At 32.5% G+C, this 137,360-nt stretch overlaps 9 protein-coding genes across 15 annotated transcripts; 5 read left to right on the top strand and 4 right to left on the bottom strand.

Annotated features, from left to right (window-relative positions):
- Positions 1-17,793: 17,793 nt before the first annotated feature.
- On the top strand, positions 17,794-57,865 carry Apolpp (retinoid- and fatty-acid binding glycoprotein apolipophorin). The gene is made up of 26 exons (XM_083047795.1): positions 17,794-17,992; positions 26,000-26,026; positions 26,800-26,984; positions 27,519-27,701; positions 27,795-32,375; positions 33,150-33,650; positions 34,261-34,447; positions 34,800-35,016; positions 37,260-37,552; positions 41,838-42,032; positions 42,123-42,349; positions 42,724-43,216; positions 43,353-43,537; positions 43,616-43,836; positions 44,142-44,715; positions 44,795-45,042; positions 45,147-45,390; positions 45,894-46,130; positions 47,498-47,637; positions 48,953-49,107; positions 49,831-50,014; positions 50,135-50,273; positions 50,372-50,560; positions 51,728-51,973; positions 56,019-56,213; positions 56,390-57,865. The coding sequence occupies exons 1-26, from the start codon at positions 17,923-17,925 to the stop codon at positions 56,417-56,419; spliced, it is 10,146 nt and encodes a 3,381-aa protein (XP_082903921.1). The 5' UTR covers positions 17,794-17,922; the 3' UTR covers positions 56,420-57,865.
- Positions 57,866-60,462: 2,597 nt separating this feature from the next.
- On the bottom strand, positions 60,463-90,538 carry LOC145941621 (BTB/POZ domain-containing protein 7). Of its 3 annotated transcripts, none has more exons than XM_083047797.1 (11): positions 90,164-90,323; positions 89,060-89,317; positions 88,416-88,798; positions 87,221-87,771; positions 86,980-87,143; positions 86,127-86,511; positions 85,886-86,038; positions 85,647-85,803; positions 84,953-85,131; positions 64,667-64,882; positions 60,463-63,943 (listed from the first exon to the last, which is right to left on the bottom strand). In XM_083047797.1, the coding sequence occupies exons 2-11, from the start codon at positions 89,296-89,298 to the stop codon at positions 63,653-63,655; spliced, it is 2,718 nt and encodes a 905-aa protein (XP_082903923.1). In that variant the 5' UTR covers positions 89,299-89,317; positions 90,164-90,323; the 3' UTR covers positions 60,463-63,652. The 3 variants fall into 3 exon arrangements, with proteins under 3 accessions (XP_082903923.1, XP_082903922.1, XP_082903924.1); XM_083047796.1 differs by lacking the exon at positions 90,164-90,323 and adding an exon at positions 90,379-90,538 and having other exon boundaries at positions 60,464-63,943; XM_083047798.1 differs by lacking the exon at positions 90,164-90,323 and adding an exon at positions 90,379-90,538 and having other exon boundaries at positions 60,465-63,943; positions 88,416-88,780.
- LOC145941622 (uncharacterized) lies at positions 72,493-84,016 on the top strand. Of its 3 annotated transcripts, none has more exons than XM_083047799.1 (3): positions 72,493-72,757; positions 80,497-80,584; positions 82,321-84,016. In XM_083047799.1, coding segments are annotated over exons 2-3 (1,239 nt in total). In that variant the 5' UTR covers positions 72,493-72,757; positions 80,497-80,582; the 3' UTR covers positions 83,558-84,016. The 3 variants fall into 3 exon arrangements, with proteins under 3 accessions (XP_082903925.1, XP_082903926.1, XP_082903927.1); XM_083047800.1 differs by lacking the exon at positions 72,493-72,757 and adding an exon at positions 78,826-79,584; XM_083047801.1 differs by lacking the exon at positions 72,493-72,757 and adding an exon at positions 79,602-79,664.
- Positions 90,539-91,917: 1,379 nt separating the features above from the next.
- On the bottom strand, positions 91,918-94,242 carry LOC145941941 (dehydrogenase/reductase SDR family member 4-like). Its single transcript, XM_083048371.1, has 5 exons — positions 93,879-94,242; positions 93,518-93,695; positions 92,590-92,814; positions 92,325-92,459; positions 91,918-92,245 (listed from the first exon to the last, which is right to left on the bottom strand). Exons 1-5 carry the CDS (start codon positions 94,004-94,006, stop codon positions 92,075-92,077), a joined length of 837 nt encoding a protein of 278 aa, XP_082904497.1. The 5' UTR covers positions 94,007-94,242; the 3' UTR covers positions 91,918-92,074.
- Positions 94,243-96,127: 1,885 nt separating this feature from the next.
- LOC145941866 (spermine oxidase) lies at positions 96,128-100,858 on the bottom strand. The gene is made up of 3 exons (XM_083048230.1): positions 100,620-100,858; positions 98,940-99,480; positions 96,128-98,672 (listed from the first exon to the last, which is right to left on the bottom strand). Exons 1-3 carry the CDS (start codon positions 100,828-100,830, stop codon positions 97,826-97,828), a joined length of 1,599 nt encoding a protein of 532 aa, XP_082904356.1. The 5' UTR covers positions 100,831-100,858; the 3' UTR covers positions 96,128-97,825.
- Positions 100,859-103,152: 2,294 nt separating this feature from the next.
- On the top strand, positions 103,153-104,746 carry LOC145941645 (uncharacterized). The gene is made up of 4 exons (XM_083047839.1): positions 103,153-103,399; positions 103,513-103,611; positions 104,146-104,306; positions 104,494-104,746. Exons 1-4 carry the CDS (start codon positions 103,336-103,338, stop codon positions 104,611-104,613), a joined length of 444 nt encoding a protein of 147 aa, XP_082903965.1. The 5' UTR covers positions 103,153-103,335; the 3' UTR covers positions 104,614-104,746.
- Positions 103,588-110,066, bottom strand: Csn3 (COP9 signalosome subunit 3). The gene is made up of 5 exons (XM_083047836.1): positions 109,801-110,066; positions 109,077-109,334; positions 108,120-108,844; positions 106,721-106,985; positions 103,588-103,722 (listed from the first exon to the last, which is right to left on the bottom strand). The coding sequence occupies exons 1-5, from the start codon at positions 109,853-109,855 to the stop codon at positions 103,682-103,684; spliced, it is 1,344 nt and encodes a 447-aa protein (XP_082903962.1). The 5' UTR covers positions 109,856-110,066; the 3' UTR covers positions 103,588-103,681.
- Positions 104,947-105,824, top strand: Nrk1 (nicotinamide riboside kinase). Its single transcript, XM_083047837.1, has one exon. The coding sequence runs from the start codon at positions 105,167-105,169 to the stop codon at positions 105,755-105,757; it is 591 nt and encodes a 196-aa protein (XP_082903963.1). The 5' UTR covers positions 104,947-105,166; the 3' UTR covers positions 105,758-105,824.
- An 8,208-nt stretch (positions 110,067-118,274) lies between the features above and the next one.
- LOC145941936 (dynein regulatory complex subunit 11) lies at positions 118,275-130,590 on the top strand. Of its 3 annotated transcripts, XM_083048365.1 has the most exons (11): positions 118,275-118,399; positions 118,967-119,587; positions 120,920-121,130; positions 121,665-121,942; positions 123,034-123,343; positions 123,477-123,761; positions 124,063-124,307; positions 126,903-127,190; positions 128,106-128,198; positions 128,315-128,432; positions 129,802-130,590. In XM_083048365.1, the coding sequence occupies exons 2-11, from the start codon at positions 119,084-119,086 to the stop codon at positions 129,909-129,911; spliced, it is 2,442 nt and encodes an 813-aa protein (XP_082904491.1). In that variant the 5' UTR covers positions 118,275-118,399; positions 118,967-119,083; the 3' UTR covers positions 129,912-130,590. The 3 variants fall into 3 exon arrangements, 2 of the variants coding, with proteins under 2 accessions (XP_082904491.1, XP_082904492.1); XR_014426261.1 differs by lacking the exons at positions 128,315-128,432; positions 129,802-130,590 and adding an exon at positions 127,676-127,790 and having other exon boundaries at positions 128,106-128,192; XM_083048366.1 differs by lacking the exons at positions 128,315-128,432; positions 129,802-130,590 and having other exon boundaries at positions 127,676-128,135.
- Positions 130,591-137,360: the final 6,770 nt, after the last annotated feature.

Below are 137,360 nucleotides of genomic sequence, written 5' to 3'. Positions count from 1 at the left end.
TTTTTTTGTGTTTCGTTTTTACGGTTTTTCATATAAAACTTGTAAGTACCTATACTAATTATAAATATTATTTGTAGTGATATTTTCGGTTTTACGTATTTCTTTCGTACATTTTTTATTGACTTGTATATATAAACTGACCCACCGAAAACGTAACAGACATATTTTTTGGCATTTAACTATTTATTCAAAAAACGCTTGGACAGGTCAACTTTATTTTCAAGGGGGACATATTAATTGGCTATTTTCGTTCATCTAACTTCAACCCCAAAAAAGGGGTTAATTTCACCCTAAAAATTTCACCCTAAAAATTTCACCCTAAAAACATGTCTGTTTCGTTTTCGGTGGGCCCCTCTGTATAATCTCTAACTTTAATAACATTTAAACTTATTTTTTACATTACTTGTAGCAATATTTTATTAGATTACATATATACTTATTTTTTGAGTTTTATGCATTTTCTTTGTTCATTTTTATTGATATGTACACAGAGAGAATTTTCTCTTAGAATGTACCTAAAAATCATGGTAATCGACAATATGATAAAGCAAGAATTTTATGAGAATTTCTTTGATTAATATTTATCACAATAAAAATAATATCTATTACAATAAAATATAAAATATGTTTGATTAATTTTACTATGTAGTTTAGTAAAATTAATCAAACATGTTTTATATTTTATTGTGATAGATATTATTATTTTTATTGTGATAACTATTAATCAGAGAAATTCTCATAAAATTCTTTCCATACCATATTGTCCCACGATTACCATGATTTTCAGGGTAAATCCTAAGAGAAAAAATTCTCTCAGTGTAATATATACAATAATCTCAAATTTTAAGTTATTTGCTAAGTTATCTTTTGAATTTTTTTATTTCTTTATTTAAAGAAAACTCAAGATGGGCAAGGAGAGAAAGAAAAAAGACAAAACAAAAACAATATACAAAAATAATTAATAATTAATAATTAATAAATAACTAATAATAAATAAATAATAAATTAATAATTAATAAATAACTAATAATAAATAAATAATAAATAAATAATTAATAAATAACTAATAATAAATAAATAATTAATTAATTAATAATTAATTTATTATTAGTTAATAATAAATTAATAATTATAAATTATTAATCGTTTTGTAATTTGTTAACTAAAGTTTCTGTCTATAACCAAAATGTATTATATTAAACTTTTAAAGTTTTAAATAAGTTAACTCTAATTATTAAATTAGTAATAAAAATTAATTATTTATTGACTTATAAAATCGTTTTAATAATTAATAATAAAAATAAATTATTTATTAGATTGTAAAAACTTTTTTTATGATTTTATTTTCTAATTTCTTAAGTATTTCTTTATTCAACGTTTTCATATTTTCAACCTTTCTAGCGTTTTTATTAACTCATTTTTTACTTTTGTTTCACAAAATAAATTGTTTGTTTTATTAAAATTATTTTTAATATGCTAAAAAAATAATGGCCAGTTACTGAGACCTCACAATTTGGACGCTGATACAATCGCATTTGGCTGGCCATGTATTAGTACATTACGTTTACCTAATATTTCTATTTAATTTAAATAAAATATCGCAAAAAACATCGTTTTTTTAAATCGTTTTAGTAGAAAATAGTTATATCTTTCTGAATAAAAAAGTTTTTTTAGCATAAAATTGATTTCACGTATCCGATTTAATATTTATTTTCTTCATATAAGCGGCCAGTTATTGATACATTTGCCTTATATTTGATAGATTTTTGTAACGAGGAAAAAATGTCACAAACTATAATCCAATAGTTTTCGAGATATCGATGTTTCAAAATTTTAATTTTCTTTTTTTTTTTTTTTAAATATTGAAATTTTTAAATATTTGACAAGCGGTTATTTTTATAGAGATTTTTCATCAAATTTTTTAATAAGGCAAATCTAATTTTAATTTGGGTTTAGATTAGGTTAGATCAAAAATGGGCTTAAGTTTTAGATTAAGTTAGGTTAGAATTTTTTCGTACAAGACAGGCTCCGCCCTTCACACACACATAACACTAAATTATTTCACCAAATATATTCTTTCTTAAATGTACATATACATATAGTACCATCAATTGTTATGGCAAAAGTATTGCTGTGACTTTTAAAAATCGATATCTTGAAAACTATGGATTACAGCGCATTGTCGTTTGCGGCATTCTTCTTTTTTTTGAAAAATTCTATGAAAATAACCTAATTTAGTTGCGGAAATATTCTTGCCAAGTATTATTTATTTTAAATACACACAAAACTAAATTATACATGGCTAGAAAAGTAGAGATAAAGAGAGAAAAATAAATATTTCTTCTACACACATATGCATCTAATGAGTTTGGCAAACTGTGCATCTGCTAACGATATCAATATACTTAGTTCCTTATACGTAGTTCTTTATGACACAGTCTTTTAATTGCATTAGACAAGTTTGTATATTCTCTCGATAACTTTTAACGAGATACACTCGCCTACCGAATCTCTCCGGGGAGATATCGCAAATAGTAAAGTTCATATACGAAATACAAGCGCGATATTGCGCGAATGAGTTATGTATATGCACAACACACATATACTCTTTTGTTTTGAATGAATATTTTTGCGAAATGCGTGTGTGTGTGTTTTCGAGCTCGTTATGTCTAGAATGAATTTTAAGAGAAAAAAATTTAAGTAAAATAATTGCTCTGGGACGCGTAATTGCTGATGTATGTACGACGACGAAAAATATGTTGTTTGTCGCAGGCGAAAGTAAAAATAGTAGACGACTCTGTAACAATAAAAAACACAGGCACATTCTCTGATATCTTTCTCGCGCGTATATAAATATGAGTGTGCACGAGAGAGAGAGAGTATCGAGAGATAGCAAACACGGAACAGCAATTAACCACTGCCCTTTCGAATGCATGTTTACAACAAACAAACGCTGGCACATCAGTTTTTTTGTAACTATTCGATTTCTGTTTTTTTGTTTTTAATAGTAATTGATATAAAACGTGTTCTCTCGCGGAAAGAGAAAAATATAAAACCTAAACTCGAATAAACAATCGAGAGATAATTAATATTTATAATGAGTGCATCGGTAAACACGACTGGCTGTGCAAATATCTTTTTGTAATCCTTCCCATGTAAAATAATGTAATTATTTAGAAAGATATTGACACGTTCGCGTCAATTTTAATTATTATAATTTTGATTATGAATGAAAATCGGTTTTATACCGAAGATAATGTTTATTATTAATATCTTGTGACAAGAGAGATATGTAATTATTTTAACATTTTTCTTTCATTGCTATTAATACACTTGTCTCATAAATCAATAGCAAAGAGAAAGAGAATTTTGATTAATATTTAATAAAGTGACATTTAAATATATTTATAAAGTGACAGAAAAATATAATACATACATATTTTTATCTAACAAAAAGATTATATTACTTAACGATTACTTAACATATTTCTCAGTGATTATTCGAGTGAAATTGAGATTTAAAACTCCTTCTATACTGAAAATAATAATTATTAATATCTTGTGAAAATTTAAAAGAGAAATCGTATTGATATGTAGTTATTTTAACATTTTTCTTTTATTGCTATTTATACACTTTTCTCATAAATCAATAGCAAAGAGAACGAAATCTTGATTGATAGATATTTAATGAATATAAAGTGACAGAAATAATAATAATATACGCATGTATACATTTTTATTTAACAAGATGATTATATATTACTTAACCAGTGTTGTGCTTAGATGATTGTAAAATTAGCTAGATAAAGATGAGATGAAAATATACAAATTTATCTTAGATAAGATGAAGATGATTTTGTTTTAAATATATCTAGATAAAAGATAAAATTATATGGCGATTCGTCATCTAGATAACTGCCAGATAATATTATTTTTAAGTCCGCTTATGTAAACACAGTTATAAAAAAATGTAAATTATAAAAGGGATATAAAAATGTATTTATACTTTTATTTATATAAGTTTTTATCGCTTACTGCTTAAGTCCTATTACTTAAGTATTTTTATGTGCTATGACTTTAAACCAAATTATCTGAACATGATTCTAGATAATTTAGTAAAGATAACATTTTTTTCATCTAAGATGCAGATATAGATAATACATATTATTATTTTATTATCTATATAAAGATAAGATGACGCCAAAATTTCATCTAGATGATCATCTTTATAATTTTATTTAACAGTAAATTATTTAGATAGCAGCACTATACTTAACGATATATTTCTCTTCAGTGATTATCGAGTGAGAATTTAAGAGCTCAAAAAAAAAAATTACTAGTGCGCTGGCACAAGTTTTTTAAGCAAACTCGTTGAAAACCAACGATTGAGGTCGAACTTTCCTATCAAAAGTTCTACGTCAACTACAGCCTTTCGCTGTTTCTGATCGCGCCCTATTCACCATGCATTCGAATATATGCAGGCGTATGCATGGTTGCGTATCAATAGGGAGCATAAACTTTGCTTGGAAACAATGATAGACGCGGTAGATTGCATCGTGCTCGTTGGCCCGATTATAGTTCCAGTATTGATACCTTAAAGTTCACATAATCGAAATGCCCATATTCCATCAGTGAGAAATCTATACTTATTGTTTCCAAATAAAAAATATCGCTTATTGTGTAATATTGTACAACGACGTAATAATGATTCAAAGAGAGCTATCTAACTTCTCTAATCTTGGATATAAATACGTATAACTACAAGTAATTTTATAAGAATATAATTGATATATAAAAAATCTATATTTATATATATAATACATATAATATATGAATGTATTATACAGGGTTGGCATGTTTTAAACAATTTGTTTAAAACTGTTTGATTAAAACATGTTTAAAACAGTGGACACTGTTTTAAACATTTTTGTTTTAAACATTTTTGTTTAAACTACTGTTTAAAACTGTTTAAAACATTGCAATTAAAACATATGATTATTTGAAAAAGAAACTGTAAAGAAAAACAAAAACAAACAAAAACTAATAGACGTGCAAAACTAATGTTGCAAAAAGGTTTTTGTTTTAATTTTTTTAGTTTTTTATCTATTATATATTTATATGTAACATATAGATATAAAAATATAAATATAAATAATGAAATAAAAATAATAAGATAAGTATTATTTTAACAGAATATTTATTTTTGGATATTAAATATATTAAGTAACAATCAATATAATTGAATATATTAAAGACTACTTATAAATTATAAAGCTATCTGCACAAACTATTAAAATCTAAATTAATTATTTGCAATAGATAAAATGTAAAATGCAATAACACATTGCATTTTACATTTTATCTATTGCAAATAATTAAATAATGTTATTCCTTTAACTAAAAAAATAATAAACATTTAAGTACGAAAAAATGAACAGTAACAATAACATATTGAAATTGGGAATTGCATTGCAGTCATTGCATATTGGGTATTTTTTTAATACCTACTTTTATAAATTTAATTAAAATTAATAACTCAAAATAAAATAAAGAATATATAATTTTATATATTAATAAAGAATTATTACTCAACTAACAAGGGACATGTCACAACTGTCCAGAACCAATTTGATTCTTCTTCAAATATGTTGTTAAATACACAAATCTAAAAGACACGTATTTTTTTATATGTGCGGATATTGAGTTTTAAGGGGTGAAACACCCCTTTAAAGAAAAACGATATTTTTCTTTAGGATCGAATGTCTGGTAAACTATAAGAGGTAGAAAAAAAAGACGTACAACAAATTTTAATGGCTGAGAGTACTTTAAAGTTATATGAACAAAATATTTTTATTTTGAAAAAAAAATTAAGTGATGGGGGTATTTAAAAAAAATTAAAATTAAAAAATTTTGTTCATATAACTTTAAAGTACTCTTCAAGCCATTAAAATTTGTTGTACGTCTTTTTTTTCTACCTCTTATAGTTTACCAGATATTCGATCCTAAAGAAAAATACCGTTTTTCTTTAAAGGGGTGTTTCACCCCTTAAAACTCAATATCCGCACATATAAAAAAATACGTGTCTTTTAGATTTGTGTATTTAACAACATATTTGAAGAAGAATCAAATCGGTTCCGGACAGTTGTGACATGTCCCTTGTAAGTCAAACGTTACAGTATTAACATTTTCTTTTAACGCAAGCCACCATGTTATCGGTTTAACATTTTTAATGGATTCCTCAGAAAAAAGACGCGAGTGGTCGAACATTACATTACGATTACGATTACATTACATTACGATTACACAGATCAAAGCTATCAAGTGTTTTTTTTGCTTGTTTAAAACATGTTTTTTTTGTTTAAAACATGTTTTTTTCTTACTTTACTTAAAAACACGTATAAAATAAAAAAAAACATGTTTTAAACAAAAAAATCAATGTTTTTTGTTTAAAATGAAAAAAACAAGTTTTTTGCCAACCCTGAAATTATTAAAATTAATATATAAATTTTAAGAAATATTTTTATCGGCTCTCAGTATTTAATAAATAAATAAATATGATTTTTTAAATGACCAATAGAGCCAAGCACGAAAATTAATTCTAATTTTTAGAACTGTTTTAATAAATAAATAAATATGATTTTTTAAACGACCAATAGAGCCAAGCACGAAAATTAATTCTAATTTTTAGAACTGTAAAATTAATATAATCATAATTTATACATAAATAATTCCATAAAAAATCAATGTAGTCTGAATCATATATTAACAAGGGAACAGTCGGAAGTGTCCCTCACCGATTTTAATGAGCTTTGAATATGTTGTAGAGCATTAAAAAATATTAGACCCGTATTTTTTTTAGCAACGTATCTCGACGTTTAGGAGGTAAAACACCCCCTTGAAAAAAATCGGTTTTTTTATTTCTGAGCTAATACCGTCGAAACGGTAAAAGATATTAAAAAATGTTTCAAATAAAAGTTTTATGATTTTTAATGTTCTTTAAAACAATGCAATCAAATTTTTCAAAAATGTCAAATTTTTCAAAATTCCCCCCCTCTTCTCCATAATTTTTAATAATTTTGATGGCATTGTTTTAAAGAACATTAAAAATCATAAAACTTTTATTTGAAACATTTTTTTATACCTTTTATCGTTTCGACGGTATTAGCTCAGAAATAAAAAAACCAATTTTTTTCAAGGGGGTGTTTTACCCCCTAAACGTTGAGATACGCTGCTAAAAAGAAACACGAGTCTAATATTTTTCAATGCTCTACAACATATTCAAAGCTCATTAAAATCGGTGAGGGACACTTCCGACCGTTCCCTTGTAAGTTTTGATAACTATACTGCGTTCACGGAGAGAACGACCACGCATTTCGTTCGGTTCGCGCAGATCCCACCCGACTGACCGCCCATTTTGCCCCCTCCACGCCGTCCAACGGCAAGGCCACACGGCCGGACCCGCCAAAACCGGCACAAGGGTCCCGCGTACAAGCAATCCAAACATTTTTTCGAACATTCGAGTTAAACAATAAAGTAAAATCATGAAATTAAGCTTATCTTATAAATAAAATATAATAATATTGTATTAATAAATAATTATTTCCCGATTCAGCGACTTTCGGATCTATATTTTTCTCGCCTATTCTCCCGTTGTAAGTTCGAGGATTGTCAATTGATGGAACTTAGTATTCTCAAACCAAGAGATACAGTTCTAGAAAATTAGAATTAATTTTCGTGCGTGGCTCTATAGGCCGGATTTAAAAATCACATTTAATTATTTTTAGTATTAATTTTTAGAATGCTTGGTATTAATTTTTAGATTTGAAAAAAGTAGAATAAATATATTTATAATTTGATAACGCGATGTTCTAATTATTTTACCTATTCCATTTATATAGAGTAAATTGCGCTGGGACCTTAGAGTGCAATGATACGGCATTGAGTAGCGTGCTCGCGTCTTCCCACTCGACCCCCACTCTGCCGAACCTGCGCCGACCGTGGTCGTTCTCTCCGTGAACGCAGTATAGTAAAATATCTTATTAAATGTGTAATGCAATCTCTCTGTTTAGAAACAATATACGCCATGATAAATATAATAATATACATAAAAAAATTTTTCATAAGAAAACAAAAATCTAAATTATACTAAATTTTGACATTTTTTTTATAAAAATATCTCACTGAATATGTAACACACAATCTCTTATCTAATTATTGAATGTGTAACACAATCTCTCTCTCTCTCTCTCTCTCTCTCTCTCTCTCTCTCTCTCTCTCTCTCTCTCTCTCTCTCTCTCTCTCTCTCTCTCTCTCTCTCTCTCTCTCTCTCTCTCTCTCTCTCTCTCTCTCTCTCTCTCTCTCTCTCTCTCTCTCTCTCTCTCTCTCTCTCTCCTCCCCCTCCCCCCTCCCCCTCCCCCCCTCTCCCCCTCTCTCTCTCTCTAAAAATAAGTTAATATAATTACTTTGATCTAATTTAATCAACATTGTGTAAAGCTATTACATATGATTATTGATCGCATCTGAAAGAATATCTAGAGATTGCTGTTTCCTCGAGATTTAGACTAAACATTAAAGATAGAAATGCGTTATCTCACTCGTGCCAATATTAAAAATGAATTGATCGGACAAATAATATCTCTTATCGGGAAAAAAAAGTATCGAGATTATCTCCCGTATACGTATATGTATTAGTATTTATTTATCCGACGTTTGCATCGTTTAATATCGACATAAATAACGTATAATAATAATTTTAGTTGGTCGCGTCGATTATAGAAGTGCGTTATTTTCAGAGGATAAAGTCCTGTTTGGGAATAATATCGTTAAAAACAGGATTCCCGACACTTCCGACGTGTAAAGGGAGCACTATATTGTGCAACTTCTCCATTCGGCGACCTCGCGATGACCGTACTAACTCGTGATTGATATAATCCCGCAATGAATATCTAACATCCGGTGTATAGCCGTTGGTTAATGCAAACCGACGACATCGTGGATCCGCGCTACGCAAAAGCACTATTGTATTTATGACAATTTATGCGCGCGCGCGTCCTGTGACTAGCAATGGGATTGAGTATCTTACAAGTAGGTTCGAATTTGTTTGCGAATGGTTTCAAACTTTCTATGAAAAAAAATTAAAATAAAAAAAAATAATTTTTTAAATAAAAAAAATATTTAAATTATAATTTAATAAAAAAGAATATTTTTAAGTAAAAAAAGAATTTAAAAAATAATATTTTCAAATAAACTCGAACCTGGACTAGATAGGTACAAACTCTCTTTATAACAGAGTGTCTACTCAAATTTTATAAAAACATTCCTTGAAAATGTTCTGATCTTCCAGATATTTTCGTTTAAGGCTCCTGGTACCTTGCCAACCATGTCGGAATCGTGACGTCAGAGGCGAGAAAACACACGCTATTTTTTTTTAGATGCCATTTCTAAATAAAAACATATTTGCATAAAATAACACTTAAGATCTCTTTAATATACTTCTAAAAAACGCCGAAAACTATCCTTTTCCTTTTATAATCAATCAACAGCTGTAAAATGTAATATTATGAGGCCCAGTCCTTCTGGTCTTTGCACATGCGCAGTCATTCCGCATGTCAAAGTCTGATATCTCGATTATTTTACGGTTGTTGATTGACTGTCAAGGGAAAAGAATAGTTTTCGGCGTTTTTTAGAAGTGTATTAAAGAGATCTTAAGTGTTATTTTATGCAAATATGTTTTTATTTAGAAATGGCATCTAAAAAAAAATAGCGTGTGTTTTCTCGCCTCTGACGTCACGATTCCAATATGGCCGCGGTGAGCACCCAGGAGCATTAAAAAATTCCAGATAAAATATAAGAAAATTTGTGCAGCTTTTTGAAATAAGTTTTTTCTATTGTATGCGCTTTCTAATGTTTTCTAATCATAGAATTAGAAAAGAAAGTACCAAGAAGTTTTTCTAAAATATAATATTAATTTATTAATCGTAAAATAAATTTACACAATAGCAAAGTGCAATATATCACTATATCTAAACGTTAAAGATATATGCAAAAATATAAAATAAAAATATTAAACTTCAAATAATTTATTATTAATCTCTTAAGGAGTAGGTACTAATTTATTTAATGTTTGTAAATTTTTAAAAATTTATTTAACGTTTTTAAAAATTTATTACATATGAAAAATATGGGGGATAGACTGACACATCGAACTTCGAATCTTCGAAATACCAAACAGAATAAAGTTTATTGATATTTAGTTTTTACAGTTTTTAATTTCAATTTTTCACTTTAACTCGAAACGATTCATCGTTTAAAAAAAACACAAGAGGCAATTTTTGTAAAATTTTAGTTAAGGATTTTTAAAAAATTATTAAACTTAGGGAAAAAACAATGGCGTACCATTTTTTCATTAAAAAAAACTTAATATGATTATTTATTTATTTATTTATGGAACGGGGAAAAACCCCTTTAGTATAACAAATACATGATTTATATAAGATCGGTAAGCGTAAGAGTAAACGATTTAGAGACAGAAGTGAGAGTTAGTTAATTTATCGGAGACAATCATATAAAGATTGTTTGAATGATCTGAGAGACGAATGAAAAAAATCTAATTGGTCAGAAAACTCATTAGCTACTGCGCAAATCCTATTTAATGATTTAAACTTGCCGTAGGTGGTGCGATGCAGTTCTTCATCAAATTTTGGTTATTTTTGAGCGATCTGGCTGGAACATGCAGCATTATCCGGTCCAACAATTCCGGGCAAATAATATGTCCATTAATCAGTTTATATAGAAATACTAAATCTAAGAAAGTTCTTCTTTTTTCCAGAGTTATTAAATTAAATTTGTTTAATATGAAAATCTACGAATGATCAGAAAAATACATAGGACTCTCCGTGAGATAGCTAATCCTACGAAGAAAACGGTGTTGGATTTTTTCAATTTCGGAACAGTATTTAGCTTGATACGGAGACCAGATAAAGGCGGCGTATTCCAGATGGAAACAAATTTTTTAAGTATTTACAGGCACGCATGACAAACCCGAGTTTTTTAGACGCGCAACTTATTACATTTAGAGTATGTTTTACGAAAGACAAATCAGAACAAAACATTATGCCAAGATCACGGATGATATCAGACTTAGAGAGAATGACTTCATTTAAACTGTAGTCATAAATATTTTTTTTACTAAAATGAATTACGTGGCATTTAAACAGATTAAGTTTTAATTTATTTGCATAGAACACCAAGAATCCAAACGAAAGAGATTGTTTTGCAATAGATCTGCATCAATAGCAGAATCAACCTGGCCAAATATTTTTAGATCATCCGCAAATAGCAAAAATCTACTGTACATAAACACTTCGTTAATGAATAGATTAAATAACAACGGACCTAAATGTGGACCCTGAGGAACGCCTGATGTGGCATTTATAATCCTAGAGAAGCAATATTATTAAACTTGACTATTTGCGAACGATTTGTAATGAAACTTGATATCCAATTTAACAGACCCATTAATGCCAAATGCACGCAACTTACATAATAGCAGAGAATGATCGACACTATCAAATGCTTTTCTGAAGTCAATATATATCTATCAACTATAGAGCCCTCCTCCATACCTGAGTTAATAAAGTCATGATAAAGGAGGAGATTAGTTGATGTAGAACGACCGCACATAAACCCATGTTGTTCATTTATTATTACATTCTTAAATAAGACAGAGAGCTTACTGGCAATAATTTTTTCAAATAATTTTAGCATAATATTCTGTTTACTGAGAGAGAGAGAGAGAGAGAGAGAGAGAGATATTTTCCAGTATTTGATAAAATAAATCCAAAAAACGTCAATTTTTGACGATTTTTTATGGTTTTCACCATGAAAATGAAAGTTGCGCCAGTTTTCACTATCATATTCGTAATCAGCACGTCAAAATACGTAAGTATACGTAGTTTCAAAAAAATCGGAGGTATGGGCTTTTCGGAAGTTTATCCATGGTTCTTAATGCCACTTAAACGTGTACACTTTAAATTTGAATAAAATATCTTTCTTTAAACGTTTTCGAGATTTTCAACATTTTCATATTTTTTTCACAACTTTGACATTTTGTATTTTGAAAACAAAGCAGTTTAGGGGATATACGTTTATATAATCTTTTCTTCGTAAAATAAGAAAAGGAAAATCCCCTTAAATTTTGTATACTTACTTAGGAAACATCCTGTATATATATATACTATTTATAAGAGATTCGATTCTTTATGATAGAAAATACTTTTGTTAGAAGCACTTTATTTCGAACCTTGCAAGTACTCGATCTTCCAATATAACTAGTTTTAAATTTGATTAACTTCGCAAGACAATATGTAATATATAAAATAATGTTTCTTATTACGACTATTATTCGATTACTATAGAAAATGAAACTTGATTACTGGATTTGATTCGAATTTTTAAATACATATTAAACTTGTTTGAACTTTGACGGGTTAAAATAAGAGCCAAACACGCATGGCAGTGCATCAATTTCAAGGAATAATTAATTCAAACTGCAATGATTAGTTGTGCATAGGACACAAATTTTTCTTGATACGATACCAAGAAATTAAATCTTAATTCGAGATTTTTATATTTAATAAATCTCTCTGTCCCCCCCACCCTTCTTCTTCCTCTTCTTTTGGATTTTTAAGCACATACTGAACTTGATTCCATCCCTAATCCTGACATTTGCGCAAGTCACGATGGGACATATATTCGTAGCGATAAAATATGGAATCCTGAATCCTGAGATAGGATAGGCGGATGTGAGAAAGAGATTCGACATTTTTTCACGTTAAAAAAATATCTTTCGCGTCTAATTTTCAATCAGAAACACAATCAGTCAATGGTGTGAATCCGGATATGCGATGACAGACGAAAAGTTAACTTATTAGGGGTTCCTTTATCTTCAACGCGTCGAATCCCTCAAAACTCCATTTTTTCCACATCGATTTCTTTCTCGCGATGTATCGGATTTTATATTTTATCCGTAATTTTTCGATCCATCGAAGCGCCGAAGTTCGCCTCGCAAAACTTGTCGGATATAAATATTAAGCCCGATAACACCCGGTGAACCTTTGATCCCGCCGTTGAGGAAAAAAAAGCAATACCGCGAACTCTCTCTATTTAAATCCGCTGCCGATCCGTGCCATTCCATGCAAATAACCAGTGATATATATTCGTGTATGCACTGACGAACGCGGATTCGCGATGACGAGAGAATGCCTGTTTAGTCTCCATTCGCGCGAAGAGTCATCGCGGATCGATTGAGATCGGCGGAGATCAGGCAGAGTTCACTGTCAAAGAGATAAAGCTTTCCTTATCTGCAGACCGAAAAGTCCGATATGCATATAGAAAGGCGAACTGAAATACATATATATATTTTCTTCTTCAGTATTTTATATATTTATATATATTGTTTTTTCTTTTTTGTCGCAGCATTTATCATTGCTATATATTATTACGTTTTTATCCGTATATTTTTTATTGTAATCTTTTAAAAAATTATGACTATAAAAAATTAAGATTATAAAATTAATTATATACAGTATACGTGCTTATTTTTATTTGCAAGTGGACGAAGAAAATATAATCCGGTTATCCATTATATGTTCGTGTAAAATATGTTATATATATATATATATATATATATATATATTAAATATATGCATATTACATATATATATATATATATATATATATATATATATATTAAATATATGCATATTACATATATACATTATCATGCGAATTATATATAATTAATTATATTTATTACCCCAGGTAGCAAGCGTACGTCATTTTAACGTTTAATGATGTCATTTCGCCGTTTAATAGTCAGTTTGCTATTTGGAACATTAATATATAAAGTAATTATATTTTGATTCGCTGTTGCGTTATAAAATGTATCAGGAATTATCGAATTTAAGCTAAAAACTGAATATAATAAAACTAGCTTTGATTTTAATTTAGGATTTAGGTTATTTTATGCAAATTTTTAAGAATAAAAAGTGCGGCAATTAAATTTCCACGCGCGTTTTAACGTAAAATTGTATTAAAATTAATTGAAAGACAAAGTTCCGTTGTACATATCTCGAGGGGCTTAAAACGTCAGAACTTTTACATAGCATTAAACAGCCCTTCTCGTAACCGCTAATGTATCATGGAAACAACATCCTGTTTAGTGTTCGTTGTCAAACTCTAAGCATTCACCATCTCTCTCTTTCTTGTTTTGTCTGTTTTTCTTTCTCTCTCTTGATTCGATCGCGCGTGACGTCACGGATTAAACAGTTATCTTCTAGAAATATCCAGCTGGAACTAAAAGAACATCTTAGATGATTATAAAAGTCTATAAAATATATGTATTTTTTTATTTTTTAATCGTGCTTAGAATATTGCAAGAACAGCTTTTTAAATTTCAAACATTATATTCAACATTCGAAAGATAAAAAAAAGAGCACTTATGTGTGTAAGCATATACAATTTTTAATTAACGTTATATGTTTAATGTTATAATTTTTAATTCACATATTTAAATTTTCATCGAATTCTATATTATCATAGTTTCATTTGTTTGCTTCTCTAGAGTCGTAGCTTCACGATAGCCCGAGCAAACTATAATGATATCATTCATTTCTACGAAGCAAATATTTATTTCGTTATTATTTTACATAGACAGAAATACGAAAAAAAACGATAAAATTATTTCTTCGCGCTTACTAAACGATAATCGATATTTATTATTTTTAGTCACGACCGAAGCGAATGTATATGTGTGTTACTACATATTCCAATCTACGAAAAGTATAATGAGCAAATATAATCGTTCGAATACTAGAAAATATTTTTGGATCATGAAGATATCTAAAAAAAACACGTCAAACGTTTTCACCAAATAATGTTTAATCAAAATAAAATTTTTTATATGTAAGAAAAAAAAGAAAAGAATGTCATATAAATCTTTAGTACTGCGGAGATCGTTCCGCCACTTCCGCTTCCCGATAAAGTGTCAAGTTAACCAACATCCACTCCAAGATAAGCGTTAAAAATTTTTCCGAACCCATTCATCCGAAATTCAGAGTAAAACGTTTCACGCGCGATACTTTCAAATATCCGTGGAAAATGTCGAAATTCGACGTTATTCAAGCTTTACATGTAAAATATTCCGCATGAAGTTTTTAAAATTATTTCAGATAACGATAAAAAATTATTGTTCGATATATTTGAGGATTTACTGAGATCTGCTGGTTTTTTAAAATTTAAAAATTGATTAAAATTATTTTTATAATTTAACATTTATATTTCATTAAATGTCCGAAAGTAAGTTTCGATTTTTTAAATCAATTGTAATAAAATTACACCTATTTTTAATGTTTTAAAGAATTAATTTAAATTCCAATAAAATCATTAAATTGTCAAATTAAAAATATTCTTTAATTCCTCATATAATACCAATAACATAAACATCTATTATATTTTCTGCTTTATATAATAATCCTATTTATAATCATTAGAATAATTTATTTTATATATTCCCTTTCTGATAAATATAATTTACCTGTTTCAAATAAATTCAAAATTAAAAATGATAATTTTTTTCTCAATTTTTGACATATCAACAACTTTAAATTTTTATTATTATTTATTTTTTCCATATCAATTTTGAATGATTCCTTTTTGATTTATAATGACTTGAAATCTTATTTAAAATTTTTTTAAACGAATTTAAAATTTTAATTAATTATTATTTTTCAAACATATTTATTTTTCAAAAACGATCGTTAGTCATTCCGAGCTTTGAAACTCTGACCTGAACGTACAGTCAGAAACAAAATCATTTAAGAGTCGTACAAATATAATATAATTAGCTTTCTCTAATTGAAGCGTGATTATCGCTAACTCTCTTAATATCAGCAACAGCGTGTGATTTCTGTGTATCTTCAAGAAATGAGCGATAATTAACAATTATATCAGTCTCTAATCTCATAAAAAATATGTGATATTACATTATGAATTAATTCCAAAGTTATATAATACTGATACATTAGGTTTAAAGACATAATAAAATATGAATTCATACCTTTATATCTAAAAATATTTTATTCTCTTTGTATCTTTAATCAGTTTAAAAAAAATTAATTTATAGTTTTTGTCTTTCATAAAAAATATAAATTCTTAATTAACTGTATTACGATTTATGAAACATAAAATATTAAATGCCCATGTTTCTACTCGATCATGTCGCTAAACATTTTAATAAAAAATTTTTATTTTGCTGGAAATAAAAATATTTGTTTTATTTTGAAAAGAAAATAGTGTGGAACGAAGGAAAATAATTCAAATCGTTTTAAAAACGTAATGTTTTAAAACGTAATGTCAAGGCTGAATTATCAAGGTACGTAGATGCTTTATTTCAATTTGCAATTTGATGAATAAAATCAGTAATACGCTCTGAAGGATATATGTTGATAACATAAATGAAAATTTATATGAAATCACTCTAATTCCGACAAATAAATATAAATCCTGCGTGATAACGCAAACAAGTAAACAAGTAACATTGATACGATAATTTTCACGCTATTATTATTATTTTTGAAGAATTAAAAAAAGAGTGTATATAAGAACGAATCGTTCGTGTCTTTCCTAGAAGTTAAATTAGAGGACGAAAATAGGGCCGGGGTGATACTTTAAGAGACAAGAGCGATACGACGCATATGTTTTCGACATATGGGCAGCAAAGAAAACTATGAAATTTTCCCATAAGAGTCGTAAATGGATCGTAAAGATCTTGGATTGGTCCTAGTAGAGATTTTTGACTCGAATACGACTGGAAAACTCGTGTTTGGCTCCTATATAAAGAAGCTCAGATTTACGATAAAAAATATATGTATAACATATGACAAATACAATTTTTTAAAAATATTATTCGAAAATTAAATATTATACCTATGTATATAAATATTATTTATAAGATTGATTTGTTTTAGCAAATAAATAAAATATTGTTGATTTTATATATAATACTTAAATACATAATATTCACTGTATATATATATATATATATATATATATATATATATATATTACACATATATTTTAAAATATTATATATAATATATTATATAATAAAATATTATATATATACATATAATATATATATTATTTAAAAATTAAATATTATTTAAATATTATTTAAGATTAATTTATATATAATATTTGAATACACAATAGTCTTATATATTTATATACATATATATTTTTCTTTAAATATATTATAATATTCGTGTTAAAATATTTTTTTTTTTATTTTATTTTTTTAAGAGAAAAAGCTATTATATATTAGATAATATAATCACAGGAAATAGTTAATAGAAAAACGGAAATCAAAATGAAAGTCTCTTGGTGATAAGAAGATGGTTATCGGATAGGTCCGTTTAAGTAACAAAAGTCCAGCATTTCGGTAAGTAATCTCACTATTTTTATCACAGACAAACGGAGGAAAAATTTCAATAAAAATAGTCGCTTTTACCATAATCATCCTCTCCTTGTCTCTCTTTCTCTCTTGCGGAGTCAGGGGGTGGAGATCTCACTTTATCTCCCGCGTATCGCGTGGGGCCCGAATACACATATGTATATGTATAAATACATATATATGAAAATGGACCGAGATGTGCATATAGGGAGAAGGATTTGTCCGAGCTGGTGGTGGGGGGTAGCGGGGCGAGAGCATAAAAGCACGGACGTAGAAAAGCGCGGACGCTTTTGTCGTGTTCGCCCGTGGCCGTCGATCGTGTCACCGCTTGATTGTGCTACGAGAGGAAGTAGTGCTAAGAGCAAATACGTTTCGCGAGTACTTGCTCGGGGGGCAGCAAAAGGAAAGCCATGGGGCTCGCGAGGACGGCCGTCTTCGCCGGCTGCCTTCTTCTCTTCCTGGCGGTAGACGCCTCGGGCGGTGAGTTAAACATCCCTTCTTGCTTTCATCCCTTTTTGTGCGCAAAGTATATACTTTCAATTTAATCTCTAAGAAGAATGGCCGACCTCTTTCGCTCTCGTCTCTATTCTTAGATGATTACAACAGTGTGGAAATTACAGGAAAAATACAGTTCGATTCTCATTTATGAACGGAAAATTTTTTCCTATTAGATTAAATCTCCGGACAGATAATGGAGATAAATATATCGAAAAAGATCCTCATATACATATATATTTTTTTTCATATATTAATCAATCCTCATATATATATATATATATATATATGTATATATATAAATATATATATTTTATTTCTTTTTATATTTTTATTTATAGAATTTATATACATATATATACATATATCATATATTCATTAATCTTCATATATACAGGGTGTTAAAAAATTAGACCGACAAACTTTGAAGGGAGAAAGAAGAGTTCAAAATAAATATTTTTTGTTAATACTAATTTTTTCTACGTTTAGTTTTAATACTACATGATATGAGATATGAGTTTGTGACTTTTCAGTTTGTCACCCTCGTATTAAAGTTAATGGAGTAATTTTTGAGCATTTACTGTAAAAAGAATGAATTATTTTTATGTATTTGTTTTGTGTTTTATTTTTTCAAGATTATAAAATATAATTTAATTTTTCCACTTATATGTTTGTTTATTGTTTAAGTCACACACACAAACTCCTATTTCATACTATGTAATATAAAAACTAAAAATGTCGTAGAGAAAAAATAGTGTTAACAAAAAATGTTTATTTTGAAGTCTTCTATTTCCCTTCAATTGTCGGTCTAATTTTTTAACATTCTGTATAAACATATATATGTAAATACTCATATATTAATTAATCCTTATATATGGTAGAGGATTCAGAATAATTTATATCATTTGAAACTAAGAAAAAGAAAGCATTTGTTTCTTACAAAGCGATATCCTGATTCCGAAGCATTGATTTTCAAAATAATTAATTCAATACTGATTAAAGAAAAAATATTACGACATAATTAATACTAAAAATGTATAATGAAATGTTAATATTTAAAAATGTATAATAAAATGTTTAATGAAAAATAGTACCGCAAGCTTTTATTTTACTTATCACTTTTTTTACGTGTGGAATATCGTCAGCACATTATACTATATTTTTACAATTATTATTTTAGCTATAAATTATAATTTTTTTTTATATATTTCTGAGAGAGAGCCGAGATAAAACGTTGCATTTACGATATAATAATTGCGCCCCGACACGTGTATTATAAAGATTTAAAAGCACGGTTCGTGTCAGACCTTTCTAGAAGGCCGAATGGTTTTCCATGAGTTTTAATTTTTCTATCAAGTTAAAGATTAATGCGCGAGTTGAGATAGAAAAGGTCAACGCGCTCAAAGCGGGATGTCAGGTTTGAATATCATAAGGTTATTTCGCTCGTGTCAAGGATAAAGATTATCGTCGCGAATGGATGTTGAAATTGGTGATATGTTTTCGTGTGTATAAGTGTATATGTGCGATAGGATCCCGAGAGAGATTCGCGGAACTTTATCCGCAATTGTGTTGCACTTAAAGTTACGATTAGCGATAAATTAGTGATAAATTAAAAATATCGAATATACGTTTCTTTCTCTCTTTCGCGATATGTGCTGCAGTTATAAGTCCAGATTTACGAAAAAAAAATTATCTTTGATTTATAGCCGTGTGTATGTGTGTTTGTTGGTAGAGAGAGATTCGTCTTAATCTCTTTCGTAATAAACAAGTGTTTGACTTTCTTTCTGACGAATTCTTCGTTTCTTTCTTGATCGGCCTTTGCTCTTGCAGCTGATGATTTATTTATCGAAGATTTATCTGTCCATTTCCGCTACTTGTGATCTATACATTTTCTCTGTATTATCCTCTATATGTATGTTATATAATATTACGTTGCATTTTATTCTAGAAGCGATTTATCGAAAAGTTGTAACTCTTTCCGCCTACTTATTTTATGTTAAACAAAGTATAAAACTTTTTATCGGCGTACGTTGAATGCGTTTAATATACTTTCTTATTACTAGAAGGAGTTTAAAAGAAAATTGTTTTTTCATTAAATTATACTCGCGTAATGGAAGAAAATGTTGGATGAATATTGTTTTTTTTTATCGGCAAAATAGAATGAAAGAATGTTTAAGATTAAATTGTTTTCTAAATACAAGATATATATATATATATATATATATATATATTTATCATTATATATATATATATATATGTATATATATTTATCATTATATATATATATATATATATATATATGTGTATATATATTTATCATTATATATATATATATATATATATATATATATATATTTATCATTATATATATGTATATATATATATATATATATATATATATATATGTATATACATATTGCATAACTGCAATATCAAATGTATGTAAAAAAGTGTTAAAATGTATGTTAAAAATTTGTTTAAAATATAAATATATTGTTATATATGTACATTGTTATATACATTATATATTTATATATATATATATGAACATTTTTTTACGTACATTTGATATTGCAGTTTTGCAGAGAAATCAAAAACTAATATTTTCCTGTATCCAATTTTCTACAATTATTTTATATCTCTTATCGTGTATCTGTATGTATGTATATATATATATATTTTTTTTTACAACTTTTGAGTTTTTCGCAAAAGTGCAATAATAAATGTATGAAAATGAGGGGTATATATAAATAACGTTAAAAAAAAATCTAGTTATACCACCAAACTGTAAACATGTAGGCGCAAGCATTGATTTGCAAATATCTTTCAAATCGCATTTGAATAAGCGTGAATGTACGAATTATTGAGTGATACTATATTGCCCGACAGAGAGTGGGCGATAAAAAAAAAATTGTTTATTCAGTAATTATAATAGAGAGAATCGATTTTATGTTTTTGCTCTCTCAAACGCGATATGTTGTGATGAACGATCCTCTATTTATTGTTACGTGATAACACTTTATCTCGTGCGTGTTTCCATTTTTATTTTTAATTTATACAAGTCAATCGCAACGAAAAATCGAGTACATAATTAGCACAATTATTACTAATTATTTACATCTGCACTATGTGATCTTTATTTTAGATGCAACAATATTAACTCATATTCATATGTATATATGCAAAATTTCTCTCTCTCTCTCTCTCTCTCTCTCTCTCTCTCTCTCTCTCTCTCTCTCTCTCTCTCTCTCTCTCTCTCTCTCTCTCTCTCTCTCTCTCTCTCTCTCTCTCTCTCTCTCTCTCTCTCTCTCTCTCTCTCTCTCTCTCTCTCTCTCTCTCTCTCTCTCTCTCTCTCGAATAGTAGAACGATTCATCAAAAATCGGTGTAGAAGTCAAGGTGATGAAAATGCGAAGTTTCTTGGACGTTCTAAAAGTAACAAATAGCGGGGTTTAAAGAGTTATACGCATATATGGTCGAGAACGAGGTCCCGTATCATTGAAACGATTACAGGTCCCCCGTGTTTGACCGGACATTTGGTAAATTGATCTGACGTCCCTCTACATACACACATCCCAGTAAAATAGATACGATCTGGCCGCGTTGCGATGTTCTCAAACGTTCTTCTTTCACCGCCGCGTTTTATAAAATAAAAGGGGGGAACACGTGATGAATCATCAACATTTCGTACACTTTTTATTCAGCTGCGAAAAATAAAACTTCGACTGCAATCGTCGCCTCTCTCTTTCCTTTTCCCAATTCGACCGGAAAAACCGCCGGAAAATGGAAACAACGCCGAGAGAGAAATGGCTGGACCTTTTCATATGAATATCCTCCTTTAAGTAATATCGCTCGCTATATCGAGTCCCTCAATGGCTATTGACGGTGCATGAAAAATTCCTCTGATAAATAATTACAATAGCGCGGTTGTATGCGAGAGAGAAATATCCAAGCGCGATTGTGTCGGGTTAAAAATATATATATGAGAGAGAGAAAATATGACGCAAGGGATCATCGGAGGAGAAAGATCGACGTATAGAACCGCGATGCGTGAAATAAACGAGAAAGATAGACGAGGACGCATCCCCTCTCCCTCTGAACATATGAAATATGAAAGTGCACATACATACGTATGTAAGCTGCAAAATGATTTGCATAATGCACGCAATTTAAGTGATACAACACTCGAGAGCAAAGCACCCCCTAATCGTGCAAGTCAGGGTAAGGGGGATAAAGGGAGAGAGGGGGCAGAGGAGAAATTACGGTTGCAATTGCGTTGAATTAACAAAATCCCGGCACGAGATTTTCTCTACACGCTTAACTGTATAACTTTTTATATTGCATTATTCAGTTGACCGGGTAAAGAGAGCGATTATATTATTCAATTTTCAATAAATTATATTTATTATTATATTAATTATATTTATTATTTCACGCGTCCTCTCTGTGTGAAAATTCAGTTGATCCTTCTTTCTCTTAACACAAATTTAAATGTTATTTTTTTATTTTCAATATTAAGTATATCCCATGTACCAAATGGAAAAAATTTTAGTAAAGCTCAACTGATGTAAAGTCTAATTCTGATTTTTGATGAAATTTACATACGTGTAGGGGGAGAATAAATAGATGAATTTGGAAATTTTTAGCTGCTATCCAAAAACGATTCTAAGAGGTGAAACCACCCTTCATATTTATGTAAAACGGATTTTGCTTCTCTCGATATATCTCGGATAGCATTCGAAATATGAAAAAATGTTTTATACAACATTTTCATGATAAAAATATCTGTATTTAATCACATTTTGAAAAAGTGACAAATTTTGAAAAATTTTTTTTAATCTCAGGAAAAATTTTTTCAAAATTTTATTAATGTGATTAAATAGAAATATTTTTATCATGAAACTTTTGTATAAAACATTTTTTTCATATCTCGAGTATATTTTTCGGAATATATCGAGAAAAGCAAAAGATTGCTTTTTACATATAAGGGGTGGTTTCACCCCTTAGAATTGTTTTTCGACAAAAATTGTGAAAATTCCTAAATTTATCTATTTATGTGTGTAAAATTTCATCAAAATCAAGAATTCGCAGAGTGAAAACGGAAAATAAATAAGAGATTCTGTTATCTATTGTATATCTGTATCTGGAAATACATTGATATCTATAAATATCCTTCTCTCTCAATTGTCGCTAAAGAAAACTCGTTTACAAATTGATCAAAGAAAGTCCTCAAATAATAGTCTTTACGGAACAGCGGAAAATGGAGGGCAATCGAGAAGAAAGAGAGAGAGAGAAAGAGACAGAGAGAAATAAAAGTGCTAATGCAAGTTCAAAGGAAATTCCTTCGCTGTGCGCGTTTTGTGAAATCAAACGGATGAAATTCCAACTGCGAAGGAATATTTCGACGAACTCGTACATATAGTATAGATTGTTAAAGCTAGGGGACAACGATCAAGAGGAGGAGGAAAAATTGATCGCGGTATCATTTTGTAGAGAAACAATGTGCATCTTCATCAGATAGATTCCGCCCTTCCTCTCTTTTGATCTATTCTCAAGATTCCCACTATTCTTCCCCCCCTCCCCCACCCCTTTTTTCTCCTCCTTTCACGCGCGTCGTTCTTTTTATCTCTTTGTTATCCCTTTGTCCTATTGAAGAAACCCCCTTCTCTTATATATCTATCTTTCTCTTCATTTATTCGGTCACTCTGTATTCTCTCATCCTCTCTATTGATTTTTCATTTTTTTTTATGTTGCCTAAACAAAGCGCAGCTTGTATACATTCTTGTTCATCGTATCTTGTATGATTTTTCTAGAAAAAAAATTAATCACTCGTTCTATTCATTCGTGTAAAAAAAAAAATAATTAATTTACGCTCTCTTTGAAACGACGACAATGGAAGATTCCTGGTAATATCCGAATATAAATTGGAATTAGATCTCTCTAACTGCTTCCACTATGGCTATAATCGTTTCAATAGAAAACATTGTCATATATCTCTCTTAAACACACATATATACCCTTTATAAATCGCTTCGGTTTTGCATGTTTTCTATTGTGTTCGCACATTCTCTTATTCGGAGAAGAGATAATCTTTATCTTTTAAGAGCGCCGAAAGATGCAATCAATTATCATTTTTTCGTCGAGCAAATAATTATGCAACTGATCGCAGTGCAAAGTGCAAATTTAAACGTTCGCTTGTTTTTCGCTTCGATTGATGATGTATTGATGTATTGTTGAATGATACTTTAACGGCTCGTATTCTCTCCTGTTAACGAGATTTATTTATATTTGCGCGTCTATTTTATTTCTAACAATAATTAGCTTAACGATACGTCGAAAACACACGAAGGAAAAAAATCGAGTACAGTTTTGACTTTGTTGACTTATCAACAAGTCCTGTCGACTGTTGTTGAATAAAAAGAGAGTGAGATATGTATGTTAAAAAATAAAATTCTAAAATTCTAAGTATAACCATGAATAAAACAATTGTATATTAAATGCTGGTTTGAAAAATTTAATCTATTTATATTGCAGCTAAAGATAATTCGATATATATTTTTTAATTAAATTAACGTCTAGAATTTATACATTCACTACATACATATCACACGAGATTTTTACTATATATCGATTGCAAAATAAATATTTTATATACAGGAAAATTGATATTGATATGTTTTCGTGATAGTTGTAATTTGTGAACTTTACACTTAACACTTCCGTTGTAACTTGATGATATCCGTCACATTTCTTTACATTATTGACCAAACAGTCGATCTTAAAAGCAAGCTAATACAAAAACTTATATCACCATTAAACGTCAAACGACATTATATTTAAAATTATCAACATTTCTTAAAAAACAAAAAAATAGCATAAGACTTTCTACGCGTATTGAGTTAGCGATTATATTTATTTGCAATTCCACCGTGTTTACGCTCGCCTATAAATTTTGCCATTAATGCTATTTTTTCCCAATGTAAACAAGATAAAGTGAAATGAGAGATAAGAGTGTATATGCTAAGCATAACAAATATCGATATCGAATACTTTTTAAGAATATTTTTATGCAATAATATAATTAATTTAATATATATTAATAAAATATGTAATGTGTATAATTAATTTAATAATATAATTTAAATATTTCACATAAAATTTATAAAATTAAAATTTAAAGAATATTTAATATGTCAAATATTTATATACATATATATGAAAGTCTCAAGCGCAACTTAATAAATCACCTTTGTACGATTTAAAACGCATATAAATTTTTAAAAAATTTAGTTTCGATTAAAAAGAGCATGTATGACACACACATGTCAAATTATTGTGCAAGCACTGTAATTGATTGGTGGACGTTTCCCTTTTATAGCCCGAAAAGTCACTGCGGTTACGTGTTGAAATCAATTTAAATGTTAAAAAGTAAAACTATTGTGATATAAACCATTATAAACCCGTTCGTTCGGGGCTCGATTCGCTCTATTGAACAGAAATGGAAGTGTTCCATGGTCCAGGGTCAAGAAAGTCACGATTAACGGCACGTTATCAGCGCTCGACCTTAGCATCGGGTTCACTCCGAGATGCACAAATATATTTTTTTCACGAAACAATCTGCGTCAAGCATAATAGATTATAACTTATAACTGCTCTTGTCTCTCTGCTTCTCCGCATTTCAATGAAATCTGAAAATTAAAAGCAACATTATATACGAAAAAAAAATTTTACTCTTTCATTTCTTTCTCATAAAAAAACAAAGATGCATTTGCTTTGAATATTTTTCGTATACACTCTGTTTTTGCTTTATTCTTACAATATTTTTGATTATTTGAAGAGAAGAAAAAATAAGTAATACAATTTTTTGTCTTTTTTATTATTTGCTGTTAATTTAATAATTAATACAATTTTTTAACGTTAGAAATATATATATTATTAGAAATATATATATTTTTATAGCTAAACATTGACGTACAATTCTCTTCTTGTTACAGATAAATGTACAGTCGGCTGCCACGGATGTAAGTATATTTTTAAATAGTAAGATTACGAAGAATTTATCTCTAATTTATCGTAATTATTTTCGAGAAAAATTTTTCATTGAAACTGAGAAATTATACATCCTTTATACAGGGCCATTTTAACGTCCACTCTCTCTTTTTTTCTACACCTTTTAGAAAAAAAATGTTTCGCACAAAAGTTGTTTGACTTGTCAGAGGGACACAAGTCAGCGAAATCAATTTGTTTGCAGATTCTATCACTTTTGATAAATTCACTAATCATCACCTTTTTTAAAACAAATACTGATTTTTTCTTGAGCAAAAGTTATAGATCTTGTCAAGACAGATTTAACTATATTAGTATTAATTACGAGTTTTTTTTATGAATTACAGAATTTTTTAATTTTGGAATATTAATGTTTAAACGTGTCGAGAGGCACTTTCTATTAAAATTAAATTTTATTTTGTGTTCTTTGCTAATGATATTTAATTATTTATTATTGCATGCATATAATATTATTCAATAATATTAAATCACTTTAATGAGATCAAAATAAATTATCCATTATAAGAGAAAGTAAATATGATTAAAATAATGGGGTTATGCGAAAATAATTTGTCTTGTGTCTCTCTTAAAGGCACAAAACAACTTTTGTTCGAAGCTTTTTTTTGTAAAAGGCGTAAGAAAAAAGATATTTAGAATAGGACATTAAAATGGCCCCATCCTGTATAGTGTCACTTATAATTTCATTGTAGATTTAATTGTATATTTTCTCCTATGCGATCCCTTTTAGTGCAAGGAGGTAAAGCATATCAGGAAGGACACACGTATATATACGATTTAGAAGGAACGTCCGTAACGACGGTCCCCGATGCTCAGGATGACGCTACCTTGAAATTGAAAGGTACTGTTGAATTGTCAGTGAAGCCTGACTGCATTCGGCAGATCCGATTGAAAGGCGTACAAATCAATGGAGCCGTAAGTATTTTACATCTGATCCGTGTGTATTTCCAAATTAAAAAAAAATATTAATAAATATACGAGGAATAAAGTAGAAATACATGAAAATAGAGTAGAAATATGAGACCAGAATATGTAATTTTTTAACTTTTTTTCGGAGACATTAAAAAGTTTACCTTCTGAATAAATTATATTTGTAAATTAAAACTTTTAATTGGAACTGTTTTCGCACGCGCATGTAATTAATTAAAATTGATGCACGACGGTTTATATCAACTGGAACATTTTTGTTTATGTCAACTGAAACGCAGTCCACAAAAAGTTTTTCGTTATCCGTAGATGTGTCATATCAAGACTAGTCTTCATATAATAAATATTTTATATTTATTTTTAATTTCCTTTTTACTAAAATTTTATAATAAAAGTATTATCTTTTATGCAAAAATAATAAATGCACATAATAAATAATATTCATATAAATAATATTTATTCACAAAGATACTAAAGGTATAAGTATATAAAAAATAAAAAAATAAATATCATTTATTTTAGCCGATATCGCTGCCAGATGTTGAACAGCACGCGTTGCAATTCAATTATCACGATGGCCACATCGACACGCAGGTTTGCGCCGAAGCTGGCGACTCGCAGGCGTCCCTCAACATCAAGAGAGCTGTCACCTCTCTCTTCCAGTCGGCCGTCATCCAAGATTCCGGCTCTACAACTCACCACGAGGTATACAAGTCAAAAACTCTGTCATAATTCGTCTTCCTTTTTAACTCGTCATTGGAGAACCTATCTTGAACTATAATGCACATTCACTTTCAGTTCGACGTGTTCGGCGGCTGTCCGACTGACTTTACATTCCACAAAGACGGCGAATCATTGGTCGTTCACAAGGAGAGAAACCTGGTCCGTTGCTCCCACCGCGAGAACATCAGGGAAGGACCCGTGTCCGCAATCTACGATCCAAAATCCGACGTCCAATCGGCCCCGTTGCTGTCGTCCCATCAGAAGATCGAACAACGCTTCAAACGCGGTATCCTGAACAAGGCGACCTCGGTCGAGACCTACAAACTGAAGCCGTGGAGCAACGGTGACTTCGGAGCCAAAACGGTCGTGCAGACCACCCTGACTCTGAAAGGCGAGAAAAGTGATAGTCCCAACGCCCCCGTAACTCAACCCAAATCTCTCATTTTTGAGGCGCCGCATCCCGTCATCAAGTCGTCGGCAGACGCTATCGCCGTGGCTCTGAAGACGGCAAGTTCCGAGGAGCACGATGGTGTGAAGCAAGATGCGGCGGAGAAGTTCGCCGAGCTCGTTCGAGTCCTCCGTCGCAGTAGCAAGGACGACATCCAAGCCATCTATCAGAAGGTAAAGGCCGGCGCTGGCTTTGACAAGGTCCTGGACAAGAAGATTTTGCTGGATGCCCTCTTCCGCACCGGAAGCGGCGAGGCCGCCGAGGTGGTTGCCGATCTGCTGAAAAATAAGGAGCTCTCAGACGTTCAGGCTCTGGTCTTCTACGCGAGTCTCGCTCTCGTCAATCACGTGAATTTACCGTCAGTGACCGCCATCACGTCGCTTCTCAATCAGCCGGACCTGCCACGTCTCGGTTACCTCGGGATCGGTCAAATGATCGGTAAATACTGTCAGGAGCACACCTGCGATAACGTGGCTGAAGTCAAACAGGCCATCCAGAAGATTCGCGAGAAGATCGGCAACGGAAAGGCGAAGACCAGGGAACAGGAAAATCTCATAGTCTCGGCTCTGAAGGCGCTGGGCAATACTCAGTATCTCGATGACGCCAGTATACAGAAATTGGCCAGCATCAGCGAGGATAAGAGTGTTCGCAATCGTGTCAGGGTTGCCGCGATCGAGGCTCTACCCGCTCGCTGTTCCATGAAATGGAAAAGCGTTCTTCTGAAGGTTCTGGCTAATCGCGAGGAGGATAGCGAAATCAGGATAAAATCTTACCTGTCGCTGGTCGCCTGTATTTGCCCACATGTTGCCAACAGCATCAAGGAAACGTTAGATAAGGAGACGGTCAATCAAGTCGGATCTTTCATTCAGAGTCACTTGCGTAATCTGCGAGCCTCCGCCGATCCAAGCAAGGCCGAAGCAAAGAGACAGCTCGATCAGATTAAGCCGCGAACCAAATTCCCGGAAGACTTCCGCAAGTTCTCCTTCAACAATGAACTATCGTACAACGTGGGCGGTCTTGGAGTAGGTTCCTCTGCGGAGAGTAACATCATTTACAGCCAAGAAAGTTTCGTGCCGCGCTCGGTGAACCTAAATCTGACCACCGAGATATTTGGCAGATCTTTCAACTTCTTGGAGCTCAACACTCGTATCGAGAACCTCGACAGATTGATCGAGCACTACTTCGGGCCCAAAGGTCAACTAACGCAGGACGAGGTAGAAGACTTGGTGGATAAAGGAGCGGATAAGGTTGAGAATATTGCACAGTACATTAAGACGAAGGTCAACAAGTTGCGTCGTAAGCGTGAGGTAAAGCAGGGAGAACTTGACAAATTTGCCAAAGATGTCAAGTTACGAAACAACGAGGTGGATCAGCAGCTTGATTTAGATCTATCCGTTAAACTGTTTGGTGTTGAACTAGCCTATCTGACTTATAACGGAAATCCCACACAATTGTCGCCGGAGAATATCATCGATAAGATATTCGACAACGTCGAGAAAGGATTTGACAAAGCGAAGAAATTTGATTACAACTTGCAGAATCGCTTACAGTTCCTAGACGCGGAGGTTATCTATCCGACTAATCTCGGTACGGCGCTTTCTTTGAGCGTGATTGGCACCAGCGTAGTCCACTTGAAGACATACGGCAAATTGGATATTCCGGCAATCCTGAAGAACCCAAAAACCGCCGATGTGCGCATCGGTTTAGAGCCTGGCGCCTCCATTCGGATCGCTGGTAGCCTGTCTGTCAAGGGATTCGATGTGGAGTCTGGCATAAAGCTTGTCAGCACGTTGCACACCGACACGGCGAACGATCTGACAGTGAAGCTATTGGACGGCAAGGGTATTGACATAAGCCTCAGCTCGCCGAAAAGAAAGGAGGAGATCATAAGCGTCAGCAGCGAGATCCTGCTGAGCAGCGGATCAAAAGGCGATACATACAAGCCTGCCAAGTTCGGCAAGGGTAAAGTATACAAGGATTGCTTCGAACAATTTTCCACCGCTTTGGGCGTAACGGTTTGCGGACACCTGGAATTCCCGTATGATGGCATCGAGTCGGTGAACAAGAGAGCCTTTTTCCCTTTGAACGGACCGTCCAAGTATGGCATTAGTGTTGAGAACAACGATCTGTCAAGCGTACACCTCAAGGTATATTACGACAAGACACCCAAGTCCCAATCGTTCGAAATTTTGTTAGACACACCGAACAGCAAGACTAACAGACGTGTATCTCTGACCGGTGAAGTCGCCCTCGAGCCCAACAAGGTCGCCAAACTGTCACTTGATTCTCCCATCAAGAAGGCCTCCGTTGAGACGGTATTGAAGTCCAATTCTCAGGAACACACGCTCACAGTCACGGTGCACAACGATAACCAAGAGTACTTTGCGCGCGCCGGCCTCTTGGCCGACGGTTCCAAGTACAAGCCCGTATTGGAGTACAAAGTGCCGGAGCATATCGAAAAGCTGGCGGGAACCAAGTCCGGAAAGTCTCGCGGCAGCGGTCAACAATACAATGTCCAAGGTAGCGTGGAGCTGATCAATGAAAATGACGCGAAGAAATATGTGTTCAACAAGGTAGCCCTAGTCGCGGACGGCCAGAGCCTCGTCGGTCTCGATGGATACGTTGAAACCGGCAAGAACGCTGTCGCCCTGGATATAACGGCAAATTATGGCGACGAATCCGTCGCCCTGAAGTCACACGGGAAAAAGCTGGGAGAACGTCACTACTCACTCGGCCTATCGGCGTTGCCATCTAGAGATCCCAATATAGGCTTTGACATCGATTGGGAATTCCGTAAGGATCAACACGAGTTCGAGAACAATCTGGTCTTCGTCCATGGCTCAGATCTGAAATCCGAGACCAATCGTTTCACTCTTAAGCAGCACGTTGTCACCAAATTGAACCAGGGAAGCGCAAACTTTGTCCTGAGCGGATCCAACAAAATCTCGTATCCCGCCGCGAAGTTGAAACTGGATCTCGAAGGCAAGCTCACGCCCGTTTCCATCGATGGCGATGTCGAAATCGCTTATGATAAGTTCAAGTTCGGCTCGGAGCTGGAAGCCAAATGGAATACGGCTAAACCGGGCGACTACGAGGTCGAGTTCGAGGCTGAACTGCTGCAAAACAGCATCAAACTGAGATCCAAACGTACCATCGTCGATCCGCACAAAAGTAAGTATCAGAACAAGCTCGAGCTAACGCCGGGCGGCAAGTACGAGGCTGATGCCTTGGTGACGTACGACAAGGACACCAATCGGATGAACTTGGAGGTAGACGGTGACCTGAACCTGAACGGCAAGAAAGTCAAGGTCTTCGGCAGTCTGAACGCCGAGCGTCCCAGCAACGTTCAATCCCGAGCATACGTCACCATCAACGACGTCAAGTATGTCGACCTAGTGCTCAAGCTGCTGAAACAGGGCGCGTATCCGCAAGGTAACCTATCCCTAAACATCAAAAACTATCTGAACGTCGCAGGACAGATCACGGCGCAAAACGACAAAGGTAACGCGCAACTCAACATCGATCTGCCCAAAATCAATCGAAAGATCAAGGGAACCGGCGAATTCGTGATAAGCGGCTCGCAGCATAATGCCGAAATCGAGCTTCTTTTTGACGCGGAAAGAGACCCGAGCAAGCGTATCAAGCTGTCCACCGTGAACGACCTGAAGAAGAACGCCGTCGATACGAAGAACGTGATTCAGGTGCTGAATCACAAGCTCGAGGTGAATGGCAAAGGCAAGCTGGATGGAACGATCAACGAAGGCGAGCTGATCGTCGACGCGGATATCACTTTGCCGAACGGTCGTTATCTGGTTTGGAAAAGTAAGCGCACGTCCGCCAAGAAGAACGACAAGTACAACATTTACATCAACGCCGAATTGGAAGACCACGAAACTAAAGGCGGCAAGTCACGGAAAATCACATATGTCGCCGACGCCAGCGACATCGACTACAAGACATCCACGTTCCGATTGAACGGACAAGTGACAGGCGTCGATTTAGATGGCAACAAAGTAAATTCCGATCTCAATGTGAAAAACCTCGCTGGTGTAGACGGTTTTAAGAGACTGTATGAGATCATTCTGACCGTATCAAATACACGTTTCGATAAGGGGCCGTTTAATTTGCAATACAAGACTGGCGAGCGCGATAATGATGAGCTGACGTACGAAGTCGCTTCCTCCTTAGGCAAGGACATCCAGGTGAAGGTAAGCAGGAGTATCGTTTATACTGAAAGTCATATCGAGAGTAATGAGCAACAATTTTTTTATTAATTAAAAATTGTTTGTTATTTAAAAAACAAGTGTTACATCTGAATCCTCATACTTTGAACTATTTTTGTACATAGTCCACATTTCTTTTGAAACATTTTTCTGACCCATTGTTCTGACAGTTTGAAAATGCTTTTGCGGGAGAAAACTATCCAGCCGCCCGAAGCTTGCAATCATCTCGTGAACTGTATTATGCCCTATTCCTAACTTTTTCATCCTACTCCTAACTTTTTATATATGATATTCAGACTTCAATAAGCATCTAAAGATGTATGCATGGATGATAATAATGTCAGAGGTAAACAGAGATGAGTGAAATATTTTAAAGACACACAAGCATTCAAAATCAGCTTTAAAGAACTTTAACACAACAAGAAAAGTTGATACAATCGATAAGGTTGACACACGAGTTTAGTGAGCTAAATTGCGGCAAGACTAGAAATAGAACACAAGTATAGTTCAAGAAATGATTGTAAGATTCGGATGGCATCTTTAAACTGGGCTAGAACGATAGGAAAAATATATAGAAATAATAAGGAAAGGGATTATGTAGAAAAATAGTAGAATGAGGATTCAAAGTTCAAGAATTCAGATATTTATTTTTTGAATAAAAAATTAAAAAATTATTGCTCATTACTTTTGGCATGACGTATATCATATCTCGATAATAATGCATGTCTATAAACGAGGCATAAATTTTATTGTTCGCAGAATTCTGGAACCTACGTCCGCGGCAACCACGTCGACAAGCCTTGCACGATCAGTGGTAATGCAGAGCTGGTATTGCCGTTCCAAGAGCTGCACCACGTCAATCTCGACTACAAGAACAGCCTGCTGTTCGAGGAAAGCAAGTTCGACCTGGAGGGATCAACGACGCTCACTTACAACAAGGACAAAACTGTCAAGATCGAAGGTGCCCTCAAGACGTCTGGGATCAACGATGGTGAACATCCTTATGAGAGTGATCTTAAGCTCGATTTGACGGTTCTCAAGATACCGCCTCTCACCCTCCGAGATCACTTAAAGTTCGTGCCTAAAGACGACAAAGTGACGATTACTACCAACACGATTGCTAAGTACGATCAAAAAGAATTTACCCTCGCGATCGACTCCCTCACGTATGATCGGGATCTCACGCATCTCGATGTAAAGGCCAAGGCTACCACTCCGTACGAGAAGCTGCGTCACGTCGACCTTGAACTCAAACACGAGGTAACGTTTACAACGTTGTTAATTCTGTAAAAAATATGTAAGCGTCAAAATATGGGACGTTGTGTTGCCCTCACAACCCTCACAAGGGAACCTCGTGAATTCAAAAATTCTACACACATGTAGGGGTAATAAATAGATGAATCGATATATCTCGAAAAGCATTCCAGATATCAAAAAATGTTTTATTAACAAAAGTTTCATGGTAAAAGCACCATATATTTATTTAACCACATTAATAAAATTTTGAAAAAAAATTGTGAAAAAAATATTGTTGAACAGATTCGCGAGGTTCCCTTATGAGACGATGATCCTACGATCGTAGGATCGAATCGCAGAAGGGTCCCGATATTTTTTTCCTTACAATTCTTTCTTCCGTAAAAACACGTAGCTTTTCGCCGATTTCGATTTGTCGAGCGAATTCTCTGGATTATCCCAGCTTAGAAATCGCCCTTGATATCCCATTACATCATTTATGATAATTTATTCCTTGCTGCGACAGCAGTTGCCGTTTAAAGAGCAAGGTAAAGTTTACAGTGACCAACAAGATTGTGAGCACTATATCTATCCATTACACGCGCATCTAATACTTTTTTTTATTTAATTTTTGAAGAGAGAAAAGGATGGGCACGTAAGGAAGACCGATGTGGCCGTCACTGCCGACGATACAAAGTACACAGCCAAGAGCGAAATTCGAGACGGCAACGTCTCTCCGATTATCCATATAGTTCTCACTTGTCCGAAGGGAAAGACTGAATTACTCTCGAAATTCGAGAAGCTCGGCGACCGAGAATACACGGGTAATTTTAGTTGATTTTTAAACGAAATCCTTTTAAAAACGTACGATGTAATAGTTAAAAATAGAAAATCAAAATTTCAAATAAATGTGTACCTCTTAAATTCATACTGTCTGGAACATCGATTAAATAAATTTAGACGCAGAGAGTTAAAGTATATATATTGTAAAGTAACGTGATTTTCGACGTCTTTAATGAAAAAAAATGTTTGAATATGAGATACATTTCAAGTTATCTGTTTTGCCTTCCTCATATGAATTTGATTACATACATATCGTACATTTATTCGAAAAAAAGTAAAAAACTTCCTTTTTCTTGGAATTGCTTTTTTATCAAATTTCTCATTTGGTTTTAGGTGAATGGAAAGTCGAGACACCATACGGCTTCGCCGTCGCCGACGCGCACGTCAACCTGGAGAGCATCGACAATTTCGTCATCAACGTTAATCTGGACAGCGACAAGCTCAAGCATCGTAAAATTCACGCCGAGATAGCTAACAGTCCCACCGCCAAGACCGGTAGGAAAATAATTATCACCGTCACCAGCGACGGCAAGAATATCGTCACAGGAAGGTAAAAGTGTTAATAGCTCTATCACACGAAACGATATCCTTAAACATAGTAATATCTGAAGATTGACAATGATTAATGAGCTGAGAAAATTGTACTCACATTTTAATAATTTCCTATTTATTTATTTGTAAAATATCCTGTTCTAAAATAGACGCCAAAAGAATCCTCTTACCTTAAGAATCCTTTAAAGATTAATATCAGACATTTCTAATTTATAAAAATGTAGACGAAATGGGATTAATTTTTACAAAAAGTACATTATTTCACAACACACAGGCAAAGAAAGGCCATAAAGAAAGTATAGACATATAGACCGAACGTGAGGCACGAGACCCAGATCCTAGATTAAATTAGATTATGTTACACGATTAAATTAGATTATGTTACACGTTACTTTCACATTACTCGTGAACACTTCTCCTAAGTCATTCGAGTCTCCTTTTTCGAACCACTTATTATATGAGTTCATCCATTCTTCTAATAAATTAAAAACCATTTAGTGAAAACGCTGCACTGCACTGTAAATTACAACACTATACAGGATGTTTTTAAATAAGTGCAAAAAATTTTAGGAGATGGTTTTTTGTCGAAAATTAAGGGAGGTTTTTTATATATATAAACATATACTCCTATATCCCTTCCCTAAGCAGTTACACTTCTTCAAAGGGGCAGATAAAAATTAAGTTTTTTCTTGAAAGCTATTGATATACAAAAAGAAATAAAAAAGTTTCTAAAGAAATCAAGCTTTCTGACGCATATTTTTAGATGCTCACATTCCGGTCCGTTAAAAAGTTCTAATAAAAAATTGAAGAGGGGTTGTTAGTTTCATCCCCTTATAACGATACGAGAAAATTTTTTTAAAAAATATTAATAAATATCCTTTTTATTAGTAGAAAATATCCACCAAATTTCATTTTTTTAATTTGTTCAAAATGTGAGAAAAACATTAAAACCTTCATTTTCACTTCTTCCTTTGGAGAAATATACTCTTCAAGAAAGGATATAGGGAGGGAGTAGCATATGTTTATATGAAAAATCCCCCTTTTCGACAAAGAATCATTTCCTAAAATTTTTCGCATTTATTTAGAAACACCCTGTATAATATATAACCATATACGTTGATGCAACAATATGATTATATAACGCCAAATGAACGAGTCCCATAAAAAAAACATACGACCATTTGTGATTAATAAAGAATATTTTCTTACAATTAGTTTTAGAGGATATTCTAGAAACACTTAAGAATATCTGTCAAGAGAGATTTTATAGCATAATTTTCTTATTTCTCGAGAGTACAATTTTTTCGGTGTGATTTTATTTGGTCGAAGAAGGGAATTTACGCAAAAAGAGGGGCTAAAGTTATCAGAGATCGCGCGGAATTCAGGAAGTTCATGCGATTCGTTTTCCTCGACATTCCCGACTTTCATTAGCGATCTCGTCTACATTCCATCGGGCTTCTTTCGTCGAGAGAGAGAGAGAGAGAGAGAGGGATCGATATTCCCGACGTAATTCTAAACGATGTTCTCTAACGGTGCGCGAGATATGGATACACCACCTCTTGCGCGTATATAAAAGAAGTAAAAGATCGATCGCCTACGCGCGGCGACAAAACAAAGAGTAAAGATGTCCTCTTGTAATTAACAAAAGGGCACGAGGTCATTTTCAAAGGAAATCAGAGAGATACGGTAAAATATCATCGTATCTCTCTTTTTCTCTCCCTTCCACCTCGTTCTGTGTAATTTCATCGATTTCACCCGCTAAAATTAATTCAAGTGGTTTCCGAGAATACTTAACTGTGCACCAGCCCTTTTTATTCGTTCCATCGAGATCAACCCGATCGAATCGTAGAAAGAAGGTTGACAATTGAACGATTCCCGATGTCAGAAATTTAGAAATTATGTCATCGATCGCGTATAGCATAAAAAGTATCATCAAGCACTGCATTACACATCTGTAATAAAATTATCGATGTATCATTCAATATTAAATATAAAGAGAGAGAAAGAACATCGCGTGTGTAACATCAACGTTCCATACTTGGAATTCCTTAGAATATATGCATTAGTGATAATAATGGCAATTTATTCTGTTCCCTGAAATATATTCCCCTAAGAATAAAACTATCATAGATCAAGAAAAATCGAAAAATATTACAACAAAAAACACAAGATAATAATAACGTAAAAAAGAGTAAGAAGAGTAAAAAGCATATCTGACGTAAGATTACAATTTATTCGCAGCACAAACTACAAGAAACGCGACGAAGCCGGCAAGATCATCGTCGAAGGGAACGGCAACCTCAAGATAGGCGAGGACACGAGGAGCTCGTCCTTCAAGTATACTCGCCAGCAATTGACTCGCGAGAAGGACGGCGAGGTCGGGGTGGTAATCGTTTTGAACGCCAAGTTCGATCCGGCGGCTATCGTGGGCGAGCTGAAGCTCTCGAATAAGGAAATCCTCGTCTCCAACAGCTACTGCGAGCAGAGCAAGGACTGCGCTCATTTCAAGCTCCAATCGACCTACGACACTGATCGTAAGTCAAATTTTCACCGACAAATCGATATGTATATATCTCTTTTTATTAAGAAAATGAAAATATAAGCATATATACACTCGGCCAAAAAAAAAGGGGTACATTTAAAAAGTAGTAAAAAATTGTTAAAGTTCAAGAATTTATAATTCAGCTAATAATTATGATATCGAGGTATTTAAAAAACGAAAATGAAGCTTAAAGTCGTCTGTAGTTTGAAAAAATTTTAGTCCCGATTACGTGAAATGATCAGTTTGGCAATGACAAATGACAGAATGAGAACCTGCAAAACTGATAAATAAAAGGTCCACTTTCCTTAATTGCACGGCGTAAATCAGTTGATCTAAGTAAATAGGATAAAAAGCACGTGAAAATTCAAATCTTTCTCTTTAAAATGCGCTTTGGCGGAACTCGATACGATAATTTCGCGGAGTTATCTCAATTTGAAAAAAAAAACGGTTTTTTAACGACAAATTATGATTTAAAATTTTCTCAAACTACAGACTTCAAGCTTTATTTTCGTTTTTTAAACACCTCGATATCATAATTATTAGCTGAGTTATAAATTCTAAACTTTCACAATTTTTTTACTACTTTTTAAGTGTACCGCTTTTTTTTGGCCGAGTGTATATATACAGGGTATCCCTTTTTTAACTTTCGCAGAGAGATATTTCTCGAAAACCAAAGCTTCCGTTGAAAAATGTTTTATACAACAGTTTTAGGGACGTCTTATAAGCATGATGGCATTCCGGGTGGCATTTCAGGTTGAGATATTTTTGAGATTTCGAGGTCATAATTATTTTTTTTAACAAATCGATTTCTCGTAATATTTGGCGTAAAAAATTGTCATAGTCATAAATAATTTACGAGATATTTTGTACTTCATTCTGACACATTTTGACAAAAATATGAAATCCATCGTAATATATTCATTTAATCTTATTTTAATAATTTTCTGCATAGAATAATGAGATAAATCAACTGATGAAAAAAAAACATGCAGTTGCACATTGCAAATTACAAATTTTTATAATTACAAGAGTATGTTTTTCTCACATTAATTGATTTATTTCTTTATTAATTTATTTATTATTGATTTATTATCCTATGCAAAAAATTCTTAAGATAAAGTTATCGAAGTATGAGTATATTACGAGGTATTTTTATCAAAATGTGTTAAAATAAAGCATATGAAAATATCTCGTAAACCATTCATTTTTTCACTATTCCATTCTATCAATTTTTTACGTCAAATATTACGAGGAATTATATATATATAAAAAAATTTATGTATATAATTATATATAAGAAAATTATAGTGGTTTTATTTAAGAAAGTAATGATCTCGAAATCTTAAAAATGTCTCCATCTGGAATACTACTATGCTTACGATAAGACGTCCTCATTGAAATCCTACAACTTTTATATGAAACATTTTTCGATGGAAGCCTTGGTTTTTGAAAAATTTCAATGCAAAAGTTGAAATGGGATACCCCGTATATGATTATCCTTAAAGCAATCTTTAAGCAAAATTAGGATAGTTCAGATTTTATGCAGCCTTAAGCAAAAAAATCTCGTTTCTTCCTTTCTCATTTATTTCTGAAAATTATAAAATCGACCGTATGTATGTACACTGTTATACAGGGTATTTACGAAATCCTTGGACAAACTTCTAGATATTCCTTCTAGGTATTCCTCACGTCAAAATAAAGAAAAAATGTTATGTACATTAAAGTTTAAGTCAAAATAAGTCAAAAATAAAAAATAACAAAATTACGTTCGAGCCTTTAAAAAAAAGAGTTACGATCAAATAATTAAAAAATTTATTTGATGAATTATTATTTTTCTTTGAATTAAAAATTTGTAATTATTTTGATATAATTTGTGTAATTGTTTGACCATAAAATTAATTAATTAACAAACAGTAAGGTTAGATTTACAAAAGGGTGTTCAAATAATCCGCCCGTCATTATTTGTAACATAATTTCCAGATTGACATTTCAAACGCATTATTTGCTCACTCAAAAGTGAGTGGTTGCGAAATTATAATAAAACAAAGTTTATGTTAACTTTGTTATTAAATAATCATAAGTAAACACTTGATTCATAAGAAGTGCTCAAAATGGCCGCCATTTGATTAAAGATAACCAGATCTTTATCTATGGGGACAAATTTAAAATGTCTAGTATATTCGCAATTGATAACAAAGAGATGCTACGCCAACGCATTAAATTATTAATGCTTTTGACATTATATGATATCGTCCGGGAACCTTTAAAATAATAATCCTTACTCCTCCGTATCTAATAGCTGTTTTCAATCATATGGCGGCCACTTTGAGCATTTTTTATGAGTTTAAATGCTTACTTATAATTATTTAATAATAACGTTGACATAAACTTTGTTTTACTATAACTTTGCAACCACTCATTTTTTACTATGAGTATACAGTATACATAAACTTTTTTCTTTATTTTGACGTGAGGAATACGTCCTAGAAATTTGTCCAAGTATTTCGTAAACACCCTGTATAAAAGCCTTCCGCACGTAATAAAGGATTTTATAGGACGTTATAGATACGGGGGCGCACCTGGAAATATACTACCTCAATGACATGTTCTGACTGCGTGTCCAGTCCGGCTCTTTATTGAGAACACCCTCTTCGTCACAACGAAGAATTCGTGAACAAAAATGTAAAAAAGAAACAAGACGTTAGCCCACGTTAGGAAACCCTTGTAACAAGACCTCTGATTGGTTTTTTCACAGAGATCATATACCGAATCATGATGTGCGTCTCTCAGGAAATCACCTTATCGCGACGGTTGTACATGCTTTCGTCACCCCGTTGCACGCACGTCCACACATCCGTTCTAAATAATTAGAGAGAAGCCTCCCTCCGTGAATCCCGTATCTTCCCGCGGTATCTCTCTCTCTCCCTCTCTTTCGCGTGTGCATTTCGCATGAATGCGCAATAATGCCGCGACATGGAATTTTCGCGAGCAGAAGCAGAGAGGAGGATAGAGCCTCCTCCTTCTCCCCCCCCCCCATCCCACCCCCCTATCCTCCCCCTTTCAGCGCGTTTCTGACTACCCGGGATCCCCGGTCGATAGCGAGGTTCTATTCTCGCGTGATCTCGCGCCCGATTCGTGCCTCGCCTCGGTTATTAATAGATCCCCGGATTTTTGCATCCCTTTAAACTCGGGGTCACTTTAACTCTAGAGAGAGAGAGAAAGAGAAAAAAAGAAAAAGAGAGAGTGTGTGCGTGCACTTTCTTACCTTCTGCCGTTCCTCTCTTTTTCTCTTACTTCGTTTCTTTTTCCTCCTCCCTACCTCTCGTCGATGATGAGGAAGAAAGTCGATGAACGCCGGGATCGCGATGCGGGAAGACCAACAGGCGTGACCAACCCTCTCCCCACTTTGGCCAGAGTGTATACGAAGGGTATTTTACGGCGCGATACAAGGAAAAAAATAAGTCGCGTCGGAATGACGTCACGCGCCGCAAGGGCGTGTGCTCTCTCCCTGCTGACGTATATATACGCGTCTTAATCCTTTCTAGCCCCGAGATGCCGTATAGCGCAATAATGTTTACTTCGCACTTCTCTCTCCTCTCTCTCTCTCTCTCTCTCTCTCTCTCTCTCTCTCTCTCTCTCTCTCTCTCTCTCTCTCTCTCTCTCTCTCTCTCTCTTATTTTCTCTTTTTCTCTTTCCCTCGGGATCAATTTGGAACCTGTCGAGGCTCGAGAATTTACGGAAATAAAAAATTCTCGCGATTATAAAGTCGAGCAGAAGAGAGCTCTCGAGAAAAAACTCTGTGTAAATGGGACGGCGCATAACGAGTTTCCAATGACAGGCATTAATAATTATGAACCTTTTATGATTGCTCCGTGACTGTCAAATGAATACTCCTCCCCGTCGTCCATTCATGATTTTATGATAATAATTATCGATTGTCGTCTCACACCGAAATGTCAATTATATACCCGATGACCTCGATTATATCTACGGGCCGCTTTATCATGATGATAAGTTCATAATTTTATATTTACATACCCTAATTGTTTTTGCTATTATCCACTGTAACTTGATAGATATCGATAATGAGAGATAAAATCAAAGGTGCAAGGTATGTAAAAGTATTCGGGCGAATATATGTTTGTACATGAATGGTATGAAAGGAAAAAGAATTATGAAAAATAATTTTTTGTCAGAAATACTCTTTATCATTATTCTGATATTTTTTATTTCGTTTGTAAAGCAATTTTTTTTATTATTTTCGTTCGTTCTTACAGAAAAGAACTACTTAAATCATCAGATAACAGTGGAGGTGGATTTAAAGAAATTTAATGTACCGGCTGAATTTGGATTAAAGACGAGCACCGAGATCAAAGAGGCTAAGTTTGATCATTCAGCTAACTTGTATTTGCACTCGTCCAAGGACAAATCCCAGTATTCATATCAAATCTACGTTCATCCCAAGGAAGGCGGTAGGAAGCTCTTCTCTCTCGCTTCTCTATTAATGATTCTTATTAATTAAATTAATAATAATCATGTTACTTATCGTATACCTTTCGCAGCTGCCATTTTAACTTTGCCCAACCGCGAACTGGCCGTCATCAGCACACTCGATTTGCCGAAAACGAAGCAAACCGGGGCGTTCAAGGTTGACGTGTCCGTTTACTTGGACAGGAAGAACAAACCATCCGAGAAGACCGGCTTAGTCGCTGCCGGAGACATTAATATCGGGAAGGACACCGGATCCGTCAGCGGAGAAGTTAAATTCATTTATCCGTCTCAACCCAAGGTATGTTCTTCTGATATAGAAAAATGCAATCTCATGTGTTCGAGAAAATGAAACTTCTAAATCCATCCAGAAGTCACATTGGACAGGGTTTGAAAAAAAGAGGGAAAAAATTTAACTGAAGAAGTATTTTCAATCTCGCTTCCAATTTCTACGTGAATATGATCAAAGTCTTGAATATAGAAAGAAATTAGAAAGAGGCAAGCCTCGGCGAAGCCTTTAGTTTACTTTCGATTTTCTCTCAATCTAGCAGGAACATTGAGTTTCGCTTGGCTGTAAAAGAGGCGATATACTATAGAGAGCTTCTTCCGTCAAATTTGTCTTCACGTAGATCAAGCTCTTTTTCACCCTTATTACAATTTCCGCTGGCTTTCTAGGATATTGCGGTGAAAGGTAGACTTCACTATGGCGGCCAACATCTGCTGGACGCGAATGTGGACATCGATGTCTTCGCGAAGAAAACACAGAAAATCAGCGTGGCGGCGAAACTGACCCAACAAAATATCGAAAAGGGTACCAATCTCACCAGCTTGATCGAAGTGAACAGCCGTGGCCAACAGCTTAAGCTCGATTTGAAGTCGCATGCATTACTGGCAGAACATGCGATCGGTTTCGGTAGCATATTGACTTATACAGACTCGCATCAGAAATTGAAAAACGTGGGCATCCTGTTCTCTGCGGATCCTAAGAAAACGTATCTTCTCGTGACCGCGCCCAATAAAGAGCTCCTTAAAGTTGACGCGAAGCTCCAATTGGAAAAGAATCTGCAGAAGCTCGACGCCGAAGTCACGATTGTTGGCAACAATCCTATTATAGTTAATGTAGAAGCGAATGATTGGAACAGCTTCAAGTATCTGGAGTACCAACAAGGTAATTTATACCGAATCAGGCTCTTTGTTCGTTTAAATTGCTACATCCATATAGATATACCCTCGAGATTATTATCAATTTTGTTTGAAGAGTATCTTCTATCGTGAGTTTATATGGAAATTGATATATTCCTTAGATAACCCCAACACGAAGATCAGCGCTAACGGACGCATTGTCCTCGGACAATTGGCGGAAATTCACGCAGATGCGTACAAGGATGGAGTGAAGAAGAATCTATTTCACGTTTTGGTCCACCTTGATGAGGAGAAGTTCCTGAAACCTGATTTCGGCTACAACAAGGACAATATCGTCTACACAATCGTGAGTCGCACATTATCATTATGCGACATGTACGCGTAACATTGCTCTATTGACTTTACTGACTATATTTTATTTTAGGAACGTTATCGAAACCGAGGCATTGAGCTATTGAAACAACTAAAAGACTCCTCTATCGAAATAATCAAAGAGTTGGAACAAGAGGTGAAAAACCTTTTGGAACATCTGAAGAAGGCTCAGCCGAATATCAAGCCGCTCTTAGATTACTATGAGGCTGAATTGAACAAGTTGAAGAACGATCTTCACGCCGACCAGACTATCAAAGATATACAGGCTACCTTGTAAGGAAACGATTACATCACTTTTAATATAATACACATTATATATGTATATATTTAATGTTACATAAATTAAATAATATATAATCTTTACATAAATTTATAAATAGTAACAAAATTTGTAGTATGCCGTCATAAATTAGCTCTACTTAACGAATACGATAATTACATATTTGTTATGACATACATAGTCGTTTATGAATTAGTAGAAATCGATAATGATGATGTGTCTGTAAACGTTTTTGTAGGTTAAAGTTTGTAGGTCTTTCTCGCACCTCGTGCGTATAATATCGATCGTGTCCTTTCAGGAACAAGCACTTCGGAACTATCATCACCGCTGTGACAGAAACCTTGAAGCAGATAACTGCACGATTGAACGAACTCCTGAAAGAATATAATGAGATACTTTCCAAACTTCAGGAAGCATGGAATAAAGTCTATCCTCAATTGAGAGAATCCTACGAAAAGGTAGTCAAAGCGTACATCAGCATTCTTGATACCCTCGCCAATGTCGCTATAGCTTACCTCAAAGCACTGCTCACCCTGATCAACGAGCATCAAAAGGAGCTGAAGGAACTAGCGATCGTGGCTTCTGAGATTGCTCAGGACATCGCCAAGATCATATTCAAGGCCGTCGGTCAGATCAGAAAAGATATCGACGAGTTTGCCGTCCTGCTAATCAATCAAGTCAAGGCGTTACCGATCTACGAGCTCGCTAAGGAACAGTACAAGGATCTTATAAACTTCCAAATACCCGAGGGTATATTGGCGTCCCTTAACGAGCTCAGCGAGATCATAAAAACCATGCTGCCGACCGAGGAACTACGACAGCTCTTCAGCGCTACTTATGAATACATCATAAAACATGTCAAACACGAAAAGGTAGAATTTTCTCATCGAGCTCTTACGTCACACTTTGCTATTTCGATTGATAATATCCTAATGAAGTGTATTCTAATAGATCGACGACGCCAACGAGATCAAGAAGATCTACCAGCGTGCGCTCGACGCTATCGCGTCCCTCCTCAAGCTTCTGGAATCCAGCGACGTCTGGGATCAACTGGCGAATAATTTATTCGAAGCTAATTTGCCCGTTCAGTTTGAAACTTTGACGAAATTGCCAGTGATCACTTCGGTGAAAGTATCTCTTATAAATCTGATACGCAACAAAGAACTCCCATCCCTTGCGGATCTCTACTATACCTACAGGTGTGTTAAACTTCTGTTCTTTATCTCAAACTTTCTATTTTATTTATACCAAAAAAAGGAATAGACGCCCCCTAAAGAGAAAAATTCCATTATACTTCAAACAGGCCCACTTTGCTGCTCTCTGACGTCGTGCCGCCCTTCAGCAAAGTTGGTATCGTCGTCGACGGAGGACACTTCTTCACCTTCGACGGCAATCACTTCGGCATACCCGGCGACTGTACCTACGTCCTGGCTCAAGATATACAGAACGGCAATTTCTCCGTTGTCGCCAACTTCAACAAAGGCAACCTTATTAGCGTGACCGTTACGGAACCTAAAGAGAGCATCACATTGAAGAACAATGGCAACGTAAGTTCATTTCTCTTATCTCTATAAACCAATTTCCTATATAGCGGCGTAGCAAGTTACGTCGGTACGAATATGTGACGTGAATCGAGAACGCGCATCGGGGCGGCAAATGGGATGAAGAGAAGAGAGAAAGGGAAAAACGATGGGAGGGTAAGTGGGTGGATGGGTGGAAACCACAGATCGCGCGCTCATACGGTATTCCGAGTACGAGTCTTATAATGCAATCCCGTATTGAACTGTAACTCTAGAGTAAGTTTACCGAGAGGGCTCCAAACTTTGCTGACAGGCCAAACTCTATTATCCTTGCGTCGCTTCTCTCATAGACGAACCGAGCGAGGGAAGAATAAAAATTCGCCGTTGTTCGTTCGTTCGTTATACGGACAACCTCGTTATTACAAATGCGCAACTTTGGCCTGCCTTTTTTTCTCTTTTTTTGCACTCATTTTTTTTTTAGCAAAAATGTGTTTGGGCAACTGCATTCGCGCGTTTCTCTCTTTTTTCAGATTCTCGTGAATAACAAGCCGGCTGATTTTCCGGCCAGCACGAAGAATTTGCACGCGTTCCTCATCACTCCAACAGTACACGTCAAGTCCGACTACGGGGTGCATGTCACATGCAGCTACAAACTACCTTTGGTGTGCACGGTCCGCGTGTCCGGCTTTTATCACGGAAAATTACGCGGTCTTCTCGGTGATGGCAACAACGAGCAGTATGACGATTATACGTTGCCGTCCGGAAAGGTGAGAAATAGGAGAGAAAATATAAACCGAATAAATAAATAAATAATTTCTCGCGTGCAGAGGCAAAAATCAAACAGCCGATTTTAATTACATCGCACAATATTGTTTAAAAAAAAAGAAATTTCGCTGAATATAAATTATAGGAATTATATTTTTCGATTTTCTAAGCGATTGAAAAAGATAGAGAAATTTAATAAAACTTTAAGCTGAAAAGAGGTTCTCTCTGCATATTGCAGAATAATAAAAATAAATAAATAGCAGTATTATTATATTTTCAACTATAACACTAGTTTACAATTTTTTTTTTCCATTATTTTAAATCAAAAAAGACAAAGTGTTTCTTATAGATTTTTAGATGCTGAAAACAATGCATTTTATAGGGGAATACATTCATGATATTTGATCAGATTTTTCAGATAACGTTAACCTTTTTTACAAAAAAATCTCAAATATCGCAAAAAAAAAGCTATTTTTTACACTTTAAACCTCAATTATTTTTGAAATCTGACGTACTAGTGAAATTGGGTTTGCGACATCGTTTTCGACATCCAAAAATCTATAAGAAATACTTTGTCTGATTTAAAATCATTTTTGGCTGTAAACTAGTGTAATTTCATCATGAGAATCATTAGAAGAGCTGAAATTGATTGAAAGATATAAACGAATTTTCTCTATAAAACTCTTTCAAGTTGAAAAAGAGGCATATTACAGAATAATAAATAAATAAATAGCATAAATAATATATTTTTCAGCTATAATCATAAATATCATAAGAAGAACTAAAATTGATAGCGCGAAAATGTAAAAAAAAACGGAAAATGCGAAATGAAAAATGAAGACTCGCTATAAATATTTAACATAATCCTCTTTCTATTCTCGGAACCTCGTTCCCTGCTTTCTTTTATATATTCTTAAAACGTTACGATAATATTGCAAAACTATAAATCATCGTTTTTTTGTCTTTATTCAAAACTTTTCCTTTCGATCGATAGACAAATGCTTGCGTAGAATGGCTTTCCTTCCCGAAGGGATCCCAAATTCCCAAACAACATCAGCATTTCTTTTCCAGTTTGAAACTAAAACAACCGACAAGACGCCATTCTGTGTGTCTTTTTAAGTGAAAAAAAATAAAAGTATCATATATTTCATAGTTTGATAAAATTTCTTCGCGTTTTATCTGCAAGTTTTATCCGACACTGTCGAGATAAAATCGTATCCTCCACAACACTTTTGACAACGAAGATATAGAGACTCGGGGGAAGAAAGATTTTCGCAACGAAAGGATCTTAGAGCGATAAAAAACTTCGAAATGTATTTGCAGTGATCTTCCTCTCTATAAAAAGCGTCTTTTTCTCCAATTGAAACAGATTACCGAGAGCGAGACTGAATTTGCCAACGGATACAAATTGAAGCCCGATTGCGCGGCTGTAAACGCGATCGATCACAAGACCCAGCAACGTAATCCAGTCTGTACTGAGTACTTTACCAACGAGAAGTCTACATTGAAGTAAGTGCATTTGTCATTTAAATTGAATTTTATTACATCAAGTAAGAAATATATAAATCAGTCGAAAATTCAGATATTTGAGAGAAGCAAGAAAGGAGGAAAGTCATATAATATTTCAAAAAAGATTATTTATATATTTATAATATACATATAAGGGAAAGTATGCTAAATCGTACCACTCATTCGTTAAATCGTATCTCTACTGTATTTCTTAAACAGAGTTAAAATATTTTAAGGTGTTAACGCTGTTGTATCGCAGCTACTTTTACTCGAATGCCGCAATGTTTGTTTCTTTCTCAAGTGATCCATTGATGAGTGACATTCATAAATTTATTTTATGTAATTTTCATATAATATTCGGCATCCCGTGCTATCACATTGAGAAAAATAAGCGATTAAACTTATTATTAAAGTATTTTTTCATCTTATTTAATTCTGTATATGGAAGCGACAAAATGTTTTAAGATTATTTTGTTATTCACAAATTTGACAAAGCAATGAAAGCTCGGTAAAACGTACCACTAACTTTTTCTTATCGTACTGGTACAATTTGCTAACCTTATTTTTTTACTTAGGCATTAGTTTTTTTTTCTTTATATTTAGATGGACAACTGAAGAAAATATTATCAAATTTTATAACTTTTTTTTATTAAGATAATACTTATTTATATATTTTTATGTGATACAAAAAGTATTTTTGTTAAATTTTTGAAAAGAATTTATGATTATAAATATGACATTCTTATAGATATGTTTTGTTACAAACCGAGAATTTTTGTAATGAAACTTTATTTTTGTTACAATTTTTTAATTTTATTGTTCGAGGTACGATTTAAAAACTCATAGGTACAATTTAGCAAACCGGTATTGTAAGTCGTACCAAATATTACTTTTTAAAATTTTTAATTTATAATATGAAACAATGATAAAGTATTAATATTTAGCGTATATTGTTGGCAAAAAAACCATAGTTTCAAATAAATAAAAAAATTTTGTCATTTCTTTGATAGTTTTATTGCAGTTTTAATATTTATCTTAGGGAGTACGATTTAGCATATTTTACATAATATATATTATTTTAATATTATATATAAAATTAGATTATTAGAATTAGAAATATAGAAAACACTTATCTCGCTCTGATAATTATAAAATGGCTCTTGAAGCTTAATCTTATTGCGAGACAGCCACACTTTGTGTATTGTATATATTTAAGATGGTATTCTCTCTCCTCCATGAGAGAATATACTAGAAACAATATAATCGTCGCGTAACCGTGTTAACTTGGAAATTATGTTTATCCGTGATGTTTTAGAAAGTGCTTCAACTACGTTAAACCGGCTTATTACCGAGACGCTTGCGACTTCGCTGCTAACGGAAATCCGCAAGCTCCTTGCTTGCTCGCCGCCGCTTACTACTCCGCCTGCTATTATAAGCGTGTTTACGGAATAAGCATCCCACCGGCTTGCAGTAAGTTAAATTGTTGACTTATACTACTTCAACACAAAGTACGGATCGAATGTGATATTAATGCGCGCATTAATGCAAGGAAAACAGCTCTCACTCTCATTGGGAAATAAATTTGTTCAATTTTTCTATTAAACACACATATACATACATATACACGATCGATAGTGAACTCGTTCGAAATAACTAGGGAAAATTATTATGTGAATATTTTAATGCTAATATTATAATTACAATATTACATTTAGAGTTTCTAACAGAAATTTACATATTTAGATTTATTTAAAAAATATTTTTATTCTCTTCTTTATCTTTATTTAGAATATTTATTTCTGATTTGTATGATTGTAAAATAAATATTTCAAGTAGGATTTTAATTAACATATAGATACATTTTGCCACATATATAATTCAACAAGAGAAACGGCTTATATAAATGTTTTTATTTTCTATTTTAAATATTATTCCTTTTTTATGCAAAACATATATTAATATTATTATTAATATTATCTCGTTAATATTATTATTTAATATTAATATTAATATTAATATTATTATTATTAATATTATCTCGTGGTATTAAAATTTCTCTTTTCATAATTATAAATTTATGTAAAATATTATTTTAAAAGACACGGTTGTAAAACACAGTTGTGTAAAAATTGATTACTTTGGAAAATAAATAAATATAATATAATTGTCATGTTTATTATTCGTATATTTTAGCAAGTTGTAAGGTAGACGGAAACACAATCACTGTGGGTGATAGCTTCAGCGTCAAGACCCCGAAGAATCAAGCCGATGTTGTCTTCATAATCGAACAAATTGCACAGAACGAGAAGGTTTTCAAAGATCTACTACCAACATTGATAACCGATCTGAGAGAGGAATTAAGACAACAGAGCGTAACGTATGTAAACCATCATCGAAATATATTTTCTACAAATATAGACGTACTCGAAATATTGCTTATTTTATTTTTGTATATTTCTTTCACTTTTCATTATTATCGCGTCTTCTTTTACAATAGGGACGTCCACATCGGTTTAATCGGTTATGGCGAGCACATGAAGTGGCCGCAACACTACACTTCCGGCGGCAATCTTAACATCGAGGACGATGTAAAGAATATGAAATTCGAGAAGACGACTCCGCTTATCACTCTTGAGGTAACTTGTTCAGTCGAGTTCAGTTCCTTCTCGATAGTATCGGAGCATTTTCGATAATATAATACATATTTTCGAACATATATCTGCGTGTCGTGCAGGAGGCCAAGGCAGGCGACTTCGAGAAGCGCATGGAATATCTGGAGCAGAGGCTGGACATGGAATTCGGCACATTCAAGCTGACTGGCGCTTACGAGGAGGGTATCAATTATCCGTTCAGACCAGGCGCGGTCAAGGCTGTCGTTGCAATTATCGCCACCCCGTGCGAGAAGAGTCCGTTGCCTCTATCGGTGAGAGCGTTTTCCTATTTTTATCCCCTGTCAGTATTCTAAGATACGCTCGTCGTGTCACATTCAACGATCCGTCTAACTTTAACAGCAGTTTATAATCGATTCTTCACCCCCCCCCCTCTCTCCCTCTCTCTCCCTCTTTCTTCCCTCTCTCTCCCTCTTTCTTCCCTCTCTCTCCCTCTCTCTCCCCCCTCTCTCTCGAAATGTAATTCTTCATGCGAGCAGAGAGATATTCAAATATCTGTTAAACTAAAGTTTAACAAGCCAATCCAAAATCTATTTTTGAAATCTCATATTTGGACAAGGGTTTTTTTAGAACATAAAAATTATATAAATCACGTATTAGCTTTACACGGACTTCTAACTGTAATAAATAAACTAAATTTTTTGATAATATGTATAATCCAGCTTTCTAAATAAAAATGTAAAAAATGGTATTTTCAATATTGACACACCTATGTTTCTAAAATTGTTTATTCTTAACTTTGCAAAGGCTAAGCTTATTGGAAAAAAAAACATTAATTTTAATTCATTAAATTTGTTTATTTTATTTTATTCATACATATAAAAAAAAATCCGAATAAAAAACCTTTTACAAAAATGTCAGTCTCATAAAAATAGCACACAAATTAGGTAAATTACAATTCAAACGCAAAATAGAAATATATATTACAAAATTTAAAATCATAATGACAAATTATATTTTAAAGTAATTGAAATTACATATTTTTAAATATCAATATCAATAGGTGTACACATAGACGTATAATATATATATATATTATACGTCTATGGGTGTACGATATTAGATAAGTATTCATGAAAGAAATATAGGTGTTCAAGTCTACAAAATTTAACTTTTATTAATAAAATTAAAAGACAACAACCTGTAGACTGTATTTTCTTAGATAATCAAAACTGAAATAATTTACATCGACAAACTGATTACTTCGTTCACTTCCACAACTAAACTAATACTGCACAAAGGAGAAGCAATTAAAATAGTTTCCAAGAGAGTATTTATTTACTAGATAAATAGTAAATAAATACAAGTGTACAAGATATTGTGGACTGAAACTCATTCCTTATTCTTCATTCTTCCATACGATAAATTTATTTATCACGATGACGCTAAACAATTATGTGCTCCGCTTTCAATTTTTCTAGTTGCAACAATTCAGACTTATAGTTGGGGAGAAGTTGTACCGAGACTTGGGTCTGACTTACTATCACGTGTACTATCCCGGCGAGGCCCAAGCCTCCGGTAAACCGCAGAAGAACATCGTTGGTTACGACAATGACAGTGCCTACGTATTCGCTGACAGCAAGAAAAAGCCTCTGAGCGGAAACAGCGAGCTCAGAAACAACTTGGTCCTTCCTACCGTCGACGTGTGCGCCGACTTTGCTGTCGCGGTGAGTGTAATCGGAAAAAAAAGAGAGAGAATCAATGGCCGCATTCGGCGGAAAATATCGTTAGGGTTAGGTTAGGGTTAGGTAGCAATCGAACGTGATTGGTTTCTACTTTCAAAACAAATTTTATTTAAATTATATTCCAGCAAATTAGCGTCGAATGTTATAAGAATGTGACCAATCACGGTCGATTGCTGACCTAAAAATTTTCTCTGCAGCCAGTAAAACGAACATAAAGCCATAAAAAATATTAATAAAAGATAAAGTCGGTTTATTGCGTCCCCGAAGGTTACAAGGTGCTTTTTTCTGATAGGAGCATTCCCGAACCTTTCCACATCTTATTAAATTACATCTTACATCTTACAATTCTTATATATCTCGTATTCTTCCTTTTCTCTCTCTTCTTCCTTCTCCTTTCCTCCTTCCTCCTTCTTCCCTCTTCTTCACATTCTATCCTTCCTTTGTTTCTCCCTCCTTCTCTCCCATCTGCCGCCAAGCTTCATCCTTCTCTCTCCCTTCTTCCTTCTTCTTTCCTCCTTCCTCCTTCCTCCTTCTTCCTTTTTCTTCATCTCCTATCCTGCCTTTGTTTCTCCCTCTTCCTCTCCCATCTGTCTCTAGCCTCATTCTTCCTTTCCTCTCTCCAACTGAACCTGCCTCCCTTTCCTTTCTCTTCCAACTCCGTATTTTCCTTCTTCACATTTTTCCAGCAGGCATGTGGGGTGTGTTGATTCGAATTGGATTCGAACCAGGGACCTTTCGCATATCGCTCTAAAACTCTATACTAAGCCACTTTTCATCCCCATAAAAAATATTAATATAAAAAAATATTACATTTATTAAATAATATATTAAATTTAATAAAACGAAGATAAAACCATAAAATATATTAAAATATTAAATATATTAAATAATATATTAAATTAATATATATTATTAATATTAAATAAATATATTTTTAAAATGTGCAAATTTTGGAAACTTGCACATTGCTTCCTCATCATTCTATTTCGCTTATTAAGTTTTCTCTATAAGCAAGCTGATTTTTCAATTTTGGCTTCCTCATAGAGGAAGCTTAATAAACGAAATAGAATGATGAGGAAGCAATGTGCAAGTTTTCAATTTGCATACTTTTTTCACATAAAATAACGTTTTTTGCGCACGCGTGCGTGCGTGTGTGTGTGTGTGTGTGTGTGTGTGTGTGTGTGTGTGTGTTTATTTGTTTCTTTTGTAAAATTTGAAGATTTACATTTTTTGAAAAATTAAAAATTTTATAAAAAATTTTTCCTTTCACCGATCCCTCGCCAAATTCAATATCAAATAGCTATTGACACTCTATTCATGTAAAAAAATTTGGTCCAATATTTCAAAATTTACTAAAGTTAGAGCAACCACATACATTTCTCAAAAGAATTTCATAAAAATTTCATAAAAAATAAACCACCGATTCTCGTCAAATTGAATATCAATCTATCTTCTATATATATATATAAAATCCCTATTCTGTCTGTTGTTGAATTAATCGGGTACTTCCCGACATGCTAGAAACACCAAATTTCGCATGGTGATAGGGGTCCACCCCCAGGTAATGGGAAAATTCTTGAAATCTGGCGACAGGCTTTTCCCCTAGTTGTTTAATCTTTCTTTAATGATACTCTATTCATGTAAAAAAATTTAGCTTGATATCTCAAAATTTGCGAAAATTTAAAAATGCACATTTCTTCAAAATTTAAAGGAGGATGTGTAAAAGTGGTTGATTTTTGCTCCCAGCCGGCAAGTAAAATTTGTATGTCTTTTTATAGTTTTTCGGCTATAAAATCACGTGGTGCAATTTGTTTTTTATAAACATGATGGGAACATACGTAAAAATGTGAAAGAAGTGAGTAAATAAGCACGCGGATGTTCCATAAGAATGAGATACATAATGATTTTTTTACGGAATAAAGTTTTAATCCTTAAAAATTATGAAATGTATGATATTTTGTTGTAATAGAGTTCAAATATAAAAAGAAATAAACCTATAAAAACTCAAAGAATGTAAAATGAGAGATACACGAGCTTTGCGTCATCTTCCCGCCCTCTTAAATTCTAGACTCTTAAGGCTCCTGCATACTCATTGCAGCCATCTTGAATTGATGACGTCAGAAGCGAGAAAATATACTATGAAAATTCTTACGACTTACGCTAAAATAAAAATGTTTTTCAATAAAATAGGGTTTGTAACCGATAGAACCGACTTGTAAAATATACCGAAAACTCTCCTTTTGTTTAGGTAAGCAATAAATAACATTGTATATGTCGAATTGAATTGAGCCTAATCAAGGACGAAAACCCGCTGTTTGACAGGTATCGAAATGAAATTAATATTTGTTTTTACATATTAAATTATAACAAAATGAGAGTCTTCGGTATATTTTAACACTATAACAATTATTTTAAAATTAGAAACACTGCACTAAAATGATAAATGACGCTGTAAGTCGCAAGAATAATTTATGTCATTTTCACGCTTTATATAGTTTATAGTTTTACCAAATGTGGCGCTGTCGTACAAATTTTACGGACTTGGCAATCGAGTATGCAGGAGCCTTAAACTCCATCGCAGAGCTAAATCGTTATATAGCATAAACTGAGTTGTGGTGAAAAAGATTGAGTTTCCATGACTAAACATCACTAAATAGTGATGTTTAGTTATAAAAATTGACGGTTTTATTATCTGTTTGCATGCTCAGATGAGTTTTCGTATGTTTTCTTCTCTATTTTAACTCGAGGGCGAGAAGATGACGCGAAGCGCGTGTATCTCTCATTTTACATTCTTCGAGTTTTCGTAGGTTTATTTCTTTTTATATTCGAACTCTATTACAACAAAATGTCATACATTTCATAATTTTTGAGAATTAAGGCTCCTGGCTCCTTGTCGACCATGTCGAAATCGTGACGTCAGAGGCGAGAAAACACACGCTAAAATTTCTTAAATGCCATTTCGAAATAAAAATATATTTCGATGAAACAGCACTTCAGATGGTTTTAGCACACTCTTAAAAAACCCCGAAAACTATCCTTTCCCCTTTATAATCAATCAACAGCTGTAAAATGTAATATTATGAAGCCCAGTCCGTCTGGTCTTTGCACATGCGCAGTCATTCCGCATGTCAAAGTCTGATATCTCGATCATTTTACAGCTGTTGATTGATTATAAAGGGAAAAGGATAGTTTTCGGGGTTTTTTAAGAGTGTGCTAAAGCCATCTTAAGTGCTGTTTAATTGAAATATCTTTTGATTAAAAAATGGCATCTAAGAATTTTCAGCGTGTGCTTTCTCGCTTCTGACGTCACAATCCAATATGGCCGCGGTGAGCACCCAGGAGCCTTAAAACATTCCGTTAAAAAAATCATTATGTATCTCATTCTTATAATGGAACATCCGCGTGCTTATTTACTCACTTCTTTCACATTTTTACGTATGTTCCCATCATGTTTATGAAAAACTAATTGCACCACGTGATTCTATAGCTGAAAAACTATTAAAAAAACATACAAATTTTAGTTGCCGGCTGGGGGCAAAAATCGACCACTTTTACACATCCTCCTTTCATAAAAAATTAATCTTTTCACCGATCCTCGCCAAATTCAATACCAACCATCCTTTAATGATACTCTATTTATGTAAAACAATTTACCTCGACATGTCAAAATTTATAAAAGTTAGAGCAATCAGACATTTTTTAAAATTACATTAAAATTTAAAATACTGTATGAATTTTTATAAAAATGACAGTAAATAAAAGTGTTGTACTACTTTACTTATTGTATGCCAAATTTTTCGATGTTTTGCAACATTCTGAACATATTGGCATCTGAAATCTGAAAAAAAATTTTTCACAAAAACAAAGCTTCCTCTATGAGGAAGCAATATATTTAAATATATATACATATAATATAAAATATTAACATATATAAATATATAAATAATATATAAAATTAATATATTAAATAAATATATTGAATATATTAATAAAAAGATCGCTCTGAATATACGAATCATTGTTACAGTCTGGCGGAGCGGCGTTCATTTCCAACAACCTGGTGGATGCTAAACCGAATCAGAAGAGACAGTTCGCCCAGGTCACTGCCAGAAAGATCGCCGAGGGTCTCGTAAGCGTCGAGATTGAAAAAGATTGCACATGCGAACAAGTCCACGGACTTACAGGACGTTCTCGTTGTAAGATCGTGGAACGCAGGGAGAAGGTAAGAATTTCCATATATTTCAATACAGACACACAAATGTCAATCACGAAAGATTGCAGATCAATTAAGAGAGATTTATATATTTTTATACGATATAATTATAGAGACAAAATTTTAGTTTATCTATATTCATAAATAATTTATTTATATTTTTTTCGTATTTTTTTATATTGCAGAAACACACGAAGGCTGGAGTAAAGGGTTAAAAAAGAAGCCACAGTACTGCGCATATTATAATTACTAATTAAGTAGATGTAATGTATTTGTTACAATATCGTAAAAATTTCCTTTGATAAATGATTATTAATTACATCATCTGCGAAGTATATAGATATTTTTTATAGCGAAAAAAGAAGTAATCGCAAGACTCAAATTGTGCCTTATGACAATATTTTTTTTTTTTAATGTGACGTAAAATATACGTGCGTAAATTAATGCAAATGCGATAAATTAGTGTACTATTTATCGACTTACAAACAGATCGATGTGTTTTTATAGAGAAATAAATATTAAATATACTTAAAAAAAATTCCGGCAGTGCCTCTTATATCAGCCAGCAATAAATTTTAACAAGTATAACAATTCGCATTCACAAGAAAGAAAATATAGCACACATTTATATTACGTGCGTACATAATTCCAGGAAAAGCTATATTGATTATCTTGAAGAATCCATATCTTCGCGGCGTTATCTGACCTCGACATCGAGCATTAAAAAGATATTGATTTTATCGCAAGATAAGAGATATTTTAACGTTTAGAACTTCGGGAGGAGAGGTATGCCGTGATTTTTTATTATTTGTATAAACTTTAAAAAAAACGCAACACATTTTCAACTTACCTGGCACGATTTGTCGCAATATTCTAAAAACTGTAAAAATATAGAATTGTTTGAATTTCGTCTCATTATCGATTAAATAAATTCCACATTCTTCAAAGTCGCATAATACAAGCCGAAATAACGTAATAGCTTATGTTATAGATGTTGTAAACGATACTTGATTTTTCATTGATGTCGAAGGACTAAGACTCGCATTCTGACAAAATTCCCTCTCTCTTCTTTATAAATTCCCTTCTACTTCTTTATAAAAAAATATTTGCAATAATATTTTCAATTATAATACTTGAACATTTTATATACATTGTGGGAAAAAATTATTCCCATTTTTTCTCCAAGTTGAACACACCCATTTGTAAAGATCGACAGTTAATGTCCTCCCCCGAGGAAAAAAAGAAGTTAGAGGTCTTATACGAAGTTAAACACTTACATTCGACAGCCAAACCGCTTAAGCAGATTATAATGACACGTAAGCGCAATTCGATTGCGATTGAGGAGATGTGACTTGATGCGTGTCGTCAAAGTAACTGTAAATATACCAGATCTGTAATATTATTGATACTAAATATAGAAAATGTGTCCTGCGTAACCCTCTGCGCGATCTTGATTGTAAATGATAGATTCTCCGATCAATTTGTAGTTTCGATTCTTTTTTTCATTAGCAATAATGTCGAGATATGGAGAGATCAGCGTTAATCAGCGATTTTCCGATTTTTCGACATTACGTTTATATTTTTATAGCTAAATCATCGAGGATTAGAAATTTTATTAATGTAAAGTCTACTTGAAGTTAAATAAAAATATTTTTAAACAATTTTTTTTTCGTCATTTATTTCTGTCTTTGAAAGCTTAGGTTATTAATAAGCCTACCGCCACCTGAAGTTATGCGTAAGCGGTTCCGGGTGGGTCCTCGAAAGTGCACGGAATTACCGGTGGTTTTTAGCGGGTATTGGGTCCGACTCTTTGGATTAGGACCGCGAGTCCCGCACTATCACGGTAGGCCTTTGGGCCTTCAAATCCTCCCTCAAGGAGCCGTGGTGTGCGTAAATGCATTTTCCATCTCAAAAAAAAAAAAGGTTATTAATAAGCCTATATTTCCCAATCGCTTATAACTCAAAAATTATCACTATTTATTCCAAGGAAATCTCAAGAAAAAACAAGAAAAAATTTTCAAATTTCTTCAAAATTAAAGTCGCGAAAACATTTTCCATCGTAACATCTCGTAAATATATCGAGATATAAATTAAACTTCATATCCTTCGATATCCATAATAAACGTCGTTAATCTCATGAATACAATTCTCGTGTGTATAAAATAAATACGATATTATCGTTTACTTTGAGGAAAATTACTATAATTAAGGGTATCGTAAAATTCATCGGTGAGAGAAAATATATTTTAAGAAAACTTAAATTAATCGAAGAGAGAGAGAGAGAGAGAGAGAGAGAGAGAGAGAGAGAGAGAGAGAGAGAGAGAGAGAGAGAGAGAGAGAGAGAGAGAGAGAGAGAGATGAAAGATTAAAATCACCTCCTATTTATTTTTCTCGCCAGCTAATTATTATTAAGTAAATCTGTATATTATATAAAAACACCGGGATTGTGCGATAAGCCCTCGACGCGGCTCGAGCTATTTTTATGCGAAATGGCAAAAATGTACCTCTACACGGGCGACAAGAATTTTCACTTGAACGACACAAGTCATTGCCGACTTTATATGCTGAATTATGCTGCTGCTGCTGTTCGGCCGCCTATCCGCTGTAAAGGTATGGTATGGTTGTGACGTCAAAAGCGAACGCGAGGTGCGAGAGGCTGGATTTTGCCTGCAATATTCCTTTCCCCGAGTACGTACAATGCGCTTTTACATAAATTCGGTATAAGCAATGGCGTGAGAACGTTTTCCTTGAGCACATTCTCGCTCTCTATCTAATATACAAATCTCGTGCACCGATATGATATACATTAGCGTTATCAAAGTGTTACTTTATTAAAACATGATGTACGCTTGCACACATCGTTCCTTATTTTAATTATTGCAATAAGAAATAGGGGAAAGTATGCTAAATCATACCATTCGTTAAATCGTACCTCTACTGTATTTCTTAAACAGAGTTAAAAATATTTTAAGGATGTATTGGAAGATATACAAATCATGAATTTTTAACTGAACATTCTTAGTAACGTTTCAAATCCTGGTGAATTATTTCAAATTTTTTACTTGCTCGTTTAAAAGATATTAATTATTGAATTTTGCGATTTTAACATAGGATTTTATATAAACGTTCGAGAGACAGATAATAAATTATTCACAAACTATGAAAAAACCAATAATAAAAATTTGATTTTGTTATATCATGTTCTTCAAACATGTAACAAATTTTCAAAAAGATTTACTTGCTCGTTTTGCAATTATTATTAAAAAACCTACTGTGATTATTGGTTTAACCGAACATTCGGTGGTGTCAACGTTGGAAACAGCTGAAAGTTAGTGCTTAATACTATAACGATTTTCTATAAGATGTACAGCGTGAATAGCGTTAATACTTTTTGTCTCTGATTGTACGTCCTATAAATCCTTAAGATATTAACACTGTTGTATCGCAGCCTCATTCGAATGTCGCAATGTTTGTTTCCTTCTCAAGCGAGAAAGAAACGTTCCGTTGATGAGTGACATTCATATATATTTTGTGTGATTTTTATGTAATATTCGGCACCCTGTATCTAAGCTATTCATTGAGAAAGATAAGCAATTTAACTTATTATTAAAACATTTTTTCATCGTATTTAATCCTGTATATGGAAGCGTTGAAAAATCGGCAAAATATTTTAAGTTTAAATAATTATTTTGTTATTCACAAATTTGACTGCAATTTGAAAGCAATGGAAGTTCGGTAAAACGTATCACTAACTTTTTCCTATATCGTACTGATACGATTTACTAATTTTTTTTTTTTTGTTTTACTTAGGCATTAATTTGTTTTCTTTATATTTATGATGGACAACTGAAAAAAATATTATAATTCTATAATTTTTTTCTTTTTATTGCGATAATACTTATTTATATATTTTTGTATGATACAAAAAGTATTTTTGTTAAATTTTTGAAGAGAATTTATAATTATAAATATGACATTCTTATAGATATGTTTTGTTGCAAACTGAGAATTTTTGTAGAAAATAAAACTCTATTTTTGTTACAATTTTTAAATTTTATTGTTAGAGGTACGATTTAAAAACTCATAGGTACAATTTAGCAAACCGGTATTGTAAATTATTAATTTACAATACGTATTAAATACTACTTTCTTTTAATTTTTAATTTACGATATGAAACAATGATAAATTTGTGTTAATGTTTAGCGTATATCGTTGACAAAGAACCATAATTTTAAATAAATACAAAATTTTGTCGTTTTTTTTTGATAGTTTTATTCCAATTTTAATATTTTTATATTAGGAGATACGATTTAGTATACTTTCCCCTATATGGGAAAAATCTCACGGTGAAATGCTACAGAAGGAATAAAGAACAGAGCCAGACTCTTTTTTTTCCGTTCTGAAATATATATATATATATATATTTATTAAACTTTTTATATTTTTAAATATAATATATATGTCCAGCGAGCGTTACCTATCGGTGCGAATCATAAAAATGATAAGCTTAATTTCGAGAATTTCTTTTTGACGAACGCAACACGGGATTTGCCGATTGGCTTATTACAAATAAACACCTTTGAAATTAAGAAAAGAATCGTGAGTATTCGAATGGAAGTATCGTTTAATTACCTTCTCTCTTTTTTTTTGCGACGCAAAAACTATACGAATGTCAAAATACTACTCTCGCGATATACCTCACCACACACACACACACAGTCTATACAGTATTAATCTCTATCTACGTGATAACTATTCTTTTTTTTATTCTGGTCTTAAAAGTTGGTCTAGTTGCTTTTAAATTATGTATAACTTCGCCAACCTCCTCTCGCGATCCACCTACTACTGACGCTGGTTACGTTACTTGATACACGATCGTGCGGATTTCACGATCTAATATCGTTTGACAGACTCAATAATTTTTACGAATATATATATATATATACGCAAGATAGTAATAAACGCGAATACACACTTTACAAAGCAGACGATCGGTATTTATAATAGCTTATGTAAATCGCGTTACAGAGTTAATATATATTTTACATAACATATTATATATATATATATATATATATATATATATATATACACATATAAATATATATTTATACATATTTTTATATATATATATATATATATATATATAATGTTTTTTTTCTAATCCATAGGGCGGGAGAGTCTGCAAGAGAGGGGTTTATATATTATATTAAACCCCAATGATCATCGAACCAAGAACTTTCTCGAATAATATCACAATTTGTGTCAGCGATGATAAAGCAGCGCCGACAACGCCGAATTTCATTCCTGTTCAGAAACGAAACGCGCGTCTTTGAAATACATATATATATAATATAACAAAAAATGCATATAATACAATAATAAAATTAATCGAACGATTGATTAGAGATTTACGGAACCGCGTATAATATTTGTATACATATACATATATACGCAGAAAATAATAATAATAATAATTTCAAGTATTTAACGTAAGGACGGTAAAGGAATCCCTCGTAATATAGGTATGTGTTTAAACAGGAGCTCTCTATATCGAGAATAATCTTAATGATAATAATTACATCCCACGCACGTCACGCGATGCAGAAGAGTCATCGCGTAACAAATAAAGGATAGTCATAATATCCGTTCATATTAATCTTACATCTGTACGTTCTTTTTTTTATGGAATAATTAATTCCCCTCTGATCGTTGTGTGTTAGTTCGACGAGAGTGAAAGTGGCTAATGGCTTCTCCCTACAGTGTTCTGCTACTACGGCGGAATTGAAATAAAGTCTTGACATTTTACGAGACTTTTGCGGAACACACGACGTTATATACACGATGACCCAGAAACAAACTTTCGTCCCGAGTTGCAAATTCCTGATCGAAGGCTAAAAACTATAGTTTTTTTTTCTTTTTCGATTAAAGAGGAATTTGATCGCGCGAGAGTTTAATTGGCCGGGAATAGCGTCTCTTGAATTCTCAGTTATCGTTACTTTGGCTATTACTGCCCCTTTAGTTACTTGTTTCTAAACCGGAAATTTAGAATCCTTCGTCAAGTTAAATGTCAGTTAAAATTTTTTTTACATTCCTTTTAATCTCGATTTACCGAGAGAACTTTCCAAGATTCAATATATCAATATCCCGAAATTGCAGAGAGCGTCATTTTTTTTAAACTTTGCAGAGATAGTACACGGACTTCTGGGCCACTCCGTATTATAGTATACGGTGTCCCGTATTTGTGGAATCGAGAGAGAGAGAGAGAAAGAGAGAGCAAGGCCGGTGGAGGGCGTACATATACATATACATTTAAATTCATGGAAAATTTTTTCTTAGAAAATTCTCATGCACTCGGGCACTTAGCGATAATTAATTAACCCATTAAATATCGTGGACGTCACGCACGCTTTTTACGACCCGAGGAACCCCGGCGTCATCTCCGTCAGCGCGCGATATATGTATGTTTTATCGATTGGATTTCCTCTCTCTTTGTATACTTACAGTCTTACTATAGCCCCCATGTCACATATATACATCGAAACTGCCCTAGAAGAGGAGAAAATAAATTAAAAAGTTTCACATATGTGCGCGGGTAAAATGTCATCAAGCCGCTTCGCGGCTCCATTTCGCGTAATATAGTATATCGCTGCCGCCAGCAGGCCTACCCCTCCAGGAACAAAGAATTATACACACTTTCACTCTCCTCTCTCGTATATAATTACGTAAGAGTAAGGAAGATTGTTGTGTGCTGCGACACAAGAGATTTATTCATATATTTCATACACATTGTGTATTTTTTTACCCTTACCTTCTCTTCTCCTCTTGGAAACTTTCTTGCTAAACAGTCTTGACAGTCTCCGGAAATCGAATAAATACACATTTTATTCCCCAGATTACACACGCACACACGCACGCATAAGTACATCCACATACACATATCACGATTACATAATTTATATGTATAAATCACAATCGCAATTTTTTTGTCTCTCGTACGATTGCACTTAATTATTACATATATGTGTATATATATATATATTTATATATTGTACAGTGAAACCTCTGTATACACCATATACGTTCGCGAAGTGGCACCGTACTCGTAAGCATATTTTTTTCTTTCACAATGTGTGACTCCCCTGGAGGAATCCTTCGTTAGGGTTAAACCCTTAAACCCCCAAGTACTTTCCCACCTTCTTTTCAAGTTTTGCTTTAAATAAAAATGTACAACATACAATTATATCCTTGCAATAAATTTGTACCCGCAATAACAAGATTTGATCGATATATATGCTACGATAAACGGCTACGTAATAATAAGGGACGATAAAGGGAAGAAAAGAGAGAGAGAGAGAGAGAGAGAGAGAGAGAGAGAGAGAGAGAAGAAAAGGAGAGATCAGTAGTTGCCACGTTGTTCGCTCCTACCGCATATTGTATATAAATTTCAAATAAACCTCGGTAAGGCAGTGCTAGCACGATGATACACGTAAGGTGGGGGCGGCGGACCGGAGAAGTGCCTCTGATGCTGATGAGGAAGAGACGATCGGTGGATCTCGATGCTTCCGCCGCTTGACGGGGAGATGTGCGGCAAGAGATGCGACGCCCCGTCACCGAGATCCAATTCCAGTTCCTGCTCCTCGATTAAATGCAAAGCGCCGAAGGAGGCCGTCGCCATCGCTACGTCCGGCATTACGCCCGACAACTGGCCGTCGCTGCAAGAGTTGGCTTCTTGTTGCTGCAAACGAGAAATAAGACCCATCTCTTGCATCTAATCCGATTCTCGGATCGGTAAGGTTACCACTAATCAAGAGATTTTGAACACGTTGATGCAAAAAAAAACAAAGCGAAAAAAAGAAAAAAAAGAAGAAAGAAAATGAAAGAAAAAAGAAAAAAGAAGGAAAAAAGAGGGAGAAAGAAGAGAAAGAAGAAGAACAAGAAGAAGAGGAGGAAAAAGAAGAGGAGGAAAGGAAAGGAAGAAAAAGAAAGAAAAAGAAGAGAAGAAGGAAGGAAAAGAAGGAAGAAGGAAAAAGAAGAAAAAGAAAAAGAGAAGGAAGAAGAGAAGGAAGAAGAAAGAGGAAGGAAAAAAAGGAAGAAAAAGAAGAAAAGAAAAAGAAAGGAAAAAAAGAAGAGGAAGAAAAAAAAGAAGAAAAAGATTTCACCATGGATACAAGAAGAAAATAATTTCGTAAGAAAGTTTCGGTTGCGCCAATGCAGCTTGGATTAAATTAGACCGATTTAGTAATCTTCCTCATTTGCTAAATTATAATCTCAGTCTGCGATACACAAGGCGAACAAAGGAAATCTAATTAAGAAAGTTGCGGGAATCTAAGCGAGCGAGCGAGCGAAAGGCGCAACCGAACCTAAAATGCGAGATTATAAAGTTGCTCTCGGCGCAATATCGGTGTTGCACGCATACACATATGTGCATAGAGCAGCGTAGTTAGCTCGTCTCCCTTACCTCGGCCAGAAGTCTGCAGCTCTCTCCCTCGGTCACTATAGCTGGAAGTTCGTGTCTATGTGCGTAAGACGAAGTCGGCCGAGGAAATGTCATATTCCTCCCGTAACACACCGGGGCGGTAGTTCTCACACGAATACCCATGCCCGGCGAGTCAATGTCCTCTATATCTGTCATCCTCTGCTCGTTTTGCTCTTTCATACTGTAAGACGCTGTGTTCTGAAATCGATACACGGGCAATTTATCGCGCGCCGCTAAATGAAAGATGCATTAAAAGCCGGGAATAATACAGAGAGAGGAATGAGAGAAGGAGAGAGGAAGACCGCGGAATTGGAGCGGAGAAGTTTGTGGAACGTATATGCATGTGTATGTATATACAAGGTACATACTGGGTAGGCCATTTTAATCTACGCACTGAAATCTCTCAAAATCCATAAGTTTAAGACAAAAATGTTTCAGACAAAAGTTGTATGGTTTCGAGGGGGCCATAAGAAGGTACCATTGGTTGATCTTGAAGAGTTATTTGAAGGTCACATGAAGGTCACGTTTAATTTTTTAAATGGAACCACTTATTTTTTATTGCATATTCTTGTAGCTTATCTCGAGAGCTTTCCAAAACCCTATAATTGAGTTATTTTTTATTAAGTACTTTCCGAGTTATGAGACTTGAAGTTTACAGTATTTTGACATAAAATATAAAATATCTTGTAAAACATTCAGTTTTCGGTAATCTTACTATAATATTTTTATGCACAGAATAATAAAACCAATCAATTGGTGTAAAAAAAAACACATAGTTACTTTTAAAAAAATATATTGCAAATTGCATACTTTTTTTTTAAAACATGTATACTTTTTTTAAAAACAACTATGTGTTTTCTTTACACCAATTGATTGGTCTTATTATTCTGTGCATAAAAGTATTACAGTAAGATTACCGAAAAGTGAATGTTTCACAAGATATTTTATATTTTATGTCAAAATATTGTAAACTTCAAGTCTCATAACTCGGAAAGTACTTAATAAAAAATAACTCAATTATAGGGTTTTGGAAAGCTCTCGAGATAAGCTACAAGAATATGCAATAAAAAATAAGTGGTTCCATTTAAAAAATTAAACGTGACCTTCATGTGACCTTCAAATAACTCTTCAAGGTCAAACCAATGGTACCTTCTTATGGCCCCCTCGAAACCATACAACTTTTGTCTGAAACATTTTTGTCTTAAACTTATGGATTTTGAGAGATTTCAGTGCGTAGATTAAAATGGCCTATCCTGTATATATATATTGAATCCGGAGATTGTCACCGCGATCACTAGTGTCGAATAAAACGAGGCTAATGACATAAATAGACGATGCGTAGCGCGAGAATTAGAGTCGATTGACCGAGAGCACACATGGGAAGAACGTAGAAACGTACTGATAGAAGTGAATCGCTATCATCAGAAAGAGACAGAGAGAAAGAGGGAGGAAGAGTTCTTTCCTTCCGAAATAGAACATGACCTAATTCATATATGCTCTGCATGTAAAGAAGTATGACATATATACAGGGTGTTTCTAAAATACTTAAATAAACTTCTAGGGAGGTATTCCTCGCGTCAAAATAAAGAAAAAAATATTATATATACCCATAAGTTATAGTAAAACAAAGTTTGTGTCAATGTTATTATGAGAAATAATCATAAGTAAGCACTTAACTCATTTGATTGAAAACAACCAGATTTTTATGTATGAGGACATTTAAAACGTCTAGAGCAGAGTTTCCCAAAGTGGGCGCTACCGCTCCCCTGTGGGCGCTGGAGGGATCTGAGGGGGCTTTGCTTGCTTTAGGGGTAGTACGGGGGCGTTGAAATATTTTTTTAAGCAAACTTATCCACTTGATTATATCTTTAAAATTTCAGTTCCAAATTGTTTTATTTCAACTACGCTTATATTATTAGTTAAGATAAGAGATAGAGATAGATTTCCCGAGGGGGGCGCTGAAAAAAATTATGTTTGAAAAAAGGGCGGTAAGCCAAAAAGATTTGGAAAACTCTGGTCTAGAGTCTAGTGTATTTGCAACCTATTGATAACGAACAGATGCTACGCCAATACATTACACTAGTTTACAGCCAAACTAGTTACACCAAAAATTATTTTAAACCAGACAAAATGTTTCGTATAGATTTTTGGTGTTCTTATAGATTTGCTGAAAACGATGCCGCAAACCAAATTTTACTAGCACGTTAAATTTCCAAAATAATTGAGGTTTAATGTGTAAAAAATGGCTTTTCTTATGATATTTTTAGGATTTTTTTTGTAAAAAAAGATTAATCTTATCTGGAAAATCTGATCAAATATTATGAATGTATTGTTCATCCCCTATAAAATAAATTTTTTAAATTTCAATATCTAATTTTTTAGTCATGTTATAAAAGATTAAAGCTGGAACTATTCATATGGAGATGCTCTTGAGGAAAAAGGTGTTTTTGGAAAAAAATTTTTTTCCAAAATTTTGATTTTATCATTACTTGTCCCCCCCCCCCCTTAAATTATACAACTTTTGTCTGAAACATTTTTTCGAAAGTGCGTTTGTTGTGAAAAATTAAAGGTAGGCAATTAAAATGAGACCCTATATATAAATATACATTTAGTGGAATCTATCACTATAAGTTATACTGTGTATGTGTATCGATAGTTTTAAATTTTAAATTACAAATTATGAATGTTAATTATATGACTTCATCATAGGCGGAATATTTGCCATCTCACTGTCAGCAAAACTCTGTATTTAAATCCTTTCTAACATGACTAAAAAGTAAGATATCAGAATGCAAAAAAAATGCATTTTATAGGGGATGAACAATACATTCATGACATCTATGCATTTTATAGGGAATGAACAATACATTCATGACATCATAATTTCCAGATAACATTAACTTTTTTCACAAAAAAATCGCAAATATCACAAATCATTTTTTGCATATTAAACCTCAATTATTTCGGAAACCTGACGTGTTGGTGAAAATCGGTTGCGGCATTCTTTTTAGCAACCAAAAATCTATAAGAAACACCTTGTCTGATTTAAAATAATGAAAAAAAAATATTTTTTGTAAACTAGTGTTATTTAACAATAACGTTGACATTTTGTTTTACTATAACTTCGCAACCAGTCATTTTTGACTATGAATATATATAAACCTTTTCTTTTATTTTGACGTGAAGAATATGCCCTAGTTTGTCCAAGTATTTCGAAAACACCCTGTGTATACAATATATAGCGATCGAAGAGCGATGCGTTGCATACGTTATACGCTGCTGTAAATTAGCAAGCATGAATGCGACACACATGCGTGATCATTTCACATGCGTGATTATTAACTCACAAGTGTGCCTGGGATTCTCTCAGAGATACCCCCTCCTTCCATTAAAATCTCTCCACATCTGATGACTCTAAAAATTATCTAATTTTATAATTCAAATTTTCTTTTTGATGAACGCGAGCTCGAAAAGTTCTCACGTGACAAAACACTCTTTTCGTTGATTCACACATATACGTGATTTTTTTTTCTTTTCTTCTCGAGAAGCTCCTTCTCACTTTTTCAATTAACCGCTTGTCACGCTCTTATATATGACGCATTTCCAAACAGGAAGATATTAAATCATTACATTACTTGTCGCGAATCAAAATGTAAGCAAACGATGGTATAACATGAAATACAATAGACTCTTCTGCACATACTTCCGTGATATCATCTACGATAATGTTTACGCGTACCAAACAAGAATCTTATCATAAAGATACCACCGGATTGTATGGGATAAATTGTATAAATAACGATAGGAATATAGTGTTGACACAGAATTTATGTATATATCGCCAATTAAATCTAGTGATTAAATCTAGAAAATAATAAAGATGAGCACACAATAGTGGGAACATTTCAAATTCAGACTATGGAGAAAATATAATTATTTAAATAGCTTCGTTTAAATAAAATATTTAAAGTTATCTTATTTAATAATAATTAATAATTAAAGTTTATCTTACTTAATAATTACTTAGAAATTATTTAAATAATTTTAATAATGATGTAATAATTTAAATAATAAAATATTTTTAAAAAATAATTTAAAAATAATTTAAATAATTTTAAAATATAATTATCAGAGATTCTCTCTATAATTTGAAATAATAAAGTTTTTAAACTCGCATTAAATAATTTTACAGATATTCTTTCTTATATTAGTTCAAATATTAAAAAATTAAAAATGTGACAAAACAAACGTGCATTTATTTCAAAAGTAATTATTTATTTACTCTTCATAATAAAATTATCACGATTTGATAAAATATAAAAAAATAGGCCTAAAAGATGCAAGCGATAAAAAAAAGTAAATAGAATAAGTAAATAGAAAACATGCAAATAATGTATGTAAATATTTTACCACTTTTACAATTGAGAGAAATAATTATTTCAATTAATAATATATAATCTTTAACGAGAAATACATTTATTTATTTCTGATTCGTAAAATCAATTAAATATTTTAAATAAGATTTTAATCAAAATGCAAATAAATGAATTAATTTATTCCATATATTAATCATTTATCTAATCCAACAAGAAGAATAGCTTACGTAAATATATTTTATTTGAAATGTTCTTTTGTTCATCTCTGATTAGATATAACTTTTAAGGCTCCTGGGTGCTCACCGCGGCCATATTGGATTATGACGTCAGAAACGAGAAAGCACACGCTGAAAATTCTTAGATGCCATTTTTTAATGAAAAGATATTTCGATTAAACAGCACTTCAGATGGCTTTAGCACACTCTTAAAAAACCCCGAAAACTATGCTTTTCCCTTTATAATCAATCAACAGCTGTAAAATGATCGAGATATCAGACTTTGACATGCGGAATGACTGCGCATGTGCAAAGACCAGACGGACTGGGCTTCATAATATTACATTTTACAGCTGTTGATTGATTATAAAGGGAAAATAATAGTTTTCCAGGTATTTTAAGAGTGTGCTAAAGCCATCTGAAGTGCTGTTTCATCGAAATATATTTTTATTTCGAAATGGTATCTAAGAAATTTTAGCGTGTGTTTTCTCGCCTCTGACGTCACGATTCCGACATGGTCGGCAAGGTACCAGGAGCCTTAATGCTAATATTAATGATGCATTAAACTGATGTATTTTAAAAAAGTGTTATAATATTTAAAGTCTTTTAACAACTTTTACTATATCTTTGTAAGTTATAATAGTTTAATTTTAATGTTAAAATGTTTTATTACGAGAAACAGAGAATTTAAAAATTTTAATGCACAAATAATGTTTCGATGACGTATATCGGCGCATATTTTATTCAATCTTAATGAGTTATATAGAATCAAAGACGTAAGCGAAATGATTTCGATTAAATATGAATAGCAATTTACTCGATTGAAATAATTATCCATTTTCCTTGTGAATTGGTCGATGAATCATTAAAAAAAACTATTAAAAATAATTTTTTAAAAATGTGGTACGTGCTGTCAACTAGAGAGGATGACGAGATCTTCTTTCTATCTCGCATCATCTAAGTGATACGAGGAAATACAGAAAGTGCAGCAATTATCAACGCAATCAAAGTTCTCCTGGTACAAACATAATGTTACTTCACACATTAAATATGTTATGTCATCATATGCAAATAACGATAATGCACTATCTATACAGATAAATATACATATATGTGTTGATAGTGATGTATTAACGTCACACGTTAACAACACGCGTACAATTTTGAATTGTATATAATGCTTCGCATTTGCAACGCATGTAAAAAAATGTTTTGCTTGTCTCTCTATAGGTCTGTTCTTTTTAGCTGAATCAAGCTGAACTGACTGCACTACTCCTTCAAATGTAGAGTCAAAAAGATACCCTCTGAATTAGTGCAGTCAGTTCAACTTGGTTCAGCTAAAAAAACAGACCTTTTTTCACTCTACATTTGAAGGAAAAAGATAAACTCTGAACTAGTACAGTCAATTCAGCTTGGTTCAGCTAAAAAGAACAGACCTTATATTATATTAAAAAATCCAATCATTTATTTAACATTAAAAATTGTCAAAAAAATTAATCGAATCATTTCTTTATATTAAATTCTAGAAATGTAAGCGTTTCTGTCATCCATACTTTTTACAAAACAATAATAAATATTGTGAATAAAACACAATAAAAATTATATCCATTTTTTCAATAAATTTTTCGTGTAACTTAAAAGTAACTTCGTTGCGTTTCTTACAGTTCAAAATTAAATCTGATTTATATTGTACAACTATTATTTATTGAATAAAAGAATATATAATAATTCGAGCAATTCCGTATTTATACCGTTTTTTTTTTTTTTTTTTTTTTTTTTTTTTTTTTTTTTGCGGGCATCTTGTTATATGTATATCCAAGCTGCAAGTGATGCAATACATTGCATGTGTTTAATAATACATATTATCTGTATTTATTCATGCATAATACTATACAGCCGTATTACAACAGATTGCATGCATTTCATCCAATTGACAGCACTGCAATGTCGTTTCACATGATTCATTCGCTTGTCACCCCGATGCGATACTATGTATATTATGTGCATTATCACCGTGTAACCTCGTATAAAATGTGTGAAGCGAAATATCACGACAGATTATTTTGAGTAAAACTGAGTCTATATAAAGAGAGATTCTCTACAAGAAAAACTTTCCGTACACTGAGAAAAAAATACTGTTGAATCAACAACATTTTTGTAGTTAAATTTTATTTTATTAATTCAATGATATTAACATTAAATAGATTAATAATATCATTGAATTAATAAAATAAAATTTAACTACAAAAATGTTGTTGATTCAACAGTATTTTTTTCTCAGTGTATATATATATATATATATATTAAAATAAAAATCTAATACATAACAAAATATAAAAATATAATTATATATATATTCGTGAACGATATGTAAAAAGAAACTTTACAACAGAGTTATATTTTTTCTATTCCAAAATCAGTCAAAAAATTAAGAAACAAGTTAAAAGAGATAGACAGAAATTCGCTCTATAATATAATTTCTGTTTTTGCAGACAATAAAGAAGAACTTTTATTTTTCCCAAGAAAAATAAAGAATCGAGTATTCCAGATATTGAATACTTCAAAATTAAAAAAAAAATATTTTTTTTAATTAATTTTTAAAAATATATTTTTTTAATTAAGTATTTTTTTAAGTATTTTTTTTAAGTAAATGTTAAAGTAGAAGTTATACTACATATGAATTAAATATTATTTATCTAAAGCACTTTTGTAGCAAAAATACGAAGATTTGTACATTTCACTAGTCATTTATCATCAGTCATTACCTAATTTAATTAAAAAATTGTTTTTAATGAAGTATTTTTTTAAAGAGAAAAGAATAAAAGGAATCACGTATCCCAGATATTTAATATTTAAAAAAATACTTAAAAAATAATTTTAAAATGTATATATTTTTTTAAATTAAGTTTTTTTAAAGTATTAAATATCCAGAAAATTCAATTCCTTTTCTGTTTTCTGTATATGTCCAACAATTTACTAACATCTTCTCACATAAATTGTGCTTTATTTCAATTCATATTTTTCTTTGTAAGTTAAACATCGTAAAATGAAGTATGCTGACATTGAGAAGCCTCTATTCCAAATCGCGATTTCCCTGACAAGAAGAATACTTCCGAGGACTCGTTTGCATCTCATTGCATTGAGACAAAGTGCGCATCTCGCGACGTATTCGTTATTTTATCGACGTTCGTCGTCTCTCTCTGTCTCTCTCGCGCTCTTGTGTCTAATTCGAATGTCGCATTAGAAAACGCAGATAACAGTCGCGGGCAGCTGAAAAAGGGGGAGAAATAACAGGCAAAGTCAAACAGAGCGACAAGAGTGTCTCAGTTGTGCAAAACCAGCGCGACGCATCGCAAGGACATAAAATTGGCAAAACGAAAGAATAATTTGACGACAACACCGTGTGTTTGTTTCGAATTATTACGTCGATCATTATCGCATCTTTGGTGAACCGCGTTTCCAATTCATACTGTGTCATTAAGGTAAAACGATACCCTCAACCAGTAATGAAATACGTAAAATAAAAATACATTTACTCATTAAAAGAAATCGAGACACAAGAGAGGATTTTAAATGCAATGTTCTGATGTCAATTCAAAACTCAGAAAGGCGTTGAAGCATGACTGAGATATGATGAATGACTGTCATAATGATAAATGATGATCAGTGTAAAAAGTATAAATTTTCGCATTTTTGCAATAAAAAATATTCTAAATAAATAATATTTGCTTAATATGTAAACTGTTACGTTTACTTTTAAAAATATTTCTTTTATTCTAAAAAAAATTAATAAAAAGCATGTTTATAAATAAATAATAGATGAGAATAAGTATAAAAGTAGATAAGAAGTGTTTTATTAGCAATGTTGAAAAAAATACACCATTTTCAAAATTAAAAATCAAAAGTATTGAAACGTTGAATATGATAAATGATTGATGATAAATGATGACCAGTGAAAAGTACAAATTTTCGCATTTTTGCTACAAAAAAAATGCTCTAAAAATAACATTCTATTGATATAAACTTCTACGTTTGCTCTAAAAAAAAATATTTTTTTTTAATTCTAAAAAAAATAAAAAACGTGTTTAAATAAATAATAGATAATAATAAGTATGAAAATAGATAAGAATTGTGTGCATTATTTGCAATGTTCAAAAAAATTAAATTTTCAAAATTGAATTTAATGTTTCAAATAAATTGATGAATTAAAAAAATAATACAACACTGTTATCAAAACGAATGTATGAAAAATACACAATAGTACTCATTATAGTAATAGGAGTAAACATTTTTTTTTTTTTTTTTGCAAAACTCGAAATTTAAAGAGAACGATATCAAAGCTTGCCAAGACGAGATGACCTCGTCAGCTGATTTTGGCGGCCCAGATTCTTCACGCGACTGTCTGCGTGGAATCGATACATACAAAATTTGTGTAACAAATTATAAATTGCAATAGTAAATTTCGAAAACGTCAATCTTTCTTTCGTGCCTTAAAAGAATATCGGGGACAAATGTAAAAAAGATAAAGTGAAAAATTAAGATATCTTTAAAGGTATGTTTAAAACGTAGTTTATTAAACAATTTATTTAATAATGTCGCGAGTTGTGCAGGAATTTCCAATAATATTGCTGAAATATTGTGGAAGAAGATAAGCCTAACGTTTCGCAGCGTCTTTGTGACAAAACAAAATAATAACTTAATAATAACGTGTTATTCAAGATAAACGCTGACTTAAAATGATAGTTGCATAACGCGAAAAAATGTCCCGACATTCTGTTCCTTTCATTATCGCTGTATTATATTACAGTAAAAAAAATACGCTTATAATAAGTCAACATTGTTATTTATTATTTGTTTGCATTTTTACGCGATAAGAACGCCAATGATATAATTCGAGTATCGGACAAGATAATTGAAAAAGGGCGGGACTGTTCTCGAATGATAAGAATTGATAGCATGCAATCAATTCTTTCGCGGATGTGAATAGTGAAGGAAAATATGCAATTTTAGAATATGATTTAACGTTTCAGGTCTCGTTCTGATATATAAATGTATTTAGTGTGCTCGATATAAAATTAATAAATCCCTGCCTATAATTTTGCTCTTTAATCGCTTTTAAGAAATATAATCGTATTATAACAAATGTTTAATCATATTTGCGATTTTAAGATGTTTCCTTAAGATATATATACAGGATGTTTCATTTTAATTGCCCCAGACAAATATCTCAAAAAATATGAAAAATAAAAACGTTTCAGATAAAAGTTAGTTGGTTCAAAGGGGGACATAAGATGGTGTCATTGGTTTGACCTTGAGTGAACGTGCCAAGGTCATATAAAGTTCAACTTTGTTTTTTTAATGGAACTTTCTATTTTTTATTGCATATTTTTGTAACTTACCTCGAGAGCTTTTCAAAACACAATAATTAAGTATTTTTTCATTAAGTACTTTTTGAGTTATGAAGTTTACAGTATTTTGACATAAAATACAAAATATCTTGGGAAATATTCAGTTTTCGGTAATCTTACCTTAATACTTTTATGCATGGAATAATGAGACCAATCAATTGATGTAAAGAAACACATAGTTCATTTTAAAAAATATGTTGCAAATTACATACTTTTTTTTTAATTAATGTTTTTTATTTTTTAATTTTGAGAAAACTTAATTAACTATGGGATTAAGTATCATACAAATAGGTTCGAATTTGTTTACATGGTTTTGAATTGTCTATAATTTCAAAAAAATTTGATTACTTCGCAAATACAATATATGAAATATTATTTCTTATGAGTATCTAGAAAATAAACCGATTAATTAAATTCGACTCGCAATTTTAAATACATATTGAATTTTATCCCATCCCGAAGCTTAATATTGATTAAATATTCCATCATATGTAAACAATTTGTTTAATTATCATATATGGAAAATTCTAAATAAAGTCACAAGTATATAATTTAAAAATCTGAAAACTATTAAATATAAACTAACGCGATTGATCTTTATTTTAAAATAAAATTACGATATAATCTCAAAATCCGTGAGAAAAAATTAGCATATTATCAATGGTACAGAGATGTCAAGACATTCCGAACGCTAAACACGTCTCCAAGTTCTCAACTCTATACGATTACACGTCAAACTTGTCATGTGTGTATGTGTGTGTGTGTGTGTGGCTGCGAAGATCGTGTTTTGCATGCACAAGTCCCCCTCCAGATACAATTTGAATTAATTCGCGACATCTGTTTATTGTTACGATTGCCATTGTGTCATTTCGATCGCATCGCGGCCATTTATGCACGTGCGATGATGATGATGCAACAAGGAAATCGATTAAACAAGAATTAATAAAATCATTCAAAATCCTCGAATTACATAATCACGAGGAAAGTGTTTGCGAAAAATACCAATCGCAAGTTTTCGTTTTCCTTTGCCGTTGGTAATAAATAATAATAATTGCAGAGATAGCCCGATCATAGATAGTATTAATTATATGTTATATAAACAAAAAACATGAAAATTTCTATTGCGTAACAAATATTGTTTGTCTTTAGTTATATCCGAAAAAACATGTACAAGATGCATCAGCTGTATATGTCAAAAAAATTACTGTTAGAGAAAAAAATATATTCTGTACTATCTTATTATAATCATATATACTATCTATTATATTATAATATTTATTATATTATTATATTATTATATTATATTATTTTATATTATTATATTATTATATTTTTTATATTATTATATTATTATATTTTTATATTATTATATTATTATATTATTGTTTATATATTATAATTATATACTATCTTATCAAAATTTCAAAATTTTAATTTAAAGTATGTATACAATTAGAAAAAAATTTAGAAAATTAGTATTTATTATTAAATATTTATATATATACTAGGTGTCCCATTTTAAAGGACCCACTCAAATATCTCATTGTCAGAAACACTGCGTTAAATCGAAAAATGTTTCCTACAAAAGTTGTAGGGTTTCGAGGGGGACATAACAGTAATATTCATTTGACCTTGGGCGGCATCTCCAAGGTCAAGTGAAAGTGAGAAGGTGAAGGTGAGAAGGTGAATTTTGAAGAAAATAAAAAAATGCTTCAGATAAAAGTTGTTCAAATTAATTAGTAGAAAAAGATGTAATAATAAAAAATATGGGTTTCCATTTAAAAAATTTATTCTCACCTTCACTTGACCTTGGAGACGCCGCCCAAGGTCATATGAATATTACTATGTTATGTCCCCCTCGAAACCCTACAACTTTTGTAGGAAACATTTTTTGATTTAACGCAGTGTTACTGAGATATTTGAGTGGGTCCTTTAAAATGGGACACCCGGTATATATATATATACATAAATTACAAAAAATTATCAATTTTTAATTAAATTATTAAATTAATATTTAAATATTTTAATTAATAATAAATATATCTAAAAAGATTACGCAAAGTAAAATTACTATCTAGCTAAGGATAGATCGATATTAAATTGATTAAGAAATCTACATAGTTAGAAGAAAGTAGCGAGAGAAAGCGATCTGGGGCATCCTGTGTAAAGTAACAGTTGATGCATTGAAGCAAGGTATAAAAGTTAAGTAACACTATTCTAAGCGTTCGTCAATGTGTGACTTTTGTGGGATGAGAACTTGGAAGAACGTAATCTAATGCAGAACAGCTTCCGCGTTAAGATTTGCATTTGCATAAGCGTGAAATAAAGGTGTGAGATCGTGCCTATTAGTATGAGGTATTAATCACTGTGCAAATGTGACGTGTACGTTTACACGAACACTGACCAGTTATTACGACACATGTATCGTGATAATATACAGAAGAAGCGCCAATGATTGTACGACTTTGCGATATGTGAAAAAAAAAGGAAATCGCTCCGAGCGGTTTTCCCCTTTTTGCGTTTGTTGTCTCATTTAATTTCTTCGTCAGCTACATTTATCTTCCGGAAACTTATTAATCATCGTTAAATCAAATCAATTGAATGTCAAGAGAGAAATTACCTCAATAATGTAGCAATATAGTGTAGCTTCCCGATTAATTATTTACTTTATCATGAATAACAAGATGAGGAAAAATATCTTACTAGTGTTTTATTAAATTCTCAATATATATAGAGAGAGACAGAGTTTGTCAAAGACATTCAATATTCATAATATGCATTTCCAGTTGATAATCTATCAGTTCGACGCATTTCTAGAGATATATATAGGGTATTTATTTATTTTTAGTATTTTACATAGAAAAATATGCTCGAAAAGCTAAATAACGATTTTAATATTGAGTAACAAAATTTAAAAATTATTTATACATTTTAACAAAACATCAATCATTTACAAGTCATATCTATTTCCATTAATTAATTAATCTCTAACAGAATTTTTTCCCCTTTTTATTAACACAAAAATGATTTATACCGCGACATATCAATATGTAAGGGAGAAAAGAAAGTAACGATAAAAATATTAATTATATTGAAGAAGTGACGATCTGAACATCCCTGTTTGCAACAATTTCCAAAAATAAATGTGCACCTTTCCAAAAATAAACATGCATTATCGAAAATAAAATATTACATAACATACAGAGTCACTCGAGCAATTATACAAGACATTAGGGTTAATCGAATACACCTCGTTAACAATGGATTACACAACCTTGAGAGAATGACTATTAACTTTTAACAATTATCTTATTCTCCTACTATACAGGGCGTTTCTAAATAAGTGCGAAAAACTTTAAGAAATAATTCTTTGTCGAAAATTAAGGAGAATTTTTCATACAAACATATTCCTCCCTATATCCTTCCCTGAAGAATACACTCCTTCAAAGAGGAGATAAAAATTAGGTTTTTAATTTTTTTCTCAAATTTTTTGGACAAATTAAAAAAATGAAATTTGGTGGGTATTTTCCACTAGTAAAGGGGATATTTATTAATATTTTTTTAATCTTCCCGTATCATTATAAGGGGATGAAACTAACAACCCCTATTCAACTTTTTATTAGAACTTTTTAACGGACCGGAATGTGATCATCTAAAAATATGCGTTAGAAAGCTTGATTCCTTTAGAAACTTTTTTATTTTTTTCGTAAACTCAATAGTTTAAAAAACAAATAAAAACCTAATTTTTAACTCTCCTTTTGGAAAAGTGTAACTCCTCAAGAAAGGAGTATAATATGAAAAAAAACCCCTTTAATTTTCGACAGAAGAATCATTTCCTAAAATTTTTCGCACTTACTTAGAAACACCTTGTATATATCTTTATCATTTCTATTGAATTGAAAGACTCTGAAAAAAAGTATCTCACATAGAAAAATATGCTGAAGAAGCTAAATAATGATTTTAATATCAAATAGCAAAATTTTAAAATTATTTTTACATACTCTAACGAGATATATCAATCATTTACGGATCATATCTATTTCCTAATAAATAAATAAATTATATACCTATATTATATATACAAATATACACATTATTATTACTGATTATTCGAGAAAAAAAATGAAAGATGTTATAGAAAAAAAGAATGTTAGCTGTATAATATAAATGACAGACTTGACGAATCCGAATAACCGTGACATTAATAAAACTGCAATTGCCCGTTTAAATGTTGCGTAATTTAAAAATTCGCGCTTATTTAGAAAGAATTTAGTGTCACGAACAAACACTTACACATTAATTTTGCGTTTCTGCAACATTTATCTCAACAGTCGAAGTTTATCATGCGAATGGTGCACTATAAATAAGTTCGTGTATTTTATTGCTGCGATACTGGATTAATTAAGCAAAGCCAGAAAGGCTCAACTGCGCGTTTTTTTATCGATGCGATGTACAATTGCATCCGCATGTACAAGTGCAAATAACTTCGTCAGACTGGAACCGCCACGTCATTCATCATTCTACAAAATCGGGTCGTTATATCGGGTTATTATCGAGTCATTCTGTTTTTTTTTATTCTCACACACAGTTTAGAGTTTTTTGCGTGCACACTAGTCGCCTTACTTACACTTTGGAATTTATTTTATGCGTAAGTTTCCGAGAGACGATAAGGAAAATGCTTATCTACAAGATGCATTTGCATGAAGAATCATAGTCGCGCGTATTTTGATCAACATTCTCTCTTCGTGATACGTATAATATACGTATAAAATAGCGACACTCTTCGCCACGATGACAGTTAACGCCGGGATACGCGAGCGAAACGTTAGCCAATGAAAAATACATACATATCTTTATATCAGTGATACAGCGCTAAGTCAATTGTGCCGTGTAATGATAAGGTAAAGATTTTTTTTTTACAAACGGATTGGTGTCACAAACGTCACGTATCTATTCGATATTCAAAGCTTTGATTCTGGGTGTAAGTAAATTGATAGAATTTATTTTTAAAAAAAATGTTATTAAACACACGTCGGAAAATTGAAAGAGCTCAATTTTAAAGGAAAATATATTTGGTTTTTAATTTGTAAATAAATAGTCCTTTTTATATGATCGCATATCAAAATTCATTAAAATCGAAAATGTGTAAAATTACGACCGTTTGTTTGCGTTGAATGTAAATTTTATTTTAATAGAATTTCTCAATAATAAGTAAAGCGTAAAACGCAAAATTTACGAAAAAAGTTGATTTATAACTGTTATTAAACTGTTATTCGACAAAATCAAATCAAAGTTAACGAGAGTTTACTTCGATCCAAATTCACAACACAATACAATAATAATTTCACTTATTCTTCCTATTCAAAACAAACCAAAGTATATATATGATCCATAACAATTCATAATCATAACAAATCTATTTCAAGATTCATTGATTGTTAAACACGCTTGAGTTCTGGAAATATCATTCTCTAATATGTTTGATATGTTTAGACAAATTAAAATATTAAATTTAAAAAATTTTTTTTAGTTTTTGGATGTACATTATTTATTAACATTTTATTTTCAACGAGTTCTATCAATTCTAAAATTCAATTCTTATACCTATAGTTTACTTACATTCTACATAATTTAACGATCTCTTTCTTTAATTAAATTTAATTAAATTCAAACGATGCAAAAAGTTTTATTAATACAGTATTAAGGATTAAAGAATTTCAGTAAAAATATTAATCTTGTAAATAAATAATAGATAATAGAATTATGTAGCTAACTTTAAGCGAGTTTTAATTTAAGAGAAATTTATTTTACAGCTTAGCTGAAACTCCTAGAGACACTGACGACTAAATAACGTCCATTTTGTGCCAAAGAAGACTCGAAACTCCAATTTCCACATATAATGTATGTCGATTATTTCAATATGTGTATATAAGGTGTCCCAGAATTAGCGGATCACTTGTTAATGGTAGATTCCTGAGATCATTTGAAGACGATTTTTCTTCAGCAAAAATGTCGAAATAATAATTTTCGAGTTATAAGCGATTGAAAATAAGAAGTTTTTCGCAAACTTGTAAGCCTTTGTGGAAATAAAATATTAACAAAACAACATTCTTCAATTTCAAATAGAGTTTACTTTAATAGAATTTTAATTTAAGGTTTACAATTAGTTACAAAGATGTATAATGGCAAAAATTGGGAAAATGCAAAAAATGATGGCATTCCTCGACATTTTCACTAAGGAAAAATCGTCTCCAAATGACCTCAGGAATCTAAATTAAGGCTCCTAACTCTTCGCTAACCATGTTGGAATTGTGACGTCAGAGACGAGAAAACACACGCTAAAAATTCTTAGATAAAAGAATAAAAGATATTTCGATGAAACAGCACTTCAGATGGCTTTAGCACACTCTTAAAACCTAACCTGTAAAACTATTATTTTCCCTTTATAATCAATCAACAATTGTAAAATGACTGTAATATAAGGCCCAGTCCGTCTGGTCTTTGCACATGCGCAGTCATTCCGCATGACAAAGTCTGATATCTCGATCATTTTACGGTTGATTGACTGTCAAGGGAAAAGAATAGTTTTCGAGATATTTTAAATGTGTGCTAAAGCCATCTGAAATAGTGTTTCATCGAAATATCTTTTCATTTAAAAATGGCATCTAAGAATTTTCAGCGTGTGCTTTCACGCCTCTGACGTCACCTCTAACATGGCCGCGGCGAGGACCCAGGAGCCTTAACAGGTGATCCGCTAATTCTGAGACACCCTGTATAATAATCTCGATCTTCTTCAATTTTTCTAACAAGGGAACCGTCGGAAGTGTCCCTCACCGATTTTCATGCACTTTGGATATGTTGTAGAGCATCAAAAAATATTTGACCCCTATTTTTTTTTTTAGGTGCTTATCTCAACGTTTAGAGGTTGAAACAACCCTCTCGAAAATAACGGATTTTTTCTTTTTATCAGCGAATATCAGCGAAAATATAAGGAATATAAAAAAATGCTTTATACAAAAGTTTTATGGTACTTTATACTCTTTAGAATGGCGTAATCACATTTTTCGAAAATGTCATTTTTTTAATTTACCCCCACCCTTTTCCTCACCTATTATTTTGCAAAATTTAAGAATTTTGTTTAAACAAAAATGGAAAAGCATCGAATGCCAAGTCCATCCATATATGTATATTAATATTATGTTTCCACGATTCAATTTTTGGGAAAATGAGATGACAACGTCGTGGTATAGGCGCCGCACTGTTGCATTATTTTCTTCAGTTGCGCTGACCTGTTATATGACACAATATGCGATGGAAGTACATAAAAAAAAGATATCCGAAGTGCCGTGTGCACAAAACAGAATTAAACAGTGCGTCGAAGTCGAGGTCGAAGTGAATCATCAAGCAATGTTTACGAATATATTTTCTGCGTCGTCTTACGTCTAGAATAGAATCGTTCACTCGTTATTTTCGAGGGATTGTTTCAACCCCTAAACGTTGAGCACCTGAAAAAAATTTGTTTAATATTTTTTGATGCTCTACAACATATCCAAAGCGCATCAAAATCGGTGAGGCACACTTCCGGAAGTTCCCTTGTAAGATAATAATCGCTGATACATGACACCTTTCTTTCTTAGGAAGACGCAATCGTTGACCAACATGCTTCCGGTTAAAAATCTGGACGCACTGTTGATGCAAACGTACGGTCCGGATTTTCAAATACACGAAGCGGAATGGAAGCAATTGACGGATCCGGGAGAAAACTTCGGCAGCCAGATACTAGCCATCACTGTGAACGCCGAACAAAGTGGCAAAAAGAGAACCCTAAACATGGTCGTCAAACTACCACCCAAGTCCCAATACTTGCTGGATCTGTTCGACAGCCCAATAACTTTCAAGAAAGAGCTGGATTTCTACAGCACCGTGGCGCCAGAATTCACGAAGCTGCAGAACGAGAGTGGGATCCCGCAGGAGGCTCTGAGCATCATCACCCCGCGATTCCTGGGCGGCAGATTAGGCCTGCGAGATCCGCGGTGTTTTGACGAGCAAGCCGCGATCATCTTGGAGAACTTGAAGGACGACCATTACACGACGCAGGATCGCATTCGCGGCTTGGACAAGGTGCACATGGATTTCGCGATCGGTCACCTGGCCAAATTGCACGCCATCACGATCGCCCTGAAGCTGAAGAAGCCCGGTTTCTTCGAGAAAGCGGTCCTGCCCGTCCTCGAGTACGTCGTGAACGAGGACGCGAAAGATTCCTGCGTCGATATGGTGCAAAAGGCCCACAATGATTACAGAACCATAAAGGAGGCGGAACCTTATCTGGACAAGATCGAGAAGACGCTCGAGTACGCGTCGCGCGTCACCTTAACGCCGAAAGAACCCTGGACGACGTTGGTGCACAACGATTTCTGGGTGAACAACATGCTGTTCAAGTACGACGAGTCAACGGGCAGGCCGATCAATATGAAGATCGTGGACTTTCAATTAACGGTCTACGACTACGGGGTGCACGATCTCGTATTCTTCCTCGTGTCGAGCGCCCGGGAGAAAGTGCTCGACAAACATCTCGACGACATGATCGATCTGTATTATGACTCTTTCATAGAGTGTTTGGAATCGCTGGGCGTCAACGCGAACCTATTTCCCAAGAATCAGTTTCTGCAGCAGCTGAATCAGTGCGCGCCAATCAAGTTTAAGCAGTGCATCATGATGGTGCAGGTGATCCAGGCAGCGCGCGGTTCCGTCACGGAAACCACCGACACGGCGGAAAAAAACGTCTTCAAGGGTGGCATCGACGACGAGAATTACAAGCGAAAGATGCTGCACATCTTGTCCGTGTTCGATCGGAAAGGATGGCTCGTGAAATGATAAAAAGCGAAAGGTTACTTGTGAAAAAGGTCACTTTAGCGAAGAGAAGCCTTTTATGTTGGCCGAAATCATCATCGCTAAATAATGTTATAGTGACAATAAGTAGAGAAATTTGTAAAATTGTACATAAATATAGACGATGAGAAGATGTTATTTTTAAGACAATATTAGAATGTATATGCGGACCAAAGCTAGTGAGAGACAATTAAGTCAGTAGTTGCTAAGACGATATAAAAATTATTAGCGCAATTTATTTGTCACGATGCGGTGCTAAAAATGTGATCAATATTTGCCGCATTTTGCTTCTCGTTCAGACACAAAATAGAGAATTTGTTCACGCCAATGTGTAAATATTGTAAATTATGAGATAGTATTTTATAATTATATACACGACTATTATATAAGACTATCTATACCGGGTGTCCCATTTTAAAGGACCCACTCAAATATCTCAGAAACACTGCGCCTCCAAGATCAAGTGAAGGTGAGAATGAATTTTTAAAATGGAAACCCATATTTTTTATTATAACATCTTTTTCTACTAATTAATTTGAACAACTTTTATCTGAAGCATTTTTTTATTTTCCTAATATTTTTTCTTCTTTTCAAAATTCATTCTCACCTTCATTTGACCTTGGAGACGCCGTCCAAGGTCATATGAATATTACTATGTTATGTCCCCCTCGAAATCCTACAACTTTTGTAGGAAACATTTTTCGATTTAACGCAGTGTTTCTGACAATGAGATATTTGAGTGGGTCCTTTAAAATGGGACACCTGGTATATCTAATAAAGCAGCAAATATATACATTCATGTTTACCCACATCATTAAAACGTAGAATAATTATACTTAAGGCTCCTGGCTCGCCGACCGATGTCGGAATTGTCAGAAGCGAGAAAGCACATGCTGAAAATTCTTATTGTTAGACGCCATTTTTAAATAAAAAGATATTTCGACAAAACACTATTTCAGATGGCTTTAGCATACTTTTAAAATACCTCGAAAACTATTCTTTTCCCTTGACAGTCAATCAACAATCGTAAAATGATCGTGATATCAAACTTTGTCATGCGGAATAACTGCACATGTGCAAAGACTAGACGGACTGGGCCTCATATTATAGTCATTTTGCAGCTGTTGATTGATTATAAAAGGAAAAGGATATAGTTTTCGAGGTATTTTAAAAGTGTCCTAAAGCCATCTGACGTCACAATTCCAACATGGACGGCGAAGAGCCAGGAGTCTTAAGATAATTTTTCTTCTTTTTTTTCTTTTTTTTTCTTTTCCAAAATATTACGCGTCTTATTAGCGCTATTATTGTTATAAATAAATTATTATAAATTGCCCAAAATTAGAAACGAACTAAAAAGCGATAACGTAGAAGAGTACTCACCTCCAGAAGATCGGCTACGGTGTCGGGTAAGTTGAATTCCCTGACAACGCGCAGTCGCACTTGCCGATTAATTTCGTGCCGCGAAGAAAGTGGTAAGCTTATAGCTCGTTGACAGCTCGGCGATTGTTTCAATTTCTGCTCCCGCTTCAGCATAGCAGCCATCGTTGCAGAATCTGGCACTACAACACAATCAACAAGTTTATCTTTTATCAATTATCAATTAAATCCACCTAGAGGGTGACTCTACTCAAAGAACCCCACAAACCAGCTGATTTTATCAGGATTCAATTTCATCTAGAATTTTTTCTAGGATTTTATATACCAAAAACATCCTACACTAATCCTATATAAAATTGAATCTTGGTAAGATCAGCTGGTTTTCTCATATGTTGTAGCTTATGATCTGCTGAACAAAAAATGTAATAGGCTCAAAGCTAAATAATAGACGGTTACTGATTTACAGCCAATCAAATACGAAAAACTTGGGCTTGTTTGACTGGCTTAACTCAGTAACTATCCAATATTTAGTTTTGAGGTTATTATATTTTTTATTCAGCAGGACATAAGCTACAGCATATGAAAAAAAACAACCAATTCCATCGAAAGCCAAAATTCTATGTATTTGGTGTGGGGTCCTTTACAGATGCAGTTTTTTTAAATAAGCTCCTCATGTATACGCTTTCTGTCGTAATACCTGGAAACGCCGCAGCGAGAACGTCAACACCAGCGGTACCCATGGCTCTCGGTTTCTCCTCAACCATGTACAGTGCATCCGGTATATCCGCCACGTATCGCGGCCTCCGTAATCTCACTAGATCAGCTTCTTGGACCATCTGTTCTTCCACCAAGGACTATAATAGCCAATAAATACAATTCGTCAGCATGTACCATCGATAAATATATTCCTAGAAATTTAAAAATAATCAGCACTACCTTGATCTCTTCGTAATATGGCATGAATAGCCTTGGCCTCACGAAAAATCCATTCTTCTTTCCGCCTCTTATCCAAGCGTTCACCCGTAAATTATCCCTTTCGTCTCCTATCATGTGACTCGGCGGAGTTGAAACCAATCCCCTCCTAATGGCCTAAGATTATCGAACGTAATGTATTAATAAAATAGCTAAAATTTTTTCAATAATTTAAAATATTTTGCAAAAAATAACACACATATACCTGTGCTAATGCTTCGCTATTCGGCGGCAATATATGATCTATTCTGACAAGGGGCAAAAGTTCGCTCAGTATCTCCCGCAATTCGATGTCGCTGAGATCTCTCTTCTTAATACCCTTTCTGGTCACGGAGTGCACGGTATGGCTGAGCAAATTAGGCTCCCGATCCTCCATTCGACGTACTAATTCGTGTTCGCCCCATTTGAGCACTGCCTGCAGTACTTCAAGTTCGCTCGCTTGTAAAAAATGACTCTGTAATACATTCGCTAAATGGGCATGATCTAACTGATGGAGAATCGAGGACGAAGCGATCGGCTGAAACTCCTCCCTCAAGTAATGCAACGCTTGTCTATGCACCCATGCTGATCCGTGAGGTTGACTGCCCCATCTGCACATATAACACAATTTTTGTATGAAACAAACTCTAATAAAAGGATAAAGTCGATTTATTCTGTCCCCTCAGGGTTTACAAGGCGCTTTTGGTAGGAGCGTTCCCGAATCTCTACAATACTTTTTTTCAACTTCTTTTGCTCTAACCATAAACAACCTTACATTCTAAGAACCTTCTCTCCCCTCTTCTCTTCCTCCTCATCTTTCTCATCTTCCTCTCCCTTCTCTTCTTTTCCTCTTCTCCTTAACTAATCCTGCTCTCCCTTCCTTTCTCTGACTCCGTTTCTTCCTTCCACAAATTTTCCCAGCAGGCATATGGGATGTATTGGTTCGAACCGGATTCGAACCCAGGACCCTTCGCATATCAGTCAGAGACTGATCATGCAAGGTCATTTGTCACCCCAATAACATCTAATATCTATCTAATACTCGCAAAGAGAATCGATCGGTAGATCAAAAGACTTACTTGAGAACAGCCGGTAGCGATTCCAAGGTGAGATACTCTAAGATAAGATCCTCGCAACCCTGCGACAGTATATCAAGCTCGAGAAATCGTCCGATCTGATATAATTCCATCGCTTCCTCCAAGGGACTCGGTCGCATTCGACCCGTATGCGTTAGAGCTTGAACCTGCAAGTTTACACAAGAGTATTAGAGTATTAGATGTACAAAATTTTTTTTTATGCCTTGATAACTGAAATCTTCACCTCTCCCAGACTACCAGCGCTGTTTCCGCAGCCACTCCCTCGCAGTATCAATGACAAGTCGACGGTGTCTAGGTACACGGCGTGTAACAAGACCCTGGCGTATCGTTTAGGTATTACACTTTCATCCAACACTATTCTAGTAGGTATATGAAGCGCCCTTTCCGTGTGATCCTCGCCCGATCTGGTCCGTCTCTGTATTAAATTTCTAAAGAAAGGAGATCTCGCGGAGAGTATCGCTTTGTGACATGGCAGCTCTAATTTGGGACGAAATCCGTACTCCGAACTCCCGCTGTCCGGTCGTTGATAATCGCTGTCCGAGGTGAACACGAGGGCGGCATCCGCGTAATCACCAGTATCCAGCAAATATCTGAGATCGTGCTCCAACGGATTTGGAGTTCCGAACTCTTCGCCAAGTCGCCGAAGCAGATTCGCCTCCAACGTCGCGTCGTGCGGGCAGATATCACCGGTGTAAAGATACCGTAATAACGCCGAGAACATCTGCACTTCGAGATGCGGAGTCCTCAACTCCAAACATATTCTAGCCCCGTATCCTGCAATTTTCAATATTACTTTTTATATTTACCATATATGCGTCAGCAATAACATCTGCACTTTATACTGAACAGTGGAGAATTTACTAAAATTTAAATTTTAGTAAAACTTTAAATTTTACAATATGCTATTAAATTTAACTATAAATATACTATTAAATTTAAGGATGTATGGGACATAATCAAAGACAAAAGGTATTAACGCTACTCACGCTGTAAATCTTATAGAAAATCGCTACAGTTTAAGCGCTAACTTTCAGCTGTTTCCAGCGTTGACACCACCGAATGCTCGGTTAAACCAATAATTACAGTAGTTTTTTAATAATTGCAAAACAAGCAAGTATATCATTTTGAAATTTTGCAGAAACATTTTTACATGTTCGAAGAACATGATATAACAAAATCAAATTGTTATCATTGGTTTTTTCATAATTTGTGAATAATTTATTATCTGTCTCTCGAACGTTCACATAAAATCCTACGTTAAAATCGCAAAATTCAATAATTAATCTTTTAAACGAGCAAGTAAAAAAATTTGAAATAATTCACGATTTGGGACGTAACTAAGAATGTCCAGTTAAAAATTCCATTGAATCTTCCATTGAATACATCCTTAATTATAGATTTAATAAATGTATGTATACCGGGGCAACCAGCCAGAAGATCCCTAAAATACGGGCATCTGGCAGAAAGCACGGCCCTGTGAACGGGAAAGCACGCTCCTCTATATACAAGATCCACATCGGAACAATGTTTGTAATCATACAACATTGACAGGTCTTGCTTGAAAGTAGCGGCTGGCGGTCTGGCTAATTCAGCCTGAACATGAAGATCTTTCAATGCGGCCAACGCCTCGTACTCCTCGAGCAGAGCCGTTGCTTCCAAGTGATTCCACGTGGACACTAGATCTCTAACAATTCTACCATGATCGCACGCTTTCGAGGAGCGGCGTCTCCTGATAAATTTCTTGCGTAGCGTTGCAAATCCTGTCATCTTCTTCTTTTTCTCTCTATACATGAATAAACAACTATAGGAAGTTTGATGTGCGATCACATTCCTCACTTTCAGCTTTGAATAATTCTCCTTCTCTGCTTATACACTGATTCTATTTCGAGTATAATATTCTAAAGCATATATATATCTTTACATTTCTTATTTCAGATCTATTTTATTATCTATTAATCATTGATCAAAATTATGTAAACATATAAAATATAAGCGAAATAAAATATTTGTTATTTAGAAAGTTATTTTTAAAGAGCAATTATATAAAACATTGATAATGTACCTAACTGCAATGCCATGTTGTTCCGGACTACTCGATGCTGAAAGTCTGGCTGCTTGGACCGAATCTCCACCTACGTTGGTGATGCTTGATGATGCAGAAGCACCCATTCTATGTGTCATGTGAGAGGCATCTCCACGCTGTCTTCTCATATACCAGGAATCCCTTTTATCGGTACTATCTATACTTCTTATGCGTCTGCGTTGCAACACACACGGTGTCAGAATACGAAGTACATTCATTGCTCACCCAGACGACAGCCTAAAATAAATTCATAGCAATCTATCTGACAACAATTCTATATCAGGACATATTATATTCTTTCTCATCAAACAAATATTAAATTTCACTATATAATTTTAAATATATATTATAATCAAAATTGATTTAGTACACACACAAATACAAATAATCTATATATAATATAGTAATCAAGTAAATAATAATCTTTTTATTTATATAGTTCCTCAAATAAATCTTAATTGTGTAATCTATTTTTTCATTTAATGTCTTGTAAATAATTACACTTTATTGTTAATTCTGACAAATGGATATATTATTATTATTAAATTTGTATTCTATTCTTCAAATATATTTGAGTAAACACAAATTTATTTCGAACAAATCTTGGCTGAATCAGAGCACATTAAAAAAAAACAGGAGCGTTCAAATATGTAAATAAAAAACATCGCTTAAACAAACTTGAACGCGTAATTAAAATAATTAGCGCACCGACGTGTTTTTGAGCGAGAATAATACTTCGAGTGCGTAAGAAAAAAAAAAAAGAAAACGGGTCTTTAAATTAAGATCGAGCGATGGAGAGCGGAGAGAGAGAGATTGACATATTGATAATGCATCGCATGGCAACAGATTTCCGCGAAAGAGATATCGCCATCCGAAACCAGGACGAGAGAGGAGAGGTGTATCTTTGCGAGAAAATTTAATTTATACGTGAAAAAAAAAAGAAATAAATATATATACACTCTTCGTGTTTTTGACATACATGTCAAAGCTAAGATATAGCGAGCGCGTTTATGTCAAGTCGACGATACATATGACGTAGACACGAGAGAAAGACAGAGATTCGCGCACATCAGGTTCACTCACCTTCGCGTCCGCGAGGGGAGGAATGGAAAAGGGATAGGAGACGCATGCGATGTACGGAAAAAAAATCGGAGCAACGCGATAACGCTAATAACGAATAACGCGGGATGATACACACAAAACATCGCCATCGCTGCACGAGCAGCGAACGAAAATCCGGAGGGGGAGGGGAAGGAGGAGGGAGCGCGTCTCTCCTCGGCGTCTCCCTTCGTCCTTACCTGGGTCCCCGGGACTGTTGGTGCCCCGCGTATCCATATTATTTGCGATCGCGCGCGACACTATAACACGGCCGGGCAACAAACTCGCGCGGATAATCATCATCACAAAGCACGACAGCCATGTTTACAGCTACGCGAGCGAGCGTATCCCATAATATATATATATAATATATGTGTGTGTGTGTTTATGTATAATGCGTGTGGTAAATAAAAGCGAAGCGAGAGAAAGAGAGAGAGAGAGAGAGAGAGAGAGAGAGAGAGTCACGTGGCGCCCTCTGTTTAACGGTGGATGTATGATGTATATATACTAGGCTCGAGAGCTCGAATCGAACGAATCGATTCGCGCGACGACGATTTCATACGTCACATGACGTAGTCGCGCGTCATCGCGAACGTCATCGCGCGAACGTTTGACGTTTGACGTTTGACGCGGCGTGAATCGTCGTCTCGGGAGATGATAGATAATTCGTTTGTGAACAAACATTGTGAAACTTTCGTGTGTTTATATTTGTGTTTACATTTCCAAGAGAGAAGAGTCGTTTTTTAAGTCGGTTTTTTTTCGTGACTGACAATGAGACGCATTTCGGAACAGATGCAGTCGATTGCGCGCAGCCACGGTCTTGTATACAAGACCGTGCGCGCAGCTTTTTCGCCCTGTGACGTCATGGGATTGATGCATCGCGGGAAATTACCCCCTCCTCCCCTCCCCCGTGTCAAAATATCTCTTCACAGTAAAATGCGCGAAAGGTTTTTGTTACATTTTTTTGTATTTAAAATTATATACAAAAACAGTGTTGTGCTTAGATAATTTTAAAATTAGCTAGATAAAGATGAGATGAAAATATATAAATTCATCTTAGATAAGATGAAGATGATTTTGTTTTAAATATATCTAGATAAAAGATAAAATAATATATGGTGATTCATCTAGATAATTTCTGGATAATATTATTGTTAAGACCGCTTATGCAAACACAGTTATAAAAAAATGTAAATTATAAAAGGGATGTAAAAATATATTCATACTTTTATTTATAAGTTCTTATTGCTTATTGCTTAAGTTCTACTACTTAAGTATTTTTATGTGCTATGACTCTACATCAAATTATCTGAACATTATTCTAATTTAGTAAAGATAACATTTTTTTTCATCTAAAATGCAGATATATAGATAATACATATTTTTATTATCTATATAAAGATAAGATGACTCCAAAATTGCATCTTAGATAATCATCTATATATAACTTTAGTTAGATAACAGCAAATACTGTATACAAGGTACGTTTAACTTTTGACATTTGACGAGGAAGCAATAGTTTTAATCCAATTTATCATAAAATACATATTTAATATTATGACTAATTTGTTCTCCTTTTCAATTATTTTACATTTTCCTCAATTATACATATATACATATATCTTATATATCGAACTAATATAATTTCATATGTATACAATTATGAAACAATTTTATAGAAAAAACTCTCAACCATCATAGTTATACATATATATATATATATATATATATATATATATATATATGTATATATATGTACATACCAAAAAATATCAAAAAAATTTAAGAATAAAGATAAAACATTTTCTCTCTTAGCATTATTTATACAAGGCTAGAGATTATGTAAAAAAATGTATAAGTATGTATAAAAATATGTAATATTATTATAAAATAAGTTTAGAGTCTTGCATGCATACCACCAGATGCCACTATAGTTTCACCCGTAATGTAAGAAGCATCGCTACTTGCTAGAAATGCAGCTACACTTCCAATCTCATCTGACGTTCCCAGTCTTCTCATGCTAATACGCGATATAGCAGCGTCGTAGGCATCCTCCGATTCGTATAACTAAAACCATAATAAATATATAAGAATATTTTTTAACAAAAACAGATTGAACGACTTAGAAATAATTATGGAAAAATACCGCTTGTGAAAACTTGGTCTTTATTATTCCTGGTGCAATACAGTTTACACGAATCCCCTCGAGCGCAAGCTCTTCCGCAGTAGTTTTAGTTAGGCTCAATAAAGCAGTCTTGCTAATTGAATATACACCTAGTAACTAAAGAAATGTTATATTAATAAGATTAATATAATTTCTTACTAGTAAAATATAATTTTTTATTATGAAAAGTTTTTTTAATATAGAGGATATATAAAAATAAAAACAAAAAAATTTTTTTTAAACTCACACCAAAAGGCTGATATCCAGCGATTGAAGATACAATAATAATAGAAGGTGATTTACTGCATTTGAGAAGTGGTAGAGACTCTTTCATAAGCAGGAACGTAGACTTGACATTGATGTCAAAAATTTTGTCCCATACTTCTTCACTGCTATCTAATACAGGACCAACTGATGGATTAACAGCTGCATTAGATACCAGAATATCCAAACCTCCGAAATTTGTTTTGGTCTGCAAATTTTTTACAATTTTATTGAAATTATTGATATATACCTATACATAATTATATTTAGAAAATACAATAATCTACTGATACTAATTAGAAAAAATTTTATATCTCAAAAAATTGAGATATTCTGAATACAGGATGTTTAAAAAAAGGGTCACGTATTTTGAAAGATAGTATTGATCAAAACAAGAAAAAAGTTTAATTAACATAGGTCCTAATTAAAATATTTTTGAAGATACAAATTATCTTTATATTTGAGGTTTTTGTTTTTTTATTGGTCATGTCACCTCTACAATGCAATGTAAATAAAATAGTATAAAAAAAGAGTAACAAAAAGTTATATCTGCCATCCTGTGTGGAATAATAGACTTCTGTTATATATGTATGTTCTGATTAAACTGCGCACTTTAACAAAACTTTATTGTTCTCTCCTTAATATAATCTCATACTGATACCTACAAATCCAGTTATTATAATCCAATATTATAATATAGTAAAACTATAGTAGACACTCTTTTGTTTACTGCATTGTAGAGGTGACACAATCAATAAAAAAGAGTCCAAAAGAAAGATATCCTGTATCTTTGAAGATATTAATTGTAGGACTCATGTTAACTAGACTTTTTTTCCTTGTATTGATCAATACTACCTGCTCTCAAAATATGTAACCCTTTTTTTAACCCTGTTTATATAATTAATATTTACTTTTTCGAACAGATTTTTCCTATCTTCTGTCTTTCCTACATGACAAACAGTGCCCGCAACTTGTAATCCCTCGGATTGAAGTTCTTCTACAGCTCTTTTCACATTTGCTTCTTTACGACTGCTGATCATTACTTTAGCGCCTTCCTGTGCTAAACGTTTCGCTATAGAAAATCCTATCCTGTGAAAATAAAAAAAAGCAAGGTAACCTAAGCAAGGTATACAGAATATTGCTATATAATTATTTCTGCGGAAGAAATAAGAAGATAAGAAAAATGTTAGATCTTTCTTAGAATGACATTGAACTTTGTGTAGAATTGTTTGCCTTGAGAGAATTATAAATATATAATTTTCTTATATTTACCCTTCTGTAGACGCTGTCACGATCGCGACTTTTCCCTCTAATCGGTTGCATTTTACCGAGGAAGATACATTAGTGCCGAATTTTCGGGCACTTTGATTCAACGCGGTACGTATCATCGTAAAAAGCATATGAGACAGAATGTTCTCCGTGATTAAGCACAATTACTTATAATACCTCGCGATCAAAATTTGCGACTTTGAACCTGATGATATCACGTCGTAAATAGGTCCATGATATATATGAATATAGAGGCAACACAGAGGCTGCGTTCCACTTAACGACCGCAATGCTCGCGAGCGTTATCTGTCTTTATTTAACTGGCGAACAACAAGGATGAAATAATTCCGCGAGTGTTGCGGTCGTTAAGTGGAACGCAACTCGAAAGAGATTCCAATAAAAGTCAGGTGACTTTCAATATTGAAGCAAACAAATTAAAGGCTGGATTATAGAGGCCGTAAATTTTTTCCGTAACCGTAAATTTAAGGATTCAACCAATCGCGTTGCTTGATTCGGCAACGTGATTGGATTTGCGGTTACGGAAAAAATTTACAGCCTCTATAATCCAGCCTTTTTACTCGCAGAATAATTATTTAATAAGATGATAATAAAAGCAGACAGGGTGTTCTATTTTAAAAATATACTTAAATATATATAAAAAAAGCATCGCGTTCTCTTTAAAAAGCAATGTTTCGAACAAAAATTGTTTGATTTTGAAGGGGGAAGAAGTAATCTTGAATTTTAACTAAAGGTCATTTGAAGGTCAACTTAATTTTTTTAAACAGAACCACATTCTAATTTTTTTTATATAAATCGATTTGTCGCAATATTTGACATAAAAAGTTATAAAGGTAGGATGGACATAAAAAGTGAATGATGACCTTAATTAAAATTCAAAATTATTAACTTTTTTCCCCCTTAAACCAAATCTTTTAAATCCTAAAACAACTTTCTGTTCGAAATATTGTTTTCTAAAACGCAATATTTTTTACATATTTAAACATATTTTCTAAAATGGAACACTCTCTGATCTAGTTATTATAGATATAGAATATATAATGAAAGAATAATAAATAAAAAGAATATAGAATATTACATGCAACATTAAATGTAATTTTAAATATCAAAAGTATAATATTGTGAAATATTAATTTATTATTATCGTAAAGATTTAAATAAAATCGATGCTATCTTTCAAATGTGCAAAATAATTTGAGACAAAATGTATATAAAAACAAGACTTGATTGTAAAATTTTTATCGCTGCATTATTAAGGCTCCTGCATACTCACTGCAGCCATTTTGAATTGATGACGTTAGAAGCGAGAAAATATACCATGAAAATTCTTGCGACTTACGCTAAAATAAAAATGTTTTTCAATAAAATAGGGTTTATAACCGATAGAACCGACTTGTAAAATATATCGAAAACTCTCCTTTTGTTTGGGTAAGCAATAAATAACATTGTATATGTCGAATTGAATCGACCTAATCAAGGACGAAAACCAGCTGTTTGACAGGTATCGAAATGAAATAAATATTTGCTTTTACATATTACATTATAACAAAATGAGAGTCTTCGGTATATTTTAACACTATAACAATTACTTTAAAAATAGAAACACTGCACTAAAATGATAAATGACGCTAGAATAATTATGTAATAAGTCGCAAGAATAATTTAATTTATGTCATTTTCACGCATAATAGTTTATAGTTTTGCCAAATGTGGCGCTGTCGTACAAATTTTACGGACTTGGCAATCGAGTATGCAGCAAAAAATGCACTTAGAATATCATTTGAGTATCAAGTTATTTTCATTGAATATTACAGAAGATATATTGAGAATTTATCTTCTTTTCTTTCTCCTCTAAATTTTACACTTAATACAGATTATCACATCTTTAAAATTTTAACAATAAATTCTTTTAAAATTTTATCTTAACACATTTAACATTTTTTCTAGCAAGGAAGTTTTTTACAATCAAAGAAAAGGAAAAAAAGAAATGACTCTTTTGCAGAACTTGGGGTACTTTCCGATTCACGCATGATGCGCATGAAGTGACAGAGAATCTATAATATGCGTGACATGAACTATAGATTTTCTGTCACTTCATGCGCATCATGCGTGAATCGGAAAGTACCTTTGATATTTTAAACTGTTTTTCCACTTATCATTTTTGACATATATTAATTTCTTTGACATTTTTTCTAAATAATATTTTTAAAAATAAATAAGAAATTTTTCAATTAGATTGCTTTGTTCTTTTTCGCATTCTTGTGAAAGTGTACTCTTATAGTAAATACAATATTTTTCTTTATAAAAAATTTTGTCAAATAATCAAGTCATTTATTCCATATTAATATTCTTTTGAAGTGCAGCATTCGTTAATAAACAATTATTTCTATTCTTATAAGTTCTCTGGACTTACATATGTATTATAACTCTCGTAATTTCAAATAAACATTTTCTATCCTTTCCATTCATTTAGTATTTCAAGAGTTAATACTAATCCGATGGCACATAACATCTGCTAATATAACATTTTAGTAACGTAAAATAATACAGAGCACAAGTAGAGTGCTTATTCTACTTTTTCTTCTACAAACCATTTCAATTTCGGTACATGACATTGTCATGATTTTGTTATATTGAGTGTGTGTGCTTAGTCAAAGAATGTCTGTTATTACTTATCAAATACATACATCGCTTTCGTATATTTTTCAAATTGACTAGATTAAGTTAATGCACGACGGAACTTTTTTTTTTTTTACTAAACAATAAGTACGATGTTACAAGAAAGAAGTCAAGCAAGCGAATAATTCACATCCAATAATAAACGTTTACAAGAAAATTGAGAATAAAAAATACGATATACGCTTTCCGACTTCTTATAAATCTTATTACTGATTTATACATACATACATACATAATCGTTAAAAATATCGTTACGTCTCGCGCAAATAGAATTAGGCTCGTCCATATAAATTCGACTGGATTCGATATATATTATTATATATGTATATTATCTACACGAGTTTAGCAAAAACATTATATTAAGGTTTCTGGTTCCTCGCTGATCATGTTGGAATTGTGATATCAGTGGCGAGAAAACACACGCTAAAAATTCTTAGATGCCATTTCGAAATAAAAAGATATTTCGATGAAACAGCACTTTAGATGGCTTTAGCACACTCTTAAAATACCTCGAAAACTATTCTTTTCCCTTTATAATCAATCAACAGCTGTAAAATGACTGTAATATGAAGCCCAGTTCGTCTGGTCTTTGCACATGCGCAGTCATTCCACATGACAGTTTGATATCACGATCATTTTACGGTTGTTGATTGACTGTCAAGAGAAAAGAAGTTTTCGAGGTATTTTAAAGATGTGTTGAAGCCATCTGAATAGTGTTTCATCGAAATATCTTTTCGTTTAAAAATGGCATCTAAGAATTTTCAGCGTGTGCTTTCTTGCCTCTGATGTCACAATCTAACATGGCCGCGGCGAGGAGTCAGGAGCCTTAATTCGCGCGACTTTTATAAAATAAATGTTTGCATGAACACCTAAGAATGTTTGTGTACTTAAAATTTAAGATATTCTCGCGTTCTCGAAACAATATTTGTGCCGAATGCATTTGTAACACACACACGCACATTACGTCGATCTCTTTATTTCCTTTTTCCATCTCAGTTTTTACTCCTATCGCGTTATTCGTTCATTCATGGCATAGTATGCATAATACGATAAATGCACACCTCATCCGCAGTATTTCGCAGTAAAAGCACCATTATGTACAAGATGTGTATAGAGATGATGATAGTTTCGCACTACAGTATTTACAAAATAATATAATAATCTCGCAAACGTAACGCATATATATAACCGCTAGATACATCTTTAATCGTCGTACATACGTTCTTTCTTTCTCGGAAAAGAAAAATCGTACATTAATTCAAAGAAATGCCTTGTATCCACGAGCTGAGATCGCTAGTGTCCTCGCAGCTGAGACTCAGCGCGTGTTTCTCGCTTTGTTTAACCCCCAACAGCAATTCAGCCGCCGTTCGGCCGGTCAAGTATGCTCCGTGTACGGTGCTGTAGAATGAGGAATGAGTGTGTTCACCCGCGAAAGCCACCAGAACTTTAGCCCTCCCATCTTCCGTCCCATCTCTCTCCTGAATCAACGGTTGAGCCAAACTCCTGATGTCCAGTTGACTTGCACCGACAGCCATCGCGGTGTAGGAACCCCGTGTGTAGGGTTGCGAGTGCCACGTAGTGCGCAGACAGCTCTTTGGAGTCGGTACGAAGGGATCGTTGAGGAATCTTCGCAGAATCGTCGTGCACACTTCGGCCACCTCTGTGGTGCTCAGCTTCTCCATGTATTCCGCCGCCCGACCAGATATCCAACCCAACAGCAGGGTGTCCGAGATTTTGATGAACGAATATATCTTCCTAAACCAGGTCTTGCTAATGTCCCGCCTCTCGGCCTCGGGCAAACGCTCGTCGTCCCAGAGGAGCATCACTTCCGACACGCCGGGATTCAGAAAGGGTCGCTCATACTCGAGAAATATCTTGTTCACTATACCGAACATCAGTCTGTTTATCGCCTCGAGCTTATACGCCGGCAACGATGGCTCGAATAAATCCGAAGCTGTCCTTTTCAAAACGCCCAACGGTAACGTACATACTACGTGCTCCGCGGTAATCGTCTTTCCGTTTTCACATTGTACTTCTATAAGGCTATTGGATTTAGAATCCGAGTTTCCCGTAGAATCGACACCTTCCCGGGGACGCCACCTAAAAAAATAACAGATTATTTCGTAGCACTAATGCATATCAACATTCAGATAAGAGTTCACTTGTCCTGGGTGATGCTAAGTTCTGCCTAAACAATTTTTTCACGATATTAACTTTTCTGCCCCTCGGAGAGGTTTGGAAACCTCCCACTACACTCTATATGGGATATAATTAGAAGGGATAAAGGCATAAACTAACTCGAATTATCCGAACAAATAAACTCTTATCCGCATTTACTGTACAATTAATCATGACTACAAGGCTCACCTAATCTTTGTCACGACATGCTGAGTAAGAATAGAATTTTTCGGTATGTGCTTTGAAACTGGTTCCAATATAGCACTGTAACCGTTCGGAAGACTAATATTTCCACCTTGGAGCTCGTCGTAGGAGCCCATTTCCAGAAGATCCACCTCGTCCATGCTGTCGCAGCCTGTAACGCAGGTCTCCCTCTTGAGTAGACAGTCAAAGATCAATTGTCTCACTCGTCGTTGTTCGGATGGCAGGGATGAGAGATATATCTCTGCTTCCAGCGCGATGTGCGCCCCTACGCTAGTAATACCGTCCGGCGGACTGTATGTGCTCAGAAAGTATTCTTCGCATCGTCTCAAGAAGCATACATAAGCCTCGTAGATCTCTCGCAAGACGGGAAATGGCAACTGTTTTCCATCCTCCAACGCAGCCACTACTTTATGGGGTTTCGGCACATGTACAATGTCTATCAAGCCATTTGCCATCGCTAGCTCAAACATGGGATTACCTAGCACACCATGGATCCAATTTGCCCCTAATTCAACATTTTCATTGCCTAGATAGATGAACAAAAAAAAATATAAAGTTATACATGTCACATTTAAACTTCTTATTCTATATATCATTTTTTAAATAACGAGAATAACAATATCATTACAATTCCATTAAGAGTATTATTCTATATATTCCGTTAGGAGTAAACCTAATGTTATAATCACTTTCTAAATTTTTTAAGAATATTATATATATAATGACACAATAGAGAGAGATGGATTGACAAGACTGATGAAAAGATTGTTCGTATTTTTCCTTTTTTTTTCAAAAATTTATTATATTAAGCATACAGTATTTACTGTTATCTAAATAAAATGATACAATGATCATCTAGATGAAGTTTTGGTGTCATCTTATTTTTATAAATAATAAAAATATGTATTATTTATATCTGCATCTTAGATAAAAAAGTGTTATATTTATATTACTAAATGATGTAGAATAATGTTTAGATAATTTGGTTTAGGGCCTAACACTTAAAAATACTTAAGTAACTAAAACAGTAAGCGATAAAAACTTATAAATAAAAGTATGACTATATTTTTGTATTCCTTTTATAATTTATATTCTTTTTATAACTGTGTTTACATAAGCAGTCTTTAAAATAATATTATCTGGAAGTTATCTAGATGAATCGCCATATAATTTTATCTTTTATCTAGATATATTTAAAACAAAATCATTTTCATCTTATATCTAAGATGAATTTACATATTTTCATCTCATCTTTATCTAGCTAATTTTAAAATCATCTAAACACAACACTGTAAGCACATATAAACTGCATCTTTTATTCAAGAAACTTGAAAAATTAAATGTCAGAAAAATTAATAATTATCCTATATAAAATTATAAATTCTGAGCAACATTATATAGAACATACAAATTTTAATTTATCTCCAAAAACCAAAAACTCATACTCTTTCCAAAAGATCTCATATTCTCTCTAATTTCCCTAAATCAATAATTTGTGAATATTAAAAATTTCGAAAGTAATTAATGTCTCCGAACATTTCAGTATATTACAACTGTAATTACAGAGTATGTCTTGTTCTATTATTTCGCAGAGCGAATAAATAAATAAATAAGTTTGAAAGCAAGTGACAAACACTGACTGAAGAGAGGTTATGTCGATCGTACCGATTTGAACGGAAACGATTCGTCCGCCTATACGTCCGCGCGCCTCGACGATGAGAAAATCCGTCTCGCCGTTCTTCAACAAATGACTTGCCGCCGACAATCCGGCCATACCGGCACCGATAATCAAGATTTTACACGAGAGTCGATCATCCTCCGAATTATTTGTGGATTCCGCCATGTTCATCACATATGACCGATAAAGGCTGTCCATAGACGTATGAGATATAAGTTTTCCAAATTGTACATACATAAAGACCTGTGTCCACGATCCGAGAATTCTGTCCGAGTTCTCGGACCGAGAAAAAGCAATGAGGGTGAATAAAGCCTAGTCTACAATAGAGTCGTAAGGTCGTAAACGTAAGAAATTGACCAATCACAGTTGAATTTGAGGAGAATAATCGACTGTGATTGGTCAATTTCTTACGTTTACGACCTTACGACTCTATTGTAGACTAGGCTTAACCCATGGGCCGGTATTCATAGAGTACGTTTACACGGTACCCTTAGGGCCAATTTCACCAACGTCGGTTAACTTTAACCTCCGGTTAAACTATATCTTTGTCTCGTTTCAGATACGTTCATTAAAAAGAGACAAACATATAGTTTAACCGGAGGTTAAAGTTAACCGACGTTGGTGAAATTGGCCCTTAATCAGGTTTAATAACACCCGTAGTTGTAAAACTGGCCAATCACAGCCATTTCCCTGAAGAATGGAACGGCTGTGATTGGCCAGTCTTACAACTACGGATGTTATTAAACCCGATTAAGGGTGCCGTGTAAACGTACTCATATATATATATATATATCAGGGACCCGGACCAAAACAAATAACCGTTCCATAACCGTTTTTTTAGTAGAACAGAAACCGTAAACCGTATTGAAATTCTGATAAATTTATAACACTGACTTTAAATGGACAACCTTTAATATTTTACATCGTGAAACACATACTAGGAAAAGAGAGATAGCTGAAATGTTTTATATAAAAAAATTTATCAACACGATTAACCTACATAAAGACACAGAGAATTTAAACCCTATTTATGATAGAATAATAAAGGAAGTCTAACTTAGTTCGTTTTTTACCATCTATACGAAACGTTTAGTACAGATGAGAGAATTGTAACATGTTGAAAAAAGAAAAAAATTTTAAGTAAGGTATGTTTTAATCATTTACTTTATAATAATTGTTGTTTTCAACTTGGTTTGCGCTATGCTTTTATAAAATGATTCCTTCTATATAGTATTATCCTTTAATTTTAGACTTGATAAGGACCTGAACCAAAGGTCGAAACGTAGTCTGTATATTTATATATGATATCGAATTAAGAAAGATCAATTAAGTTGGGTCGTTTACAATAATTGCTTAATTATAATTATTTTTTAAATGTTCTGAAACGTGTATGTATTATCGCAATAATGATAGCTGTGAAGATATTATATTTTCTGTTTTATATATATATATATATATATATATATATATATAAAGTATATATAAATTATATTACTTTAAAAAATTATTATTAATTTTTATGACATATGAAAATATATTTATATATGTATCTATATTATATATACTTATATCTAAATATATTTTTATGTATAATATGAAGTGTTGTTTATTTATGTCATAAAAATTAATAATAATTTTTTAAAGTAATATAATTTAGAAATTAATTTAATTAGAAAAACAAAAAGTAAAAATTTTTAAAAACCGGAACCGTAACCGAAAAAATCATAATTTAAACGGTTTTTTTATTTATCAAAAAACCGAAACTGGAACCGGAACAGTTATTTAATATTTTATTAAACCGTAACCGAAACCGAATCCTAATTTTGTTTCGGTCCGGATCCCTGATATATATATATATATATATATATATATTGATTACTGATTTAGAGAGATAGATTTATTACTGGATTAATTTATTTACCGAATTTTTTGCATTTATATATACAATGTGTTTGTAGTTGTAAAATTATTGAAATATTTTCAATATTTAAAAATTCTTAAGTATCGCCTTTAAAAATATATATTTTTAATAATTTCTATATATTCCAATAATAATAAATATAAAAAAATATATATATATACCGATAGACTTGAACTCGAGTTTTCAGGGTGATAGACCGAACACCTTGCATTGAGCTATTTATATGTTATTCATAAGTTCTTTATATTATTCTTTATGCAGCTGATATTTTTATACAGTAACATCAATAAGAAATCAAGATAACACATACTTGTCAATCACATATATATATATATATATATACATATATATAAACTTATAAATATTTTAAATATTCTTTCTAAATTATACATATAATAATCCTTAAAAAAAATATATTTTTTAATATTTAATAAATCATTATTCTATAATTTGAGATACATAATATATGCGAGATACGTTACCCTCTGAGAACATTCGTGGACATTGGCTATGTAGTTCATGTCCACGTTTTCTATGTCCACAGAGGGCGTATCGCTTTCAGGGATCACCTAAAACCGGGCCGTGACGTCTCTCAGTCTTCTCTCTGGTTCTAGCATCGTGGACATCGGGGCTTATGACCGTGAACCAGCCTTTATGTGGGAAAAAGATAAATTCGTAAACTGGTGCAGCCAATTCAGCTGAAAAGAACAGATTTAATATTCTTCGAATGAAATGTATTTTTGTCAAAAAGTAAGCTGGTCAAACTAAACATTTACCGAGAAATGTCTAATTCACTCGTGTATAAAAGCTTGGAATTATTAAGTTACGAGAAAGATCTACGTAAAGGTTAGTTTATTGAGAAACCGCGTGTGTTATGTTTGAAAATCAATGTGATAGAAAAATATATTTTATATATAATATGAAATACATAATTTTTATATATATGAAATAATTTGTAGAACAAAAGAAAAGAAAAAAACGTAAAGACACCAGATATAAAGGAGTGTTGGATCTAATTCCCACTAAACACAGGATCGTCCCCAAACACGAGAAAACAGGTTAATAATAATAATAATCATCATTAATCCAAAACACTCCTTTTACCCACTCTACAAAACAACATAGCCATCAAGCAGTTAACTCTCTAGTCCTAGAGCTGGTTGCACAATCTAAAAAAAAAAAATTTTTATTTCGTCCATAAAATTCGCTATTATGAAATATATGTATATACAGGGTGATTCATTTTAATCTTAACAGGCAAATATCGAAAAATATGAGAGAGATACGAAAAAATGTTTCATACAAAAGTTGTAGGATTTCGAGGGGGACATCTGATGGTGACCTGACCTTGACCTTGCAGTCGAATCCTACAATTTTTGTATGAAACATTTTTTCGTATTTTTCGAGATATTTGCCTGTTAAGATTAAAATGAATTACCCTGTATATTATTATGAAACTATATTATGTTACATTGAATTATTTATTTACTGTTACATATATTTTACTACATTCATATTATATTATTATACTATTATTAAATTATTTAATAGATATAAGTGACTAAAAATAAAATAATACTTTTTTTTTTCAGATTTTGATACAGATTTTTTTCAGGTTTTGGCTCGATCTAGCAAAACTACTGTTTACGAGACTCAGAAATGCATAGCTGCTCGACGAGATCCTACTGAAGAAAATGTGCAACAACTTCTTTTACTTAGCAAAAATCGTCTAAATCCTGAAACAGCAAACAGAGTATGAGAAATCTCTCAATTGCATTTTATTAATCCTCCAATGTTTGCACACTATATCATTTTACTCGAATTTGTTAGACAAAACTGAAATACATTTATACAATAAACATTACGAGCAATACAGAATTAAAAACATACAATATTTTGAAATATCTCTAAATAATTTCTAAAATAATGATTTTTTTCAGTTATTGCATCGTGCTGTCAGAAAAAGATATAGTCAACAGAAGGAGACACCTAAAGAGCCAGAGCAGACAGCCTTCACTGAAGAGGACTTTAAGAAGTTTGAACAGGAATATGTCCAGTAGTAATTATCAATCGTGACATTAAACTATAATAAAAAAATAGGCGACCAGTTTTTTTTAAATTAAAATAGAATCATAATCAACAATGTTTGATAGTGATCATCAGAAGGGAAAAGTGATATTAATATTGGCATTTGTGTTATTTCTCTATTATACTGTTTGGGTGCTTGGTCTGCCATTCATTGACGACGACAGATTCAGATTTCTCTTTTATTCTCATGATCTGGCTCTGATGGTTCCAGCGAGCCTCGGTTTAATTTTCATCGGCGGTTTAATACTCTTTACTATATACCACGTGAAACCATATTTGTCCCTACATAAGACAGATAAGCTGGAGTGACAATTTAATAATGGAAAATTGTCAGGATCCCAAATAATGTTGGCAAACATCTGTTATTATCACGATACGTCTTAATTCACACATACAGCTAAGACCCACGTGATATAAAACATGTGATAATAAGTATCTAAGTTACATAATCGATGCTACATCATTCCATGTTTGCTCTAAATTGTTCAACAAGATAGCGTCTCCTGTTTCCAATATTTCTAACATATGCTGAGTAATAAAAAGATGAACCAGTGGCTTGTCATCGGCATATCCGGGGCAACCTGTAGCGGAAAGAGCACCTTAGCTAATAAAATCCGCAACAATTTTCCAGGATCTATTATGGTGCGTCAAGACGATTATTTTTTGCCATCGAACGATCCGCGTCACATTAGGATACAGGAATTAAATCATTTTAATTGGGACCTGATAACGAGTCTGGATATGCAGAGAATGCATTCCGATGTTATGAGGATACTTCAATCTCGTGAAAAAGAAGATGCGGCTTCGAAGAAGACGATACTGATACTGGACGGTTTCTTGCTCTTCCGACACAAAGATATCACGGATCTGTGTGATCTTAAATATTTTTTTATGTTGACGAAGGAACAATGTTGGGAGCGAAGAAAAAATCGTACGTACGATCCACCCGATGTACCTGGATACTTCGACAAGGTGGTCTGGCCTGAATATGTAAAATATAAAAATGAAGTTATCCAGAAGAGCGAATTGCACGAGACTGTAACGTTTATTGATGGATCTAAGAATATGGAAGAAATTTATGAGACAGTTTCCCAGGAAATCAATCGATTATCTTAAAACTGTACCTCAATACAGCCTTATGTAATAACGATGAAATTTTTATTAATTAAATAAGTACTATTAATTTACGAGATTTTTTTTATACACATCCCGAAAATAAGTGGAAATTGTAGAGATTTCATATTGTGAAGATGTGTATTATTGCACACATAAATTAAAAAGTTGCCAAAAATATTCTTCTCTAAAGATTTGTTTTCTTTTCCATTCAAGTAAGATATTTTACTTTTAAAATATTTCCTATAATATTTGCCGATCAACTTGTAAATATGCATGTATGTAAATATGTATGTATGTAAAATTGAATTTTACGTTCTACACTCGTCTACCATACAATTTATAATTCATTTGCAATTTATTCCTTTTCATAACATCTGCAACTGCTTCTATGCCTCGATTTTATTTCATATTTTTTAAGAGTTTTCCCAACAAAATATATTAATTTCCGTAATTGGAATATGCATATATGTATGTATTAATTATAATAACAAAATCTGCTTCGGACACATGGCAAATTAACTAGCAATTTCAAATTATTTGTACAAAACAAACAATCCATTATTTTATAACAGTGAAAATATGTCGTTTATAAAAAAATTATAATAATTTCATAAAAATATAAGTTGTAAAAATTTAATTTTAAATTATATATGTTCAACTTGCAAAAATTCTGATATAAATGACTGAAATTATTCGAAACTGATTATGAATAATAAAAAAAATCATTTAGTATTATTATAATTTAACTCAACTATTATCTATAAATATTTCTACAAAATAAGCGACACGTCGAATGCAAGAATATTTCTCTGCAATTACTATCCGAAAAAAACCGGGTTTTCATATATTGAAGTTTTGACTCTCAACAAGATTTCCCATAATTTCTTGTAATTTTTTAATAAAGATAACACACAACGACATAGTATATATGTTACATAGAATAAGTGTTTTGTTTAATTTGACCTTGTGCATTCGTAACGTTCGTTGGTGCAGGTCCGGCGGCTTGATCGTCCTGATCGTTCTGTCCGCAAGCCTTACGAACATATTGCGGCGTAAGAACGACCTCCTCTTCCATCTCCAGCACTCGCTTATCTAATTTCGTGCACGCTGCCATTTCCCTCTCAAAGTTTGCCAGCATCTGAGGCGAGTTGTATTTCTCAGGATCATCGTGAAACACAACCATACCATCCTTCTGATTAATAGTCGCGAAAATTTCGCCGTCCTCGATCTGAAAATTAAAAATATAAAAACCTCGATAAGAATGATTATAAATTTAAATTATTTAAATTATGTAAATTGCAGAGTGCTCCTAGTAAATCCTTAGGGACAAACTCTTTGATTTATGTTAGAATTGATTTTTTCTTTAATATAAAACTGTAAATAAAAATAAATCTCAGTTATATGTGATTGAAAAGATAGAGATGGCAAAAAGTAAAACTTCAGGCTTGCTAAAAAAATAATATCTTATTTCAAGTAAGTTTACTAATTTTATCTTTGCTAAGCAAAATCAATGTGCCAAATTTATCGAAATATTTATGAGAGCTCTAATAAATGTAGAATATTTCAAGGCCGGGTCTACATAGAATCGTAGATCGTAAGAAAATTGACCAACACAGTCGATTATTTCAAAAATTTAAGACCCGGCCTTAGGGTCATGGCTTCTCACGACCATGTTGGAATTGTGACGTCAGAGGCGAGAAAACACACGCGAAAAATTCTTATATGCCATTTTGAAATAAAAAGATATTTCGATGAAACAGCACTTCAGGTGACTTTAGCACACTCTTAAAATACCTCGAAAACTATTCTTTTCTCTTTATAATCAATCAACAGTTGTAAAATGACTGTAATATGAAACCCAGTTCATCTGGTCTTTGCATATGCGCAGTCATTCCGCATGGCAAATCTTCTGATATCACGATCATTTTACGGTTGTTGATTGACTATCAAGGGAAAAGAATAGTTTTCGAGGTATTTTTAAAATGTGCTAAAGTCATCTAAAATAGTGTTTCATTGAAATATCTTTTCATTTAAAAATGACTTCTAAGAATTTTCAGCGTGTGTTTTCTCGCTTCTGACGTCATAATCTAACATGGCCGCGGCGAGACCCAGGAGCCTTAAAGTTTCAGATAAAATAAGAAAATTTGATTTTAAAAAGAGATCGTCAATAAAAATCACATGAGATTTTAATAAAAACTTAAATATTGCAAAGATATGTTTCTTATCTTACTAAGTGCTAAATAAGAGTAAAGTTATCAGACACAATTTTTGAAAAAAATCTGAGAATTCCTGAGTTTTTCAAGATTTAACAATCTCCGGTTTTTCCAGGAAGTAGATACCCTGTTCATATCATGAAACTCACCATACTTAAAATATATTTTTCCGCTTCGGCGGGCCCCGATAGCTGAACTCTACTCGCGACATCACTTAAGCTAAGTGTCAGAAAAGTCTTCGTCAACCTTTGTATATTCTTCTTATACAAGAAAGCGAGCACCTGTTTCACGAGCCCCAAATTATGATCTCTCACAAACACTTGTTGATACTTGGTGATAATGTTCTGCACCTCCTCGCAGCTGTTGACCAGGTAGGCTGTAGCCAATTCCTGATATTGTTGGCTCAACGGCTTGATATATCTATTGATCACTTGGCTCGTGTACCTCGGGAGGCTGAACACTTTTCCATGTAATATCAGCGAGATTAGAATGTATTTCTTATAAGCCTCTAGCATGATGTAGCTGACGGCCATCGCGGGCGTCGTCACGCACACTTCGAAGAAATACAATGCCCGATCGTAATTCTTCAGCACTGTATATATCATGCCACCATAATAATAGTACAGTAGAAAGTATTTCGAATCGAATTGGCCTCCCTCCTGACTGATGCTCGTGATGTCTACGTCAAGAAATTCGAGCGCCGGTTTAAAGCACTTGGACACAAGACATAGTAAACAAAGATCAGCGTGTATCGAGGTCAGCTGACTTTCGAACAATCGTATCTTGCGTATTGCACGACGCAACAAATCGATTCCCCGTAATGGGGTCTTCAACTCCATCAAACTCTGGGTGAACAGATGACATAACTCCGCATCTGTAATATATATTTTATTAATGTCACATATAACGATAAAGAATAAATATGATTGAATGATAAATTAACATTATAAATGTTTTTAGGAAAACTCGACTAAAATTTTCACACGAAATATTTTTAAATATTTAAATCAATATAGATATTTATCCTAATTACAGTTATATTCAACTATGTAAGAATTACAACATAATGATGATCAAGTCTGTAAAAAAGGATTTGACATACTTACACATATCTGGTACAAATCTAACTTGCTCTCCATTACATCCAATAATGAACTCCTGCACTTGACTGAACAATACTTTATGCGCATCTGGGTTATTCCCATTAGAATTGGGCAATGAAAGCTTTGCGCAAAGTACCGCCAAGATACCTAACGAGTGCTGTTGAAGCTCTAATGTTTCTAAAACATTGTCCAAGTGTTGTCCATTCTTTGTTAATAGTTCGGAGCTTTTGCTTATGATGTCGTACAGCTCCCTGAAATTGCCTGCAACACACATAAGGTTATATAGGAGCTTTCCAGCAAGAAACACAATGTTACATGATTGGTTGTCAAATAAGTTTTTGGGACTTTAAAAACATATAATCTTGATGCTCCAAAAAATTAAGCCTAATCCAATCCATTAAGCCTAAATATTTTTAATTAATAAAAAATACGAAATAATGACGCGTAAAATCTGAGAAACCTATTTTTTATATATATATATTTTTTTTTTTAAGAAGAACGATGTTTCACAACTAGTGATATTTTTTTATGAAAATATTTGACATCAACCGAGTTTTTCCTGACATTTCCAATTCTTTTGTCTCTATTTAGGTATATAGATAACCTCGTGCGTCATCGTATGATTTCCATTCCCGTAGCGCTTTACACGTCGTTCGAGGTTGAGGTTAGGTTGAGGTTAAAATCGCGATGATTTTCGCGACAGCAGGGAAAGATCGGAAACCTGTACCTTGTTTAGAGAGCGTCCGAACGTTATTTACATACTGCTCCAATGCCGATGCCATTATTGCAACGGATGCTCCTTTGTCATCACCTTCGAAGTTCAGCTCCGGCTCCGGGTCTCGACGATCGCCTTTATTTACAGAGATGACAAAAGTCGCGAGCGAAACGAACGCGTATTGAAACGAGGGGGATGTAGAGGATCTCTAGCGAGAGGGTAGAATGTAGAATTTGAAGGTCTCTTTCTCTTATAACACGCGCATGCGCACGAAGAGCTCTACCAATCACGTGTCTACTAGACAGAAGGAACTGATTAACTTTAGTTATGTTTTGAAACTCATAAAAACCATCTCATATGTTTCAATTTTGACAAAAAGATTCGAAGGCAAAGCGCAATTTCAAATTTTAACATAAAAATAGCGATAACTTGAAAACAACGCATTTTCGGACCTATATTTGTATCAAAACTTTCTTTCTTGTTTTTGGTTCCCCCATCTCCCGAGCGATTTATCTCGACTTACGGAACACCCTGTATATAGATAGAAAAAATATTAGAAATAAGAATAAATATATATAATATATAAATATATAATAAATAAATAATAAATAAGTATATAATACGTTCAACCATACACATAATACCGCTATACAAACGAACTTTTATATAATTGTTCAATAATCTGTAAGTAATTGCGTCCCAGTGAGCAATATGTTATCAAAAGAAATTCATAAAGTACTCAAGTTTAAGAGTCGGACTTCCGATAACTCCATCAAAATGATAATATTATGATATCAATAAGTCCTCCAATGCGTCGATTTTAGAGGAAAGAAAGACATCACATAAACGACATCTAAAAGAATTCCACAATCTGACTTCTTTTAAATATCAAAAAAAAGTTACCGTTAAGAATTGCTATTTGTAGTATTATACTTTTACATATTTTTATATTAAAAAAAAATATAACTCTTATTAGTATACATTTCTTTTATAACATTTTATTAAAATTAAAACAGGTTTCAAAATGCCCATAGACTTTGAATAAAAAAAACTTTATGATTGCAACGTGCTTTTTGCAGACATAACCCAACTTCTTTGGTTGGATATAGAGGCAACATAGAACAAATATCAAAAATATATATGAAAATATATAATCTCTATTTTATGCTCAAATACATATTTAATAATATTTATAATTTAAGAAAGAAAGATTAAACGTTAATATCGAAGAACGTAAATGCTATCTCCTTGAAATTCAACTCAGAGCACGCAGTTCACACACGTATATATGTGGCTTTGCCCATGTGCGGCGTTCGTAAAATAGCACGCTTGCTAGAGACTCTACAGACATCTATGAATAGACAACATAAAGAGCTCTTCTGAAAGATATCTTTTACAAAAAGATAACTTACTGATATCATTTTTAAGAGAAATTAATAAGGTCTTCAAAAGTTCTCTTAAAGAGCTCTTTTGAAAGATATCTTATAAAAAGATAACTTACTAATATCATTTTTGAGAAAAATTAATGAAGTTTTCAAAAAGTTCTCTTAAAGAGCTCTTCCTCTCAATAATGCTCACTGGGGTATATATAATATAATTTGACTGTTTGAATTTCCTAATATATAAAGATCATTAAACAATTCCACAGCACAATTGTAACTATCTGTGCAGTTGTCAACTTCGGACCCATAGAATTGTGTATAAGATTCATAAGAACAAATTGACGCGATAAGAAAATTGACCAACACATTCTTCGCCTACCAACGACGAATTTTGTTAACAATTGTTCATTTAAACTCATTGTCCAGCGACTGTTTTTTTATCTTGACTTTATTCTAAAATTGTATTTGTGATTTAAATTATTCTCGGGCTACAGTCCGTTGCTCACAATTATATAATGTCTTATAATTACGAAAAGACACCTCGTTATTACTTTTGCTATGTCAACGCATGTTTCTGCTTACCGTTAGTAGATCAATGGTTTTTATTCTTTTAAAGATCACACTTATGTAAGAACATGTTATTTTGCTGTTCCTATTTGCGCAGATTTATATGTTTTTATTATGTAAATCACTGATTTTATTATGACTCTTGTTATTTTGGTATTGAAGATGACTGAGTACAGTCGAAACGTATACGAATTTTTTAATAATAATACAAATTCAAAATAGACAATAACAACCTAAGATTTAATGCTCGTTTAGTTGGCCTAAATAATATTTCACTTCTCAAATAATTTGTTAATTTATACGAGCCTATTATTATTTAATAAGTATATAATCCCAGCAAACACAGAATATAACTATTATATAATCTAGAAGTAACACGCAATATAACATGAGATATATCCCAATAGAGAATTCAGATATTGAACTGATCAAAAACTTAGAAAGCGGACAAATAAATGTCCGAATGAGAAAAAATCGCTTATAATATTATAATATTTAGGCTGTAAAGTTTACTATTTTTATATAAATAAAATTTAATTTTAAATAAAAATAAAAAAAAATAATATAAAAGAATTTTATAAAATAAATTATTTAAATTTTATTATTTAATTACATTGAACTAATTGTAAGTACTTTTGTCATATACGCATATACATATACATGCGCCTAACTTCATATTTGCATGTCATAACATGTATATAACAATTTTATAATTTATACCGCGCTATATTTATGTTATATCACTGCAATTTTGTATAAATGGGAAATTACAACTAATTTTTATACATGTTATGTAAATATTATATAATTTTTAAGAAAGTTATATAACATGTTATTTACGTGTTACATTAATGTTATATAACTGTAATATATATGAGTAGGAAATTACTACTAACGTGTATATAACCTTGTACATTCGTGTTATATTGCGTGTTACATTTCGTTTTATTATGACAATATAACAGTTATATACTCGTGTTTGCTGGGATATATTAAATATTTGGAATATATCTATTATATAGGAATTAGGTCCTGCGCACAATAGAAAAAATATATTAGGAATAAATATTAAAATATTAGGAATAAGAATTATTTTAAAATAATAAAATCGAAAAACTGATATAAAAATACAAATTCGAGTATAAAGGACTAGTAAGGTCTAATAAACTAATAAGAGTCCTTTATACCCGAATTTGTATTTTTATATCAGAGTTTTTCCGATTTTATTATTTTAAAATAATTCTTATTCCTAATATTTAATATTTATTCCTAATATTTTTTCTATTGTGCACAGGGCCTTAGGAACACGTACAGAGATTAAATGTAAAACGTATAATAATAAGAAAGAACATATAAAAATATAAAATATAAATGTATATAGGAATTATATGTGTTATATGCAGCTTTATATAATTTATAATCAAAAATATAGTAATATATTTTAACTTATAAATTTAAACAATATGGATTTAGACATTATTGCTGATCAAATGTAAAAGGCAATCTCATAATCCTAGAACAGCATTTTTTATTATAATGTTAGTTTTTCAATTAATGGGAATTTTACTTATTAAAGAGGAAGAAAACATGAATTTCGGAGAAATAAACGCTAGTGAATTCATTCTATCAATTAATTTATAAAGGAAATAATCAAGATAATTTTTCAACTTTTGTAAAAGAGTTTAAAATAATGATTTCTTTTTTTCGCTGTACTCTAGAATGATAATAATCTTTTAGAAAAAATTTTTCCATTTCTAATTAAAAACAATTTAACTTCATTATGTTTATTAATGACGCTAAGATATTTATTTAAATTTTTTAAAATTTTGTATTGCAATAATATAGTCATCTCTATTTAAAAAAATAGAAAATACATACTTTTTAGATGTTCAAAATTAAGTAATTTTTAAAACATTTTCTTTGAAAAAAATTTTGTTTGTTTTTTTTGTAAATTAGTGTATTTTGTAAAAATCAAATAATATTCGCATTCCCTATATATTCTATATTATTATATTCACATTTTTAACATAATATCTATATGCACTGATTAATGCAGAAATCCTTTATGTATCTTTAATATCCGTCCCATATTGCTCTATATGTGATAAAGGCCATCGCACACGAATTTCCGTAACCGTATAAGCATAAGGGCTAGTCTACAATAGAGTCGTAAGGTTGTAAACGTAAGAAATTGACCAATCACAGTTGAATTCGAGGAGAATAATCGACTGTGATTGGTCAATTTCTTACGTTTACGACCTTACGACTCTATTGTAGACTAGGCTTAAGACGTAACGTAAGAATTATTTTATGTCTAAAATATGTGTATATATTTATATATATTACATATTAATATTCTTTAAAATTATTAAATATCAAATCATACATAAATCAGATATATATGTATACATATATGTCATGCAATAAACATAAATCGAGTAGAAGAATAGAGATGTGCCATAACCTTTTAGTAGCAATACTCATATATATATGTATACAATTCTTCGTACGTAAAAATTTCAACCGACTGAAATTCATATGTTACGTGTTAAGATTATGGTTATTTCTGATCTTACGGAATAATTTAGATCAAAGCTAGTTTTTGATTGGTTCTCGAGCTTGTGATTACGTCTTATGATTACGGTTACGGAAATCCATGTGCGATGGCCTTAACTTTGTTTACTGCAAAAGTGATGCAATATACAGGTTTTCTGCTCTATTGTTTCTTTTGTCATGTAAACTCAGAATTTGAAGCTAAGCGCCTCCTCTACCTGAATAACTCTCATGCTCGATAATATTATTCAAAAGGTTCTTGTTCTTTCATAACAACTCAGTCAGCAAATAGCAAGCGTTATGTTGCTTCGACATTTAAGTTTGACGTTTATAATGACATATCAGTTTGCTACTTGGAAAGTTTATTTTTATTTTAAATTTAAATTTGTATGGCTTAAAAATACACAAAAAAATAACAAATTAACCTTTAAATTATTTTCTCATATATTTATCCTTGAAAAATTCTACATTAAGGCTCCTAGTACCTTGCCGACCATGTCGGAATCGTGACGTCAGAGGCGAGAAAAAACACGCTATTTTTTTTAGATGCCATTTCTATATAAAAACATATTTGCATAAAATAACAACTTGATCTCTTTAATACACTTCTAAAAAACGCCGAAAACTATTCTTTTCCCTTTATAATCAATCAACAGCTGTAAAATGTAAATATTATGAGGCCCAGTCCTTCTGGTCTTTGCACATGCGCAGTCATTCCGCATGTCAAAGTCTGATATCTCGATCATTTTAGGGTTGTTGATTGACTGTCAAGGGAAAAGAATAGTTTTCGGCGTTTTTTAGAAGTGTATTAAAGAGATCTTAAGTGTTATTTTATGCAAATATGTTTTTATTTAGAAATGGCATCTAAAAAAAAATAGCATGCGTTTTCTCGCTTCTGACGTCACGATTCCAATATGGCCGCGGTGAGCACTCAGGAGCCTTAAAATAACCATATTAAAAAAGTCAAATATTAATAAAACGAGGAAAAGCTGTTTATTGCAGAAACCTCCATATAAAAATTAAAAACAATCTACTTGGACCCCCCCCTACACCCAAAAACATAATAACTTTGATAACATCAGAGTTTAAAAAGTGACTCTTTAAAAATTCATGATGATTTTTATCATCTAAAAAAATTTATTTGACGAAGGATAATTTATTTTTGATTTTCTCAAAATATGGATTTTTTTCGAATTCTCTTTCATCTATTCTTAACTACCTCTTCAGTGGCCACTCGTCTTCCAATAAGTCTCTAATTAGATATTTCCAACTTTTTCCCTATAAGAATTCTGCCCGATGAGATCATCATCGTAGTTGCCAGGTAATTTGGGGGCCAGAAAACCATAATAGGTTTGAGAACATCAGATGTTTGAAAAGTGACTTTTTAAAAATTCATGATTTATTTTATCATCTAAAAAAATTTATTTAATGAAGGAGGATAATTTATTTTCTATTTTCGATTTTCTTAAAATATATGGATTTCTGATAGGGGATTTCTCTTTCCGAATTCTCTTTCATTCTATTCTATTCTGAACTTCCTCTTCAGATGCGTATTGCAATAAGTGTTTAATTAGATATTTCCAACTTTTCCCTTCCTCCCTTTATTCTTTTCTATAAGATTTCTGTCCTATGAAGGTATCATCGTAGTTGCCAGGCAGTGTTGTGCTTAGATGATTTTAAACTTAGCTAGATAAAGATGAAATAAAAATATGTAAATTCATCTTAGATAAGCTGAAGATGATTTTGTTTTAAACATATCTAGATAAAAGATAAAACTAAAAGGCGATTTATCTAGATAATTTCCAGATAATATTATTTTTAACACTGCTTATGTAAACACAGTTATAAAAAAAATGTAAATTATAAAAGAGATATAAAAATATATTCATACTTTTATTTATAAGTTTTTATTAGTATTTATTTTCTTACTGTTTAATAAGTCAACAATGTAGGCTCCCTGCATTGATAAATTACAAATTCAGAAGGAGGCTATATGGAGCCACGCGTAGGGTGTAGGTACGCAAATACTAAAAACAAACTTGTTGGAATAACAAATTTATTAAATCTAAACGTTTCGGTCCTTTCTTTGGACCTTCTTCAGTAAATTTAATACAATAAATTATAATGGGGAATCTACATACTGCCGCACGCAGCGCAAAAGCCGTGAGCCCCCCGATCGATACCCCACTAAATAGACAAAGTGAAATAATATCGTGAATCATCGTCTCCTCACTGAACACGCCGCTGCACCGTCTTGCGACGTTCCTCCACAAAATCATATACAAGTCGGTCCCGGCTGCGTTCGGAAACGTCACCCGAGTGCATTCCCTCTCTTTCTATATCATTGAGAGAGAAATGATATAGAAAGAGAGGGAATGCACTCAGTGACATTTCCGAACGCAACCCCGGTGGCGGACAGTGGAGAATAGCTTTCGACTGGTCAACAAACTCGATGGAACTTACATTGGTGACAATTGTGAACTTATTTCACTGAATGTGGTCTCTCTATTCACTAACATCCCATTGGATTTGGCAGTCGACGGCATAGCCGCGAGGTGGAATTTCATAGAGAATAACTGTACGATACCGAGCGTGGAATTTTTGGGGGCAATCCGGCTTGTTCTTCATTCAACTTTTTTCACCTTTGATGGCATAATCTATCAACAAACCTTCGGAGCGCCCATGGGCTCTCCGCTGTCTCCCATAGTAGCCGATTTAACCATGCGCGATTTGGAGAGCAGGGTGATAGGAGATCTTCCTTTTGAACTCCCGATCTACGTACGCTATGTTGATGATATCGCGTTGGCCGTCCCTCCCAGGACGAGCCAGGAGATACTAAGACAGTTTAACGCGTGTCATAATAGATTACAGTTTACTTTGGAAAGGGGGGGCAATAGACTCGATTTTTTGGATGTTACATTCATTCTAAACCGGGGATATGTTGAATTCGACTGGTACCATAAACCAACATTTTCGGGAAGATATCTGAATTATTACTCCTGTCACCCTCTCTGCCACAAGAGAGGCACAATATTTGGCCTAATAGATAGGGCTTTCTGGTTATCACACCCAAGATATCACCAAAAGAACTTCGAATTGGTCATTGGGGTGTTACGTGATAATGGGTACCCATTGCAACTGATTTTTGAAACATTTCACGAAAGGCTTAAGACTTTGTTTGCGAGAAATAAAAATAATAATTCAGGCGCCGCTAACAGAACACCTGATACTAATTCGGCTCGCGTTGCATATTTTAATGTCCCATACATACCCAAATTGTCCGAGCGGTTTAGCCATGTGGTCCGTGATCTAGATGTAAAAATGTCCTACACAGGTTTGAATAAGTTACGCTCGTTTATCCGCGTGCATAAAGACACACTGCAGAAAGACTGGCATAATAACGTTGTATACAAAATTTCATGTCAAAATTGTAATGCCTCTTATGTCGGTCAGACCAGCAGACAGTTGAGAACACGCATTAGGGAGCACAGAAATCACATAAAAAGAAACACCGCGCAAAAATCCGTGATCACGGACCACAGGCTGATTAACCACGAATTTGATTGGGATAACGTTGAGATCTTGGATGAGGAACCGTTTCTAAGAAAGAGACTTGTATCAGAGATGCTGTTTATCAGGCGCCAGATAAATGGCCTAAACCGACAAGAAGACACAGAGTGTCTAAGTCAAGCATATATATCTGTTGTGACAAATATGCCTCAAATTTCCTGAAAGACGGTCTTCGTTTAGTTGTTATCGAATTCCTTTATAGAGCCATAAATCATTTGTAACATTAAATTCCATACATTGTATGTTTGAGAGAAGGAGATAGAGAAGGGGGGGAAGCAAGAGGAAAGGGGGACAGGGATAGAGGGAGAGAGACGGAGGGGTGGGGGGAGGGAGAGAGGGGAGAGGGGGGGGAGAGGGGAGAGAGGGAGAGAGAGAGAGAAAGAAAAATAAATTCCACACATTGTGTTTGACATTGACTTCGATAACAGGCTATGAGCCATTGTATGGCGCCTTATAAATAGCATCAAACCGAATATCTTCTTCACTCGTGCGTCGGACGCGTCCGCGTACGGTCGTGTGAATGTGCGATGGATGAGTGTGTGAGTAAGAGTGAGCCCCCTTTCGGAAATTCCTCACTATACTCTTCATTAGAGTCCACTTTTGAGTACCTCATGACATATTATTTCACTTTGTCTATTTAGTGGGGTATCGATCGGGGGGCTCACGGCTTTTGCGCTGCGTGCGGCAGTATGTAGATTCCCCATTATAATTTATTGTATTAAATTTACTGAAGAAGGTCCAAAGAAAGGACCGAAACGTTTAGATTTAATAAATTTGTTATTCCAACAAGTTTGTTTTTAGTATTTGCGTACCTACATCCTACGCGTGGCTCCATATAGCCTCCTTCTGAATTTGTAATCTTACTGTTTAAGTTTTACTACTTGAGTACTTTTATGTGCTATGACTCTAAACCAAATTATCTGAACATTATTCTAGATAATTTAGAAAAAATAACTTTTTTTCATCTAAGATGCAGATGATATAGATAGTACATATTTTTATTATCTATATAAAGATAAGATGACACCAAAAGTTTATCTAGATATAATCATCTATATTCTATATGTATATAATTTCATTTAGATAACAGCAAACACTGTTGCCAGGTAACGGACAATCAGTTAGTTGGCCGTAGCTATGACGATCGACAACAGATCCAATATACGAATTTTGCGAGTGCGTTCGACAAGTGTTCTCGAACGCCAAGCACTTGTTAAGGAAAAATGTCGAGTGCGACGTACGACGAGCTCTGGAAGGAGGTCCAGACGTTGCTCATGGAGACGGTCCAGACTGACACGGTGCTCCAGGGCGCGAAGCCGCAGAAGGATCGCAAAAAGGCGCACGACGCCGTCTCGGCCCTATATGTCCGCTACATCCTCATCTGCAACAAGCTCGAGCAGTGTTACGACCAGGTCATACAGCCGCAGAAACGCCTGTTACTGGAGAGATTATTGAACGCGAGTCTGGGCAGGATGCTAGAGCTCAAGCACGACTTGGTCAACGTCGATTTGTCGGAGCATAGCTATTACGACGACGTGTTGGTCGAGTGCGGAGTGACGCCGCAGGAGGCCGAGATCCAGGTACCAAGGTACTACAGACGCGGGCGAATCACGGAAATCGCGGAGAGACGAAAGTTCATCGAGGACACCCTTCGAAATCTGGGCGCGCTTCACGAAGCCATCATCCCGAAAAAAATCACCGAGTCGCAGGCTATACGACTTATTCAGGTATCGCGAAGCTTCTCTATAAGAAGAGCCTAAGAGAGCTCTTCTTATTTCGCCTTTTCGAAAAAAAAGCTATCGAACCGTGCGATATCGCCAAAATTAAATTTTAATACTCATAACGTGTTTATGTAATCAAAATGAGTATTTCTTGTGTAAAAGAAGAAATAAAATATTGCTTATCTTTAATTAAAAATATTTTAATTAAAAGTATTTTGTATTTTTTTTCACTCCTTTCATCGTTAATAATATAATTCATGCATCTATATATTTTTATTATTTATTTTTATCTTCTATTATTACGCGTATTTTTATTTTTATTATTATTATTATATATTATTTATTTTTATTTTATATATTTATTTCATATATTTATTATATTTTTATTTTATATTATTTATTATTCATAACATATTTATGTAATCGAGATGACATTTCAGTATTTCTTGTATGTAAATTAAGAAGAAATGAAATATTGCTTATCTTTAATTAAAAATATTTAAATTAAAAACTAAAACTAAAAAAAAATTAAAAACATTTTATATTTTTTTCCATTTTTTTCGCATCGTTTAATAATATAATTCATATATCTATATATTTTTATTATTTATTTTTATTTTCTATTACTACTCGTATTTTTATTTTTATTACTCTATTTTTATTTTATTACTTGTTTTTATCTTCTCTTATAAGCTTAATAAGACAAAAGATTTCGAGATAAAATCAAATTTAAAAAATCTCTTAAATAAAGCTTTAGAAAAATTTTCTATTTTTTACAAGACTTTAAATGGCTTTGTTAATTTCGCCGTTTATACAAATGTCAAATGTTCGAAACTTTAAAATAACGTCAAATAATGTCAAATGTTCGAAACTTTAAAATAACGTGATTATTTAAAATGTATTTTATGATAATGCATAAATATAAATAATTTTATTATTGTGAAGATATATATTTGTATTCACACACAAACACACACACGCGTCAGTATTACTTTAAAGTTTAAAGAACTCCACACTAATCCTATATGAAATTGAATCCCGATAAAATCAGCTGGTGATTTTCTCATATGTTGCAGCTTTTGACCTGCCGAACAAAGATGTAATAAGCTCAAACTTTTATAAACAAAATACTTACAGAACCCAAGTTTTCATATTTGACTGGCTGTAAATCGATAACTGTTCATTATTTAGCTTTCAGACTATTACATTTTTTATTCAGGACGTCACAAGTTACAACAAACCAGCTGATTTTATTAGGATCCAATTTCATATAGGATTTAATGCGAGGTTCTTTATTTGTGATTTATTTTATGTCATTCATAAATTTTAATACTCCAGGCCCACGAACGAGCAAGACAAGGTAGATTGCGGTATCAGTTTATGAAAGAAATTCGTGAGATGAAAGAAAGATCGACTACTAAACCAGAAGTTGCTGAAGAGGATGAAGCGAGCGAGAAGCTCGCAGCGCTGAAAATTCAAAAGGTATGGAAAGGATATATCACTAGATGCCACGTTCGCAAGAGACGCCTCGAGGAGATGCTGTTGATAGGTAACAATTAAATAATTGCAATATTTTTTTATTTGAATCATTTTTCTATTTAGAATATAAAATAATCTTTAATTTAGTGGTCTTTCTTTCTTTTGAAAAAAAGAGAAAAAAATAAAAATAAAAATGCTACAATAAGAGAAATTCTTTAATGACATTTATGTCCTACATTTTATAAATAGTAATTTTTGTAAACATATAAAGATATGCATTATTATACAGAGATATGCATTATTTGAAATAGATGCATTTAAAATGGAAATACAAAATGTCTGTAAAATGCCTATTTTGCATTTTGCATTTACAAATTGAAAGGTTCCAACTATTTTGCATTTTCTATTTCAAGTGAGTTTGCAAACACCCATTTTGCACATCTCTGCATACAAGTAACATAATTTTAATATTGCCTAAACTTTTAAAAGTATTTGTTTCGATAAAAAGATGAAGCAGTATTTACACTACTTGTTTTATACGTAAATAAATTAAATACGTAAATAAATTAAATACGTAAAATATTAACACGCTGATTGCCTAAAGGAATGCTACAGCCTAGTCAAACGATCACGGAAAGTGCCAGACGAGTCGAGAGATTGAAGCAGCAGAGATACGAGAAGCAATTGAATTTTCAACAACAGTATCAGGATCTGATATTGGAAGCGAAAGAGAGAATACGCAGCGAGAAGAGCACCATCATGGAGGAAAATATCAGGATCGAAATTCGAAATTGGATCGACACTTATTTTCAACAAACCGGGAAAATACCCGATTTACCATCCGCCGAGAGCGGTGGTTCGCGTATGATTTTCAGCAGACAGGTAAAGTATATGAATATCGAAAGTATCTTGCCCGCTATATATAAAGGATGAACACATAAGGATGAACCAATAATATATAAGCTACAAGTTGATATCATATTGATTTCCATCGTAACCCAAATTCCTCTGTTTACATTGTACTGTACAGCTACGAGGGTCATTCAATGAGTAAAGAGACAAATGGTTGTCATTTTACTAATACAGTTTATTTAATGAGAATCTAACAATTTACCTATTTTTTAACATAATTATCGCGCCTACTACATTTGATCATCGCTCTACTAATTTTTTTTATGCCAGCAGCAGAGAATTCCTTGTCTTGAAGTCTGAGCCAATTTTGGACATTTGTTCACGTCTTCGTTATTGCAAAACTTGATTCCACTAATAAAGAGATCAAACAAAAAGAAGTCTGATGAGATGAGATCTGGACTTTAAGGCGGATGTGGCAGAATTTTCCATCTCAATGTTTCATTTTTCTTTTTCGGCTACTTTTGAACGTTTTGAACTGATCAACCCACTTGTAACAATTCATACAACTCTTATCATATTGCTTGAGCATCTGGGAGTAAATTTCACACGGTTTTACACCCACCGGGAACGAGAAATCTTATCATTGGCCTAGTTTACATTGTGCACTTGATACGCGTATCAAACAGTAAATAACTAGTACATTGGTTTAGTTATTGGCTGATCAGCTCAAATGCACTACTTGATACGCGTATCAAGTGCTCGATGTAAACTAGGCCATTGAACGCTGTTCTTCAAAACTGCACACTTTTCGGGAAGATCTATTATTGTTAAATAAGTAATAAAGATTATGTATACTGAATAATTAGTTGTCAAACAGCTTTTAAATTGATGACAGGGAGGTCAACTTATGGTTTTGAAAATATCATACTTCTTATAAATGTTTTTTGAACTATAGTTGTTTGTCTTTTTGCTTATTGAATGATCTTCGAAATGTTTGTTTATCGAATTTATACCGATTAACGTGAAAGAAATTTTGTTCAGCTTGATGTATATATCTACGAAGTGTTTTATACGATTTAAATTAAATTTGCTATAATGTTTCAACTATTGCCTTGTTACAGGGAACCGAGAGTACCGTGAGCAAATCCACGGCGGTATCGTCGAAAGAATCGAAGAAATCGAAACGCTCGAAGTCGAAAAAAGATAGCGAAACGGAACAGTCGGAGGACGAGACAGATTTAGGATTTAAATCGATCCCTTCCAACTTTCTACCAGAATTAATACAAGCAAATCAGGAGTACCAAGACGTTTGGAGGGACAAGGATGAATCGATAAACCCGATACAGCTACCTTATCGCGACATGATAGAAGCTGAAAAGACGAGGGAAGTCGAAGACGAAGTCAGAATAGTTGTGGATCAGGCGATGAGAAGTAGGTAGATAGATCTTTGTCGTATCAATTAAAAATTGTATATTACAAGGAGTAGAGAAGAATTATTATAAAGAATGTGTAAGATTATAGAGCGACAACCGCATAATTGCTGATAAGGCAATGTTACAATTAGGCGACATAGAGGCTCTTCAGGCTGCGTTAGACAGGGACAGAGGATTCAAGGGAAAACGCGCAAAGAAACCGCAGAAACGTCTTCGTAGAAGCGGGAAGAAAAATAAGAGAAAGAAAGAGAAAGATCTAACGCCCGATAGAACAACCGAGAGCCTTTTCGAAGAGCTTCTCACACAGGGTATTATTAAGCTTCATCGCGAGGTTTCTCTGGATGAATTCAAGGGCGAAAAGTCATTCGCGAACTATGATCTGCATATGAAGGAGAAAGATCCTCTTCCGGCGCTCGGTACATTTGATGAATATATAGCATTTAATTTATTCTATTAATTCTTCTTTCCTAAAATTTCTAAGATCATGATATACGTATCCATAGAATAATGTGGAAAACATGTATTTCAGTTTATTTTGTATCTTTTTTCAATAGATATATCTTTACTGCAATAAATAAAAGTTTCCCACGACATCTTCTTTCACTGAAAAAAAAACTATTTCTTAAATTTACAAAGAATTTGAAAGAAAAGACTTTCAAAATATTTCTAGATCAATTTGAAGCACACGCTTTATGACAATTAATCGAATTGTACCAGGTGATATAAGGCAATTGATTGCCGAGTACTGCATTCTTCCGCTGGGCAATCAAGTCTTGAGAGAATTCACACCACTTATACGATCTGTTCTGATAGCCAGTCCCCATGGTAGCGGCAAAAAGTTGCTGGTAAACGCGATCTGTACGGAACTAGGAGCTACGCTCTTCGACATCACGCCGGCAAATATAGCTGGCAAATATCCCGGCAAATCGGGATTGATCATGCTCGTTCATTTAATCTCGAAGGTTTGTATCAGTCAGGTATAGAAATTTATACGATTAAACCCAAATTTAGAATAATTACACTAGTTTACAGCCAAAAATTATTTTAAACCAGACAATGTCCTTTATAGATTTTTGAGTGCTGAAAACACCGCAAACTAAATTTCACTAGTACGTTAGATTTCCAAAATAATTGAGGTTTAATGTGTAAAAAATGGTCTTTTTTTTGCGATATTTGAGATTTTTTTTGTAAAAAAGGTTAACGTTATTTGAAAAGTTTGATCAAATATCATAAATGTATTGTTCATCTCCTATAAAATAAATTTTTTTTATTTCAATATCTTACTTTTTAGCCATGTTATGAAAGATTAAAGCTGAACTTCTCATATGGAGGTACTCCTGAGGAAAAAAGGTTTTTCGGAAAAAAATTATTTTTTCCAAAATTAATTTTATCATTATTTGTCCCCCTTTAGATCATACAACTTTTATCTAAAACATTTTTTTGAAAATGCATTTGTTTCAAAAAATTAAAAGTGGGCAATTAAAATGAGACACCCTATATATAAATATACATTTAGTGAAATCTATCACGATAAGTTACACTGTGTATCGATAGTCCTAAATTACAAATTATGAGTATAATTATACTTCATTAACAGACGGAATATTTGCTATCTCAGAAAAATTCTGTATTTAAATCCTTCCTAATATGGCTAAAAAGTAAGATATTGAAATAAAAAATGCATTTTAGGGAATGAACAATACATTCATGATATCTGATCAGAACTTCCAGATAACGTTAATCTTTTTCACAAAAAAGATTTCAAATATCACAAAAAGCCAGTTTTTGCATATTAAACCTTAATTATTTCAGAAACCTAACGTGTTGGTGAAAATTGGCTTGCGGCATCGTTTTCAGTATTCAAAAATCTATAAAAAATATCTTGTCTGGTTTAAAATAATGAAAAAAAAAATATTTTTTGTAAATTAGTGTTACCTTAGGATAATTATCTTGGAAAATATTTGACATTTTTTCCGGTCACTTGATTCACGTCACTTAAGTAGTTACTCAGATAATCTAATTATTATCCACAAGATGAAGATACGAAGTCATGACGAAATGGATATGTGATAACAAAGATGCTCTCATGAACTTGGACTTCTCGCAACGTGAAAATTTGTGAAAAATTAAGTAGCAATATTAATATCCGAATTATTTATTTTTGTAGTTGCTATTGACCTACAAAGATTTAAATTTGGCCTCAGTCATGAGTAGAGTCCGACCGAAATTACGGTTTCGGTTTCGGTTACGGCCAATTTCAGCCAAAAATCAGGATTTCGGTTGATTTCGGTTTCGGCCAAAATTGAGAGCAAATTTCGGCTACGTTAACCGAAACTGTACAAGTCGCAACGCGTCGGTTGGCGCCGACTGATGTGCGCCGAATCGGCACGATCTTATCCTTCTTTATTCTAAAGCCTAGTCTACAATGGCAGTAAGCAGTATAGAGTAAGCAGTAAGCAGTAAGCAGTATGAAATGGGAATTGCCCATTTCGTTACTCCCGGTCTTTACATCCACTAAAAACAGTATACAATGGCAATAACAAGGCTGTAGGAATAGAGAGTATACTGTTTTTAGTGGATGTAAAGATCGGGAGTAACAAAATGGGCAATTCCCATTTCATACTGCTTACTGCTTACTCTATACTGCTTACTGCCATTGTAGACTAGGCTTTACTCGTCAAGTGTAGACGTTTGACGCGAATCTTATAAACATAATCTCTCGGACGCTCGCCGGTTAATATAAAAATAAAACTGTAAGTTCCTATTTTATCTCTTTATTTCATAATGTTTTAGGTTTTAGATTTGATCTACAAATGTGCTCTTTTGTCTCTTGTCTCTTTTCTCTTACTTCTTCATTTCTTCGCGTATGAAATAGTAAATAGTATTCATTAAGTTCATTCAGTTCGGTTCAATAAGTTCATTAAGTCAATTTAAGTTCAAGTAAAGACAACTTAAGTACAAATTTTTATGTGATCTCAATAATAACTGTGATTTGATTTATTTTTGTTACAATATAGAATTGTTTAATTTTGATTATTAGCTACTAAGTTTAATTATTATGTTCAAGTAAAGACTAATACTTTTAAGTATAAACTTTTATGTAATCTCAATAATAACTTATGTAAAAGTTTATAACTTTTCAAAAGCGGATAATATAATTCAATATTATAAATTATAATTATAATGCTTTATTTTATAGTATATTATTTCGTATTGTTTACGTACTTGAGAAATATTTTTATATTTTAATAAGATATTTAATAAAATCTTATATTACCTTATTTCTTATTTTAAAAGTACAATGTACATGAATTTCGCTTTTTAATATGTAATTTTTGTAGAAATTTATTCCTTACAAAAGTTTCGGTTTTCGGTTTCAATTTCGGCCGAAATAAAAAAAAAACCGAATATTCGTTTTCGGTTTCGGCCGAAACAAAAAAATTGATTTCGGTCGGACTCTAGTCATGAGCCTCCCCCCCCCCCCCATATACTTAAGCTATTAGTCATCAGTGATCGCACGTATAACATTAAGAAAATTTCTTACTGTCGGTATTAAGGTATCACGATTGCTGCAGCCATCAGTGATCTTCATGGATGACGCGGAAAAACCGTTTGTAAAGAAAGTACCAAAAACAGATAAGACCGATCCGAAACGTTTGAGGAAAGATCTACCGAAGCTGGTCAAGAATATCACAGGCGAGGACAGAGTTCTGCTTATCGGGACATCCAGCAAACCTTGGGATGGCGATCAGAAACTCTTGTATCAGACCTACGATAAAGTCATCTACATTCCTAGACCGGACTATGGTACTGTATCTCTCATATGGAAGGATCTATTGTACAAAGTGAGTAAAAAAAATATTATGTGCAACGCAGACAGAAATTGCCATATTACAAAAATCGATCATTTTATGACATATTAATTATATATATATATATATTTTATATGTAAAGACACGTGTTATATATAAATATTATATAACATATGTTGTTTTATATAAAATATATTATCTCTTCTGTGCAATAATAAATTTATCTTAATTATAAATAAATCAAACATCTTATTTTTCATATTTTAAGAACTTTATTCATACTCGTATTCATCATATTTTTGTTTTATTACAAATAATTATGGAAAAAATAAGATATAAAAAAATAAGAATCATAAAATTTTAGCCCCGTAATTAAATTATGAGGTCGCATCATAAAATGATTTCTCTCGCCTCTCACTACTCGGGGTGTTTTATTAAGTAAATCAAAAAAATTTATCGATTGAACAAACTGATTTGAGACTAATAATTTTATGATTTTGTGGAGTATTTTGTTTCAGGAAAATCTCTTTTAAGTGTCCAACAGTAGTCAGCCAGCATACTAGGACTCCACTTATTTACGAGATCAAAATTGACGCACGCCCAGTCAAAAAATCTGTGCTACACGACTTCACAGTATTGTCACATGTTTTTTTGGTTCATAACATTAAAGTTTAAGATTCAAGCTTTAATTTGAGCCCACAGAAAGTATATTCTATTACGTCCCGTTTCTTTGTAACAGAGGTTCAAAAATAAGTTTTTTTTGACACTTTGACCCTTTTTTTTCTCAAAAACGTGATGTGATGGAATATTGGGTTTCAGATTCGTAATCTACGGGAAAAAATCCTATCGAAATCACCTGTCATTCCTTTTGTGACAAAATTAGTGTTGACCAGTGTAATTTATATTCACGTATCTCTTTTGTAAATCTCTTACGATATTTTTTTCTAGTACTCGGGTATTAATCGCCAGTTTGATACATCAGCTATGACTAAAGCGTGCGACGGTTTCACTGTCGGCACCGTTTTAGCAACGATTAATGAGGTAGATAATTAGAATTACAAATCTTGACTCTACAAAATATCTAATTACTAATTCTAATTAACGATACTGTCTTTGATTTATTAATATTTATTAACACTTCCCGTATTATAATGTAGGTGATGACTACAAAACGTATGGTACAACTACGAACACATCCTTTAACACATGCTGAATTAGTGAACGCGTTGAGTTTCAAGGATCCGGTATATCGCGAAGAGGAAGATGCATTTTTAGGTTAGGTTTGTAACAATTTGTATGTGTGATATGTCGCCCAAAAGTGTCTTAAAATATTTACTTACAAGGGACATGTCACAACTGTCCGGAACCGATTTGATTCTTCTTCAAATATGTTGTTAAATACACAAATCTAAAAGACACGTATTTTTTTATATGTGCGGATATTGAGTTTTAAGGGGTGAAACACCCCTTTAAAGAAAAACGGTATTTTTCTTTAGGATCGAATATCTGGTAAACTATAAGAGGTAGAAAAAAAAGACGTACAACAAATTTTAATGGCTTGAAGAGTACTTTAAAGTTATATGAACAAAATTTTTTTATTTTTATTTTTTTTAAATACCCCACCACTTAATTTTTTTTCAAAATAAAAAAATTTTGTTCATATAACTTTAAAGTACTCTTCAAGCCATTAAAATTTGTTGTACGTCTTTTTTTTCTACCTCTTATAGTTTACCAGATATTCGATCCTAAAGAAAAATACCGTTTTTCTTTAAAGGGGTGTTTCACCCCTTAAAACTCAATATCCGCACATATAAAAAAATACGTGTCTTTTAGATTTGTGTATTTAACAACATATTTGAAGAAGAATCAAATCGGTTCCGGACAGTTGTGACATGTCCCTTGTTAGATGATACAATAATCTTAAGGTTTATCCTTGGTCTTCGCCGCGACCATGTTGGATTATGACGTCAGAAGCGAGAAATACACGCTGAAAATTTTTTGCGTGCCATTTTTAAATAAAAAGATATTTTGATGAAACAACTTTAGATGGTTTTAGCATACTTTTAAAATATTCTCCGAAAACTACTTTTTTGCCTTGACAGTCAATCAATAACCGTAAAATAATTGAAACATCAGACTTTGTCATGCGGAACGACTGCGCATGTGCAAAAACCAGACAGACTGGGTCTCGTATTACAATAATTTTTACAGCTGTTGATTGATTATAAAGGGAGAAGGGTAGTTTTCGGAATATTTTAAAAGTGTGCTAAAGCCATCTGATCTGAAGTCGTGTTTCATCAAAATATCTTTTTATTTAAAAATGGCACGCAAAAATTTTCATCGTGTATTTTCTCGCTTATTCTAACATCATAATCCAACATGGTCGCGGCGAGAACGAAGGAGCTTTAATTTACTTAGATAATAATAAATTTATTTATTGTTAAATAATAAATATTTACCTAGATAATATACAATCTTAATTTTTAAATTATTGCTTATATTGGGATAATTTGTTTAAATCACAAATATGTATATTTCCATAAATATACAAATTAGACATTATGTATGTGTGACTCATATATTTTATTTTTACAACTTTCAAGACTTAGCAACTTTAAATTTAAGATTTAACGTTTCTTTTTAGCCTGGTTTTCTAAAACGCCAACCTGTCGGCGGAAACAAAAGGCTCTTGAATTGGAACTCGAGAAATTGAACGAAGCAAATGAGTCGCAAAAAAAGAAGAAAGGAAAATAATAGATATACATCTCGTGTATAATAAGATTTGTATTTTATGTATATAATATGTATATTGTTGACTGTTTGTGGATGTCTTTTCACGTTCGTGCGTCAATAGAGGAAAGGAAGGGGAAGAGGAGAATGGAAAAAAACAATTTTGGCGCACTGTTCTTTTCTTGTAAACACATTTAAATGCAAATTTTATACTGCATAAAACAACAGAGTTAATATTTAACGCCACCTGGTAATAAACATTTCCGTTTAACATATATAGCATATAAGAAGCAAATATATGTATATTAAACACTAAGAATATAAAGGCTCGATATATATCAAATATAAATCGGTAATAGATAGGCTATTCAAGCCGTAAGCAGATGTCGGTGCGTCGATTCCAACGAAAATTAATTTTTCGTTGGAATTAACTAATTATGCACGGGGCACAAATTTTGCTTGGTACACCGCCAAGACTTTATTACGGAACAATCTCAATTCGAGATTTTTAATTCCAAAGATCCCCTCTGTCCCCCCTAAAGAAATGTAGGCGAGAAAAATATAGATCCGAAAGTCGCTGAATCGGGAATCGAACCCGAGACATCCGCTTACGGCTCGAATAGCCTATCTATTACCGATTTATATATGTATATTATTGCATCTGTGCAATTTTGAAATAAAATAGTGCATTAAAAATGCATTAAATATGATGCAAAAAAATATGATCCATCTTATTCTATAAATGCAAAAAAATATGATCCATCTTATTCTTCGTTCAAGTCTACATTTTGTATTATTATTGCATTATTATATATACTTTTACTAATTATATCACAAATCGTTCTTCGATGTGTGAAAAAAAATAGAGATTATTTTCTGTTTAGATCATTTATTTTTTGCAGTGTATGTACATTTACTCCGACGAAGTATCTATCTGATGAATTTGTACAAAAATCGTGAGCACATGATCGTTGTACATATATGTCATAGGTCAAAGCGTGACCAAAGCTATTACGCCACATGATTACGTTTTTCGATAAAAACAGCCGATTCATATAAATCTACGAGAATATTATATATATATATATATATATATATATATATAATAATTTTTAAAAAATATTATTTCTTATCGAAATTTTTTTTGCTAAATTATTTTTTTCTAAAAAATATATCATTTTTTCTACATAAAAAAAACAGTAAAATTCTATATGAGAAAAATTTTATATATTTTTGTAAAATATACATATATTTTTTTATACAACTTTAATTTTTTTCACAATCGACGTAGCATTTTTATTTAATCGCGTATGACATTTATGATAATTTCTGTTAATTCATGAATAATAAACAGAATTATGATTAATTCATATAAAGCAAGACAGATCGGCATATAATTTAATTCGTTCTCGTCATCGCGTTCACGTGATATTACGTGACAGAACATACGAGACTGCATGCCGAGTAATCGATTATTTCTCTGTTGCGACTAGATGCTTCCCTGTCGAGAAAGAGATGTAAACGTTGTTTTTGATTAGCGCAACTGTAATTCGCATCGTCATCACTCACAAAGTGGTATCTGCGATGTTAAACAGGATGAGCCTCCTGCTTGGCTTTGGACGATATGCACACAAAGGTCTCGTTAAGCCCGACGATTAGTTATCTCGTGCACTTTCTTCGGCGTTAAAATTAGGCTGTCGCCTTAGCCTCGAGTCTATTGTTGCATTGGAAGAGAAGGCCGTTGCAATTTACAAAATTACCTTACCGCTATTCGACAAAATTTAATTTTTCTTCTATGTATATGTAATAAAGTGTAAATATAATTCTAAACGCTTGTGGTCCTTTAATTTCAAGAATAACAAATAAAATAATGTCATTTCTAGATTTTCAATGTAAAATTATATTTAGAGAGAACATTGGAATAAAATGTCAACATATAAATAAATAATGAAATAATAAATGTCAACGTATAAATAAATAATGAAATAATAAATGAAAGAAGATAATTTTAATAAGAGAAAGACACATGGGAATACATTATTATCAAAATTGAAATGTAGATGTTGTTACAAAATACTTGTGATGATTTCGATACTTTCATTCATGATTTGTTTTCAGAAAACAAAAACATATTTTTGTATATCTTTTTTTAATATATAGTCTATCAAATCTAATAGAAAGAACTTATGATCATTATATGTATATAAAAAATATGACATTTTGAACTAATCTGAATATAATTTTCATTAGGACATATATTTTTTCTTGTGAATTATTTATTTTTTTGATAAATAAAACATACAGAAATAAAAACAAAAACTGTTCTTTTTATCTCAATATAAATTATTTATTATACCATTGTGTGATTTCTTTTAAATATGTTCACTGCACATGACAAGAGATAAGACTATTTCTCAATTATAAAGGCACATCATTCATTTTATGTAATAATCGTGCAATTAAGTAATTGAAGCATTCTCACGCGAAGATTCCTTACTGAAGTATACATTTAGCCAGAAGAGATCTTCCCTTTTTTAATACTATTTAACACTATTTACCAGTATATTGATGATTAGATAAAGTACAATTTATAATATATATTTAACATCTTTTACTCAATATCAAAACAGCGAAATTACTATTTTAAAAATATTTTGTGTGCGTGTGAGTGTGTGTGTGTGTGTGTATATAATGCACATTTTATGATATATTTATAACTTTTATATTTTTTCTTACTACCTTATTATTCCATTCATTTATTACGTTTTTATCTTAATGCGAGGCAATTTATAAATATTATTTAATAATTTCACATCAATCTTTTTTATCTGTGTTCGTAAAATTATACGAATGTATAATTATCACTCTTAATATTTATATAACGCACACAGACCTTGCGACGACAAGAATTTACATTTCTTACTTATATGTTTTTAAATTTAATGTCAAATGACTTTGTCATAAATATGCACATTTTATGTTTTTCAAAAAATTGTTATATAAATCACATGGATTTGCATTTCATACGTTTACATACTTGTCTAATTCTCAATGCAAACTGCGTTATCATAAGCCGTGATCTCAATTTTAATTCAACAAATTCTTTTATGCTATAAACTTTTTTTAATCTTTAATTTAGAAATTCTCCAAAATTTTTTTGAACTGACATGTCAAGACAATGGTTTTCGATTTTATATAAATGAATGTGAGTAAAAATGAAGAGTTTTCTCAATGTTTCTTTTCCTTTTGTTCACATTTCAATATTATATATCTTTGTAATTAACGATTAACAAAACTTTTATGTACAATAAAACTTTTATGTATGTACAACAATAAAATTGTATAATTAATCAAATTATACACTCCTCACAATAATTAAGGGATCAAAAAAAATTGTCTAAAGTAGATAACTTTTAGATAGTTGTAACTTTGTTTCAAAAAATGAGAATTTAAATTTAAAAAAAGGGTTTTAAAGCTTGAAATCTCTACTTTTGAAAGATCGCAGCTGTTTTCCATTTTCTTCAATTCTGGTATTTTTTACATACAAAAAACGACGAACATAATGAAATGGAAAATTTTCTTCTTACTTTGTAAACGTGTTGCATGTATGTACAAAAAGATTTGAAAAATTTTTTTTACTTTATCGCGTTAAAGCCTGAAGTTTTCCAAAATCGTTTTTTAAAATTAAAATTTTGATTTTTCCTTATTAAATTATCGAGAATTGAAAAGAAAATAGTCATTTGCACTTTGATCGTTCATAATTCCATTAAAAATCATCGTACAGCAATTTTAAAACTGGATTCTTAAAGCTGAATCTTTGCTCTATAATATCATATAGTGGCCGAATTTTTTTTTAACTTGTGAACTTTTTACAAATAGGTGAAAATAATGAAAAAATTCGTGAGTTTCCTCTTTTTTATTAAAACTTCAAAAAAAATTACGCAAATCCAATTGTACAACCTCCACGTGGTGCGCTTTGGGTGAAGCTGATGTCGGCGATAATAATATGCAACTTTGCATTTTCTAAATTTTATGTTGAGGCAGTTAAAAGATTAGTTAGAAAGTGGAGAAAAGATTTTTCTGCCACGGATTTTACTTTAAAAAATTTTTTTTATCAAAGCAAATCAAGTTTTTTTAACATATTGTACGCATCGATCACTTTGAACATATACGAACTCTATAAAGAAATTATCACAGCAAGTCTGTGATTTTTTTGTCAAGTTTGAGATACTAAAAGGCACAAAAATTTCAGTTGATACAAATTTTTTAGTCATCTTGCGTAATTTTTTTTTGAAGTTTAAACAAAAAAGAGAAAACTCGCGAATTGTTTCGTTATTTTGACCTATTTGTAAAAAGTTCACGAGTTAAAAAAATGCCACCACTGTATCATACTACAGAGCTTTATCGTACAGCAATTTTAAAACTAGATTCTTAAAGATTCAGCTTTAAGAATCTAGTTTTAAAATTGCTGTACGATAATTTTTAACGGATTTATGAACAATCAAAGTGAAAATGACCATTTTTTCTTTAATTCTCGATAATTTGATAAGAAAAAATCGAAATTTAAATTTTTAAAAACGATTTTGCAGGAAAAACTTAAGGCTTTAACGCGAAAAAGTCAAAAAATTTTTTTGTGCATGCGACACGTCTATAAAGTGAGAAGAAACTTTTCCATTTTGTTAAGTTCGTCGTTTTCTGTATGTAAAAAATACCAGAATTGAAGAAAATGAAGAACAGCTGCGATCTTTCGAAAGTAGAGATTTCAAGCTTTAAAATCCTTTTTTAAAATTTAAATTCTCATTTTTTAAAACAAAGTTATACAGCTGTTTAAAGTTTGCTTATTTTTTAAACAATTTTTTTTAATCTCTTAATTATTGTGAGGAGAGTGTATTTTTATCATCATATATTTATCAAGAGATTGCACGGCGAGAATACTTTAGTTGAATGCTATTTATCAAGACTCATATTTATACATATATAAATATATATAATTGTATATGTTTATTTAAAATTTTAAATTTTCACAATAATTCAAAAGAAATATTAATTTGATTAATTTCCTTCAAAAAGTCTCTTAAAGATCAATAAATTAATTCGTAAGCAAATCGGCAAGATTATGAAACAAGAGTTTGACATCTTGAAATCACATGGCGATAATATTATACAGTTTTAGAGTTCGTCGAGCTATTATCGAAAGCTTAACTTTAAACACACTTAAATATACAGTCGTATAAATATTCTATTCTATCAATATAACATCAAATAAAAATAATCAATAAAATCAGTTATGCAGCTAGCTAATTAAAATATTCATGACTTTTCGCTGTAAATTATTTCAGAACATCGATCTGACATTTCTATTTGCATCTCTGAAACTTACATTTGCGAAAATTTTTCGAACAATAACTCATTTGTTAGATCTTTATCTATATGTCTGGTTCGCCATATACATATAATGCATATCGGCTGATAAAAGTTGACCTACAAAAAACAATAATGAATTTCAAAACTATTGTCAAGAATTGAAAAGAAAGATCTGGGATCTTTTTAAATGCTTAGAAAAATCTTTAAGAAAACCTGCTTTTGACATGTGCTGCAACTCAAACTCTATACACATATACATTAATATGATATTATTATTTATAATAAAAAAAAAAAGAAAATGTCTTTAACAAATAAATTGTTTTCGGATGTTTATAAAATTCTCAATTTGATAAGAATCACATTTACTTAAAAATTTGTCTCAAAACACACACACACACACACATATTTATAAATATAAATATATATGTATAAATATATACATAGGGTGTTAACAAATTAAACCGACAAACTTTGAAGGGGAAAAAAAAGACTTCAAAATAAACAGTTTTTGTTAATATTAATTTTCTTTACGATGTTTAGTTTTAATGCTACATGATATGAGATATGAGTTTGTGACTTTTGAGTTCGTCATCTTTGTATTATAATGGTGGAAATTTTTTTATTATCCATTTTTTTTTATTTTAAATGGATTTTTTTTTGCATACTAAAAATTAATCGTTATCAATAATATGTATATATAACAATCAAAATGTTATTAAAAAATCATTAAGTAAATGTCTGTAATAAACATTTTTTGTAATTCCATATGTAAATATATTTAATAACTAAATGTGATTCTTAAATTCGGCCAATAGAGCCAAGCACGAAAATCAAATCTAATTTCTCGGAACTGTATCTCTTGGTTTGAGATTAATAAGTTCGATCAATTAATAATCCTCGAACTTACAACGGGAGAATAGGCGAGAAAAATATTGGTCCGAAAAGTCGCTGAAGCGGGAATTGAACCCGCGTCTTTCGCTTGCCGGGCGACTGTTCTTACCACTAAACTATTCGAGGATTATTAATTGATCGAACTTGGTAATCTCAAACCAAGAGATACAGTTCCGAGAAATTAGATTTGATTTTCGTGCTTGGCTCTATTGGCCGAATTTAAGAATCACATTTAGTTATTAAATATATTTACATATGGAATTACAAAAAATGTTTATTACAGACATTTACTTAATGATTTTTTAATAACATTTTGATTGTTATATATACATATTATTGATATATACATCCCTTGCACATCCCATTTTTATATATTTGTTCTCTGTTTTATTCAAATTCCCTGTTTATTGTTTAAGTCATAAACTCCTATTTTATACTATGTAGTATTAAAACTAAAAGCTATTAAAACTATATATATGTATATATATATATATATATATATATATATATTTAACACAGTTTAGAAAGGTGTATAGGTATATATATACACAGAGGGTGGGCCATTTTAATCAATCCATGCGAATATCTTTTGTGAACAATGCATTTTAGAGAAAAATATTTCATACAAAAGTTTTTTGACCTTGAGGGGGACATAAGATGGTGACATCGGTTTGATGTTGGATAGTCGTTTGAATATCACATAGAGGTCACCTTCAATTTCTTCAATGGAACCTATTATTTCTAATTGCATATTCTTGTATGATAAGCATATGCATTATTTTGTAGATAATTGTTTAAAAAAATTTATGTAATTTGCAACATGCAACTGCGTACTTTTTCTTAAAAGCAACTATGTGTTTTTTTACATCAATTTTATGATTTGTCTCATTATCGTCCATAAAAGTATTAAAGTATGATTACCAAAAACTGAATATTTTACAAATATTTTACATTTCACGTCAAAAAGGCCTACAAAACGAGCCTACAAAAAATGTTCTATATACACCGTCTGTCCGAAAAATTCCGGGACTGATTTTTTTCCCGGCTTACAAGTAATGCCATCTGTTAATCAATTAGATAACCTTTTAGTAACAATATTCAGCTATATTCATGTATTTTTTTAACAAGCTGTGTTCATTCTGTACTTAGTATCAAGCTTATGAATTCTTTTTGTTTTTTTGATCCGTTAAAAAAATTGTCATGGAGCAGAGAGCAGTT

The sequence above is a fragment of the Prenolepis imparis genome, unplaced genomic scaffold, assembly GCF_030444845.1.
Source record: "Prenolepis imparis isolate NDT839.2.m4 unplaced genomic scaffold, iyPreImpa1.0 SCAF_10, whole genome shotgun sequence".
Lineage (NCBI taxonomy): Eukaryota > Metazoa > Arthropoda > Insecta > Hymenoptera > Formicidae > Prenolepis > Prenolepis imparis.
Note: the sequence above shows the minus strand (reverse complement) of the source record. Positions and strands in the feature narration are given on the sequence as shown.

Coding starts and splice junctions, on each gene's coding strand:
- Apolpp (XM_083047795.1), top strand. CDS start 17,923: ATGGGGCTCGCGAGGACGGCCGTCTTCGCCGGCTGCCTTCTTCTCTTC. Junction 34,448..34,799: donor CGGCGACCGAGAATACACGG/GTAATTTTAGTT, acceptor ATTTGGTTTTAG/GTGAATGGAAAGTCGAGACA. Junction 43,538..43,615: donor ACAATATCGTCTACACAATC/GTGAGTCGCACA, acceptor ATTTTATTTTAG/GAACGTTATCGAAACCGAGG.
- LOC145941621 (XM_083047796.1), bottom strand. CDS start 89,298: ATGAATGTACTTCGTATTCTGACACCGTGTGTGTTGCAACGCAGACGC. Junction 87,772..88,415: donor TCTTCTGGCTGGTTGCCCCG/GTATACATACAT, acceptor TGAAAATTGCAG/GATACGGGGCTAGAATATGT. Junction 63,944..64,666: donor GCTGCAGACTTCTGGCCGAG/GTAAGGGAGACG, acceptor TCTCGTTTGCAG/CAACAAGAAGCCAACTCTTG.
- LOC145941941 (XM_083048371.1), bottom strand. CDS start 94,006: ATGCTTTTTACGATGATACGTACCGCGTTGAATCAAAGTGCCCGAAAA. Junction 93,696..93,878: donor GTGACAGCGTCTACAGAAGG/GTAAATATAAGA, acceptor TTATTTTCACAG/GATAGGATTTTCTATAGCGA. Junction 92,460..92,589: donor CTGGATATCAGCCTTTTGGT/GTGAGTTTAAAA, acceptor ACATTTCTTTAG/TTACTAGGTGTATATTCAAT.
- LOC145941866 (XM_083048230.1), bottom strand. CDS start 100,830: ATGGACAGCCTTTATCGGTCATATGTGATGAACATGGCGGAATCCACA. Junction 99,481..100,619: donor AATCGTTTCCGTTCAAATCG/GTACGATCGACA, acceptor TCATCTATCTAG/GCAATGAAAATGTTGAATTA. Junction 98,673..98,939: donor CATGTCGTGACAAAGATTAG/GTGAGCCTTGTA, acceptor TTATTTTTTTAG/GTGGCGTCCCCGGGAAGGTG.
- LOC145941645 (XM_083047839.1), top strand. CDS start 103,336: ATGTCTAATTCACTCGTGTATAAAAGCTTGGAATTATTAAGTTACGAG. Junction 103,612..104,145: donor CCCCAAACACGAGAAAACAG/GTTAATAATAAT, acceptor TTTTTTTTTCAG/ATTTTGATACAGATTTTTTT. Junction 104,307..104,493: donor ATCCTGAAACAGCAAACAGA/GTATGAGAAATC, acceptor GATTTTTTTCAG/TTATTGCATCGTGCTGTCAG.
- Nrk1 (XM_083047837.1), top strand. CDS start 105,167: ATGCTGAGTAATAAAAAGATGAACCAGTGGCTTGTCATCGGCATATCC.
- Csn3 (XM_083047836.1), bottom strand. CDS start 109,855: ATGGCATCGGCATTGGAGCAGTATGTAAATAACGTTCGGACGCTCTCT. Junction 109,335..109,800: donor TCGGACGCTCTCTAAACAAG/GTACAGGTTTCC, acceptor TGTGTGTTGCAG/GCAATTTCAGGGAGCTGTAC. Junction 106,986..108,119: donor AAAAATATATTTTAAGTATG/GTGAGTTTCATG, acceptor TTTAATTTTCAG/ATCGAGGACGGCGAAATTTT.
- LOC145941936 (XM_083048365.1), top strand. CDS start 119,084: ATGTCGAGTGCGACGTACGACGAGCTCTGGAAGGAGGTCCAGACGTTG. Junction 119,588..120,919: donor AGGCTATACGACTTATTCAG/GTATCGCGAAGC, acceptor TTAATACTCCAG/GCCCACGAACGAGCAAGACA. Junction 127,191..128,105: donor GGAAGGATCTATTGTACAAA/GTGAGTAAAAAA, acceptor ATTTTTTTCTAG/TACTCGGGTATTAATCGCCA.